This window comes from Sus scrofa, chromosome 6 (assembly GCF_000003025.6).
Source record: "Sus scrofa isolate TJ Tabasco breed Duroc chromosome 6, Sscrofa11.1, whole genome shotgun sequence".
Lineage (NCBI taxonomy): Eukaryota > Metazoa > Chordata > Mammalia > Artiodactyla > Suidae > Sus > Sus scrofa.
In genome coordinates this window covers 38,175,274-38,319,452 of record NC_010448.4, presented here as the reverse complement: position 1 = coordinate 38,319,452, position 144,179 = coordinate 38,175,274, and the positions used below count along the sequence as shown (strand labels likewise).

The 144,179-nt window shown below is 44.5% G+C and overlaps 1 long non-coding RNA gene across 1 annotated transcript; it reads right to left on the bottom strand.

Annotated features, from left to right (window-relative positions):
* On the bottom strand, nucleotides 76,360-131,213 carry LOC106510507. Its single transcript, XR_002344619.1, has 2 exons — nucleotides 130,970-131,213; nucleotides 76,360-80,890 (listed from the first exon to the last, which is right to left on the bottom strand). It is a non-coding gene; the product is annotated as an uncharacterized LOC106510507 (long non-coding RNA).

The following is a 144,179-nucleotide window of genomic DNA, read 5'->3' as shown; positions in this document are numbered from 1 at the left end:
TACTAGTCTGATTCATTACCACTGAGCCACAGTGGGAACTCCCTAAGGTATACAGCTCTTATTTTCCTTCCAGCACCATTCTCTCTCCTTCTTCTAGTGCAGCATCTGCTTTTTCTTGGGGACCCATCCACCATCCTTGCTGTCTGGCTGGGGCTCAGTCCACCTCCTCAGCTCCAAGTATAAGTTGTGACTGGAGCTTGGCCAGTGTGGGAGGGAATTCTACCTCCCTAACCAGCAGCTGGTTCAAGTGTGGACGTGTGGTCAGATCAGAGCCAGTGAGAACCCAGGATCTTCACTGGAAATTTTGGGACAGAAAAGTCCTTTTTGTCCAGAAAACATAGTTTGGAGCTGCTGGTGGCTATGTTTATCCCTCCCTGGGAAGGTCTGCCTGAGAATGAAGCCAGTACAGGGAAGGAAAGCAGAGCCAAGATGGGAAAAGGCAGCTTCTTGATAAGATCTTTCGGCCCCCATGTCTGCCCTGTCTGAAGCAAACTCCCTCTCTGACCTTCCTGTTTATGGGGCAGTGAACCTCCTCTGGCCCCTGGATCTCTGTCCCTGACAGCCAGCACAGCCCTGTCCCACGCATCCTGGTGGCCCCGTGCACAGGCAACCCTCCTCCCTTGGAAATCCCCACCTTGAACACCTTGGGATCAAAATGACGGAGCCCGAACAGCCTGGAAAGGAAAACGGCTTCCGAGAGAACTAATAAACATCTCCTAAAGGTTGTGTGGACCAGGGGGCTGCAGGGGGTTTGTCTCCTCCTTTATCTCCTTCTACCGTCCCCATTCCACCAGTGTTTAGCAGAGTCTCACACAAACATAGACTCAAAAAACAATTTGTTGGGAGTTCCCACCATGGCTCAGCAGAAATGACTCCCACTCATATCCACAATGATGAGGGTTCCACCCCTGGACCAGCTCAGAGGGTTAAGGATCCAGCATTGCTGTGAGCTCTGACGTCGGCCGCAGGTGTGGCTTGGGTCACACGCAGGCTGTGGTGTAGGCCGGCAGCTGTAACTCCATCTCAACCCCTAGCCTGGGAACTTCCATACGCAGCAAGTGCGGTCCTAAAAAGAAAAGAAAGGAAGAAAAAAAAAAAAAAAACACCACCACCAACAAAACAATTTGCCGATTGGCTGCATTTTTCAGTCATTTTGTTTTGTTTTTGTAAATGAGGCAGGCTTCTGAGGCTTGAAGTTGGCCCATGATCCCTAGAAGTCCCCTAGCATAGATGCAGTGCTGGTTAAGTCTCTCTGGCTGCCCCAGACCATGCCCCCTACACACACACACACACACACACACACACACACACACACACACACACACAGGCTGGCCTTTCTCAGAGGCTTTTTTCCTCTGCGTCAATTGCAAGTAAGAGGTGGTACCAAATTCCCACCCCTGAAAAACGAAGCAAATTAACTAGCTGATAATTACAACTCTCCCTGCTCCCTTTCCAAGACATTATTTTCATGTTTTAGTTGTTATCTTCCAATACAGTTATTGTGGTTGGTGTCACCCCAGCTCCACTTTGGAGCAGAGAATCATTTCAGGGATAGCTGTCTTTTCAACTGCATCCCAGCAGAGACTTTCTCACTGCCCCTTCCCCTAACATGATGGGATGGTGCAGGCCTGCCCTCGTCGGGGCAGGGCTGCTGATGGCTAGAGGCTGGGCTTGTCGGTGGCTCCTATGAGATGCATAAGACCCAGAGGGCTCGGCACCAGTCCTTCTCACCCCCTGCCCCCAACCCCAGGTGACTCAGGTCCCTCAGGTACTACCCCCAGTCTGCCCTCCTCCAGCCCAAGGACCCCAAGGAACTAAGGCTCTGCCCTGCCCTGCCTTCCTTCCAGGAACAGAGAAGGAACCTAGAGCTCCCTGTCCCCTGGGGGCACCAGTTCCACCTTTGAATGGAGCACGATGCAAACGACTGGTTCTCCTCCTGCAAAGTCAGGATCTCCCCAGCACCTCACCCTCCACCAGCTTCTTTTCCAAGGGCTGCAGAAGTTCAGTCCAAGCTCTTCAGACCGTGACTGTATGTTAAAACTGAGGCATATGAAGATGAGCCTGGGGATGGTTCCCAAGGACAGGCAGTGCCCTGAGCACCCCAAGCTGCATGTCAGGCCAAGCTCAGGCAAGATCCTCCCAGGGGAAGCCCTGTGGCCAGGGTGAGCTGCAAGAATGTTCTTACAAATAAGAAAGAGGGAGAAAAAATAAAAGGGGGAAAGGGAAAGGCAAAAAAAGAAAGAAACTTGACATGCCAGTAAACAGTCCTTGAATAATTCAAGTTTTCAGACAAATCATATATTCTTGACATGGTGCCTGAAAAGTACTTTTCATATAAAAAGAAAAGGGCCCTTGAGCACGTATTTCTACCATAGGTTTCAGCCACAGTGCAAGATCTATTGAAGAGACTGGCAGCCACAGGAAGAATTTGAGCGCCCTCAATTTCGTAACAGAATGATGAATGGAATTGGAAGTCATCTATCCTGCTTCTTCTCATTTCCAACCCATGTATTCAACCCCAACAAACAGAAAACGATTTATTCTAAAAATCATTTAACTGGAGCTCCTCCGTGGCGCAATGCGATAGGCGGTGTCTCCGGAACCCTGGGACACAGATTCTATCCTCGGCCCAGCACGGGGTTAGGGATCCAGTGTTACCGTAGTTATGCCTTAGGTCACAATTGCCCCTTGGATCTGATCCCTTTCCCAGGAACTCCATGTGCTGCAGGGCGGCCAAAAAAGGAAAAAAAAAATCATTTAACCATCTTCAAGCAAAGAGGAGCTTTTTCCTGCCCCAATCCTCTGGGTCTCCCTGATGAGAAAGAGACCAAGCCCCAGAGATTCCAGCTTCCAAGGTCCCTACTCATTCAAGTATCAAATATTTATAGGACTGAGGATGAGGGCAAGAGAGTCATCTGACAGAAGCCAAAACTCCACAGCGTTCAGAATGGAAACGAACACCCCACCCACAGCAGTATTCATGGAGGAGTGAGTGGTTTAGGTAAGAGGAGCTGGGGACAAGGGCTTGGCCATCAGGGGCTGCCTGGCCCTGTGCAGCACTGTGATCCCTTAGAGCCTCAGCTTCCATACAAAGTAAGTGCAATGGACTGTATTGTCAAGGACCTTTCTCATTTAAACTTATTTTATATGAGAAATAATCTACAGAGCCAATGACAGAACGATGTTTAACTACACACAGACACTTGGACTCAAGCATATAATGGATGGGGACTACAATACAGCCACTGTGGAAAACAGCATGGAGGCTGTTTCTCAAAAACTAAAAATCGAACCACCATAGGACCCAGCAATTCTCCATATGACCCAGCAATTCTCCTCTTTGGTATTTATCTGAAGAAAATGGAAACACTAGTTCAAAAAGATATATGCACTCCAATGTTCATAGCAGCTCCATTTACAACATATGAAAGTAACCTGAGTGTCCATCAGCCAATGAATGGACAAAGAAGATCTACACAATGGACTATTACTCAGCCATAAAAAAGGAACGCAAGTTTGCCAGATGTGACAACATGGATGGACTTACAGGGTATTACACTTAGTGAAGTCAGTCAGAGACAAATGCTATATGATATCACTTATATGTGGAATCCAAAAATAAAACTAACTAGTGCATACAACAAAAAAGAAATAGACTCCAGATACAGAGAACAAACTAGTGGTCACCAGTGAGGAGAAGGGAGGGGGAGGGGCAGTATAGAGGCAGGGATTAAGAGGTACGAACTACTATGTATAAAATACGTTACAAGGATATATTGTACAACAGAGGGAGTATAGCCAGTATTTTATAACAACCATAAATGGAATATAACCTTTAAAATTTGTGAATCATTATGTTGTACACCTGGAACTTATGTAATACTGTACAGCAAATATACTTCAATGAAAAAAGAACAGAAGAATGTGATGAAATTATGTTGAGACACATAAAATCCAATGCTCCTGCCTCCTGATCCATGGATTTCTGCCTTAGCAGAAAATGCAGATCCCCGGGCGATGGCAGCAGATGTCCTTGGTGTCACAGTCTCCGACACAGGGTCCCTGGGTCTGCCCCTTCTGCAAGGCTTTGGACATCATTACAGAGCTCACAAGGTTTCCAAGCATCCTGCTTATTTAGGACATGTCCCATAGCTAGGGGTTTTTGTCCTGCATAGTGTATTGACTTTGTCAAAATGCCCTGAATGTCTGCATACAACTTTATTTTTTCAGTAAATTACAAAAATTCAGAAGTGAGAGCAATTTTTCAAATGTAACTGGGCAGCCTAGATCTGCAGTTGCTCCACCTGGCAGTTATTGCATTCCAGGCACTCTGTTCATCTTCACAACAGACTTGTATGAGAGTTGCAACTATCTCATTTTACCAATGAGAAAACCAGGAATAGACCAGAGGGAAGAACTACCCAAGACCATGCAGCAGCATCCTGAGATCAGCTTCACAATCACACAGCCAAGGGGCAGAGCCCCAACCTGGAGGCTACACTCCCTCCCAAGGGGTGGTATTTAATCCAGGGGCAATGAATAAATAAGTGGAAATTTTGAAACAGGATGGAAAGCAAGGACCACCTCTCTTAGCTTTGACTTAATTCCTCTGCAGGCCCTGGAGCATGTGTGTAAGCAGCTCCCTTGCCTCTTTTCTGTTAGTTCGTCCCCATTTTCTTTAGACCTTGGTCATAAAGATGAGATCATTAGGCAACATTTAACTTAGCTCCTGATTTGGGCTTTACTATACACGTCACCTTACCTAACCTCTTGATTCCTTTCCTGGGTTAGAAGGAGTGAGAATGAAGAATTAAGTAGAGAATGACTGACCATCGCCTCAGTAAATTTGCAGCCGGATCTCATGGGTGCAACCACACAAGCTAGACTGAAACCCAAGGAAAATCAGGAGAAGTTGGCAGTTCTATGCACAATCAAAAAATGATAAAGAATCTGAGCTCCTGCCTCAAAAAAAATGTACTGGCATATAGAGTTGAATTACAATGTTGTGATGATTTCAGGTGCACAGCAAAGTGATTCAGTTATATATATGCATATATCCATTCTTTTTCAGATTCTTTTCCCATATAGGTTATTATAGAATATTGAGTAGATTTCTCTATGCTACACAATAGGTCCTTGTTACTTACCTCTTTTATATATAGTAGTGTGTATATACTAATTCCAAACGCCTCCTAATTTATCCCTCTTCTTCCCCAAGTTTTCCCTTTGGTCCATTAGTTTGATTTTGAAATTGTGATGTTTCTGCTTTGTAAATCAAGTTCTTTGATCTACTAATCATTTTATTAGATTCCACATATAAGTACTTTTATATCCTTTTTATTAGGTTCACATATCCTGCCTTGATCATTAACTGAGACCGTTTCCCCTTTTTTTCCTTTATTTTTATTTTTATTTTTATTTTTGTCTTTTTGCCATTTCTTGGGCCGCTCCCGGGGCATATGGGAGGTTCCCAGGCTAGGGGTCTAATCGGAGCTGTAGCCACCAGCCTACGCCAGAGCCACAGCAATGCGGGATCCAAGAGGCATCTGCAACCTACACCGTAGCTCACAGCAACGCCAGATCATTAACCCACTGAGCAAGGCCGAGGATCAAACCCTCAACCTCATGGTTCCTAGTCGGATTCGTTAACCACTGCACCACGACGGGAACTCCCCCTTTTTTCCCTTTAAAAACTGTCCTGGCTGAGCAGAATCTTTGGAGTTGGTCTCTGGACACAGGTCCACCATCCTCCCAGAGTGCCAGCTATTCTGAAGAAAGCATCTTTCTTCTCACCAAACCTGCGCCTCGATTGGCTGTTGAGCAGCAAGTGGCCGAACGGTCACTCGGTTACAAGGGGAGTCAGTCTTAATTGCAGGAGGGGCTGAGGGAAGTGGTGGGAACAGGGTCAGGTGTGAAACCCCCTGGAGACAGAAGCAGATGCAGGAAAACAGGTAAGAAGTAAACCCACAGATCTCTGAGCCACAGAGGGGCACTGGGGGCAGGAGGAAAAGAGAAATCTTAGATTCCTGGAGCCAGAAGGGAGGTAGGTGGTGTGAAGGCACCCCCCCACCCCCTGTGCCCACCTCAGGCAGTGCCTCCCTCTCCACCAGGTACAGGGCCTGGGGCCCCGGGATTTTTTTCAGGCCTACAAGAATATTTTCATTTTCTTTTAAAATCGGAAGGAAAAAAAGTAAATGTCATATAATAAATATATAATACAAATCCAGCCTAGAGTGTATTCGTCATTATCTGAACTCAGTCATAAAGTATAACTTGGAATATCTTTTGTGGAGGAAGTAGCCCACGAAGGCCAAGTGTCTCAGGCTCACAAAACTTGTTATGTGGCCCTGCTGTGGAGTGGGGAGCGTACACACTCTCCCACACAGCTGGTGCCTGGGAGAGACCTCCTGGCCTGGCACCTGGAGGGAAGAGCAATCACATTCTTTTGCACATGGTAAAGTGCATTTTGTGCTCATTTGTGCTTTCCCAGGGCTCCCCAATCAGCATCCAGCTCCTCTCCAGGCATGAAGCAGCTTGCCCACCCTGCAGGGTGTCGGGGGCAGCCAAAGGGGGCGGGGCGGGGTGAAAAGGAGCAGGAGGAGGAGGGGAGGCAATGCCCAGGCTGGCAGAGGGGCAAAGGTCGAGCTGAGGTGCAGGGACCCTGCGGGTCTCATCCCAGTCCACAGGGACCAGCTGAGGGGAGCAGCCTGCCCCGTGCATCAGCCCCCACCCCTTCCCCAGACAGCTGGGCAGACTGATGTGAAAATCAGCTCAGGAAGAATAAACACACACTCACATGCAAACACACACACACAGAGACACATACACACAACATGCACATGCATACATAGACACACGTGCACACACACATAGGCGCACACATTTACACACACACATCCGCCACACATACACACATACGGACATATACACACATGCACATATAGTTATACACAGAGGAAAGGATTGGAAACAATTATATACATAAGTGAAAACTTGAACTGTCCCCCCTGGGGAGTGGCAATTTTTATAGGATTCTTTAGACTAAAAGTCAAAGAAATTAATGCTGAAATGTCAGCGAACAAAGGCATCATAGGGCTCATCAAGTCGGGCTTCCTCATTTTACAGGCGAGTAAAAGAGGTGGGAAGGGAAAGGGTGTTAATCCAAGGTCACCCACTGTCGGTCGAAGGTACAGCCTTTAATGGTGAAAGACTGGCTGGTCTCCAGATAAGAGAAGTTTTCTCAAAGACAAGGAACCCAGCATATATATATAGAGAGAGAGATGCTCAATGTAGGTGAGCGTCTCCTCCCTGCCCGACTCACAGACCCCAGGTCACCGTTTCCTATAAAGCATACCCCGCAGGCTGTAAGGAAGCATGTGCCCAAGATTGCAAGGGAACATCCAAACGGAGGCGAGGAGTTCTCGCCCAAAGCTCTGGATAAAAGATAACAATTCTAAATTGATAGAACACTGTAAACCAATTATAATGGAAAAAATTAAAATCATTAGAAAACGTTTTTAAATGTATCCATTCTATTTCAAATTCATGGACTCCTGGACGAGAGGAGATTGCAGCAACCAGAAAAGACTTACACAACATGCCCATCAGCCCTCGACCTGCTTTCTTGTGGGTGAAGGGGATGCCCCCATCCTGATATAATCTGAGACGCCAAGAGGGTCCCCATATTCCCCAAGGGTGCCTGAGCTCCACCATCAGAATTATTCATTTGGATTACTTTTCCTTTCTAGAAACTACCCTTCTCAGAGACCCTCCTTTAAAACGTAAACATTTCTAAGAGGACCCCCTGCAGTGCTGGACAGCCCCTTTTAGAGGGGGCGCATAAAAAAAAAACTGTGGGTCAGGGCGGGGAAGGGACCTAAGGCTGCATCCTTGGAATGATTGAAGAAGCAGCTCAGCCAAGCCTCACAGTGAACAGAACCTAAAGCAGCATTTCTTAACCAAAAATACCCCCCCACACAATCGCCCAGGAAAGGAGGGGTCGTGTACCCCACCCAGAGAAGGGCTCCAGATGAAAAGGAGCAGCTTGTGCTGAATGGATCAGACGTCTCCTGGCAGTTACAAGAGGCAAATTTCTGGACGGGGCAAGAATTTATTTACAGCCAATGGGAAGAATTGGCTAGAAGAGAAATAGTTTATCAGAGAAGGCAAAAGAATTTGCCTACATGCTGGAATTAGAATAAAAAAGTACTCACTAGGGAGTTCTCACTGCGGTTTAGCGGTTTATGAACTTGACTAGTATCCATGAAGATGGGGTTCAATCCCTAGCCACACTCAGTAGGTTAAGGATCCTAAGTCGCAGTGAGTTGTGGTGTAGGTCGCAGATGTGGCTCAGATCTAGCATTGCTGTGGCTGTGGAGTAGGTCGGCAGCTACAGCTCCAATTCGACCCCGAGCCCAGGAACTTCCATATGCCATGGGTGTACCCCTTAAAAAAAGCACTCATTAGGATTGGCGAAGATTTTATAGGTGGTAATGTGGGATTGAGAAATTGGATTGTGATGATGATTATACAACTACAGATGTGATAAATTCATTGAGTAATATAAATAAATAAATAAATAAAATTTAAAATTAAAAAAAAAAAAAGAGAGAAAGAATGGTCCATACTGTAGATACCAGAAATGGAAGCTTCCAAGTTCCCAGGAATGTTTGGAAGTCCATTCAAGGTGAATGTGCTCATGCAGGTGAGATGTGGGGGGAGGCGGAAGCAGGAATCAGCATTGCTTCCACCTCAAGAACACAGCTGAAGTGCAATCCAGAAAAGTGATGGATCAATAACCAAGTATACCTGGCCCTCCCCCTGGCAGCCTGCTAAGCTAATAACATGGTCGTGACGAATGCCAGACGCAGATGAAGTCAGCAGCAATTAGGGGCAGTGTAATACAGTCCTGAGAGCCCCATCCAGGAGCAGGGCTTAGGGTGCAGTCTGTGAGATCAGAGACAACAAAGATTGCCTGAGAAGGGTTTGGGAAGAAGGGAGAGGGAGACAGGAGTCCCTTTGTCAAGTGCAAGTGAATCCACATTTCTTTGTCTGTCCCCATTGAAGCATGGCATCAGGATAGGGAAATTGACAATGTCAAGTTATGTGCAGAATAGACTGTCAGAGAAAGTGAAGCCAGATCATCATCTGGTGAGCAGACCAGAGAATAAAACAACCATAACTAACAACTACTGAGACTTATTTTGTGACACGCATTATCCTAAACACTTTCCATCAGCCCTATAAAGTGGAAACTTGCATGATCTCCATCCTCCATATGAGGTTGTCCCAGGGCTCCTGGCTAGTAAGTGGTGGACTCAGGATGCAAACACAGAGAATCTGACCCCCACCCAGGACCTCACTCCAGTCTTCCACTTAACTGAGCATCTGTGGGGACTGCATGGTGCTCAGCACTTCACAAGGCTAAGCATTTTGACAGTGTTTGAGCCAGAGTTGAAAGTCTAACAGTCCAGGCAGAGCAGACAGCATGTCAGTTCTGGGCTGAACAACCTTCCTGGGATGGGCCACCCTCCCCGGATGCTTCCAGGCATGTTCCCTGATTCACTAGGACCCAGAAGGCCTGTGGGAGTGATGTAAATCAAGTCATGATTGGAGTTCATAAACACAAAGACATAACAGAGAGACCAGGGCTCCCAAAGCATGTCAGTTTAAGAGTAGGCAGTGGATGAATTTCCCATTGTGGCACAGCAGTAAAGAACCAGACTAGTATCCATGAGGATGCAGGTTCGATCCCTGGCCTCGCTCAATGGGTTAACAATCCGTTGTTGCCATGAGCTGTGGCATAGGTTGCAGATGCGACTCGAATCCAGCTTTGCTGTGGCTGTGGCACAGGCTGTGGCTGCAGCTCCAATTCGACCCCTAGCCTAGGAATCTCCATATACCACAAGGGCAGTCCTAAAAAGCAAAAGAATAAAAAAGAATAGGCAGTGGAGCTCCTTGGGGAAGAAGTCACCTATCGACAGGGCTGGACAGAACAGTGGGGCCAGTAGAGGCTATGGCTTGTCACTCTCTAACTCTGTCCCCATTGCCTGCCCTAGTTGCTTTGGGATGAAGAGGGGTGCTGTACAAAGGTCTGCCAGTCACTGTCCACTGCAGAGTTCATGGGGCCAGCTCTTAAAAAGACAGACCTGAGAATCAAGATAGCTGGAGGAGTGAGGGAGTGGGATAGACTGGGAGTTTGGGGTTCGCTGATGCTAACTATTACATTTAGATTGGATAATCAGGGGAGTTTCCATCGTGGCACAGTGGAAACAAATCCAACTAGGAACCATGAGATTGCGGGTTTGATCCCTGTCCCTGCTCAGCGGGTCAAGGATCCGACGTTGCCATGGCTGTACAGCTACAGCTCCCATTAGACCCCAGCCTGGGAACCTCCATATGCTGCAGGTGCAGCCCTAAAAAGACAAAAAAAATAAAGAGAGAATGGATAAGCAACGAGGTCCCATCCTATAGCACAGGGAATTTTTTTTATCTGATCTCTTGGGATAGAACATAATGGAAGATAACATAAGAAACGGAATGTGTGTGTGTGTGTGTGTGTGTGTGTGTGTGTGTATGGCTGAGTTACTTTGTGGTACAACAGAAATTGGCCTAAGAAATGGCAAAAAAGGCAAAAAAAAAAAAAAGAGTGAGGTTGTAAGAGGGGGACTTCAGGACAGTGATGATTAGATGTGTGACACTGCCCCTCCCAGGATGCCTGTTGGGGCCTCGCTGGGGAAGGGCCTAGGCTGCTAGCTGGTGAGGAGATGGGTGACTGAGAGTCAGGCTCTTGTAGGAAATTGTTTACATTTGTGTTCATCATTATCAGTGAAGCCTGAGACCGCCAGGTCCACTCACCTGGTCTCCTTTAATCTTCCCAAACCCTATGAGCAGGTACGATTTATAGTCCTAATTATAAATGAGGAATCCAATGTAAGTCAATGTCTCGAGATCACACAGCCACTAAGTGGCAGGACCAGGAATAAAGCATAGGCTGGTTTCACACTAAACAATCGTGTTCGTCCTGAGAAGTTGAGCTAGATGACGTTTTAGGGACCTTCAGCCCTGAGCATACATCCCAGAGAATCACTAAGACCACAGCATAATGATAATAACAGCCATAGAAAATACATGTTTTACAGTGGCACATGTAAGTACATGAAATACATACTATTATTAATATTCTTGTTTCACGGATGAAAATGATAGAAAAAACCTTATTAATATTCACTAATATCTGGTTGTCCTCTACTTCCTGGTCCCTGAACAATTGCAGCTCCTTGTATTTAGGCATCGCCACACGCTGGTTGTGGCCCATGAAAGAAGAGCAGAAGTGAGGAGTGTCACATCCAGACCAAAGCATTTAACTGCACGTGCTCGGCTGCCACCACCCTCCCCCTTGCCACTCACCTGGAGCTCCCGCAATGCTCCTGGAGCTACTGCTTCTGAGATGGTAGTAGCTTCTGTCAGTCTGGGCCCCTGATTGGCAGCTTTATGAAACACCCCACATGCCATCCAGACCTCCAATGGACTTTTCCAAACTTGAAAAACAAACCTATGTTATTTTAAATGGGGATTGGGGGAGTTCCTGTTGTGACTTAGTGGAAATGAATCTGAGTAGTATCCATGAGGACGAAGGTTCGAGCCCTGGCCTCTCTCAGTGGGTTAAGGATGTGGTATTGCTGTGAGCTGTGATGTAGGTCGCAGAGGCGGCTTGGATCCCCAGTTGCTGTGGCTGCGGCATAGGCCAGCAGCTACAGCTCCAATTCAACCCCTAGCCTGGGAACTTCCATGTGCTGCGAGTGAGGCCCTAAAATATAAAAAGAAAAATAAATGGAGATTGGGGAATTGTTTATTATCTAGTCTATCCCCGACTGAAACACTGAGACACAGAAGGTTAAGTCACTTGTTCAAACCCACGCAGAGGCAGTCTGGGATTGGATTTCTCAGAATAAAATCTCATCAGATGTGTGAGCTCCAGATGTGCCAGGGAGAGGATCAGGTTGGCACACCAGCTCCAGACCAGCAGGAAACGAAGCGTAACGGTGATGAATGAGGCAGTGTGGGTTGTGCACCAGGAGGAAGGGTGGACCACAGTAGCAGGGCCCCAGCCCAGGCTGGTTCAGGAGGAGGGTGACACAAACCCAGGCTCTCCTAGAGTGTGATTCAGGTCATCAAGGGACAGGATGTGACAGAGGTAAGCATGACCTTTCGTAATGCAGTGGGAACCACTTGCCAAAGCTGGAGCCCCAACACCCAGACACCTCCACAACAACATGGCCTGAAGATGAGGGGGACACACTGTCCTCCCAAGACAGGGCATACACAGCTGCTTCTAAAGCTAGCTCAACCTCACACGGTCTGCTTGGGAGGTAGAGCAGAGACTAGAGAAAAAGGAAAAGCAGCTTTTCCCTGGGTGACTAAGACAGCAAATGCCTTGCTGCCCACTGCCCTTCGTCCCATCAGCCCCATGCTTTCTAAGGCACCAGGTCTCAGGTCTGACTGTGGACTGGAGCCAGGTTTTGGGAGGACACAGGCGGGATGGCAAGGCAGACACGGAAGAAGAAGAGCTCCAGACTGGCTTCCTCATCTTCACAGGAAGCCTTTCATTGGAAGTGCACCCTTTGGATTAGAACCTGAGCCCCAACATCACTCACCATGACATCCCACGTCTAGAGGGCTTCCGCCTTTTATAAGGCCTTCCAAAGATTTCTTGGTGACACCTTCCAATTACCCAGCCAGCAGGGCCCCACTTTATAGATGAGGAAACAAACCCAGATGCATGGCTGGCCATAGCTGGAATAATAGCCACATCTAGACCTTGTGTTAGGGTCCTGGCCCTGCCCTTCTTCGGACCAGCAGTTGCTGATCTCTTGACACTCAGAGGTACTGGGCAGAGGGGACAGACAAAGAAAATCTCAGGCTGGCCTCAGGCTATTGACAACTGCTGCTGTCCCCTGCCATTCAACCTTTTCATTCCTGAGTCAGACGTGAGGCTTAGAGCACAAGTCCCATGGGCGGGGGCAGGAGAATTTCCAGGCCACCCCTAGGGAAGGAGGGCCACACATCTAGGCTGCTGCCTGAGCCTCAGGGTCATGAGTCCATGCGATGGGAGGTCAAAAATACAAGGGAGGTGTTCCCCTTATGGCTCAGTGGGTTAAAAACCTGAGACAGTGTCTGTGATGATGCAGGTTCAATCCCTGGCCTCACTCATTGGGTTAAAGATCAGGCATTGCCACAAGCTGCGGCATAGGTCACAGATGCATCTTGGATCTCGTGTTGCTGTGGCTGTGGTGTAGGACTATTCAAACCCTGGCCTGGCAACTACTGTATGCCGTAGGTACAGCCGTAAAAAAGGAAAAACAGGAAATTCCCCTTGTGGCACAGTGGATACAAATCCCACTGGGAACCATGAGGTTGCAGATTTGATCCCTGGCCTTGCTCAGTGGGTTAAGAATCTGGCATTGCCATGAGCTGTGGTGCAGGTGGCAGATGCAGCTCTGATTCGACCCCTAGCATGGGAACCTCTATGTGCTGCAGGTGTGGCCCTAAAAAAAGCAAAAAAAAGGGGGGGGGACAAAAAGAAAAAAAAAAATACAAAGGAGAATTGGCAGGAAGTTTTTGCAAGCACATAACTGACCAGGCTGAGGGCCTCTGTGAACAAAGCTTGGGACAGAAAACAATTTTGTCCTGTGATCCTTTACAAGACACGGTGGTCAAGCCCTGTGGAAGCAGGAAGGTGGCAGTGCCTGAGCTCCTCAAACCCAGCTACTGCCCATCACTGCCACCTTGTGAGTTCCCTGTCACACTCTCCAAAGCCAGAAAGACCCAAAGCCCAAGGCTCTTAAAATGTATCTCAGGCACCCTGGAATGGGCAGCTCATTTGTAAACAGGGGAGCAGCTGGCCCAGAGGCAACTCCCACCATCCACATAAACACACTGAGGCAAAGAGCCCTTCAGGGCAGGAAACAGGGCTTCTCATCCTGTCACCTCCCAAGAGTCTTCCTGGATTTTCCAGGCAAAGGGAGACCCTCCTGAGCTTTCCCCCTGGAAAGGCTGATTTTCTGGCCAGGACATTTGTCTTGCTGGATGCCCCTCAGCTCCATGCTTGGCTTTATAAAATGATGGCCATTCCCAGTGCCACATGGTGAACGGGTTCAGGAACTGTGGCCTGCCCACCTACAGACACAAAATCCCCAGTAAACTGAAATAAACATCGTTTGATAAATTGACCCAGTGTATTACGTTCCATCCCAACCTGTTTTCTGGGTCTTTATTCCTACATTTCTGTACCCCTTAGGAGGTACACATGGGACTAGGAGGCAGAGATTCCAAACTGATCAATTCCTTCCAACTGAGGTCTTCAGTGACTGCTCTTAGCTGTGTGCAAACAGCAGACCAGCTTCAGCCTCCACTGCCTATCTATAAGATAAAGGCTCTCTCTCAATTCTCCTGAAAAAACCTAACCCATCATGGTCTATATTTCATTTTTCTGATTTTTACAGAGATACACACCAGAAACCTTTTTATTTGTTCCCTAATACAACCATAAAAACAAAAAAACCACACAAGCATAATGGCAAATAGTACTTGACACTCAGTTTCAGTGACCGAGGTGCAAAAGGGAGTGGTGGGGAGTGTGGTGAACTGCTGAGCACATGGCCCTTTAAAGGGGCAGCCCCTCTTCGGCTCTCAGTGCCACTCAGGAATACAGGCCTGAGGATGTCAAATTGTCAGATAGTTTTTTCAAAAAGCAGGAATCCAAATTTTTATTTTAAAGCTATCTTTAAATATTAGCCCATAATTATTTTAGTTAAAAAGCTAGTGTGTGAGCTGTGTGCATTCAAGCAAAATCCCATCTGAACACCACATCTGGTCTCCTACAAGTGCCAGCATACAATTGCTGCAACAAAATAGCAGGTCCTCCGTGCCCGCCTTGAGCCTCTGCGATGGGGACTATTAGTATACAAGAAATCCTAGCCTGGGCCCTTGGTGCCCACTGTGAAGGATTATATCCACCACGTGCTGCATTTCTAGCTGCAAACACCAACACTTTGTCAAAATCTGTTTGGTACCTCTCCATCTCTCTATCAGTCTCCCTAATGACAAAAATAATTAACACATTCATATAAAAGCATGGAACGAGAGAGCTTTAATTTATCCATCTATTTCAGGGTCATCTCTGTTATCAATATATGACGAGTTAATGGGCCTTAATTAAAAAAGCAGCAGTAAAGCAATTTAGGAAACTGAGGGATTATTATGAGTCCTAGTTGTGACAGCGTGTTTTGTGCACCATGGAAGATAACAAATTTGCTTTCCATGGTATCTCAGATCCATCACCCTAAAACTACCTGCTCTTTGTGGGAGAGGGGCATGTTCTTGTCGTTGCAAAAAATGCCTGGGTGTGGTGGCTGCTCCCAGAATGGCAGCAACAATGAATTAAGGGAACTAATTAAGGGAACTTACCCCTCTCTACCCTTCCCCAAACCTAATAATTTTCTGAGCATTGTGGATTCTGCTTCAGAACTATTTCTCAAACCCAGGTCCCTTTGATCATTATTTTCTGGCCCTCACCGTCTTTTCCATAGAACAGTTCAAGGACCATTTTTCGTAACCCGTTGCCCTGGCTTCATCTTGTCCATGGCCATTTGGATGAAGCCCCTCCTTCCTCAAACTCCCCCAGTTGCTCCAATGTCCAAAGCAGAAATTAAAAACTGACCATCTGACAAGCATGGTGTTTTTGGCTTGTTGAATGTTTATCATGATGTTGAATTCATTTTATGTGTAATTGGGAGGATTTGAATTTAAAAAAAAAAAAAAAAAAAAAAGGATTTTTTTACAAGTGTGCCCATTACTCAGCAGGTGGCAATACGGAGTGGGAGTTTATCCCATACAGGCAGCATATGTGGTCCTCAGGTAACCACAGTCCCTACCGCTCCCTATTACCACTTACAACTACTGTACTCATTGATGTCACCTGCCTGGGCCTATTGGCATTGGAGTTGGCAAGCCACGGCAAGTAAGAGGGCTGAGGTTGAAAAAAAAAGAAAACAGGAACTCGGGACACAGAAAGGTTCTAAAAAAATGTTCAGGGGTTCCCGTTGTGGCATGGCAGAAACGAATCCAACTAGTAACCATGAGGTTGCAGCTTCGATCCCTGGCCTCCCTCAGTGAGTTAAGGATCTGGTATCACTGTGAGCTGTGGTATAGTTCGCAGGGCAGCTCAGATCCTGTGTTGCTGTGGCTGTGGCTGGCAGCTGTAGCTCTGATTCAACCCCTAGCCTGGGAACCTCCGTAGGCCACGGATGTGACCCTAAAAAGCAAAAAAAAAAAAAAAAAAAAAAAGTTCAGATGTTTCCTACTGGGAGGAAAATAATCTCAGGATATGAGTAGTTCAGTGATTAAAGGTACATGGTGCATCCAGAGAGAAGGGCAAAGGTCACGGGAAAAAGAGACAGGTTCATGGACCTCGGCACTCTGTGTTTTGTCACCAGATAAGAAATGGAGCCTTCCTACCAAAGAAAGAAGCACAGCAAGTCCGTCAGAACCAGGACACCTTTAAACTTGACCTAAATGACATCAGCTCAGGGTGGCCCCTTGGAAATCCACAAAAGCCAGAAAATAAGGACAAGGAGGAAGAGAGTGTCTTTCACTTTCTCTGCTGTGCTTTGAGTATTGAAAGGGCTGAGCATGAAGCCCTTTGAAACGTTTGAATCAGAGACTGAGGTCACTAACCAACTTTCTTCCTTGTTCTTAAATACTTTCAGCTTGACTCTTATTTTGAGATTCAGGGACATGTAACATAAATTCTGGACCTAGAAGCCATTTGTTCCCTGGCCTCTGGAAACCTGCAGTGGTGGCTCCCAGCCTGACTCTAACCTCCCCACTGCTCAGCAGCACTGCCTCCAAAACACGTGTATTTAATCTCAGTACCAGGCGCCCCTGTACTACCACTCCCCTCCCCGCTCGCCTTGCCCCCTCGCTGGCCACCTAGGGGCCCGTGACCCATCTAGTCCTCTGTACAGCTCTTTTTGAGTCTGTAAATTTTAAGGACAGTAAAACTAGAACCCAAATAAAACGGAGATATACAGGACAGAAGCCAGATGCCCTGAACTTCTTGAGGTATTTCCCACCTTCACTTGCCTTTAGAACTCACAGCCCAAGAGTTATTATTACACAGAATAGCTATGAACCTAGCCTACCCCTGAGTGGGAAAAAGCCCTCTGCACATGAATTCCTGAGGTCAGCCCAGCCCCCAGGTCCCCCCACCCTCCCAGAATCCCTCAACTCTCTGGCAAAGCATCAGAGCAAGTAGAAATAGAGATTTGCCCAAAATCAAAAATCATTTTGGGAGTTCCCATTGTGGTGCAGCAGAAGCAAATCTGACTAGTATCCATAAAGATGCGGGTTCGATCCCTGGCCTTGCTCAGCGGGTTGGGGATCCAGCATTGCCACGAGCTGAACCATAGGTGGCAGATGTTGCTGTGGCTGTGGTGTAGGCCAGCAGCTGTAGCTCTGCTTAGATCTCTAGCCTAGGAATTTCCCTCTGCCACGGATGCAGCCCTAACATACACTCACACACACACACACACACACACACACACACACACACACACGTCATTTTACACAATAACAAGACCCATCCTGGGCAGAAATCACTGCTACAGAAACCATGTCCTTTCTCCAGCCTCAATCTTGGTACATTCATGGCCACAACCTTTGCTGGTCTACATTCAGATTCTGTTTGATGTTAGATCGACAGTTTTCTCACATACGATCCCCTTATGAGACATGGTCTGTGGAAGCGGTTTAAACTTGTCTTTTACCGTCATCAATAACCCTCTCCTACATTTTCCTTTCTAGTCACTAATGTGATATCTTCACTAAAAGAAATGCCAATCATTTGAGGGTTTTCAGAGCACCGTGCCGTGAGTTCCTTCAGAGAGCGCAGAAGTGAGGTGTCACAGCTATTATTCTGAGCTGATAGGAAATGCACACGAGAGCGAGAGGCCTGGAGTCCGTCATGGGCTGCCCAGAGCACAGACAGAGCAGGTGTCGGTTATAATTGCTTCTAGACTTCCTGCCATGGTCAGTTGAAAGTCAAACCCATACGTGCTGCCTGACTACAATAAAACTGGCGTACACAGGCATTTTCGCATCACCGCCTGGTAGAAATATACTGACTCGGGTGGGCTGAGATGGATGTACATGCATAAGGAGTGGATGCCAGCGGAATGGCAACCAGCTGTCCGTCCTCACCGTTTCCCACCTTCCTTTCTCCTTCCAGGACCCAAAGAGATGACGGCTTTGTAAGGCAATGGATTTGTCCATTTCCAGAAGCAGCAGCTCTATATATGATCCTTCTGACAGCAAGTCAGTAGAAACTATTTATTTATTTATTTGGTCTTTTTTGCCATTTCTTGGGCCGCCCCCGTGGCATATGGAGGTTCCCAGGCTAGGGGTTGAATCGGAGCTATAGCCGCCGGCCTAGGCCAGAGCCACAGCAACGCAGGATCCGAGCCGCGTCTGAAACTATTTTTTATGCCTGTTATTCCCTGAGCTCCTACCTAGCAGTCCCATGCTCTCAAGTCCCCTTTGGCATCCAGACATGACTCCATATGATACCGCCACCCCTCTATTCCCCAGAAGGGATTTGAACTCAGAGAGGTTCTTTCTCTCTTTTCTTTCTTTTTTTTTTACAAGGGGCCCAGGATGTAGCTCAAACAAGCTCATCATTACTTCCAGATCCCAAGGAGATTCCAAGGAGAACACAGAGCAGAGTGGCTGCCAAGTAGCAACCATAGCCTGATGCCAGATGGAGGAGGGATAAGGGGGAGAGGCAGTATTTACTAAGTGTGGACAGTGCGCCAGGCTCGGTTCCAAGCTGTTTGTAAATAATAACCCATGTATTCGCTCAACAAGCTCTGGTGGCCTGTAATCTTAGTCTCATTTTATAGGTGAGACACCTACAGCATAGAAAGATAAAGTAACTAGCCCAAGGTCACATGGCAGGAATGTGGAGAGGCAGGGACTTGAACATGCAACCTGGCTCCCAAGCCCATGCTCTTGGTCCTGATGCTGCACTGTCCACAGCCTCAAGGCAGGACAGAAAGGACAGCACAGATCAGGTAGAAGGCTGCAAGGAGTGGTGGGGACTAGGGCAAACTGGCACAGACATGCTCTAAATTAAAGGAAGCAACTTCTGATCAGACCCAGAGTGGAATACAGACCTACTACCACCAATTTTTATTTGGCCAAAACACACTGGAAATCTGGATGCAATGTGAAACTCTCCACTTACAAAAGCTGGCAGCTAATTCAAAATGTTCCAAACAGTGTGTAACCCAAACCAAGCCAACGTCAAGTGGGGCTACTCCACGAACACCATCATATGACCATCACCACCGGTCAAAAGCTCGCTCCAGGTCAAAAGCCATTTTCCAGAAGGCTTAGGACTCCCACCTCCCTGGGGATCCAAGACCACGTTCACAGGGAAGTCTTGAGCACGGATGCAACCCCGAGGTGTCCCGCTTACACAGCTCTATCCATGTCACTCAGGGCCTGGCTCAGAGTAGATGCTTTGAGGAATAAAACAAAGAAAAATGAGCTCTGTGCCCTTGGTGCCATAGCTTAAAGAAGCCTAATGTTAGGAATTTAAGTAAAGAGATAACAGAACAGTGGGAATAATAGTCAGGACAGTCAGGGGACCTGGTCTCCCAGTCCTGGCAGAAACTCTGGTGTAGCCTTTAGCATCCCCTCAGGATGCTCCCCCAGCCCACCTGTGGGCTTGAGTCTGACAGAGAGCAGATGCCCTGGGGGTAAGAGTCAACATGAAGAAAGGATTTTTATGTTTCCTGAGGATTCACCACAGGGTTCCTTGAAAGAGCGAGCTTGCCCAGAACTGAACCCCCAAGCCCACAGGCTCTGACCTTAACCACACTCGCCCTTCAGGATGCACCATGGCAGAAAAGGCTCTGTCAAGAGATGGAGGACAATGCCAGGTGCCCAAGCAGAACCAGAGGCCCGGGTCCCATGGCTACTCCCTTCTGAGACAGCACTGTGAGACTTCGCTTCAGGCTCAATTTGTTGTTTCTTTTTTTTTTTCTTTTTTTTTTTTTTTTTTTTGTCTTTTTGCCATTTCTAGGGCCGCTCCCTCGGCATATGGAGGTTCCCAGGCTAGGGGTTGAATCGGAGCTGTAGCCTCCGGCCTACGCCAGAGCCACAGCAACGAGGGATCCGAGCCATGTCTGCAACCTACACCACAGCTCACGGCAACGCCGGATCGTTAACCCACTGAGCAAGGTCAGGGACCGAACCCGCAACCTCATGGTTCCTAGTCGGATTCGTTAACCACTGCACCACGACGGGAACTCCCAGGCTCAGTTTGTTTTAAGCCAGGAGAGGGTTATGCCAAGAAAGGACTGAAATCAGATACACACATTCTGGACTTCTTTTTTAATTTTGTTGGAGTATAGTTGACTTGCAAAGTTGTGTTAATTTCAGAGGCACAGCAAAGTAAATCAGCTACACATGTACATATACCCAATCCTCTTCGGAGTCTTTTCCCACATAAGTTACCACACAGTACTGAGTATATTTCCCTGTGCTGTACAGTAGGTCACCGTTACCTGTCTATTTTATGTAAGCAGTGTGTATATATCATTCTCAACCCTGTAATGTGTACCTTCCCCTTTAGTAAACATAAGTTTGGTTTTGAAATCTTCAAGTCTGTTTCTAAGTTCTATTGTATCATTTCTATTAGATTCCACATATTACTGAGCTCATATGATATTTGTCTTTCTCTGTCTAACTTATTTCACTTAGTATGATAATTTCTAAGTCCATCCATGTTGCTGCAAATGGCAGTATTGTGTGCTTTTTATGGTTGAGTAATATTCCACTGTATATATATACCACATCTTCTTTATCCATTCCTCTGTTAGTGGACATTTTGGATGTTTCCTTAAAAGTTTTCCACAGCAGAGGAAAACAGAAACAAAACAAAAAGATAATCCACAGAATGGAAAAAAAAAATCTTTGCAAATGAAGCAACCAACAGGGGATTAATCTTCAAAATATACAAAAACATCTCATACAGCTTTATATCAAAAAATAAGCAACCTGATTAAAAAGTGTACAAAAGATCGAAACAGACATTTCTCCAAAGAAGATAGACAGGTGGCCAAAAAGCACATGAAGAGATGCTCAATATCATTCATTACTAGAGAAATGCAAATCAAAACTATAATGAGGTATCACCTCACACCAGTCAGAATGGCCACCATCAAAAAGTCTATAAAAAATAAATACCGGAGAGGGTGTGGAGAAAAGGGAACCCTCCTACATTGTTGGTGGGAATGTAAACTGGTACAACCACTGTGAAGAACAGTATGGAGGTTCCTTAAAAAAACTAAGTGTATTCAGGTCTTTCACCCATTTTTCCCTTGGGTGATTGGCTTTTTTGCTGTTGAGTTGTATAAGTTGCTTATATATTGTAGAGATTAAGCCCTTGTTGGTTGCATCATTTGAAACTATTTTCTCCCATTCTGTAAGTTGTCTTTTTGTTTTCGTTTTGGTTTCCTTTGCTGTGCAAAAGCTTTTCAGTTTGATTAGGTCCCATGGGTTTATTGTTGCTCTAATTTCTATTGCTTTGGGAGACTGACCTGAGAAAATATTCATGAGGTTGATGTCAGAGAGTGTTTTGCCTATGTTTTCTTCTAGGAGTTTGATGGTGTCCTGTAGTATATTTAAGTCTTTCAGCCATTTGGAGTTTATTTTTGTGCATGGTGTGAGGGTGTGTTCTAATTTCATTGCTTTGCATGCAGCTGTCCAGGTTTCCCAGCAGTGCTTGCTGAACAGACTTTCTTTTTCCCATTTTATGTTCTTGCCTCCCTTGTCAAAGATTAATTGACCATAGGTGTCAGGGTTTATTTCCGGGTTCTCTATTCTGTTCCATTGGTCTGTCTGTCTGTTTTGGTACCAGTACCACACTGTTTTGATGACTGTGGCTTTGTAGTATTTCTTGAAGTCTGGGAGAGTGATGCCTCCTGCTTGGTTTTTGTTTCTCAGGATTGCTTTGGCAATTCTGGGTCTCTTGTTGTTCCATACAAATTTTTGGATTGTTTGTTCTAGTTCTGTGAAAAATGTCATGGGTAATTTGATAGGGATTGCATTGACTCTGTAGATTGCTTTAGGTAGCATGGCCAATTGTGCAATATTGATTTTTCCAATCCAGGAACATGGAATATCTTTCCATTTCTTTACATCTTCTTTGATTTCTTTAATTTATATAAGTTTTATAGTTCTCGGCATATAGGTCCTTTACCTCTTTGGTCAGGTGTATTCTGAGGTATTTGATTATGTGAGGTGCAATTTTAAAAGGTATTGTATTTTTGTATTCCTTTTCTAATACTTCATCGTTGGTATACAGAAATACAACTGACTTCTGAATGTTAATCTTATATCCTGCTACTTTGCTGAATTTATTAATCCTGAATAGACATTTCTCCAAAGAAGATATACAGATGGCCAGCAAACACATGAAAAAATGCTCAACATCGTTGATTATAAGAGAAGTGTGAATCAAAACTACCATGAGATACCACCTCACACCAGTCAGAATGGCCATCATTAATAAATCCACAAATAACAAGTGCTGGAGGGGCTGTGGAGAAAAGGGAACCCTCCTGCACTGTTGGTGGGAATGTAAACTGGTACAGCCACTATGGAGAACAGTTTGGAGATACCTTAGAAATCTATACATAGAACTTCCATAGGACCCTGCAATCCCACTCTTGGGCATCTATCTGGACAAAACTCTATTTAAAAGAGACACATGCACCCGCATGTTCATTGCAGCCCTATTCACAATAGCCAGGACATGGAAACAACCCAAATGTCCATCAACAGATGATTGGATTCGGAAGATGTGGTATATATACACAATGGAATACTACTCAGCCATAAAAAAGAATGACATAATGCCATTTGCAGCAACATGGATGGAACTAGAGAATCTCATCCTGAGTGAAATGAGCCAGAAAGACAAAGACAAATACCATATGATATCACTTATAGCTGGAATCTAATATCCAGCACAAATGAACATCTCCTCAGAAAAGAAAATCATGGACTTGGAGAAAAGACTTGTGGCTGCCTGATGGGAGGGGGAGGGAGTGGGAGGGATCGGGAGCTTGGGCTTATCAGACACAATTTAGAAGAGATTTACAAGGAGATCCTGCTGAGTAGCATTGAGAACTATGTCTAGATACTCATGCTGCAACAGAACAAAGAGTGGGGGGAAAAATGTAATTGTAATGTATACATGTAAGGATAACTTGATCCCCTTGCTGTACAGTGGGAAAATTTTAAAAAAATGTAAATACATATATTAAAATTAAAAAAAAACTAAGTGTAGAACTACCATGATGATCCAGCAATCCCACTCCTGGGCATATATCCAGAGAAAACCATAATTCAAAAAGAAACATGCACCCAATGTTCATTGCAGCACTGTTTACAACAGCCAAGACACCTTCTGGATTTCTGCATCACCAGATCACACATTTCCAGAGGCTCCTTAGCTCAACAGGGAGGAGATCGTTTCCCTGCCTTCCCCCCAGCTCTGCCATCCCCACAAACCCAGTCCCCTCTGATCTGTTCTCCTTCCCCAACCAACCTGGTCCCTCCAGATGCCAGCACACTCAGAATCCACAGTTCATAGTTTGAACTCTCTTGTTTTCAGGTTGGAGCTTGCCTATCAAACATCTGCCTAGAAAGCAGCCACAACAAGTAAATGTGTGTGAACCAGACCAGGACAGAGAACAGCCCTTCTGCTCATGGCCCCCCTCCAACCCTGGGGCCTATCTGAGGTTGGGCTCCCCCAAAAGCAAGACAGGTGTGCTCTGGGGGAAGGGATCCCAGGAGAAGTGGGAAGGGAGCAGGGCAAGAAGGTCAGAGAGAGGGAAGAAGCTAAGAAGAGGCAGGGTCTCAGGACAGGTGCCACTCTCAGCCTGCTGCTGCTGCCTAACATGGAGTGTAGCATCGCAGAGTATATCCTAAACTTTCATGTCCCAACCTAAGTGGCATCACTATAGGCCAGGGTGGGGGGATGTGAATGCCCAGGAATGTCACACCCAACACTCTGTGCCTATGAGCAAAGCCCCAAAGTGGGTCACTGCAGAAAGACACGGGTGTGGCCACTAGAAGTGGAAGAAATCAGATGCTGAAGACTGGTCAAAACACTGGGACAGAGCTGGGGGAAGCCCCCATCCTTGGCAGAACCATCTTCATGGAGCCCGCCTCCTGCCAACCAGTCTAGATGCTCCAAGTAGCCAGAAAACAGCCTTTTCTTTTTCTCTTTTCTTTTCTTTTCTTTTTTTTTTTTTTTTTTTTGATCTTTTTAGGGCTGCACCCTGCCCACAGCGCATGAAAGTTCCCAGGCTAGGGGTCAAATTGGAGGTGCAGACGCAGGCCTTTGCAACAGCCACCCCAGATCCGAGTTGTGTCTGTGACCTACACTGCAGCTCACGGCAATGCCAGATCCTTAATCCACTGAGCAAGGCCAGGGATCAATCCCGAGTCCTGATGGATACTAATCAGGTTCATTACTGCTAAGCCCCAATGGGAACTCCCAGCCTTTTCTTCTCATTGTGTCTCTACCTGAGTTCTGGTAACAGGACTAGGGAGAGAAAGACCCTTTGTTGTATTTTTCAATAAGTTCTCATATTGCACTTACCATGTGCCAGTAAGTATCTAAGCATTTTACAAACATTAAATCACTTAACCTTTCGATGCCTCAACTTCCCCATAAGTAAAATCAAGCTAATAGTAATAGAGACTTTGTGGGCTTGGTGGGAAGCTAAACAGTCCAGATAACATTACAGAACTGATCTGCCAGGATGTGAACCCAGGCAGCATGGCTCCTGCCACACCTTAAGCCATATCAACATCAAAGTAAATGAGGATTTATAGAACCAGACAGATCCACATTCAAAGCCCAGTTGACATCAATAAAACTGCATATCATCTCTGAGCCTTTGCTTCCCAATCTTTAAAATGGAGATTAAGAAAGGAAAAAAAAAAAAAAAAAAAAAACCCTCGCATCTGTATAAGACATGTCCAGCAGGTGCCAAGGACATGATAAGTACTCGATAAAATGTCAGCTATCATTATAAAAATGCTCAGTAAAATGGATTGCTTGGTAATCTCTGAAACAGCAAATTGCCCATCTCTGGTAACTCCTAGAGGCAGAGATGTAGAAAAATTAAAATCCAGATCACCTGGTGCATTAATAGGATATTTTCTAGACCAGAGGTTGGGGGGGGCAGGGTCAAGAGATATTTCAAGTTGTTATCACTGGGGGAGGGACTGCTGCTCGTATCTAGTCGGTAGAAGCCAGGGAAGCTGCTAAACATCCTGCAGGACTTGGGATGCCTCAACAATGATCCTACCTTTTAATGACTTGGAAACCAAGGCACGTAGCCTTAAGCGACTCACTGTGGTTACAGAGTCCAACCCAGTGCTCTACATAGAACTCTCTTAGCATCCACACAACTGGGCAGCAACAGCTGCTTGGAGGCCTCCTAAGTCTGTGTGAGAATCACATAAGGCACTGAAAGTAAAAGCTCTTCAAAAAACAGCATCCTACACAAATGGGAGAGTTTATCAACCAGGCTCCTTTAAAATATGCAAATAGATCTTGTATTGGCTCAGTAATTTTCCAGCAACTACAATGGATGCTTCTGGCAGCAGCACCTCTATACAACTGGAAAAGTTCTCCCCTACGGTATGCACAGCATTGGAAAATACCATGCCTAGTTTATCCCACCACTCGGCTAATCCCCACATGATTAATCAGGTGCCTGACTGTGTTTCCCTCCCAGATGACAGCTGCGAGGCTGTAAATTCATCCACACCGCATCATTTATGCATGTGGAGTAATTGGGTTTAGCACACAAGAAAAGGCAGGCCTGCCAGCTCCCACTGCAATGCAGAAAACCATTCCCCAATCTGATTTCCACCACTTCCTGCCATTCCAAGGGTACCTGAGGTGACAAGGCGCTTTGCAAATTGCATTCTAATGCTTCGGTACAGAGGTCTCAGGCTCCGGAGAAACACCCCTGCTCTGCCTGCTCCCAGAGCAGGCCCCCCACCAAGACAATCCACACAGGCTTCTTATACCCCAGAAGGACTAGACACGAGAAGGGTTGAGAAGCTTCTTTTCCAGTGTAGATTTTGGCTTGGCTGCCTCCCCTGAGTGACAAGGCACAGGCAGCTGCCAAGGAAGGAACCCCATTCCTGTTCTCTGATCCCCACACTGTCTGGCACTAGCAGGAGGCCTTTCCCCCTTTTATAATTACTGATGTGCCTACTGTTTCACCATTTACCCCAAGCACCTTGTCTAGATTCAAGGGAGGGAGTTCCCGTCATGGCTCAATGGAAATGAATCTGACTAGGAACCATAAGGTTGAGGGTTCGATCCCTGGCCTCCCTCAGTGAGTTAAGGATCTGGCATTGCCGTGAGCTTTGGTGTAGGTCACAGATTCGTTTCGGATCTGGCATTGCTGTGGCTGTGGCATAGTCTGGCAGCTAGAGCTCCGGTTAGACCCCTAGTCTGGGATCATCCATATGCTGTGGTTGTGGCCCTAAAAAGACAAAGAATTAAAAAATAATAATAATCAAAATAGAAAGTAAAAATAAATAAATAAATAAGAGGGAGATAACCATATCTTATTTGCTGCTCCCACATTGGAGCTACTGAACAGTTACATTACTGCCCGTTACACCTGCAGCAGCCTTCAGACCTACTGAAAATGCAGGCCCCTCCCCTGCCCCTACCAGGCTCCACAGAGCACACAACTCACAGACACCCAGAGATCGGGAGAGCTTCTGCATATTTTTGCCTTCAATATTGCAATTAGAGTGTGAAGGAATAGTAAGAGATGGATGGGGGTTGGGACACTTTAGTTCCTTATTTTCCCCATCACCACCAACGAAAAACTGCTCCGCATTTCTTTTTCCTGTTGCTTCCCATACAATAACAATGATAAAAGCAGCTGCCACTGCTTCCATGTTCAAAGCACAGTTCTGAGTACATTAAATAGAGGTGATGGCTAAATGCTCTCTCTCTGAGGAAGGCTGTCTCACTAGTTCCCTTTTACGGTTCGAGAGTGGAGATGCAAAGAGGTTAAGTAATATGGCCGAGATCACGCAGTAAACGGAGGAGACTAGATTTGAACCCAGGTCATTCAGACTCCAGGCTCCATATGCTTCACCATTATATCCTGTTTACTGAATGGTGATAAATTTGACTATTCATAACAAGGCAGAAAATTTTAAACAAATGTAACTTGCAGTTTTAGCTCAGGTTTACTTTCAAAGGGAATCATTTGGTTCTAGAAAGCTCTGTATCACTATTAATGATACCAATATTTTAAATCATGAGTGAAGGCTGAGATACCTTCTGAAATTTAAACTTTAATTTTTCTCATAATTACTAATGGCTAAAGTCGGACTCCTTTAGTAGCCTCTTGACTAAAAGGAAGGCTGACAAGGAGACATATTCACATGGGACTTGGAAAAATCCATTTAAATTTAAAGAGAAGGCAGATTTATTATCTTCTGCTCCCCAAGGGTGAAGTCAACCAGCTTCTCTGTTTCTCACTGGGGAGGGTATTAAACAAAATTGTTTAGACATGAAAAAAGTTGATTCTGGGAATGAATGTAGTAGAAAGGGCTTTGGTTAGAATGTGTGCACAGTGGAAGCAAATCCAACTAGGAACCATGGGGTTTCTGGTTCAATCCCTGGCCTCGCCCATAGGGTAAAGGATCCGGCGTTGCCGTGAGATGTGCTGTAGCTCACAGACGCAGCTCGGATCTGGCATTGCTGTGGCTGTGGCATAGGCTGGCAGCAACAGCTTTGATTTGCCCCCTAGCCTGGGAAGCTCCATATGCCACGGGTGTGGCCCTAAAAAGACAAAAAAAAAAAAGCATGTGTGCACATATAATCTCTCCATTTTGGCAAATTATCAGAGTGCACTGGAATCTCATCATGGTTCTCTAGCTTCCGAGATGGTACAGTCTTGCAGGAGGTGGGCGTGGGGGTGGGGGGTAGGCAATGACCTGGAGACCAGGACCTCTTGCTTGAGATCTTAAAAGGTGGTCTCCAGTGACAAAAGTGGTCCCCATGGGGTTGCAGAGGAAGCCTCAGCAAAATGAATCAGCTGCCTTCTCTAGGCATGAAAGTCTGCCATTAAAAGAAACACAGAGTGAGCTGGTCTCCTTGAACCAGCCATCTGGACTCTGCACAGGAATCACGAAGTGGACCTGTTGGCCTGACTGTGAAGGTTTGGTGATCCTTAGATGAGAGGAGAAAAATACAAAGCACTGTACAAAGAGAACTTTAAGCTCCTCAACAACCCTGTGATGAGATTACCAGTCAGGACGGCCTAGGCTATTCCACAGTAACAGACTAATCCTGAAATTTCAGGATTTGGCCTAAAGTTCCAAAAGCTGACTTCTTGCTAGTGCTAACTACAATGCCGACCAGACAGTTCTGCAGCATAGAACTGTGTCCTCTGTAAGTGATTCAATGAGCCAGCTCCTCCGCACCCATGACACCAGAGGCTATGGCTCAGTTCTTAAATGCTTTGGTGTACCTGCTTGTGGCCCATAGGTCAGGACTAATCATAGAGTGGGACCCCCAAGTGCAAGGAATCTGAGAAATGTCAGAGCACCTAGGAAATATCTTCACCTTGTGTGGACTCCTCCAAATATCCCTCCCCACAGCCCAAAACTTGAATTCAGAAACTAATACTGATTTTCAGAGAATTTTATGTTATTTTGGTTTTTTGTCTTTTGTCTTTTCAGGGCCACACCCGCGGCATATGGAGGTTCCCAGGCTAGGGGTCAATTTGGAGCTGTAGCCGCCGGCCTACACCACAGCCACAGCAATGCCAGATCTGAGCTGAGTCTGCGACCTACACCACAGCTCAGGGCAACGCCAGATCCTTAACCCACTGAGTGAGGCCAGGGATCAAACCTGTGTCCTCATGGATACGAGTCATATTCATTTCTGCTGAACCATGACGGGAACGTCATTCATTTTTAGAGAATTTTAGATAATACTTAATTTGGTATGCTATACGGTAATGAAACTATACTTCTCCCTATCACATTATGTCATTTTCTATAATCTTGTTACTCTAACATCAAATTTAAGATAAGAAATACATTTAAGCTCCATATCCAAAAGCAGTAAGAGCATTAATTCTCTTTGGGCAGTATTACTTAAAAAAAGGAAAAAATATCTGTCCAATTATTTTCAGCAGGGAAAATTTGCCAGAGCATACAGCCTCACATTTAATTGCCTTTTTTTTTTTTCTTTTTTGCATTGGTGAATCATTCTGAGCTTGTGATAATTTAAAAATAAATATTTTTCAAAGCCTCGAGGCACTCATTGTATAATGATCATTTGAAAGATTTCTTGGTTATGGGGTTCTTAAAAGAACAAAAAGGCTGTCCACAGCACCAGTTATTTCTATATTAAAAAGATGAAACTGCTCATTAAATAGTACAAGTCAATTTCTTTCATCAGCCTAACTGCCCATTTTAGCAAAGATTCAATCTCTGAATTAAGCAAATGGCTATACATTTCAAAGTCAATAACTAGACTCTATTTGCTCAACATGAACATCTTATACATCTAAAAAAAGAGTTGTCAGCCTCCCTACTGGACCTTTTTCCCAAGGAGACAGAAGATAAGAGTTTTATTATCATATTGTGTGCATTTTGGTTTTTTAAAACCATATTTGCATTTTTTAAGCTAAGGTCCTGCTACTTCTGAGGTACACACTTTAAAAAGAGACAGGTTTTTTTTGTTCATTTGTTTTGGCCTTTTAGGGCCGCACCCATGGCATATGGAAGTTCCCAAGCTAGGGGTTGAATCCGAGCTGCAGCTGCCTGCCTGCACCACAGCCACAGCAATGCATGATCCAAGCTGCATCTGTGACCTACACCACAGCTCACAGCAATGCCGGATCCTTAATCCACCAAGCAAGGCCAGGAATTCAGACCCGCATCCTCATGGTTCCTAGTCGTGTTTGTTAACCGCTGAGCCACGAAGGGAACTCCAAGAGACAGATATTTTTGAGAAATTGTATCTTTAAAAGTATGATGACACTTTGTGCATTTAATAATAAAATATAAAGGGCTCGTATTTCTGTTTTGTCATTTCCCTAAGGAGGATTGGTTCTTTCTATAATAAAATCAAAAGTCTAATGTAATGAACGGTATCTGGTCCTTGGAGTTTGTGGCTAATCTGGAGCTAGAAAAGCCCCAAGACTTTCCTCCTGTTTCCGTTTTCCATCCAAACCCTTTGAGCTGGAGGCCGGCAGGAAGGGGTAGCGTTGAGGGGGTGGGGAGCCGGTGGAAGGAGGTGACCTTGCAGATCATTTCAAATTCTGTAATGAATACAAAAGTAATCAGAATGAGATAGCTGGAGACTCAATTCTTTAGAGAGATTCGAATTCATTTGTCCCTTACAGAACCAAAGAAAAAAAGCCATTATTAATTTAGGCAATTAGAGAACTTTGAAAGCAATATCCAGTATGTTAAAAGACAGGGGAAAAAAACCGTCCCAAGAGTGCAGCCCACAGCCCAGGAAAACTTAATTTTTATAGCATTTAGAATGAAGAAAGGTCATATCTTAGATGTGCTCGACGGAAGACTGCAATTTTAAACTGGTAATTTTAATGAGAAGTGGGGTTTTCATAAAAAGGGAGTAAACGCTTGAGTGAGTCTGAAATGAAATTAGAGGTGCATATTCTGCCCATGATGGCATTTCCAACGGAATCCGTGTTCCCAATACTGCTTCCTGCTCTGCCACGCTCCCACTGGAAAATTCCAAAGCCTCGGTGCCTGTCTCTGCTTCTACAGCTTTCTCGATGACATTAAACAAGACATTTTACCTCAGTCCTACATGGGAGGCCTCAGCTGCCTGAGATGACTGAGTGGTGGGCTGTTCTCCTCTCTGACTCATAAACAGAGGGAGCATCACACAGGGACCATCCCAGAAGCAGGACAGAAACGGGGCGGCAGGCTGAGGAGGGGTCTTCACGCATCAGCCCCACAGGGTGGAGTTGGGGGGACCGCTGATGAACTTTGCCCCTTCTGCATGCTACATGGACAGATCCAAGGGGTCGCTTGAGCAGTTTTGAACCACCTCTACCATGATATCCAGAGGGTGATTCTCAGCCTTATCTGAAGACTGGGATCAGCAGAGTGATTTTATAAAAGTGCCTGGGTCCCAATCCCATAGAGTCTGATTGCATTCGCCTGGGATGCAACCTGGGTGTTTGCAATTTTTTGATTCCCCCTGTGATTCTAATGCTCAGATGGATCAAGAAACACAGTGCTACTTTCTGAGAAGGAGGATCAGCAGAGCCACAAGAAAGAGCTTGGTGAGTGGGAGGTACAGTAGCCTGAAGCGAGCCTGGTGGATGGACAGAAGGAGGTAGGCAAGGACAGTCACTTAGGTTAGGACAAACACCAATCCTTAAGAGCTCTGGAAAGCTAAGGAAGGGTTAGCACCAGGCAACCTGGCCAGCTCTTTATTACTTTATTGTAATAAAGTAAAAACAAAATAAAATAAAAATTAACTGAACACCTGCATTCAGGTGGGAACATCAGAGGATCGGGAGAAAAGCTAATGCCACCTGGAAATTAAGATTTCTCTGGGTCTCCCTTCAGGTAACTAAGGGGCCAGGTGCCACCGGTGTCCATTTGGGAAAATGTTCACTTTCATTCATGGCCACTGCTCTAACCATGCTGCCTTCCCATGCATGTCCTCCCTCCCACAATTCCAGAGTGCCATGCTTCACTTAAAAATAAACAAACACCGTCTGTCTCCACCCTGGCACAGTTTCAGCTTATTTAGCCTTGTAACATATGTCATCTGTCTCCTTAAGCAATCTAGCACGGGCATGGCACGATGGGATTGGTAATTTGGACAAATGAGAAACAGCCTGCCATCAGCACAACCATAATAATAACATTTGGTTTGCTGTCAGTAGACACTATTGTGTGTTCTTTCTCTTCTTGTTCCTTGAAAATAAACACAGAAAAGGACTTCAAGATTTCCAGTTCTAGAAAGTGTGTGTGTGTGTGAGAGAGAGAGAGAGAGAGACAAAAAGAGGGAGAGTGAGGGAGGGAGAGAGAGAGGGAAAAAGAGAGAGTCTGGGTCACTTTGTATAGCAGAAATTGGCACAACATTGTAAAACCACACTTTAGAAAAAAAAAAAAAAAAAAAAAAGGAGCTCCCGTTGTGGTGCAGCAGAAACGAATCCAACTAGGGACCATGAGGTTACAGGTTCGATTCCTGGCCTCGATCAGTGGGTTAAGGATCCGGCATTGCCATTGACCTGTGGTGTAGGTCACAGATGCAGCTCGGATCTGGCGTTGCTGTGGCTCTAGAGTAGGCCGGCGGCTGTGGCTCCGATTAACCTCCATATGCCAAGGGTGCAGCCCTAAAAAGACAGAAAGACAAAAAAAAAAAAAAAAATTCCAGCTCTAGCTCTTCTAAAAAGTTAAGTGAGTTGAAACTGCTCAACTTTAAATGCACTGTTCATCTGGCAAACACAGAGTAAAAGCCACCCCTGTAAGGAGCATGTTGGGGCTGGCAGGGGATGTAGACACAGCCCCTGCCAGCAAGGGGCTCACAGCCCCTGTGGGAGAGACCAGATTACGGAGCACAAGTAGGTAAGAGTTCCCAGGGGAGCAGGAAGGACACTCACCAGGTAGGGTATGGCTGGCCACCACTCCACCCACCCACCCTCCCACAGGAGTTTCACCAGGGTACTGGAAGAACGTACCACTGCCCTCGATCAAGTCCTCAATGCTTATTTCATCCCATTCAGACCAAGGATTTTCATAGAGAGCTTTCTAAGTCCTTGGGTCAGTTCATGACATGGGTGATGGTCTGATTGAAAGGGAGACATCAAGAGCGATTCCACAGCCTTTTGTGCAGCCTGCCACCCAGGAAGTCGGCCCAGTTGTTCAGGGAGGGACTGAGATAAAGCCAGTGGCTCAGCCTTGCAGGGAATGAACAACACAAAACAGCAGAGCCACTGCAAGGACCAAGCCAAGACTCAGATGCCCAGCACCTCCTGGAGCTGTGAGACCTGTTTCCTTCCACTCACTCATTCGTTCACAGAGTCAGTTTTTCAACCATGATTTACTCAGCCATCACTGCTCACCAGGCACAGAAGAAGATTACACACAGAACCAGAGTTGGGCCTTAAGAACTGCCAATCTAGGGAGTTCCCGTTGTGGCGCGGTGGTTAACGAATCCAACTAGGAACCATGAGGTTGCGGGGTCGATCCCTGGCCTTGCTCAGTGGGTTAAGGATCCAGCATTGCTGTGAGCTGTGGTGTAGTTTGCAGACGTGGCTGGGATCCCACGTTGCTGTGGCTCTGGTGTAGGCCGGTGGCTACAGCTCTGATTCGACCCCTAGCCTGGGAATCTCCATATGCCATGGGAGCGGCCCAAGAAATGGCAAAAAGACAAAAAAAAAAAAAAAAAAAAAACCTGCCAATCTAACAGCAGAGGCTTGCATAAGGGCTATAGGAGAATGGAGAGCCAAAACGAGCCTCATCTTGCTTCCTAAGATGAGAGACAGAACTCTGAAGCTGGACACAACTTCTAGAGAGGCCTGAGACCCCCTAGACCCTGAGCCAGGGTCACATCCACAGACCTTCCCTGGAATAAGCAGGTAAAGCTTCCCGGTCTTGAGCTCTGTGCCTGACTCTGGACCCACTGTGGGAGGGTCTAGGCTTGGTCTTGACCCCAAGTCCTAAGACTCACTAGAAGAGAGCCCAGGAATATCAAGGCATGAGACCTGCTTGTCCTGCCTGATGACTCTTCCCTACTCTCTGTCATACTTTCATTTATTCATTCATTCCCAAGAACACTATTCACTACAGTGCCTGAAGCCCCTTTAACGCTCACTGAACACTTAATGGTTTTTCCCACTCTTTCAGGAAAAAAGATGGTAAATTTCTCAGGACCACCATAAACAAAACATGTAAAGTTTGCAAAGTTTCAATGAAAAATTTGTTCTTAAATGGTGCCCAGCTCCCTGACACATGTAACCACTAAGGGATGGAGACAGAGTTGGAAAGAATACAGGAAAAAACCCAGCAGATACCAACAATCCAGGCTGGTCTGAGGGGAAGGCAGGCTAGGAAAAAACTCACTCTCTGTTCCCCATTCTTCTCCTCCCTTTCCTAAGAGTTAGTGTCCTTAAGGAGCAATAAGAAGCCTAGACAAAACCAGAAACAATGAATGTGGACTACAAGGAGACAGTTTTATCCCCCAAACTAGAAGAAACTGATAACATAAGGTAGTGATCTTCTCATCCATGGAAGCATGCAAGCAGATAACAGACAAGAAACAGGTGCTAAAACTACAGATGGAATTTAAGCAAGAGAAGGACTATAGGGAGAGAAGGAAAATATTACTGCAAAGGCATCAATTATGTCAGGCACTCTGCTTGGCCTTTATACCAAATTTCATAACAATGTCAAGGAAAATATCATTGCCTGAATTTTTGCCTATGAAGCAACTATGGCTCATAAATGTTAAATAATATATTCCAAAGCAGCTAAATGACAAGTGGGTGAGACTCGAAAGTGGGTGATGCTCTTTCTATCACAACATGCCACCTCTTTGGAAGGTCACCAGAGTGTTCTAGATTCATTTGTTCTCTCAACACTTTTTTTTTTTCAGTCTTTTTAGGGCCACATTCATGGCATATGGAGGTCCCCAGGCTAGGGGTCAAATCAGAGCTGTAGCTGCTGGCCACAGCCACAGCAACACAGGATCTGAGCCACATCTGTGACCTACACCATAGCTCATGGCAACACCAGATCCTTAACCCACTGAGCGAGGCCAGGGATCAAACCTGCATCTTCATGGATACTAGTCAGATTCATTTCCACTGAGCCATGATGGGAACTCCTCTCAACAGATATTTTTAATTGTGTGCCAAACCACTATGCTGGGGCTGGGGACACAGGATGAATAAAAGCCTGGAAAGGTACGTGGGATTCCAAGATTCTGTAAGGCAGCCCCGGTGTCTCCTGAAGTAACCACATGGATATGGGCCCCTACGAGCCAATATTCCCCATTCCTCTGCTCCCACCCTTCTCCCCAGCCTGCCACCTCCCTGGGTTGCCTCCCTCAACACAGGGTTACCCAAAGGGCAGGCCCTGGCTTTCCCCTCCAACCCACCAGAAGAGTGCTTCCCAGAGTGCAGGCCTCAGAGCAGTGGGGCCGTTTTGCTCTAAGAGGGTTCTCTGGACCCAGGCTTTCCAGGAACCTGCAGGATGCACTCACTCTCAGAGAGCCGCAGTGAAAGTGGAGTCCAAGAGCAAGTGTGTGCCTGTCGAAGCTGGAGCTGCATCACCAAGGTCTTGCAAGGGCTTTGCTGCTCTCTTGAGAACAATGGCTTTCTAACTCTTGGGCTATGGCCCCATAGTAAGAAATACATTTTATATTGCAACTCTGTTAGTCCAAGCCCATGTGCCTGACCTGATTGGGATGGAGTAGGTACAGGTAGTTGTGGAAGTCCCGATAAAGGACCAGAGTTAAAAGGGGAAACTCAGGGACATTGGGAGACCACTGTAAGTTACTAACTGCTCAAGAAAATCATCAGCACAAGGCAGGCTTACTTGACTAGAGGAGATATGAGAATTGTCTCAGGTTGTTAGGTGGCGGATGGGATGAGGCCTGCATTCAAATTAAGACCAAGGGCAAGAGTTTGAGGACCCCTCTTCTGCGGATTTGAATACACACCTTACCAGATACTAAGGAAGAGCTACTACACCCAGAAAGGAAGAGGCAGGCTTTTCCAACCCCCACTCCCCTTGGATGAGAAAACTGTAGCCCACCAGATCCTGGGGGCAGACCCTCCTTGCCTGCCCACTTGCATCTCTCCCAAGCTTCCTATCCTAATAAATCTATTTCTTGCCTATCGCTTTGTCTTGTGCTGAGTTCCTTCTGCGCAGAGGCATGAAGAACCTGAACCTCAGTGAGTCCAGACACAGGGTGAGTGATTCTAATTTAAAACCATGGGTTCAAGTCCCAATCTGGGTTTAGGCTGGGTTTGAGTCCTGGCATGTGGATTCAAGCCCAATCTGTGTTCGGGCTAGGGTCAGGCTGTTAGTACTGTCAGTTTCAGGTTCAAGTCCCAATCTGGGTTTTGAGTGGATTCAAGTCCTGGCACTTGGGTTCAAGTCCCAGTTCATGCCCTGGCTATATTCAAGCAGTTAGTACTGTCAGTTTCAGACTCACAGTAAGGCCAAACACCAAAACATCCTATTTGTGGGCCATAAAACTTTATAGCAGGGCCATGCAGGAAGACAGGTGGCTCACACCCCTTCCAGAACAAAAATTACAAAGCATTTTTTAGAAGGGCAGGGTTGGTTGCTACAGACTTATTGGTGCGGAAATCCTTTGTTCTTGCAGGTGTCCACAGAGATCAGGTGACAATGTCTCTGTAAACATCTCACAAGATACATGTTATACTTCAGAGAGGAGCTAAAGCAGAGGATATGAGGGAAGAGCCTGCCCAGGGAAGGCCCCATAGGGTCCCGCTCAGTCACAATTCTATACAAATATCACACACAGATACACACACACTTCACTTACACACCACTGGAGCCAAAGCTGAATAAAGCAACACTTACCTTTAGTATGTGGGATGCACTCTATAGCTTCTATCTGCTTTTCTTTTAATGTTGGGTCATGACCGTCTAAATCAATTTCATGACTCCACAGTTTGAAAAATGCCAATCTAGGATACAAGAAGCCCCTTGAGCTGATTGCCCCACTCAGAATCAGAGAGTCAAGGGAAAGTTCATGACACTAGGCATCAAGAGGCTGAGGCCCTAGTCCCAGCTGCACGGCTTCCTGGCTGTGTGACCTGGGCTGGTGGCTTCTCCCCAATGAGCTCATGTGAAGACCTAACTGTATCCATCCACACTGATACTGACCAGACACAGATGGCTCTCCAGTGGAGTTTCCAAGAGGAACATAACAAAGGGGTTGTTTGCAGGCTGCTTGCAGGGTTAAGGAAAGGGCAAGGAGAGGGCTGGCTGCAAGGACCTAGAGAGAGAGCAGTTGGAGGGGGCAGAACACAACAGTGGCCAGAGGCTGCCAGGCTGCGGGAAACCTTGGCTATAAATTCCCCAACCTCCTCTTGCTCCTTCCTCCAATCTTCTGCTGCGGCTTCCTATGGGCCAAAAGCCAGAGGGCAGGGGACTCCTTTGGCCCAACACTAACAGGTCCATTTCCTGGGACCCCAGCTGAGCAAAGGGCAGAAAGTGGGTAAAGTAAGGTAAACAGAGACTACCCACCCACCCCATTCCCCTCAAGATAGACAGGAGCCATCCTGGCTGACTGTGCCACTCCAACAGCCCTTACATTTCCAACCCATGTTCTGACCGGATGAGCAACTGTGTCTGCTTTTGCAGAGCAAGGGCCTTGGGTGTGGCTGTGAAGGATTGATGTGGATGGGACTGACCCCTGGCTGCACTGAGCTCACAGAATCGGGTGAAGGAAAAAGCCACAGCATAAGGGACTGTTACATAAAACACGAGATTGGAGGTGCCAGAAGGAAGTACAGCCTGGGGTTTCTGGGGGGAATGAGATAAAGCAGATCCTGGACTCTGGGGACTGGGGGTGTTAGCACAAGTTTATGCAGGTGACCCACAGTGAAGCCAAACAAACTGAAAGCGTCCGAGTTTGGAGTAGAGAAGGGTTTATTGCAAGGCCCTGCAAGGAGACAGGGGGCTTGTGCCCCCACCAAAAGCCCAAATTCTCTAAACCAAAATTATAAAGCATTTTAAGATCCTGGTGAGGGAGGAGGGTATGTAATCAGCTCATGCACAATTCTCTGATTGGTTGATGGTGAGGTAACAGGACAGGGGTTAACATCAATCCTGAGGCTCCAGGAGGCCTGGGGGCTACGTGCGGGTGATCAGCAAGTAGTTAAGGTCTCCCACCAGGAGAGGGGGTATTTTTGCATCTGTAAAACAACTCAGGAAATGTGCATCAATACTATTATCGGGAGACTTCAGAGAAGAGCTAAAGCAGAGGATACGGGGAAGGACCGGCCCCTGGAATGCCACGTAGTTCCAGTCGGACATTCACAACTGAACCATGTTGGTCTCCTGCTGGATGTAAACAATCTCTTAGAGCCTCAGACAAGGTCCCTCTAAGATGATCAAACTAGACACAAACAAGGTCACTGTGCAACCTACATAATAACTCTCACCCTCTCTCTTGGCCAAGATGAGCGACTGCTACTTGCCTACCAGTCACAGCTTGGTCTGAGCTCTAGTCTGCCCTCCCCCCATTCCTAAGAGTCACAAAGATACCAATCCTAGAGCCATTCCTGCCTTCCGATGGTACCCAATCCAGAACACTCAATTCCCATATCCTCCCTGAAAATGTCAAACCCTAATATTTTTTTCTCATGTGCTCTTACTGTGACACCCTCTCCATTGCCCAAGGTGGGTGTTCTCCATCACTGAATCAAGTAAGAAACCCAACTTATCAGCTATGGGTGTGTTCCTGGTGGCCTCTAACCAAAGGACACCGCCACCAAGGAAAAGAAATGTGTTCCACATCAAGGGTCCAGGGGAGGGTTGGGATATGGGACTGGGTGGAGGGAGTGGCCTCCCCATCTGAGCAAGGGGATCCAAGCAGAGCCACAGAGGCTCAGGTTGTCAGGCCTGTTTCTACAGTGGATGCAGAAGCCTGGCCAGAGCACCATAAAGAAGACAATGAGGATCTAGGAGGGTAGAACTTTCCTCCTGGATGGGACAGGAAACAAGCCACACTTAAAAAAAAAAAAAAAATTCAGGAGTCCCCATTGTGGATAAGCAGGTTAAGGACCTGACATAGTCTCTGTGAGCCTTGGCAACACAGCCTTGGCAACACTGGATCTGAGCCACATTTGTGACAATGCTGAATCCTTAACCTACTGAGTGAGGCCGAAAGTTGAACCCGCATCCTCACAGAGACTGTCAGGTCCTTAACCCCCTAGCCCAGAAACTTCCATATGGAAGTTGTGGCCCTAAAAAGAAAAAAAAATCCAGAATTCCCTGGTGGCCTTGCAGTTAAAGGATCTGGTGTTGTCACTGCTGTGGCACAGGTTTGACCCCTGACCTGGAACTTTCACATGCCACAGGTGTAGCCAAAAAAACTCCATTTAATAGGCCCGTGTTGGATGAATTGAAAGGAGAAGAACACCAGAGGAAGAAAGCCAGTAAAGAGACCATGAGCAGGGAGAGGACTGGAGGGCCCCAGGGACCACTATGTATCCAGGGTCCTTCTCCCCCATTCTCTACAGACACAGCACGTTCCTTTGCAGCACAAATCCAGGTCTCAGATTTACTTGCTGGTCTCAGAATGGGAGCTGTGAATATCCTTGGGCTCGGCCAGGAAAGAATTTGAGAGCAGATGAGATCAGAACTTTAAGAAGCATTATACACAGATGTCTGAAGAAGGAACTAATCCTGAGTTTGTGGATTAAATTCTCCTTCAGTCATACAAGATGTATGTTTAATTAATGGGAAATGTTTTGGTAGAATGCATGTGCTTTCACAAGGGGAAAATAGTTGGGGCAGGGGATTTGTTCAAATGTATTTTCTTGGTGATTTCTCCACAGGACCTTGAATATGAAGAAAAAACTAAATGCAAGCTAAGTATGAGTGATAACAGATTTCTAGCTCGTAATGTTTTATTTAATGATATCTAGTTCATTCGCCGTTTGGGAGGAAAACTTTTAATTCCAATAGGTACCTAATCAGGCCTCAGCAGGCATGCTGAATACCCTAATTAGCACCTCTGAAAAGGGGCTCAAACCTGAACTACAAAAAGCTAAATAATAATTTCAGAATTTGCCATGCTTCTATGTAAAGCCCTTCCCTGTCCCTAGTTGGCAGGATGGCTGCTGGGTTTCATGAATGTTGCATATCACGTGTAATTATGTTAGATAATCACAACTCACCTGAACACCATGCCTGATGATGAATGGGCTGTGGCAGGCTCTATTTCACATCTTCATGTGGAATTATTCAGCAACTAGACTTTATTTCACTTCTGTTTGGGCCCATAAACATACATATTTATCAAAACCCATTGCAATTCTGACACCATATACTTTAAGACACTATCCTATTTGTGGGTAATCAGCACTTCATGCATATTGGATTTCTGCCTTAATTTCACTGGCGTGGCTTTTTTCCATTGCAGGGAATGGAAAGGTTGGGATTCAATCATGTGAATGCTGCTTAAAAGAAGCAGGAGGAACCTCCAACCCTGGTCAGGAACATTGTGACGGGGGTAGAGGACTGGGCGCCCATACCCATCTCTCTCCTTTGGCGCTCTTCTGGGTTCTCTCTGTCCCTCAGCCTCCCTGTCTCATTGCCCACTGAACCGTGACAAAGAAGCATCAAAGGCACAATTACTTTTTTTTTTTTTGTCTTTTGTAATTTTTTTTTTAGAGCCCCCACTCGGCATATGGAGGTTCCCAGGCTAGGGGTCGAATCAGAGCTCTAGCCGCCGTCCTACACCAGAGCCACAGCAACACCAGATCCGAGCTGCATCTGCAACCTACACCACAGTTCACAGCAACACCAGATCCTTAACCCACTGAGCGAGGCCAGGGATCGAATCCACGTCCTCATGGATCTTAGTCAGGTTCATTAACCACTGAGCCATGACAGGAACTCCGGCACAATTACTTCTAAGTCAAAAGAACTCAGACATAAACTATGAGCAAGGCGCCAAGAGGAAGCTGAGTCCTGCACCGAGATCCCCAGAGTGGAGCCAGATCTTGCTGCTCTCGTTGACTCAGACTTGCATCACAGTCTGGCCACAGTTCCTCAAGACAACCAAACCCATGGAAAAGTGGCTTTTCATAAGAGAGCCCAGAAGATGGTTCTTATGGTGATGACTGGTGTTGGAAATTACAATAACTCTGGCTCGGGTCATCAGGGTCAGAAAGTGAGACACGTGGACAAGGAGTAATCTCGACAAGGCTCTTTACTTCTGCAGAAGGGTGCGGGCACTCCAAAAAGTGAGCACTGAACAAAGGACCCTCCCCTATTTATCCCTAACGCAGGTGATTTATCGGTCCCCTTCCCATTGGTCGGGTCAGGGTGCACATTCTTCCCCGTTGGCTAATTTGAAACAAATTGTTACTGAGAGAGGAGGGAAAGACGAGAGGGGTCACAGGAAGGCATTTCAACAAAGTGGAGTCACCAAGATTTCCTTTGATAGAAAAGACGTTATGTTACTTTCCACACTGGTGGAAGGCTCAAAACACAAATCAGCCACTTTCAAACCAGAAAGAGGGAGGAGGGATTTAAAAAAAAAAGGAATGTAAAGTGAATTAAGCAGCTAGATCCTGAGAGGCAAGGATCTTGGCAAGGTTTGGGGGCTAGTCTGCGCCCTGACACATACATCTGTGAGGCCTCATCACCCCCCCCCGGAACACCCCAATCTTCTACACAGCCAACCAGCTTTTAATCCATTCAGCTATCATTAAATGAGCTTCCACCATGTGCTAGGCATAGAGCTAAACACTGAAGGTACAAAGACAAATTAGATACCATACCACCCCTTCATTCAATGACTTAGTCATCCATTCTACATTCCTTTATTTGTCCCTTACCAGGTACAGTAAGCTCTGGGTTTATAGCAAAGAACAAACTGGACATGGTCACTATCCCCCTGGAGCTTAGAGGCTGTTCCATACAAATATGTCTATTTTTGAATGTTTACTTTTTTGAAGATTAATTGCAAATTGTGCCAAGTACTACAAAAGCAAGGCTATAGCAAGTAAAACAGGAAAGATCAAATCTAAGTCATTAGAGGAGGCTGCTCTGAGGGACTGAGCAATGTGGGAGTGAGGGACCAGGTGATGGCTGCAAGGACATTCTAGGAGGCAGAGACGACAGAAGTGAAGACCCTTTCTTGGGAAGAATTTGACACATTCAAGGAGGAACAGCCAGAAAGCAGGGGGTGTTCCCACTGTGGTGCAGCAGGTTAAGGATCGAGCATTGTCTCTGGCAGCACAAGTTTGACCCCCCGCCCAGCACAGTGGGTTAAGGATCCAGTGCTGCCAAAACGGTGGTGTAAGTGGCAGGTGCAGCTTAGATTTGATCCATGGCCCAGGAACTTCCACATGCCACAGATGGAGCAGGGGAAGGCCAGAGGGCTAGGGCAAAGTAAGTAAGGAAGAGAGTGGCAAGAGATGGGGTAGGAAAGCAGGAAGGTGCAACCAAGGAGATTAGCTTGTGGACCAAAGACCCCCACCAAGGGGTCCATGGATAGAATTCAGTGACTGTGGAAATGGACAGAAGAATTACTCTTTTGTGTTCACTAACCTCTAACTGAAATCTAGCATTTCTAAAATAGTAATATCTGTGACTTTGTCATCAATATGCACCACAGATGTTTCTATATCACATCACAGTTGTTGTAGATATCAAAGTGTAATATATACACTCATCACCATTTCAAAATTATACCTACCAGACCCACTGCTGGAGTCTGATGTATCATTTCTGTAATATAGTAAGGGAGAAGCATATCTCTATTAATAGCATAATACATTAATAGAAAAGCATATTATAGTTTAATATGTTGATAATAGTATTTTAAAATACTGTCTTCCTTTGTAAATCATGTGTCTTTAATCCTCATGCATTTAAAAACACCATTTAGAAAAGAGGTCCGTTGGCTCCACTCAAAAGGCTCCATGGTGCAACAAAGTTAAGGACCCCTCAAGGAGTTTGCAATCCAGAGAGGAAGTTTGGGGCCGTAATTAGAGAAGCAGCCCCAGGAGCTCTGGGATGACAGAAGCTCAACCCTTGACCAATCTGGGAGAGTCATCAGTCATATCTCCCAGGATGGCCAGAGACAGTCTTCTCAAAGCTGATCCCAGTTGTGCAACCAGCCAAAGTGGGGCCCAGTGGAGAGAAGGCAGCAAGCCAGACCCTGTCCCAACTTCAGTGGCCTGAGCTGCTTCCCTCTGGGAAGAACAAGGGCAGCCATTCCTCTCCCTTCTCGCTGCATCCCATCACCATGGAGACCAACAGCCAGCAGAGAATCCAAATAAATGGAAGACAGTTCTGTCTCCCTGTCATTCATTACTAGTCTCCTTCTTTCTTTTGTTAATTTCCTCTTTCTCTGTCTTTGTCTCTGTTTCTGTCTCTTTCTCCGCCTCTCTTTCTCTCTGTGCATGTCTGTATGTGTATCTGATTCCCACAGTTTCTCCCCTTTGATTTTTCTTTACCTCCCTTTTTGTCCCGCCCTCTTTTCCCCTCTGCTTCCTATCTCAGTTCACTCGTGCATTATGCCTCTGCATTTATTCCATCACCTTTTACTTCAAACCTGTCCCAAGGCTCCAGAACATTAGGAACTCAATGGGAGCACATGAACTTGCTAGTTGAGGCTCCTCTCTGCTGTTTTAAGGAGGTTCAGGGAGTGGAGAAGCCATGCCCAGAGTCTCAAGGAATGCTATCACACCACTGCCCCAGTCTTATGCTTCCGCTCCAGGTATGCTTCCACTCCAGTGCCCACGATGAGCTTTCAGGAACCAGAAGCCAATGAGAAAGTCCTACAGCGTGGCCAAAGCTTCAGAAGCAGAGCTCAAGAGGGCCTTCCCTCTGCCTCCCACCAGCTGCCTTGCCTTCAGCAGTGTCCCTGAAAAGAGTTGAGCATGCTCCTCCTCATTCAGATCCCCTTCCTTGCACACAGTGGAGCTGTTTCCCAAGCAGGAAAGCAGCCAAATGGATCCAGAAACAGGTGACCTCTCCCCAAGTAATGCAAATGAGCTTTTCTCTGCTCTGCTTACCTTCACCACCAGCCCCAGGGAATGGAACTCCAGCATCAGGGGCATGAGGGCATAATGGAGGCCAACTCAGGCTTGCTGAGCATGGCAGAGGCCTCACAGCCTCTCTTCTTCCAGAAAAGACAATGAAGGGGGGAGGGATGGCCAGTGATGAAGTGACACTAATTTCTGTTGAGTCTGGCGGGTGTGGGGAGGCCCAAGGCAGTGGGACAACTTCCCAGGATGAAGTTGGTGCCTCCCCAGCTCCCATCTCTCCCTCCTCTGTGCTTCCCAAGTGTCAGGCACAGACCAGTGTGGTCAGATTATTTCCAGTTTAATTCACTGCCATTTGCTTGAGCATGAAACCTGGTAAGGAGTGTGCACTTGGTAAATTTTAACTGAGGTTAGGTGAAACTGAGTAACTTTTAAAACAGCCTGCTACTTAAAAATGTCTAAAGTTTGACTTTCCTTGAAAAAGACACATGCACCCACATGTTCATTGCAGCACTATTCACAATAGCCAAGACATGGAAACAACCTCAATGTCCACTGACAGATGACTGGATTAGGAAGATATGGAATATATACACAATGGAATACTACTCAGCCATAAAAAAAGAATGACATAATGCCATTTGCAGCAACATGGATGGAACTAGAGACTCTCAAACTAAGTGAAGTAAGTCGGAAAGAGAAAGACAAATACCATGATATCACTTATATCTGGAATCTAATAAAAGGCACAAATGAACCTTTCCACAGAAAAGAAAATCCTGGACTTAGAGAACAGACTTGTGGTTGCCGAGAGGAAGGGGGAGGGAGTGGGATGGATTGGGAATTTTGGGTTAATAGATGCAAACTATAGCCTTTGGAATGGCTAAGCAATGAGATCCTGCTATATAGCGCTGGAAACTACATCTGGTCACTTATGATGGAGCATGATAATGTGAGAAAAAAGAATGTATACATCTACAACTACAGATGTGATAAATTCATTTGAGTAATTAAAAATACATAAATAAAAATAATTAAAAAATAAAAAAATAAAAATAAATAAAAAAGAATGTATACATGTATGTGTAATGGGTCACTGTTGTACAGTAGAAAATTGACAGAACACTGTAAACCAGCTACAATGGAAAAAATAAAAATTACTATAAAATTTAAAAAAATAGAAATGTCTAAAGTTTGAGAGTGAAGGGGGAAAGTGGCATAATTCACACCACCTATAAAAGCAAATCTCTAACTGCCTTCTTCCTCTCCAAGACGGGAGAGACACAAACTGAAGCATTTGAAATGTCAAATTATCTCCTCATTCTTGGCTACCAAGAGGTGGGCTGAGAAGGACAGGCTGATCTTCAGGAGATATTAGAGATGATATAATAATATAATGATTTATAATGAAATGATCATATAAATGAGTCTTTGGCCAGGAAGGGATGGGGGGCAAAGATCTCTGCTAAATAAAATGAGGTAGAGATTTGAAGAGGAGCTAAAGAGAAGGGGACACAGGAACTGGGGTGTGGGGTGAGGGGACACAGGAACTGGGGTGTGGGGTGAGGGGTGACTGAGGGGGATTACTGGGCGGCTGCAGAACTCTCCCTGCACCCCCGGGCATAGAACCCGCATGTCTCAAAGCCTTGAAGAAGAGCACATGTATGAGGTGAGGTACTGTTCAGGCAAACACCCATAGAAGTTTCTACCTGAGCCGTGGCTGGAGCCAGGTGAGACTGAGAGGGGGGGAGGGGGGCACAAGAGGTGACCAAGAAGCATAGAACACACGAATGATACATCAAAATGACTGCAACATCCCCCTGCTCTCTGCACCACCTCCTTTCACTGCCCACAAACTAAAGAGACAGAGTCTCCCAGAGAGGCCAGAGCCCACACCGCCCAGGCACAGCTGAAGAGAAGGGCACACAGCAGCTGCTCTGACCAGCTCTCTGTCTGGCCTGGGGCGCTGCTGAGACGGGGTGGCTTCCACTGGCTCCAGCCTGGGTGAGGATTTGAGGACCAGGACTACAGTCATTTCTTCCACCAGGGGGTGCTATCTGACATCTGCAAACAATCCTCGGAGCCTCCTCCCCCAGACACATTCCAGAAACAGACTCCCAGGGGTGGTCCTCTAGCTGCAGACTTGGCAGATACCTTGTGTCATTTGCAAATGAAAGTTCGCCACCCCTAGGTGAGCGGCTCTCCACCGCCAACATCTGCTGTCATGCATCGACATCAAAGGCAAGATTTCTTTTTTTTTTTTTTTGCCTTTTCTAGGGCAGCTCCCGTGGCGTATGGAGATTCCCAGGCTAGGGGTCTAATCGGAGCCATAACTACCGGCCTACGCCAGAGCCACAGCAACGCGGGATCGGAGCAGTGTCTGCAACCTACACCACAGCTCACGGCAATGCCACATCCTTAACCCACTGAGCAAGGCCAGGGATTGAACCTGCAACCTCATGGTTCCTAGTCGGATTCATTACCCACTGCACCATGACGGGAACTCCCAGAAGGCAAGATTTCTAACGATGTCCCCGGCTCTCAGGGCTCCACACCACCGGACAATCCCTCGGGGCTGTCTGAAATTGCCTGGACCTGGTTCTAGACCCTCCTCTCAACTGCAGGAGAAGCAGGGAGGAAGCAGAGCTTCAAGAAGCTACTGCGCTATGAGAGGCAGACATCCCAGTTTGGGCCCTGCACATTCTCTCAGTCTCAGTCTTCCCAGCTGAAGAAATGGGCATGACCACAGCAATAGTCTCACAGGCTTGTTTAGTGGGTATTCTGACAACATGTACATCAAAGAGCTTAGAAAAGACCAAAAGGCTAAACGCAGTTCAGGAGGTGACATAGGATGAGGACAAGAGTGATGGTGGCTTGTTCCTTGTAACAACCTGCTTCTTCTCAGAACAAGCAGTGAGGAGGAGCTTTCATCTGGCTGAGCAGTGATGAGAGGGTGTAATAGTTGGCTAGAGCGGCCATAGCATGGAATCACAGATTGGGCGGCTTAAAAAAGAAAGTTATTCTCCCACAGTCCTGGACACTGGCAGTCTGAGATCAAGGAATCATCGGAGTTGGTTTCTTCCAACAGCCTCCATCCTTGGTTTGCACAGCCGTCTTCCCGCTGTGTTTTCACAAGGTCTTCCCTGCATCTGAAACCCTGGCTCCCTCTTTATTTTTGGCCAAGGTTGCAGCAGCTTGATGTGGGATCTCAATTCCCAGACCAGGGATTGATCCCAGGCCGCAGAGGTGAAAGACCAGAGTCCTAACCCCTAGACCACCAGGGAGCACCCCCAATCTCTTCCTATGAGGACTCTAGTTACATTGGATTAGGGCCCATCCGCATGACCTCATTTTGCCCTAATTATCCCTTTAAAGGCTTTAATTCCCAATACAGTTACACCCTGAGGGACCGGGGGTTAGAATTTCAACAGGTGAATCTGGGCAGTGACACAATTCATCCCACAACAGTTGGGGGTGTAAGGAGTAAAAGCTGATGGGACCTGGAGTAATCGTCCCAAGTTCAAATGCCTACAGAGGCCAGGAAGATAGAGAAGAAATGAGTAGGGCAGGCAGGGCAGGGCAGGGAGCAGGCTCTGGGCAGAACCCATCAGCATCTAGAAGAGAGACAGTCACCCTCAGCCTTGGCAGACTCTGTCATGGAAGAATCAGACATAGCGTGTTCAGTTTTTCTGATTTTGAAACCAGAAATCTGCTTTCTCATGTGAAATCTCCTGATTTTCAAATATAGGCTTTGAATTCAAATTTTTTTTTCTTAATTTATTTTTATTTTTGTCTTTTTGGGGCAGTACCTGCGGCATATGGAGGCTCCCAGGCTAGGGATTGAATCGGAGCTATAGCCGCTGGCCTATACCACAGCCTCAGCAATGCCAGATCTGAGCCTCGTCTGCAACCTACACCGTAGCTCATGGCAATGCCGGATCTTTAACCCACAGATCAAGGCCAGGAGTCGAACCTGCATCCTCATGGATGCTAGTCAGATTCGTTTCCACTGAGCCAGACAGGAACTCCTAAATTCAAATTTTTTAAAAACAGTATGCAAAGTGTGTATTTACCCCTGAGGACCGGATCTAGTACAGGGGCCATGGCGTGAGCCTCTGAGACAGTAAGAGAACCCTGTACCGGGCCCAGCAGTTAGTATCCAGGGCCCAGACTCACAGATGTGGCCCCTTCTAGGCAAAGTGCCACCCAGGTTCTGATGTGTTTTTAAAAGCTGATTGTTAATGAGCTGGAAAGGAAAGGAATAAAAACCATCATGAGCACTCTAAGAAAGCATTTCTAACTCATGGATCATTTACTATTGATTATCGAAACAAATGCTGTTTGAGCATGCCCTATGGCTGGTTTTAAAGCCTCTATATCTTTGAAGTTTTTAATTTATTTGGAAGCACTATAATAAGCAGCACATGACAATTACTTCCTTCAGTACACTCTGTAATCAAGATAAATTATCTTGCTATTGATGTAAATGGGATATGAAAATCTATAGCATTCTCCCGAGGAGTATAAACTCCACATTATGCTCACCACATTTGAATTTTGCAGTGAAATCATTTTGGGGTCAATCAAAAATACATTCCCCCAAACTTTTATTGCCAACCATCCTGAGTCACCTCCAGAAATAATTAACAAGCAATACCAAGACGGAACTATTTAGCCTCGTGTTGGGCTGCATTGCTATTATTACTCACATCTTGCAGAGCACATCATGGTCTCAGACCTATGGCATCATTTGACACGCGCAGGTATTTACATCTTATACACTTTTTGTAAATTTTTTTTGTTTTTTGTTTTGTATGGCCCCACCCGTGGCCTATGGACGTTCCCAGGCTAGGGGTCTCATCAGAGCTACAGCTGCCGGCCTACACCACAGCCACAGCAACGTGGTATCCAAGCCGTGTCTGCCACCTACACCCCAGCTCACTTCAATGCCCGATCCTTAACCCACTGAGTGAGGCCAGGGATGGAACTGGCAACCTCATGGTTCCTAATCGGATTCATATTCACTGCGCCATAACGGGAACGCCTTTATTTTATTTTATTTTTGCAATTCTTTCTTTTTTTTTTTTTTTTTTTTTTTTGTCTTTTTGCTTTTTCTAGGGCCGCTCCCATGGCATATGGAGGTTTCCAGGCTAGGGGTCGAATCGGAGCTGTAGCTGCCGGCCCAACGCCAGAGCCACAGCAATGCGGGACCCAAGCCGCATCTGCAACCTACACCACAGGTCACAGCAACGCCAGATCTTTAACCCACTGAGTGAGGCCAGGGATTGAACTGGCAACTTCATGGTTCCTAGTAGGATTCGCTAACCACTGCGCCACGACGGGAACTCCTATTTTTGCAATTCTCGATCCCCATTGCCAAACAACCTCTTATGAAAATTCAAAATACATTTAATCACGTGTGAGGTTTTTGGTCAACACATTAAACACAATTTACATTATTTCCCCTTCTCTTGTTTTTCTTTCTTTTTTCATCAAGTGCTTGGCTTCTTAGTCCGTTTTCCTCTAGCGAGTTTCTCCTCCACCAGAAAATATGCTGCCCGGAGCGCCTTTGTGCCATAGTCTTTGTTCTATCCCCACAGCCCAGCTTTCTTCCATCAGTGGCGTTCACAGCCTTCCTTCTTGGGAATTGGCTCCATGCGCTTCTAGCAATCTTGGAGTTCTTTTATGCATCTAATCTCTCTGATTTTCTATTTATGTATTGTCCTTTTATTCAGCATCTTCATTATAAAATCTCCCTCTTAATCCTCTCTCAGCCACACCTTTTCAAGTCATGTCTTCCCACTTCAATTCTCTTATCTCACCTGCTTAAATGACAGAGCCGGAAAGAGAAGAGACAGAAGGAAGAAGAGCGGGGAGGAGGAGTGACTTCAAATACTCCAGAATATTTGCCCCACTATATTCACTGGGGTCTTACTGGGCAGAAGGATTAAGGGTGGCTTATTTTATATTTATGTTTCAGAATTTTACAAGTTGCCTAAGATGAGCATATACACTTTACTCCAGTTTCCCTAGAAAGCAGAGCCTGTGGCAAAGCTGACATCCTAAAGCTTTGTTGCAAGTATAATCCCAGAAAGCAAATATGAGGATGTCAGAGCAAGGCAGGGGAAAAGGAAAAACAAATAAATACTAAGTGGTGTGATTCCAAGCTGTCACAAACCCCCAACACAAGGCTGCTGACTGCTCAGTCACTTGGGGCCTCTTCTGAGTTGGCACAGCACCTCCTGCCTGTGGACTCCCTCTGCCTCCTCTGCTGCACCCAGGCCCTCCAGCTCTCCAGAGGTGTGCATCTCATTACCCAGCTCCTCCTGCAGCCCCTGGGAAAGCCAGAGTCTCTGTGGGCCGGGCCAGTGGGTACACAAAGTGCAACTATTTCTCCTGCCACATGGCCGGCAGAGCTGCTGGTGGGGAGCCGAGGCAGCAGCTGGACCTTCCAGACATATGACAGCTGAGCTATTGTTAGGGCTGCTCAGGCCAGGAAGCAAGACAAGCAGCCAAGCCCCAGTGATTGAATTTTCTTATATCTAAGAAAATAACAAGAAATATTTCTTTCAAAATATGCAATTAAATTTAAAAGTCTCTACCCTTTTAGTCTTTGCTTGCTCAAGGCTCCTTCAACATCCTCACATCCTAAATTGAAGCTGGACATAGTACTTTAACCCAGAAGTCATAAAACGCAGAGCTGAGTTCCCACTGTGGCTCAGTAGGTTAAGAACCCAATGTAGTGTCCTCGAGGATTCGGGTTTGATCCCTGGCCTCGCTCAGTGGGTTAAGGATCCAGCGTTGCTGTGAGCTGCAGCATAGGTTGCAGATGTGGCTCGGATCCAGTGTTGCTATGGCTGTGGTATAGGCAGCCACATTCTACCCCTGGCCCGGGAACTTCCATATGCCACAGGTACAGCCACAGAAAGGAGGAAAAAAGAAAAGAAACACTGAATCCACAGAGTCAGGCCAGTGACAGTACTGGTGGAATAAGCCCAACAGAGGCCATGAAAGTGCTCAGGCTTCAGCAAGTAGACAAGACACACCCAGAGGTCATAAGTGCTCAGCTCCAGCCCGGGTTGTCATATCTGCTGATTTTTTTGCCAAAAAAAGTTAAAAGTTGAAAGTCAGGATTTATCTGCCAAAATCTCCTCATTTTTCATTGTTGACAACAAGTGTACATTTCTTTCTAATCCTTTGGGCCAAAAACACATGTCAGCTGGCCACGGCATTCATCTATTTGTCCACCACCTCATGACATCTGATCTTAAAAAGTGTGTCAAACATGGAAAAGCTTCATTTTCCCAACCATAGCATTGCCTCATGATGATAACTCTTCACATTTATTGAGCACGTTCCATGTGTAAGAGGCTGTTGTGTTGTACTCAATTTCCTCATTTAATTCACAGAGCTTCAAAGAGGTCCCCAACATGGGAGGGCCAGATGAAGATGGACCCCACTACTCATTGCTCCCCTGGACACTATTCAGCCCTCTGTTCCCATTTCTCGGGGCTTTTTCTGAACATGCGAGTGGTCTTCGGACAGAGCCTAAAGGCTCTCTGGTCAGCCTGGTTCCCAGTGGCCTTCACGTCCCTGCTTCCAGGCCACCATCTGCAGCCTTCTCCTCTGAAAACTGTACTCCCTGGAGGTAGAGACTGTGTTTTAAGCGTATCTATCCCCAAGGCTAATTTCATGTAAAGGAAGAGATCATCAAACCCATCAACTAGAAACTTTGCTTTCTTTTTTTTGTCTTTTTTTAGGGCCGCGCCCAGGGAGGTTCCTAGGCTAGGGGTCAAATCGGGGCTGTAGCTGCTGGTCTACACACAGCCACAGCCACACCAGTTCCGAGTTGTGTCTGCAACCTACACCACAGCTCATGGCAACGTCGGATCCTTACCCCACTGAGCAAGGCCAGGGATCGAACCTGCATCTTCATGCATCCCAGTCAGATTCATTTCCACAGAGCCATGATAGGAATGCCTAGAAACTTTGCTCTTGAAGCCCTGAGCAAGGCTGATGAAAGCTATTGGTCCCCACCCCACCCCTTATAGGCACCATTAAACCAAATGCTCCATCTGATTTTAAAACATTCTTGTGCCACTTGAAGCCCATCCATGAGCCTTAAACCTCCTGATCCAATCCCACATTCCATAGATCAGTCATTTCTGTCCCACAGAACTGTCTCAGCCCATCATGAGTTGGTGACAGATCAAGGATTCCTGACACTTGGTGTTTTATTTATGCTCTGTGGTTTACCGGGAATAAAAACCAAGGCCACTGCCCCTCCAAAACGGGGAAGAGGTACGAAATTTCATCTCGGGATGATGAAAACTTCTGGAGATGGGGGTTATACAAGAGTGTGAATGTAATGTCAGTGCATTTTTAAGTAAAAATGGTGAAAATAACAGACACTGAAAAACTTATGGTCTCCGGAGGAGACAGTTTAGGGGTTGGGGGGGATGTGCTTGGGTTATGGGATGGAAGTCCTGTGAAACTGGATTGTTATGATCATTATACAACTACAGATGTGATAAATTCACTCGAGTAATAAAAAAAAATTGGTGAAAATAGTAAGTTTTATATGATGTATGTGTTTATCACACACAAAGGCAAATTTTGCAAATTAACAAAAAGGAGGACTGTTTTCTAAGGGCACGAGAGTACATCAAGGAACTCCTGGCAGCCAGGCCTCAGGAAGAAACTGGAAACTGCTATTTGCCTCTCATCTCTGCGCCTCTCTTTACAGCTTCTCCCTTGTTCTGTTCTTCCAGCCTATGCCCCCTCCACAGCTCCCAAGTTATCATTGCCTCTGGTGAGAGACATTTCAATTGTCAACTGGAATTTCATGGCCAATTCCAGGCTGAGTGGCCAGATCGCAAGGGTCACCTAATGTAACCATGGCAACCATAGAAGGTGTCCATCACTGGGGCAATGGAGAAGAAAACAATGTGGATGAATATCGTGGAAATGAAACAATTAGAAGCAACGAACTCTAGGGACACAGAGCAACACAGATAGAGCTTCTGTTCTTGAGTAGGAAAAGGAAGACACAGAATGAGAGCAGGATCAGAGCCCCTCCAGTTTGAATGTACAGGCAAAGCGCTAGGATCCTGTTATAACGCAGCCTATTTCAGCAGGTGTGGGGCAGGGCTGCAGAGTCTGTGTTTCTAATAATCTCCTGGAGAAAGTGCTGGCCCGAGGGCCATGCTCCGAGTGGAGAGGCTCAAAGCACAAGCTCAATCATGACTTAAGACACAACAGCAGAAGAATTTGACCTGGTTCATTCAGAAGTACACATTCTCCAGAACACGTCAAACACAAGATGGGTACCTAGGAGTTCCCATTGTGGCTTAGCAGGCAGGTTCAATCCCTGGCCTCGCTCAGTGGGTTAACAGATCTGGCGCTGTTGAAAGCTACCGTGTAGTTTGCAGACATGACTCAGATCCAGCGTGGCTGTAGCTGTGGCGTAAGCCGGCAACTGCAGCTCCAATTTGACCCCTAACCTGGGACCTTCCTATGCTGCAGATGAGGCTGTTAAAAAAAAAAAAAAAAAAAAAAAAAAAAAAAAAAAAAAATGAGGGAAGGATGTAGGAGTGGGATGAGGAGACAGGGAAAGCAAAGGTACAAAATGAGAGGGGGACCTTGTTGAAGGGACAGTGAGAATGCGCTAGAGCTGAGGAATATGAAAACCCAAGCTCTGGGCCAAAGAAGGGGTCGGGGGCGGGAGGCAAAGCAGGAAGGGAGGGGAGGAGTGATGAAGTGGAAGCAGCAGCTAGGCCACTGGGCCCCTCTCCTGTGGGAGCGCCCCAGTAAAGGAAGCTGAACAGACGCCCCAAACTGAGGTTCCCACCCCCTGGTCTGAGCCACCATTCACTGGGGAGCTTCCCGGCCAGGGTGGCTTGGCAGGTTTGCCTGGGCAGCCTTGCAGGCTTTCTGCTCTATACCCCTTCAGGGCCACTTGGAATGACAGCCCAGTTTTCACCTATAAGAAGATGACTTGGTGAGGGTGGTGAAATTTAAAATCCCACACTTCCTACATGAAGGCATTCAGTGTCTTTCCAGCATGTCTGAAAACCATCTGCATGGATTTATGCTAACAATGTGATTTGTGTGTACAATGCAAAAAATAAAAATCGCCAACATCAGTAACAAGGAGGCTAATAACTAAATATATTAACCCTTTTCTCCAGGATTTTCCAAAAAAGAGAGAGCTGAGGGCCAACAGCCAGTGACGCTGATAGGGCTACAACCAGGCCAGAGCAAGGGATGGTACCTGGCACAGCTCAGGCGGCCACAGAGATGTCCCCACATGGTGACATTGTGATCAATTCCTCCTGGCCCCAAGTCTCATTCTGTCCAATACGTTAAAGAGTCTGAAACACAAAAGACAGGAAGAAATAGCCTACATGTAGCAGGCTGCCAAATGGGGGCCCCTCACTCTGCCCTCCTCAAAAACTCCATCACATCTCTGTGTTTTCCTCACTTTCACCTTATTACCTGGCGAGGAGGGAAAATGGTATTTCAAACAAATCATTCAATCCAAGCAGCAATTTTTCAGTTCCTGGAGTCTCTCTGAAGTTGAAACATGAGCCTACATTTAAATGGATCACAACCCACTGATTCATTCAGGAGTGAAATAATCCATCATATTGTTACCAAATTCAGTGACCTAGGTTCTGTGTTAATCATCAGAGAGGCACTTACTGAGCACCTGCTGTATGCTTAGCAGCGTACTAGGCACTATGATTGACAGAAAAGAAGTGTTGGGCTTGGACTTTGTCTATTAGGTGTCCAGGATTTTGTCTATTAGGTGTCCACTATCTATCTAGAGAGAAAGGACTAACATACACAAAATAGAGCAATGAATTGTGTCCCTAAACATCCAGTGGATCCACTTCATGCTTCATGCTTCAGGCATGGCTGGATCCAGAGATACAAACAATGTCACCAAGACACTGTTGCCCTACAGACAGAGCCTTCCTACACATGAAGCTCTCACAGAAGGAAGCAGAGCCAAGAAAAAGAAGGCGAAGAGAAAAACTGGCAGATTCTGGCTGGACCTGGTCTTCTGAGCTATTATAACACTAGAGAAGAGAAAGCCCTTCTCTCCCTCACAGCTATGAGAAGAGAAAGCCCTTCTCTCCCTCACAGCTATGTCAATCCCCCAGGCAAATTCTGATCTGCTTTCTCCGGGTCACCCGCCCTTTCTCCCCACGTGAATCACTGGCCAGGCTACTGGTCAGTCTTGAGTCCTGTAACCATGCCTAAAAGAGCAAAGGGAGCCATCTGATCAACAGGCCCATCAAAATCACACGGAGTAGCAGGCTGTGAGTATTATTAAAGAAAAATCTGCAGGTTATCAGATTACCTACAAAATCACCTACACCACACTTCACGGGTCCTTTAATCCACAAGAGAGATCAGGGATCGAACCCGCACCTTCATGGATACTAGTCAGGTTCTTAACCGACTGAGTCACAACAGGAACTCCAGAATGTTTCTAAAAGTGGCAAAATTAAACACAACAATGAATCTCATTTGGGGTCTACTATATGGCAAGCACGTACTAGGCCTTTTATTATACAATATGTAAACCCAAAATTCAAGACTTTCAAGAGCTTCATGACCCATCCTTGCCTCCACTTTCATCTCTTGCCATGTGTCCCCCTCCTCCCATCCCTGGGTACTTCTTTTTCTATGATTTCTTATATTTTCCTTGGGACCCTTCCTCTTGCTTCTCCTCCTGCTGGCATTCCCTTCCCAGCTTGTCTGAGAGTGAACTCTACTCAGCCATCAGTATCCACCATGAATGCCTTTCTCCTCCTTGATGAAGGAGGCTGTTCAGTGTCATCGCTCTCACACAAGACTGAGCTCCCCAGGACAAGGAGTGACCACCACTGTGTCCCCATTGCAGAACCCAAGTGCTTTGTGGGAATCTGGCAAGTATTTCATTCATTCATTGAGCAAATGTTGGCTGAGCACGGACCCTGTGTCAGGCACTAGGGCAAGGGTTTAATATAATTAACTGACCCAAACAGACAAGAGTCTCTGCTCACAAGAAGTTTGATTTTTTTTTCACGTGTAGTTGATTTACACTGTTGTGTCAATTTCTGCTCTACAACATGGTGAGACAATCATCCATATATATATATAGCTTTTCTTTAAAAAAAATAAAAACTAGATAGAGACTCCTGTTTTAATCTTTTTTTTTTTCTTTTTAGGGCCACACCTGTGGCATATGGAAGTTCCCAGGCTAGGGGTCAGATCGGAGCTACAGCTCCAGGCCTACACCACAGCCACAGCAGTGCAGGATCCAGGCTACATCTGTGACCTACACCACAGCTCATAGCAACGCTGGATCCTTAACCCACTGAGTGAGGCCAGGGATCGAACCTTCAGCCTCATGGTTACTAGTTGGATTTGTAACCCGCAGAGCCACAACAGGAACTCCTATATTCCTTGTCTTATATTATCTTCCATCATGTTCCATCCCCAGAGATTGGATATGGCTCCCTATGCTATACAGTAGGACATCATTGTTCATCATTCTAAATTTAATAGTTTGTATCTACCAACCCTAAACTCCCCATCCCTCCCCTTCCCTCTCTCCTTCCCCTTGGCAACCACAAGTCTGTTCTCCATGTCTGTGAGTCTGATAGGTTCATTTGTGCCATATTTTAGATTCCACAACTTAGATTCCACATGTAAGTGATATCATATGGTATTTGTCTTTCTCTTTCTGACCTACTTCACCTAGTATGAGAATTTCTAGTTGCATTCGTGTTGCTGAAAATGGCATTATTTTGTTTCGAGAAGTTTAACTATTTTTCAAATCAATGAATGAGTACACTGAGCAGAGACTTGGAAGCTGGCTAGCTAAGCAGAAAGAAGCTGGAAGAGCTTATTAGGTGATGAGGGGAACAACGGCGATGGCCCAGAAGCCACAATGAGAATTAGCAAAATGCTCTCCAGGTGGCCCTGTCATATGCCCAACCTTGGTTTCCACAAAGTTGCTCAGAGGACCTCAGCCCCCTCATGGTCCAACTTGGCCCGCAGGGACCTAATGTGGTGTGGCTCCCCATCCATCCTTCTGAGAGCACAGTGAGCAAACCAAGAACCCCTATGAATAGCACTCTGGAAAAGTCAAGTGCCACCTGCCTCCTGAATCACACTTGACTTTTTGCTAAAATCAAGACAATTACAAGATTGTTCCTGATCCTCTTAAGTATGACTTGATGGCCCTTGAACCAAATTAAACATAGAATGGGTCTGGGAAGGGGAAAGATGACATAGGCTCCACCAAGTTAACAGAAGGATTTCACATCTCAAGAGGCAATGTCATGGCCCTTATAGGCACCAAATAAAAGACCAGCCTGGCTTAATCGGTGTTCACTTGTTTTTCAAGGAAGCTGTAACTCATGGTCATCTAGAGACCTAAAACATTTGCTTTTAAGGCAGTAGTGACCATTCAGTTAAGAGTCCTTTCACCATCAAGATGAGTCCCCTCTCTTTATATCAGAAACAGCTATGTTATCAATTTGACACCTATTCCTTCCAGACTTTTTCTATGCATTTCCACATACATATTAGTTCTTCTTTATTTAGTTTTATGTAAGTGATTTCATGTTGTCCTTTCATTTCTACAACTTTCTTCTTTTTCTACACAATAGCTTAGAAGTCTTTCTATATTAGGGCACATAAATCTACTCATTATTATTAACTTGTGCATAGTATATGGCACAGTAATTTTGTGCCATTATTTATTTGACCTTAAGTTCTCAGTAATCCCACAGTAATAAACATTTAAATAATTTCCACTTTTTCACTACAAACAATGCTGTGATGACCAGCCTCGTTTCTATCTCCTGCCCCAGCTACCCACGTTTTTCTAAAGTGGCTATCCACAGGTGAAACTGCTGGATCATGGAGCTTACAGGTTTATTTTAATAGATGCCACAAATTCTCACCCAAAGTGGCTGAATTTACTCCCCCATAGCAGCACGTGAGCATGCTTCTTGACTGTCCATGCTAATGATGCCATCCTCTTTCTCTGAACTTATTGGACATTTTCTGCTGAATCCCACCAGGCTGGGTATGACCAACAGTACCAGTGTTCCATTGAGATACCCCTGAATAAGGGGAACTTATGGCCACATAAATGCAGTGTCTGCACTGTGTACTCTAATTGCTCTGTAGTGTTCCAGGTTTCCCACCTCTCACCTGCCCATCCAGGGTATGCTCACAGCCTGTCCAGAAGAGGCTCTCCAGGTGAAGGGGGAGCACTGAAGTAGAGGGAAAAAACCTGGGAACTAGCATTGGAACAGTGCTTGCTAACGGGGCATGTGACCTGGAGCAGAGCTCGCTAATGCTGGGCATCACTGTCTCCCACCTATAAAATGGTACCTACCTCACACAGTCACTGAAAGACTCAAACTAAAATGAAAGAATGAGCAAAAGACATTAGCACCAAGCTGCTGGAGAGGCTGTCCGCTGGGTTAAACAAGAACGTTCTTGCGGAGCTCCCACTGTGATGCAGTGGGTTAAGGGTCCATGGAGTTCCCATCCTGGCTCAGCAGGTTAGGAATCCGACATAGCATCAGTAAGAATGTGGGTTAAGAATCCAGCATTGCCGCAGGGTGCGACACAAGTCACAAATGCAGGTCGGATCCAGCATTGCTGTGGCTGTGATGTAAGCCAGCAGCTGCAGCAGCTCCAACTTGACCCCAAGCCCAGGAACTTCCATATGCCGCAGGTATGGCCCTAAAAAGGAAAAAAAAAAAAAAAAGGATCCGGAGAGGGCAGCTAAAAAAAAATGCTCTTGGTGCCTCGGTTTCCGCCTAATATACCCCAAACTTAATTTGGGAAGAACAGTTCCCACCAAAAAAGGCTGAACAACCCTTTCGCCCTCCCATCCCATCAACAAAGGATAGCACCCAGTAACACCTAAGCAAAAGGTATTCAGTCACAGAGCAGAGCCGGGCTATACCCTCCCAAAGCAAGCGGACTGTGCTACCCCTCGTGATAAGTGAGTGGCTGACAGCTCTTCCTGTTCCCTAACCCAGGGCAGCGAGACCTCCCTGGGTGCAGCTGATGGAAACCCATCCTGAGATGACCTTAGAGCAGTGGTTCTCCACGTTGGCTGCACACTGGAGTCACCTGGGGAGTTTCATAAGCTAAGAATCCCCGGGTCCCCCCACCAGAGACCCAGATTTAATTGGTCTTGAATGTAGCCTAGGAGAAGAGATTTTTAAAAGCTCCCCCAAGTGATTCTAATACGCAGCCAAGGTGAACAATTACTGCCTTAGAGGAAATGCAGATGTAAAATCTGCAATTAGGAATAAAAGCCTTCAACTCTTAGTAAATGTTGAACTTGGGTGATGAGACTGTGGGAGTGGCTATACTGTGCTTTATTTATTTATTTATTTATTTATTTATTTATTTATTGCCTTTTGTCTTTTTAGGGCCGCTCCCACGGCATATGGAGGTTCCCAGGCTAGGGGTCTAATCGGAGCTGTAGCCACCGGCCTACGCCAGAGCCACAGCAACGCCAGATCCAAGCTGTGTCTGCAACCTACACCACAACTCACGGCAATGCCAGATCCTTAACCCACTGAGCCAGGGATCAAACCCACAACCTCATGGTTACTAGTCAGATTCTTTTCCACAGCACCATGACAGGAACTCCGCTTTCTATTTTTTTTTTTTTTAATAATTATTTTAAGTTCTTTTCATTATACCTGGTTTACAGTGTTCTGTCAATTTTCTACTGTACAGCATGGTGACTCAGTTACACATACATGTATAGATTTTTTTTCTCACATTATCACACTCCATCCTAAGTGACTAGATATAGTTCCCAGTGCTACACAGTAGGATCTCATTGCTTATCCATTCCAAAGACAATAGTTTGCATCTATTAACCCCAAATTCCCAGTCCATCCCACTCCTTCCCTGCCCCTGCTTGGCAACCACAAGTCTATTCTCCTAGTCCATGAGTTTCTTTTCTGTGGAAAGGTTCATTTGTGCCTTATATTAGATTCCAGATATAAGTGACATCATATGGTATTTGTCTTTCTCTTTCTGACTTACTTCACTCAGTATGAGAGTCTCTTGTTCCATCCATGTTGCTGCAAATGGCATTATTTCATTCTTTTTTATGGCTGAGTAGTATTCCATTGTGTATATATACCACATCTTCCTAATCCGATCATCTGTCAATGGACATTTCCATGTCTTGGCTATTGTGAATAGTGCTGCAATGAACATGCGGGTGTATGTGTATTTTTCAAGGAAAGTTTTGTCTGAATATATGCCCAAGAGTTGGATAGCTGGGTCATATGGTAGTTCTATGATAGTTTTCTAAGGTATCTCCATGCTGTTTTCCATAGGGGTTGCACCAATTTGCATTCCCACCAACAGTGCAGGAGGATTCCCTTTGTTCCACACCCTCTCCAGCCTATGCTCTCTATTTTTATATATGTTTTCTTTTAACTTTTTATTGTAAATAATTTTAAGGGAAGAAAGAGAAGCCCTAAGATAAGGAGCCCCTAGAATTGAGAGTATATAAGACCAATGAGAAACACAGAGAAATAGCAGCAGAACTTGAATAAAACAGCACAAGACAAAGATAAATCATGCCAGGCCAAGCGTTTCCACGATTCTCTTAGTAAAAAGGAATTCTATGCAAATAGCAGAACCCTGTGGAGTAGTTTCTGAGGTTCACTATACATAAAAACATGCAACAGGGTGTTCCCGTCGTGGCTCAGCAGTTAATAAACCTGACTAGTGTCCATGAGGATGCAGATTCGATCCTTGGCCTCAATCAGTGGGTTAAGGATCCAGTGTTGCCATGAGCTGTGGTGTGGGTCGCAGACAAAGCTCAGATCCCACGTTGTACTGTGGTTATGCTGCAGGCCGGCAGCTACCCCTACCCTGGGAACTAGCATATGCCGTGCGGACTGCCCTAAAAAAAAAAAGGTTTGAAGTAGAATATGATATTCTCAGTTAATTCCCTCTACTTTCTTCAGAGATTAAATTTGAGGAGGCTTAGCCTTCTGCAATTTGCAGGGCAGAGAACCAAAAAAGACAAGGCTACACAAAAAAGAATTCTGAAAATCTACACAGGGTGCCTTCTAGTCTGATGCCAAACACTAAATTTCATTTGTGCAGGAAGAAACCATAATGTCTGGAGGAGGCAAGAGTTTTGTTGAACCTGCAGGGCATTCGTCGGGAGCCCAGAGGGTAACTAGCCCGGGAGGCAGGTACTCTAAACCCAGGGTAACAAAGCTCCACTGGTCTCAAAAGGGTCAATGTGGTCCTCGAGTAACTTAAAGATGGTAACTTAACTGCCAGGACTACGTCAAACACCCTCTGAAGGAAGACAAAAAACTCCAGCCATCAGCAAGGTGACATTCACAATGTCCAACATTTAATTTAAAGATTATTTTGCAAGACAAAGATATGTGAACTGTCGGAGTTCCCGTCGTGGCGCAGTGGTTAACGAATCCGACTAGGAACCATGAGGTTGCGGGTTCAATCCCTGGCCTTGCTCAGTGGGTTAAGGATCTGGCGTTGCCCGTGAGCTGTAGTGTAGGCAGCAGACACAGCTCAGATCTGGTGTTGCTGTGGCTGTGGTGTAAGCCAGCAGCAACAGCTCCAATTAGACCTGTAACCTGGGAACCTCCACATGCAGCGGGTGCAGTCCTAAAAAGACAAAAGACAAAATAAAATAAAATAAAATAAAATAGCACCTCTATCTCTCCAATATATATATGCAAGCAATGTTAAGCAGAACTTTTTTAAGTTAAAAGTTCCTTTTTTAAGGGTTGCTACAAAACAAAAAGAAATACACTAATACTCTTAATTTGGGGGCGGGCCAAAGGACAAAAAAATAATTCACAAAAGAGAAGAAAATGAAAGTGACCAACACTTGGGCGGGGGGTGGGGTGTCAACTGCTCTTATATAAATAAACGAAAAGTCAAATAATGTCCAATTGGCAAAGATGTTTAAAACTCCATTATTCAGGGCTGGAGATCACACCGGAGCACAAGCCTCAAGCATCCACTCCAAATGAGAAGGTCAATCTGGGTTCTTATTTTCTGGAACGTGAACCCTGGCCCCAGTGACACAGCTAGTAAGTGCTACTGACTCACTGGCCCAAAGTCACCATAGCTGAGACAGGACAAAACCACAGCCTCCTAACGCCAGTCCAGCCTGGCTCCCCCCCGCATAACCTTGTCATTCAGGGAGATGTCACCGTCATCTCACAGGCAAGAGGAGACACGGTCACACACGGGGGTGGGGCACCAGGATGCCATGTCCCCTGAATAGTGGCCTGTAAATGGTGGCCCATGGATGTGTGGCAGCCACAGCTCTAATTCCTAGTGGTGTTCAGAAGCCGCATCTGGAGGGGCCGGGGTTTGCGTGCTTCCTGCTCCTACCTCCCATCAACCCTGAAAGGGCAACCCTGTGACAGCCACATCTGAGACACTCTCTGGGGACCCCGAGCAGAACAGGGCCACTGCTTGGCAGGAAATCAATACCTGATAGGCTCTGGTGTTTCCCACCATGGCAGCTGAGACAGAGAAGCTAAATAATTTGCCCAAGGTCACACAGCTAACAAGTAGCACACGTCAGGCCTGTCAGTCTTTTCCACCCCTTCGGTAGTTCCCAAAATTCAGCCGCTTGCCAGTCACCTTCCCAATTTTGTCCAGATCTTTGCATGCCTTCTATTATTATTTACCTAAAAAAACCCACATTTTTCATTGACTTAAAATCAGATTCTTTAAGATTTGGCAGAATTCAAAAGCGATGTGGTTTATGAAAGAAAAAAGGAAAAAGTCATAGGTTTAATGAGTATTAAAAAGTAGTAAGTTTTAAAATGAGACAGATTGGGGGATGGGGGGATGCACTGAGGGTTTGGGATAGAAATTCTATAAAATTTGGTCGTGATGATTGTTGTACACCTCTAAATGTAATAAAATTCATGGAGTAATTTAAAAAAGGAAAAAAAATAAAGGAACATACACAGTGGGGAAAAAAGTTGTTTTCTATCTTTTTAATTCACATTAAAATAAATCACAACTATTAAAATTTTTGCAACTGTCTGTCTGTTCTAAAATCACCTCCCCAGGGACCAGCAGTCGTTTGCAACAGCCTCAGTAGGCTGGGGCCTCCTCTGTGTCCAAACAGCTCTGTGGATAAAATTGCACGCTTTTAGTGGGCAAATGTGTGAGCTGTGGTTTCTGCTCGTTGTTCATAGGAAATTGGAGTGAGAACCAGGCAATTAACTCAAAATCACCTTCAAAGGGAAGAGGGCTTGTGGACGGATGCACCTTGTAAGGAAAGCCCTCAGCCCAGACAGTCAGGCGGGCAGGCAGCAGGGGCCAGCCCAACAGGCCTGCAGCTCACAGGCCTCCCCTTTACAGCAGGATCTGTTTGGACCAGGGCCTCTTCATTTCCCTGCCCTGGGATGTGCTAGGTTTCAACAACTATCCTCTAGCCCCTTGACTTCCAAGACTGGCTGGAGGCCTCCGGCCCCACTTCTCTGCTTTCTGCTTTGCAGAGTAAGAATTGTTCTGTCTCTGGCTGTGCAGTCTGATTACCTATCCAGAGGTGGCTTCCTTCATCCCCACTGGACTCCCAGATACCCCGTCAGTTGTCATCTTTCTCTTTCAAGTTGGAAAATAAAAAGCTGTAGGATGAATCTCTCTCTCTCTCCTCCCCCTCCTTCCCCCTCTCCCTCATCCTGAGGGTCTCAGACCCCGTCCTAGATGGAGGAACCTGGAAGAAGGCTCCTCTCAGGACTTCCTACGTGATTCACTCCCCCTGCCCTCAGTTTATAACACCGCGGGCTGACCACAGAAATAATGAAGCTCTCCTACTTGCGGCTTTTCCCATCTGTCCAGACTTCTAATTTGAGTATCCAAAACAACAAGGCTTTTAGAGGAGGGTTGCCCCCTTTCCTTCCTGAATGTCTGTATTCCTCACTCTGCAATCTCTGACCATCATAACTCAGGAGCCTAAAGCACCAGGTAAAATCTCTCCCTATGTCATCTTGCACCTGTCGCTCTCTGAAAACTCAGGAATCAAAGAGATTCAGAAACGGTGCTAGCTTTTCCTATCCAAATTCTATCTGCGCCTGGGAACAAAAGCAATCTGGATAGCAAGGGAGTCTGTCTTAAACTCTGCGCTGCTGCAGTCAAGCAAACTATCTGTGGACAGTTTCCAAGTGACCCCCTCATGGCAGCTCACTAGGATCAAATTCTCAGAATATTTTCCAGAGGGAATTCTGGGCAGGGCCAGAGCCCCAGAGGCACAGGTTAAAGTTGGGAACTTTGGGAATGCGACCCTTGCGATAGTCTCACATTGGCCAACCCCAGGTTTAACTAACTAGGTCAGTATCTCTGCTGAAGACTCTTTAGAGCCAAGTATATCTGACCTGCACAGCCTTTGTTCACACACCTATTAACACCTAACTTGTGTCAAGACACACTCTTAGAAATGTAGGATTGGGGCTTTTCACCAGCACTTTGTCCTGAGACACAGGACTGCAGTAACCCCTAACCCATAAAGTACTCTTGTGAAAATTAGAAAAAAAGCCTCCCCTTCTTCAAGGCATATTTTGCCGCTATCACTCTCAGTTGGAAAATTGCAGTAATGATGCAGCTTTTGTTAGACCATCTTTCCAAAAGGCTCCTTTCAGAAGTTAGATGGAACTTTACTGCCATCTAGTGGACAATCACTCAAATAGCTATCCTAATCTGCAATCTTGAAGGCAGCCCCACGAATGCCCATGCCAGCTCTTCAGGGCAGCAGTCTGTTCTCCCAAAGAACTGCAACCTGCCAGGTCTGGGGAGAGGCCCAGGGATCTGAATTTTCAAGAAGCTCTCTGAGTGATTCTGAGGTATAACTCTGATAAAGAAAAAACTTTATCAGTGACATTTTGCACACAAGCCAGGATGGGCAAGAAAAGAGCGGCAGTGTAGGCCATTCTTATACTTGCAGGTACATAACACATGAGTGATAAAATCATGATCTGTTACCCTGGAGAGAAAAAAGTATTTTTTGGCAAGGCCCGCAGCATGTTCCTGGGCCAGGGATTGAGCCTGCACCACAATAATGACCCAGCCACAGCAGCGACACCACCAGGTCCTTAACTACTAGGCCAACAGGGAACTCCTAAAGTATTTTTTTAATGGACTTTTTAAAGGTTCGGACAGAAATATGGTTTTTTAGGGGGAAGAGTGTTAGGATTTGGGGGTCCTTTGCAAAGCTCTGAGATAATATTTTTAAAAGTAGCCAGGCTCACATTCTTACTGATTCTACTGAACAAGGAATCACAGGGAAGAACCGTGATCCTGGACTGAAGTGTCCCTACTGAGTAATGTGACCCAAGGCACTTGACAGAGTGGTCTGCGTAGGAGGAGGTATCGGGCCCTGCACCTACTAGATAAGGTAAGTGACACAGTCTCTTTTAGTCCCAGTTTCCTCTTCGGAGAAAGGGAGGCAGGGTTTCGCCCTGCCCACCTCAAAGAAATGCTTGGAGAATAAATATATTGTGAAGGTGCATTATAAACTCTAAAATACTGCATCAGTAAGAGCGGATTTTTATTGCTCCAAGACGCAAATAAGCCGGGGCTGATTGAAGATGACAAGGTCACCTTGGTATACAATCCTGTAAAAATCCTTTCCTGTCCCCAAGTTGATTTAGTGAGCTTTGTTTCCTGAGATTGTAGAGAGAAAAATCCTTTCTTCCCTCCTGCCAGAGTCATCTGTCTGAAACGTAAATCTGACCGTGTTCCTGCAGCTCCTTCTCACCTGTCAGATTTCAGATGAAATGTCAGCTCCTCCGGGAGCCGGTTCTGACCGGCCTCCCTCCACAGCCTCCCTGGTCACTCGCTATGCAACAGCCACTGCACTTCTGTCGTGACACTCACCGCTGTGTCAAACTGCTTTATTCTTTCTTTTCTGGTCTCTCTGCTCTCAAGAGAATGCAAGGTCCCTGCAGGAAGGAACGGATGTGTTTATATGATTGACGCTCTCTCCAGCAGAGGTAGCCGATCAGCCCTCGGAGGGCGTTGTGGAATGAATGACCTACCTGCCCTCCTGTAGGAGGCCCCATCCAGGGGGATTGGTACCTAGAAGCCATGTCTGAGTGTGACCGGACCAGCCCTTGGTAGGAGGGGCCAAGCTCCCATCAACCTGGTCTGGGGCTTGAACAGAAAACAGGAACATCAGGGGTTATGGAAAGACCCTGTTTGTCCGTGTTCCGGCCTGATAGAGAAAACCAGTTTCCAGGGAGGAGAGGGAAAGAGAGAGAGAAAGAGGAACTAGGAAACCATGAGGCCTGATTTTTTCCAGGCCCTGACTCGATTCTCAGGGAGCCTAGCTGCTCATAGCCTCCGTAAGAGCCACAGGTTCCTTGCAGTAAATTCCCTTTTCGGCTTGAGCCACATTAAAATCTCTTCCACTAGGAGTTCCCGTCGTGGCGCAGTGGTTAACGAATCTGACTAGGAACCATGAGGTTGCGGGTTCGATCCCTGGCCTTGCTCAGTGGGTTAGGGATCTGGCATTGCCATGAGCTGTGGTGTAGGTTGCAGACACAGCTCAGATCCCACGTTGCTGTGGCTCTGGTGTAGGCCGGTGGCTACAGCTCCAATTCAACCCCTAGCCTGGGAACCTCCATATGCCGCGGGTTCGGCCCTAGAAATGGCAAAAAGACAAGAAAAAAAATCTCTTCCACCAGATGAGAGACCTTGACACCCTAGGACTGTTTCTCATTCACTCCTGAATCCCAGGGCCTTGCATAGTGATGGGTGTGAAGTAAACAGCTCAGCAGACACCTCATCACTGGACAGAGGTCACTTTTTCATTTTCCACTTACACTGTTCCCCAGTGTTCCCATGTCATTGGATAGGTCAGAGGTCACAAACTGGTTACCCAAGTGTGGAATCAACCCACAGACGTATTTGGTTTAGTTTTAATTCTGTTTTAGCCTATCCAGTTTAGGAAGGAAGCAAGGAAGGAAGGAGAAAGGAGCCAACTTTTTTTTGTGTGTGAACTAATTTTCATCTAGCTGTTATGAAGTAAAATGACAGTTATTGGCCTGGATTTTATTTTTATTAAAATATAGTTGATTTACAATCGCCAATTTCTGCTGTACAGCAAAGTGACTTAGTCATATATAATATATACATATACATTCTTTTTATTATTATTTTATATGATTTATATATTTTATATTATATTTATTATATATATATATATTTTAAGGCCAAAGTGTAGTATCTTTTATTTCTTTCTTTTTTTCCCAAGGTTTTTCTTTTTTATTACTCAGATGAATTTATCATATCTGTAGTTATATAATGATCATAACAATCCAATTTCACAGGATTTCCATCCCATAACCCAAGCACATTATATATATTTTTTAAATAGAGAGCACTTCATGAATTTGCATGTCATCCTTGTGCAGAGGCCATGCTAATCTTCTCTGTATCTTTCCAATTTTAATATACGTGCTGCTGAAGTGAGCACATACATTCTTTTTTATATTATTTTCCATCATGCTCTATCCCAGGAGACTGAATATAGTTTCCTGTGCCACACAGTCAGACCTTGTTGTCAGGAGCCAATATTTTCAAATGAAAAGACTTCACATAAAAATCCACATTTCCAGCTTCTCTTCAAATATCAAATTTTTGGCTGCACTAAACTCTAAAAGCCCTTCCTACTACATCTTCTTGCTGATGGTCCAGGGAGAAACAATCCATTCTCTCATTTGGGCAGGAAACAAAATCCAAGCCCCAACCGTCCCAAAGACAAGTGAACAAGATCATGAAGCCTTTTCTCTCTCTCATTATTTGCGTCTCAGGTAGACAACTCCGCTCCTTCCCAGAAACAGCCCCCAAGAATGATAACACAGAGGCTCAGCCGTGGATCCTGGCGGCATCCGCCTGGAGACAGTCACAGCCACAGCGTCTGCTGGCTGGGGTCACCCCTGAAGCTAATCTGCATACGGCTTTTGGCCTTGCTCACTCAAGAAAGCTGCTGAGACAAATGATGGTGTCAAAAGCAAGCTCATTAAATTTTTGCATTGCTCGGCTGCCTGACCCTTGCTTCCTCAGGCACTCAGAGACTTTGGGTTTCTGCCTGGGAGGCTCAGTCCTCACGCCCCTGAGACAGCAGACAAGCCCCTCAGACACAAGGGGAAACGATGTTGGCTTCTCCATCCATACCAGAGTGCATTTCCCGCTATACTGTGGTCTCGGGCTGGAAGCAAATCTTGAGCCAGGGATCTGGGGGCAAGGAGGACCTGGGAGGTGATCCTAGAAGTGTGGAAGTGAGGCAGGGGAGCGAAGGCAGCCAGTGGAGAGCACGTGGGGTGACCTGGAGGCTGGCACTTGCTATCTGTCTCTGCACGGATTGAATCACGAGCCACGTCAGCTGCCGACCCTCAAACACCCCTGAAAGGAGCTCAGGGTGGAGATCAGGAGGGAGGCACTCTGGGCTCTGGGACAACTGGCAGAACAGGGCTTCAGATCATTCAGGTCATTTCAGGAGATTTTATGAGCCCCATTCTTGCATGTCCACGTATCCAGAAAAGCATTAAAATCCTTCATGGTGGAGTTCCCGTCATGGCACAACCAAAACAAATCTGACTAGGAACCATGAGGTTGCGGGTTCGATCCCTGGCCTCGCTCCGTGGGTTAAGGATCCGGCTTTGCCGTGAGCTGTGGTGTAGGTTGCAGACATGGCTCGGATTCCACGTTGCTGGTGCTGTGGTGTAGGCCGGTGGCTACAGCTCCGATTCGACCCCTAGCCTGGGAACCTCCATATGCTGCAGGTGTGGCCCTAAAAAGACCAAAAAAAAAAAAAAAAAATCCTTCTTGGTGACGTCTGTTCCTCATGACTAGCAGCAACCTTCTGTAAAATGTATGCTAGGTTGCATATTCCTCCCACTTCACCAAAATCACCTATACCCTGACCTTCCCCCCTACCTCTTTGGAGTGGTATTTCAGAGCTACCTGGAATGCTGCCTCCTGGGCTCTAGTCCTCATTTTGCCCTAAATAAAACTTAACTCTCGGATTCCCATCATGGCTCAGGGGAAACAAATCTGACTAGAAACCATGAGGTTGCGTGTTCAATCTTTGGCCTCACTCAGTGGGTTGAGGATCCAGCGTTGCCGTGAGCTGTGGTGTAGGTCACAGATGTAGCTCAGATCCCAAGTTGCTGTGGCTGTGGTGTAGGCCAGCAGCTACCGCTCTGATTCAACCCCTAGCCTGGGAACCTCCATATGCCTCAGGTGCATCCCTAAAAAGCAAAAAAAAAAAAAAAACACTTAACTGTCAATTTTAGGTTGTGCTTCTAAGTAGACATTATCAACTGTGGGCCCCTGGAGTTCAAGGTCACTGGAAAACTCTGAGAGACCATGTGGAACGGGCTTCAGAGTCGTCTCCCCTGTCCCCAGGGGAGCTGGGGTATTCACCCTCCAGACCCCATCCACCACAGGCTGCTCCCAGGGCCACTTACTCGCAGCACCTCTTCCCAAGATGGAAGCTGTTTGGTGTAGGAGCCACCAGAGACACATGCTTACTAGAGTCTGGGGCAGGGTGCTGACAGCCATCACCAAAGCTGCTCTGTCCCAAGCCCCCACCCCAGCTTCACAGAGCAATCCAATCCCTCCCACAATCACAGAACTGGTTATGGGGAGACAAATGTGACAATTAAATACCACATCATGGAAATTAAGTGTATGTGGAACCGTTTGTTTGCCTGGCACAATCATTTTCTTTAATTGGATCTGAGAAAGCCAGCTCCTTCCCTGCGTTTTACAAACCACCAGAGAAAAGCCTGACTCGGTGAGTTTCCCTCCTGCTGCCTCCTCAAGCTTAAAAAAGCTTCAGACTGGATTGAGCCTCCTCATGGAAATGCATTAAAAGTGGAAGAAGTGGGAGTTCCCATCGTGGCTCAGTGGTTAATGAATACGACTAGGAACCATGAGGTTGGGGGTTCGATCCCTGGCCTCGCTCTGTGGGTTAAGGATCCGGCGTTGCCGTGAGCTGTGGTGTAGGTCACAGACGCGGCTCAGATCTGGCGTTGCTGTGGCTCTGGCTTAGGCGGACAGCAACAGCTCTGATTCGACCCCCTAGCCTGGGAGCCTCCATATGCCTCGGGTGTGGCCCTATAAAGACAAAAAACATAAAGTGGAAGAAGTGGACATTAGATGCCGAGCCAGCTGTTCTCATCTTTGCCGGATCCACTTGGGACCTGATGTGTTGAAATGCTGCAGTTCCCAAGGCACACAGCTCCCCCAGCCCCTGGCCCTCCCAGGCCTGAGCAGTTTACCCATCTGCAATGTTCTTCCTTTGTCGCTTGGAAGGCTGAGCCTTATGGTGGGGTTAATCTCTATCGTTTATCACTGGAACATTCTTCATTCACATGCTAGTTTTTGCATCTCGCTGTCACTTCAAAGGAGTTCACCAGATGCTCTGGAAGAGTATACGGTATTTTCTCTATAGAGATGCTCAGTTCTCAGTCGCTCGAGGGTTTCCCTCCACATCAGAATTCCAGCCCTCACCCAGTTCTCCACCCCTTCACAGCCACTGACGTCTCATCAGAGAAGCAGTCACTCAACTCTCATCAGTGCAAAAAAACAGTCCTGGGGCTGCCATTAAAAGGACTTTTGATTACACGGTCTAACTCACAGATCCGGATTCCAGATCTGCAGCATGTGATTCAGTTCAGCAGTCAGGCAAAGATCCTGCCTGTGCCCAGGGCTGAGTGAAATGCTCTGGACAGAAAGCCAGGAAGACGCCATCTCTGCCCCCGAGAAACTCACAGCAAGGTGAGAAGATGGAAAAGGCAGGCAGGACAGATGTGTGAGATTACAGCTCTCTCTGTAAGGAAGCAGTAGGATTTGGCTGCCAGTTAACGTGGAGGGTGAGGAAAACTCCCAGATGCTGGCTTGGGTAAAGAAGAAGCTGGCAGGACAAAAATAGAAACTGAAAACCAAAGACAAGAAGCCGTTTGGAGTGGGACGGAACCGGAAGGAAGATGACGGCAGGAGGAGCGGCTCTTAGGTCCAAGTTCATTTTCTTCTTTCAACAGATGCCCTCTATGTGCTAGATCCTTCCAGACAGGGAGGAGACAACAGGAAACCATACAGCGTATTTGTCTTTATGGAGCTGACATGCTAATGAAAGAAGACAGAAAATAAACTAGGATACTAATAAGGATACTGTCTTCAAAGGGAAATGGAAAATTCTGAGTGGGTTACTCAGAAAGGTGTGACAATGGCTGATTGGTTTTACAGCTTGAAGAAAACAACTCTTGGGGGCTAAGACTCTAAAAGTATTTACATTACTTTTAAGACACATGCAAGAAGTTTGACTGGATAAAATTCTTTGAAAATACATTTTATCCAGGAGTTCCTGTCGTGGCGCAGTGGTTAACGAACCCGACTAGGAACCATGAGGTTTCGGGTTCGATCCCTGGCCTTGCTCAGTGGGTTAAGAATCCGGCGTTGCCGTGAGCTGTGGTGTAGGTTGCAGACGCGGCTCAGACGTTGCTGTGGCTCTGGCGTAGGCTGGCAGCCACAGCTCCGATTGGACCCCTAGCCTGGGAACCTCCACATGCCGCGGGAGCGGCCCAAAGAAACAGCAAAAAGACAAAAAAAAAAAAAAGAAAGAAAGAAATGATCTAATAAAAAAATTTAAAAAAAAAAGAAAATACATTTTATCCAAAGTGATGATTTTGTGAAATGATTTTTTATTCTCCAAGCAATGAAATCACAATTTTTGAAGTGAATTTTTTATTGTACTCGTAAAACGTGTAATAGATCCTTGAGTCTCTAGCCATTGTTTATCAATTATGACCAACAATAAAATATTAATTGGAATTTAAAAAAAAGAAACAAGATGTTTTCACAGACGACACATTAAGTACCTTGGTTTGGTTGTCTTTGTGGCAATGGGAGAGAAAATAATGAGAGTTGGGAAAGCCATAAATAGTCTATAGCAAGACTTCTCAACCCTGGATGTATTTTAGATCACTTGGGAAAGTTTTTTAAAATATGCTAATATTTGAGGATTTATGAGAAACAACACTAAAATCATAAGCAATAAAAGGAAAACTTGATAAACTGTATTTCATTAAAATTAAAATTTTGGCACTATAAGAGATTCCATCAAGAAAGCGAAAAAACAATCAGAATAGGAGAAAATATCTGAAAGTCATCTATCTGATAAGGGACTTGGTATCCAGAATATATAAAGAACTCATACAATTCAATAAGAAGACCAATTTTTAAAACAGCAATAAATATTTTGAATAAACTGAATAAACATTTCTCCAAAGAAGATACAAAAGTGGCCCATAAGCACATGACAAGATGCTCAACATTATTAGTCATCAAGAAATGCACGCCGCATAAGATACTGCACATCTTCGAAAACGGCTATAATCAAAAAATGTCAACAAAAACAAGTGTTAGAAAGGATGTGCAGAAAAGGGAATCCTTATGCATTACTGATAGGAATGTAACATGGTGCAGATGCTTTGGAAAACATTTTGACAATTCCTCAAAATGTTAAAGAGAGTTACCAAATGACCCTGAAATTTCATTCCTAGGATTCCACCCAAGAGAAATGAAGTTATATACCCACACAAAGACTTGTATGTGAATGTCCTTAGCATCGTTATTCATAATAGCTGCAGAAACACGTCAAATGTCCATCAATTGATGAACAGAAACACAAAATGTGGTATGTCCATTTGCTGAATATTATTCAACAATATAAAGAACTAAAGTACTGACACAGGCTCCAACATGGATGAACCTAGAAAACATGCTAAGTGAACGAAGTCAGTCATATAGGACCACATATTATATAATCCAATATATGAAACATCAAGAATAGGCAAATCTAGGGAGTTTCCTACTGGTGTAGTGGTACTTTCACTGCTGAGGCCCAGGTTCAATCCCTGGCCTGGGAACTGAAATCCCACATCAAGCCAGTGCACACCGTGGCCAAAAAAAGTCAAATTGAGTTAAAAAGAACAAGCGAATCTTTAAAGACAGAAAATAGATCAATATTTGCAAAGGGCTTGAATGGGAGCAGGAGAGTATGGGGAGTTAAGAGACATTATCGAGACAATAAAAATGCTCTGATTATGGTGATACTCATAAAACACTGTCAACATACTAAAAATCTTGGAATTGAACACTTTATTTTTTTAAATGACTTATTTTTTTTCCATTATAGTTGGTTTTCAGTGTTCTGTTAATTTTCTACTATACAGCAAAGTGACCCAGTCACACATACATATATACATTCTTTTTCTCACACTATCCTCTGTCATGCTCCATCACAAGTGACTAGATATAGTTCCCAGTGTTTACAGCAGGATCTCATTGCTTATCCATTCCAAATGCAATAGTGTGCATCTATTAACCCCAGATTCCCAATCCATCCCATTCCTTCTCCCTGCCCCTTGACAACCACAAGTCTGTTCTCTAAGTCCATAAGTTTCTTTTCTGTAGAAAGGATTATTTGTGCTATATATTAGATTCCAGATGTAAGTTATATGGTATTTGTCTTTCTCTTTCTGACTTACTTCACTTAGTATGAGAGTCTCTCATTACATCCATGTGGCTGCAAATGGCATTATTTTATTCTTTTTTATGGCTGAGTAGTATTCCATTGTGTATATATACCACATCTTCTTAGCCCATTCATCTGTCTATGGACATTTAGGTTGTTTGAACACTTTAAATGAGTGAATTTTCTGGCATGAAAATTATATCTCAACAAAGCATTAAATAATTAAAAATAAAATATGCATAATTTGAAATGCATGTGTGCATGTAGGAGTATATCAGTGCCTAGGCCAGTGGTTCCCAAACTTGGCTGAATCATGGGGGACTGCTCACAACACATCCCATGCCAGTTAAATCACACTGTTTGTTGGGAGTAGGAGTCCCCAGGCACTTCTTTTATTTTTTTACTTTTATTTTTTTCCATTATAGCTGGTTTACAGTGTTCTGTCAACTTTCTACTGTACGGCATGGTGACCCAGTTACACATACATGTATACATTCTTTTTTCTCACAATATCATGCTCTGTAAGTGACTAGACATAGTTGCTGGTGCTACACAGCAGGATCTCATTGCTAATCTCCCAGGTACTTCTAAGGTGCAGTCAAGTTTCAGAACCACTGGCCCAGGCCCACACCCACAGAGCCTCTGAGTTAACTGGTTAGGGAGAAGCTTAAAGGCTCCCAGGACATTTGGGGGGCAGTGCCTGAGAACCACCAGCAAGGGGATGTGGAAGCTGACACCACCACAAGCATTTCACCCCTCCCCCACAGAGTAGCGTCCATGCAGCGTGGGGAGGTAACATCAGCTAAGGGGGCGGGGGGTTGGTTGTTTTAAAGGTCATTCCATTCCCTGGACAGTGACAGCATCACAAATGGACATGTGATACACTAGGAAAGACTGGGGAAGGGTTTTCTCTTGCTGTTAAGAAAGAACAAGAAGCTGAGTTCTCCCTCCTATTAAATGTGACTGAAAGGCATGCAGCACCCACAGTTGACACTGATGGGAAAAATAAATCTCAAGATGAAGCTGGCACCGTAGATGCAGAGAGTTGGAAAAAACTTAGGGCCTTGGTGCCTCCAACAAACCAGGTCAACCAACCCTGAAATCCTCACAGTCTCTGGGCTGCCTGGTATGTTAGCCAATAGATTTCCCTTCTTATTTAAGCCAGTTTGAGTTAAGCTTTCTTTTTCTTTCTTTTCTTATTTTTGGCCATGCTTTGCAGCATGTGGGAAGTTCCTGGGCTAGGGATCAAATCCACATCACAGCAGCAACCCAAGCCACTGCAGTGACAACGGCAGATCCTTAACCCACTGCACCACAGGGGGAACTCCGAGTTACATTTTCTATTACTGCCCTAAACTGATGCAGACAGGCATAGATGGTATATCTTGGGAGGAGTGTATTACAGCCAATTGAGACCAAAGAACATAAAGCGTTCAGCCCATGAGAATCTCATAGAAAGGATTTGCGCACAGGGAACGGCATGTACTCAGGCCCTGAAACAAGAATAGGCTTGGTATGTTCAAAGAACAGAGAAAAAAAGGCCCAGAGTGAGTCAAGGCCCAAAAAAGGCCAAGAGCCGGTCTGTCAAGTAATAAAAGGTGATTCTGAGCAGGGAAACATTTGACATCTTGAAGGGTAAAAGTGGCTCAACTGACTTTTTTTTTTTTGCTTTTTAGGGCCTCTCCTATGGCATATGGATGTTCCCAAGCTAGCGTTCAAATTGGAGCTGCAACTGCTGGCCACAGCCACAGCCACAGCAGCTCGGAATCCGAGAGGCATCTGTGACCTATGCCACAGTTCAGGGCAGCACCGGATCCTTCACCCACGGAGCGAGGCCAGGGATCAAACCAGAATCCTCAAGGATACCAATGGGATTCATAACCTGCTGAGCCACAACAGGAACTTCTCGACTGACTTTATTGCAGAACACTCTAGCTGGCAAAAAAAAAAAAAAAAAAAAAAAAAAAAAAAAAAAAAAAGCAAAAGACGTCCCCGCAGTTGGTAAACTTTGCGTTCTTTGCGTTTACTTCGGATGGAAATGATCCCATTGGAAGGAAGACCATCACGAGGCAGCTTCCCAGCCATGATGCCCTTTGACCATCAGTGTGCGTAGGTGAACTGTGCTCTGGTTTTTAAATCAAGAAAGACTGGTAGGGGGCGAGTGTGCGTGTAAATAGTTGGTGACTTTGCTAAACCAAAGATGACAAGGAAAAATTCAGAATTCTCCTAGACCATAAAGGACATTAAAGTTGCAAGTCTTTATTCTCTGAGAGCATTTCTAGGCTTCACGGTAAAACCTCAGGCCTGCATTCCCAAGTGATTTTCCTTCATCTAAAAAGCAACAAGGGCATTCCCGTTGTGGCTCAGCAGTAATGAACCCAACTAATATCCATGAGGATGCAGGTTTGATCCCTGGCCTCCCTCAGTGGGTTAAGGATCTGGCATTGCCATGAGCTGTGGTGTAGGCCAGGAGCTACAGCTCTGATTTGACCCCTAGCCTGGGAACTTCCATATGCTGTGGGTGTGGCACAAAAAGCAAAAAATTTAAAAAGATAAAAAATAAAAGGCAACAAGAAGGAGTTCCCGTTGTGGCTCAGTGGTTAATGAATCTGACTAGCATTCCTGAGGATGCAGGTTCGATCCCTGGCCTTGCTCAGTGGGTTAAGGATCCAGTGCTGCCGTGAGCTGTGGTGTAGGTCACAGATATGGCTCGGATTCTGCGTTGCTGTGGCTGTGGCATAGGCCAGCAGCTACAGCTCTTCTTTGACCCCTAGCCTGGGAACCTCCACATGCCGCAGGTATGGCCCTAAAAAGCAAAAAAAAAAAGCTACAAGAAGAGAGAGCATGGTCTTTAAAACAATTTTTTTTTTAATTTTAAAAAGGTCATTTCTCAAAATAGCTTTGAATATTTCATAGCTTCGAAGCTAGGGAACTGTCTCAAAGGAAAGCTTAGCACCATCTGCCCTTGTCTTAGTTCTCAGCTTTGGCTTCTCAGGAGGCAGGCTTCACTAAATAAATAGCAAAGAATCCAGATTATTGAGCAGTTTAGAGGCTCTCAGTCTTTGAGGAGGTTGCTGGTGCTCTCGCTACTCCCGAAGAGGAGGTGGAGAGGAGCTTGCTGGACAGTCCCCAGAGCACTGGGAAGACAAGGGCAGGGAACTGCTGACCAAGCCAGGACTCCTGGGTCCACTGTGGCCTGAGACTAGACAGGATCTGAAGTGAGCCCCGGAACCGCTCTCTGAGATCAGTTTCCTTGTCAGCAGAGTTGAAGTGAAACGTGCTCCAGGGTCTCAAGGACTTCTTGGCACCCGAGGAGCTGTGCCGAGGGCAAGGACCAGGCCTGGAACAGGGACACCACAAAGACCAGGGACCTGTGTTTGGAGGGAGTGCTTCTTTGCAAGGGCTCATGAGACTCAGTGGCCTCAGTCCATCTGTCTCATTCATGGAGAACCTCCAACAGGAACAAGTGATGTCTACGAGGAATGATGAGGAAGTTACTAAGAGGCTTGCTATTGGCTGAAGTTTATCAGCAGGTTCGATAGTTTCAACCTGAGTCAAAAGCCATCTTCTCATTTTATAAGATGATAATGCTGGTGACTGGTGTGTGGGTCTCACTAAATGTCTTAGCCAAGGGAGCTGGGCCCCGGGTCATTACCACCATCAGCATCTGCAAGTTCCACTGAATGCATCCTTGTAACCCCTGCTGAAAATCAAATCGCATTTTAATAACCTCTCTAGCCCGCTGTTGTCTCCTGTCTTTGAAATGTTCACGGAAGGTCCCAGCAAGAAATAGAAATTGCCTCTAATGCTCCTGGTTGGGTGGAGCAGGGCTGGGGCCGCGTGCTCTGCAGCAAAAGCGCCGTGTTGATCAGAAAGCCAGCTTCTTGACTGACGTTATCTCCTCCTGGGCAGAAACCAATTTCAGCGAGAACTTTGTAATTTGGAACTCAAGGATATAAGATGCATTCAGGGAATCATTTTCCCTCTACAAATTACAGGTTTGTCATTTAAGAGGTTTAATATCCCTGAAAGGGCCTGGCATCTTCTCCTTTTTTTTTTTTTTTTTTTTTTTTTCTTTCTGAAAACTGCCATATTGATGCTCTCAGAACAGAGACTTAGAAATGAGAATAATGGCCTGTACTTCACACAAACCAATCCATTGTTCTTTACAAAGGGGCAGAAGAATTATGCCAGACCACAAATATTTATGTATTCAGCAAGCTGTTGAGTGATTAGGCAGAGTGTCAGACCTAAATGTCTGGCTTGCAGGAGGTGCTTAATAAGTATGCAAAGGAAGGAAGGGAGGGAGGAACAGCTAAGGAGACTCTACAGCAGGAATGCCCAAGCTTTGAAGACTCTCTCTTCCAAACAGCCACACACCTAGCAACGCACAGTGTTTAAGTCAGAACTCTCCCACGATGCACTGGGGACACAGCCTGGGAGGAGGGCACAGGCAGCAGGTGCCTAGAATGAGAAGAGCTGGTTCAGAGGCCACACTCTTGAGTCAGACTGAGTCACACCAAATCCTGCTCCTGCTCTTACCGTTTATGTGACAACAGGTGAAATACTTCATCTCTCGGAGCCTCTGTCTCCTCCCTCAAAAAACGGAGATTATTCCTATTTTAAAACATGCTTGTAGGTAGTTTATTCAAAACCCATCCCTAACCCCCTTCCCCTCTTTCTCAATGTTAAAGACTGAAAAACTCAATAGTGCATCCCCTAGCCTCTTGCTCTTTAGAGGGGAGGTGTGGCCTGGGGGATAGTCCGTGGGTTCATGGAAAAGCCATTGCCTTCCTGATGCAGAAAAGCTGCTGGTTTGTCTTCTCTAGAAGTGAGCCTCCTGAGGGCAGAGGCTAAATTTTCTCATCCCATGAGACGCCAACTTGCCAAGCCCTCGGTTGAGAGAGTGCTGGCCTTCTTGGAAGACTCAACCTGAAATCAAGCATGGCCTGAGCTGCATTCGACTGTGCATTTTTTTCTGTCGCCTTTAAACACAAAGGCCAAAAAGTAAGCTGTGTGGTAGCCTTTGGAGAGGCTGTCAGAGAGAACTATAAGAAAATGATTATTGACAAAGTAGAGGATAATGAAGGTGAAGGGAATTTGAAAGCAAATTTGCAAATGGGGGAAATAAAACAATTTGTCCAGCACTCCACCAAATAACAGTGTGTTTAAAAAAAAAAATAACTGTTGGACCTTTTTATTGGGTTTTTGTTTTAATTTCAAATTCAGCCACTCTCTCTAGGACCTGTGGGCCTGTGCTTATGATTAAAAAGACATTACAGCATTCTTAGCTGCCATAAAGCAACATAAGAGCAGTGGCGTAATTACACATGACTTCCTCAGAAATATATAGCTGCTTTCTTGGCTCTGCGCTTAGTGAGCTCCCGCAGGATCCATGAAACCACAAATATGGACCATTTCTCCTTGAGATCCCCTGCCGGGATCGAGATTTCTCCCCATCCCCGACTGCTGTCCTCTCTCCAAGGTGGTATTTCTTCACCCAGCACCTTTGCAGACAGATCTCCAGCTTCTACCAGGAGTGACTCGTACCTTAGGCTGAACTGACAGCTAAGATTTAGAGCCTAAGGAATAAGAGTGAGCACTTCACAGTTTACAAAGTGTTTTTGACAGATAGTGCCTCACTTGATTAATAAAGTGCAATACAAATGTGAAGTGTTTTTTTTTTTTTAATTAGCATTGAGTATTAATTCTGGTCCCCAAAGATTAGCAAATGCTTAAATATTAAGCAACAGTATAACATTCTCCCAGAGAGCCTTGACAACTGAACATTTGTTTTATATTCAAAAAAACACATCATTAAGAAGGGGTAAGAGGCACAGAAAGCACAGCACAATTCTTTTGTTAGTAGTCCTGATAAATCCTCATTGCTTTTCTAATAAAGCCCCATGTGGGGCAAATGCTAAACTGAGAGCAGCCTGGTCAGGCTTCTGACACCTCTGGTGCCTGCAACTCCTTGGCCTTGAAGTTGCATCACTGCATGGAGACACACATTGTGGTTTGGCACAATCTGGTTGCCCTTCTTGGTAGAGCTTCCATAATCACCTGTTTATAAAATTATTCTTTAGAAGATCAGAGTGGGAGAGGTCAAACCAACTGAGAAGCTCCGAGACATTTTTAAACCCTAATATCAGCACTGGTCAAACACGAGCTAGATTATAGGGCAGTTTTCAAGAACACGTTCGTGCCTTGCTCCCATAAACTCTGACCGTCTGGCGCTTAAGATTAAAACGAACTATTTGTTTGTAGGGATGGCATAAGGGTCTGGAAGTGACAGCAAGCAATCCTGCCAAGCCTCTGACCGGCATTGTGCCCCGGGACTCTGGAGCTGTCGCACCCTGTCTGCCACATCTGCAGGACCACGCTTGCATGCCCACCAACCCAACGTCCACTGGCCAGATGGCATTCCTTTGCCCTGAGGGCTTCCTCTTGCCCCTGGAGCCCATTCTGCCTGTATTATGTAACAGGCCAGAAACACTGGGGAACTCAGTTTCCCAGAAGCCAACCCTAGCCAGTGACAACAGACACACAACCCAGCTCTCTCCATCCCTCCTGCAGGGTAACCTCTTCCAAGAGGCCCCAAATGCTACCCAAAGTGGAGACTCAAACACTCACCCTTGGGGGCTGTGTCCCCTCCTCTGACTCACTGCCACCTCCCCTAACAGTGCTGCCTGGCTTCACGTCCCACATCAACTGCTTGCCTTGGGAGGAACTCAGACTAAGACACCTCCACCCTTACTGAGGTTTGGGATGCCGGGCACATCTCCAGGCTGGAGAGGGCACAACCCCGTGCCATCACCTCCCGGAGGCTGTGATCCTGTTGTGGTTATTAGGAATACGCGTGGTCTAACCTTAGAGGTGAAATCAAAGGTTAGATGATGCTTTACAGCACACAGCCACAGTCACCGCATCATCTGGTTTCCAGGTGTGTACTACACCTGCCGGGGGGTGGGGGGGGGCATGCAAGAGGGGAGGGGAGTGTGTTTGTGTGTTTTCCAGCTGCCCGTCTCTCTACAAGCAGCTCCCCTCTGGCTGTTGTTCCTCCTGTCATCCTCTGTAGGCTTAGAGGGAAAATCAGGAGGCAGAAGAGGATCTTGCAATCACAGAGCTGTGAGCCGTGACGGAATCGTAAAGCTCCCGTGAGCCCCTGTGTGAGAATAAAGGAAACTCACATCTTCGACAGGAACACCAGCGCCTGTAGCAGAGGCCTCCTCGGTAAATTCAGTTCTGTAATTCTCTTATTGTGAGAAGATAAATGGCATTCTTATTTTGTGAATTTGAATCCTCACATTGCATCTGAGCACACGACATCAGCATCAAGCTCATGAACACTCCCCGACTCTCCATTATATGGCCAGACCTGTGCAAGATTAGAGACACCAGGATAAATATGACACAGTCCCTGACCTTGCAGCAGCGAGCGGGAGACAGACCATAAATAGATAACGTGGCATGAAATGATGAGTGCTAGTGATAAAAACAACGCACCCAGGAACTGTGGGGGGACTGAGCCTGCCAGCGAGATTCGTAGGGGGCTTCCAGACGTAAGTGACAATGAAGCTGAGTCTTGTGTGTAGACAGTTAGCAGGTAAAGTGGCATGACAAGAAGAAACAGAGTGAAAAAAAGCACAGAATCAAGAAAAAGAAGTGTAGGGTTAAAGAATATCATTGAATACCAACTGGTATACTAGCAATGTTGCTGCTTTAATACAAGAATAATTGATGTTCCTTTTTTTTTTCGATGTTCTGTTTTAATATAAGTACATTAGAATTTTACAATGCGGAGTTCCCATCGTGGCGCAGTGGTTAACGAATCCGACTAGGAACCATGAGGTTGCGGGTTTGGTCCCTGTGCTTGCTCAGTGGGTTAGCGATCCGGCGTTGCCGTGAGCTGTGGTGTAGGTTGCAGATGCAGCTCGGATCCCGCGTTGCTGTGGCTCTGGCGTAGGCCGGTGGCTACAGCTCCAATTGGACCCCTAGCCTGGGAACCTCCATATGCCGCGGGAGCGGCCCAAGAAATAGCAAAAAAAAAAAAGAATTTTACAATGCTTTTTTTTTTTTTTTTTTTTTTTTTGGCTTTTTAGGGCCATACTCAAGGAATATGGAAGTTCCCAGGCTAGGGGTCAAATAGGAGCTACAGCTGCCAACCCATGCCACAGCCATAGATAGCCACACCAAATCCACTCTGCATCTTTGACCTACACCACAGCTCACAGCAAAGCCAGATCCTTAACCCGCTGAGCAAGGCCAGGGATCAAACCTGCATCCTCATGGATACTAGTCGGGTTCGTTACCGCTGAGCCACAATGGGAACTCCTACAATGCCTTTTTCAATTAACAGGTGGCGTACAATACTCAATAGACAGCCTCGACATTACCCTTGAGCTTCAGATGAGCCTCCCCAGAGCTTGGAGATGCCAAATGCAGGGTGGGGAAGTGAGGGATGCAACAGGTGAGGTGAGGGTACAGGGAAGAGAGGGATGGGGTAAAGTGAAGCATAAGGGAGGCCAGAGGGGGGAGGTGAGGGACCAGAGAAGGGAAGGGTGGGGGAAGAGCCACCGAACCATCGTCCTGCCAGTGCCCTCCAGTACCTGTGCCCTGAGGGCTGTGGAGTCTTCTCTCTCTGTCTTTCTTCTCATATATATGTATACATGAGATATATATCTCTTTCCATCTCCCCTCTTCATGTAACGAAATGTGAAGGCAGCCAGCATTTGTCACACGGAGTTGTATCCCTGGATTAGCAATAAACTGGACTCCCCAGGACTTGTCATTAAATTCCCACAACTGCCTCTCAATTACCACAGGATTTTATTCATTTATTATTTATTTATTTATTTATTTATTTATTTATTTATTTATTTTTGTCTTTTGTCTTTTTAGGGCCACACCTGGGGCATATGGAGGTTCCCAGGCTAGGGGTCTAATCGGAACTGTAGCCGCAGGCCTACACCACAGCTCACAGCAACACCGGATCCTTAACCCACTGAGCGAGGCCATGGATCGAACCTGCAACCTCATGGTTCCCAATCGGACTCGTCTCCACTGTGCCACGACGGGAACTCCCTACCACAGGATTTTAAATGGCTGAGGTAACCTCCCTGATTTGCTTTTTTTTTGGGGGGGGGGTGGGATCATGGAGATGGTGGTTCAGTGTTAATGGCAAATTGAATAAAATGGGCTTTGCGACATTTGTAAAGAAAGAAGGAAAAAGTGAAAATGGAATAAAATTAATAAGCTCCAAGTCAGTATAATTTCCTAGCTAGGGAGTTCCCGTCGTGGCACAGTGGTTAACGAATCCGACTAGGAACCATGAGGTTGTGGGTTCGATCCCTGCCCTTGCTCCATGGGTTAATGATCCGGCTTTGCCGGGAGCTGTGGTATAGGTTGCAGACGCGGCTCAGATCCCACGTTGCTGTGGCTCTTGCCTAGGCCGGCGGCTACAGCTCCGATTGGACCCTTAGCCTGGGAACCTCCATATGCTAGGGAAGCGGCCCAAGAAATGGCAAAAAGACAAAAAAAAAAAAAAAAAAAAAAAAATTACTAGCTAATGCTAAGGAGGCCTGCTATACAAACCTATCACTAAGTCCTCTCCTTGCCCCAAACAGTTTGCAGTGCTTCTCCAGTTTGCCCCAAACTACTCGACCCTCTTCTTCCCACCAAAAGCTTCAGATCATCTCAGGAAGGCCTCTCCCAAGCTGGTAACCTCATTTCCATTTTGGAGAGACTCCGTGCCTAGAATCACTGCAAGGCGAGGGTGACCACGCCAAAGGTCCGAAGCATTCAGATGCCTGTGAAAAACATCTGCTTGCTTCTCATGGCTGGTTTTACACAAGATAGAGATGTCAGTAAATACACACTTTTTAAAATAGCAGTGGCGTTCCCGCTGTGGCACAACAGGATGGGTGGCATCTCTGCAGCGCCATCATGCAGGTTCGATCCCTGGCCCAGCACAGTGGATTAAAGGAGCTGGTGTTACTCCTGCTGAGTGATAGGTCACAACTTCGCAACAGTGGCTCAGATTGGATCCCTGGCCCAGGAACTCCATACACCACAGGGCAGCTAAAAAAAGGGGAAAAAATGTTTTTAAATTAAAGAAAATAAAATGGCAGTAATTTTGGCATCACTTAGCAACACATGATGGCGTACCTGTTGAAAACATAAATGTCAGTATTTAAAGAAGGAGATTTAATCAACAATTTAATGAACAGGAAGGGGTTTGGTTTTGTTAAGTAAAAGAGATGGTCCCTAGCCTCAAGATTTTTCCCATATTTGTGGAGATAAACAACAGTTTATCACAGGGAACAATACCAAATCTTTGCCTGCCTTGTAGATGGTATGGACTGGAAGTCGGAGGTCTGGGAGGGGTACGGGGGCAGCAGTAGGAGGTGGGGGAAGAAGAATGGGGGCTGATGTGTCCACGGAGATAAAGCATTTATGAATAGAGCACCTTGCAGTTTACAAACAGCTTCCATTTTCCTCAATCACATCAAGGAGCGAGCAAGGAATATTCTGCTCTTATCCCAGCTTTACAGACAGAATGCAAAGGTGAGAGAGGCCCAGGGCTGGTCAGCATGAGAAGCAACAGCTCTGGAACTTGAAAGCACAATGCAGGAGGGCCAGCATCTGAGCCCTTTCCCCAGAAACTAAACCGATGCCTCAAGGGTAACGCAGGGACCCACCTGTATGAGATGTGTACCTGCTGCTTCTTAAAGGAGTGGAGAATCATACACCAGAAGGAGCAGGTGAATCCTACCCCCACCAGCCCTGCAACCTCTGGGTCTCTATCTCTGCCCATTCCCTCCCTTAAAACTCCAGTTTCTCACTATCCAATGGCCCAGACAACAGAGCAAGCTTCCACTAGAATGGCTGAGCACTGCAGAGAAAATCTTTCTTCCCCACAGGAAAAGGGGCTTTCAGGGCCCGAGTCTGAAATCCACTTTGTGAAAATTCAGAATTGAAATCCTTACTTCATTTGCCTCTTTTGAAAAGATCTGTGAACATGCATTTGGCCGAGGTTTATCTTGAAAATGCCTTTAGACTTTCATATTTACAACACAAAACGATTCAGTTTTTCTTTGATGGCACTTGAATTATTTCAGCTCTCTGAACCAGTCCAACACTTCTGTTTTGTTTCCTTCCTCTACACACACACACACACACACACACACACACACACACATGCAAAGCCTGCACTCACACTGCAGGCTTTTCATGCAGACTTGACCCAGTCAATGCAGAGAGACTAGAAGCAATAAGTACTGGGCTGTGCCTCCTGCTGTGCTTGCATCTTCACCATTTAGTTCTAACTCTTCATCTATCTCCCTCTTACTATTTTTGCTTTTTTAGGTCTTCACCTGTAGCATATGGAAATTCCCAGGCCAGGGGTCAAATCAGAACTGTAGCTGCCTGACTATGCCACAGCCACAGCAAGCCACACCTGCAACCCATGCCATAAGTTGTGGCAACACCAGATCCTTAACCCACTGAGCAGGGCCAGGTATCAAACACACATCCTCATGGACATTGTGTCAGGTTTGTAACCCACTGAGCCACAACAGGAACCACCCCCCCCTTACTATTCTCAGGACACTTTACTTTTAGAAACTCCAATCTGATGCATCATTAGACCACAAAATTCTGGGATAGAGGGCAGCTTCAGGTCACCCAAAGCATGAATCATCTCCCACAGTAGCCGGGCCCAAGAGTTCCTCCAGCGACAAGGAACTTTCTCCCTCACGAGGTCATCTGACTCCTTTTCTCACATCCCCTGACTTCAAGGGAGTAGGTAGCTAAAGTTCTAGGCCTGGACTTGCTCCTAAGCCTGGGTGACCTAGGTCACACCTGTTCCTATCCTAAGCCTCATGTTTCTCATGAGAGATTGGAGCAAATGATCTTCCTAATCAATACATTTTCATCACTGAGAAACTGTCCAAATATTCTCCCTTATTTTCAGCCTTCACACCTTCCCTAGAGCAGCTCCCCATGGTCTAAGTTCTGCTCCCCATGGTCTAAGTTCTGCTCTCTGGGGTTGCACCTCATCCACATGCAAGAGAGTCAATTGCTTCATCTTCTCCTCCAGGCTAGATGCTCCCTCTCTCCTGGGTACCTCTTGTGCCCATCTCACATCCACACAGCCCACATTTTACCCCAGCTTGTGCTGCTGAAACCGGCTCTGGGATGGTGTGGATTCCTCCTTATCTCCACTGCTCCATGGTCCTCCTGCTTCCTGCCCTATGACACCCCACTGTGAATTCTGCAGGACGCTACGCAGGTCATTTTGGACCAGAGTGACTAACCATCCAGGTTTTTCTAGGATTGAGGGGGTTTCCAGATTGCATGATTTTCAGTTTGGAAATCGGGACCATCCCAGGCAAATTGGGACACGTTGGTCACCTTAGCCTGAGTTAAGGAAGGCCTTAACATCCAAGGACAACCATCAACAATGGGGGACTCAGCTTGCTCGTGGTTGATGCTCCCCTCCTATGGCCCTGGAGAGATATTTTTGAGGTCGGTTCTATACTTGCTGTTCCTCAGAAGACCCTGGAAGGACTAAGCCTCTGTTACCCACAGTGGTAATCTACTCGAAAGTCTTTTTTTTTTTTAGGGCCACACCCACAGCATATGGAAGTTCCCAGGCAGCTAGGAGTCAAATTGGAGCTGTAGCCACTGGCCTACACCACAGCCACAGCCACAGCCACTAGGGATCCAAGCCACCTCTTCGACCTACACCAGGGCAATGCCAGATCCTTAACCCACTGAGTGAGGCCAGGGATCGAACCTGCGTCCTCATGGATACTGGTCAGATTCGTTTCCACTGAGCCATGACGGGAACTCCCGAAAGTCTCTGTTTGCAAAGACTTCCTCCCTTCCCTGCCTTGCTCTCCTTGCTCTCCACACTCATATTTCTTGGGATCACTTCCCATAGTAAACAACCAAAACCCAAAATCCCTCCTTCATCTCAGGCTCTGCTTTGGGAGAAAACGCCAGGCTCAAGCAGTTCCTGGGAATGTTTGTTAATGAAGAGGTTACAGGGCTGCCCTCTTTGGATGCTGAACTTTTGGTTCTAAGGTCCAAATAGCATTCTGTGGGGATAAAGCCCACCAAAAAGTTCCCTAATCCTCTCCAGCTTCTTAGTATTTTTGTTTGCACTCAAACCCAGCTGGCTGACTGCAACAAATCACTCCTGTAGTAGTTGGTTCATTTCTTCAAAATATGGGATTTGGGGTTACATCTGAGAAGCACACAAGGGATCTGGTCTCTGATCAAAATCAAATCAAAACACCTCCTATGGAGGCATAGCAGGCATTTTATTTCCTGACAATATTTCTCCCATCTGAATTCAATTTCAGTAAATGAAATTCAAGTAGATATAGGTGCAAGAACTGAGAATAGCATGACTTGTAGTTTCTCAATAAAAAGAAAAAAAGAAAAAGCATTTTATCAATAGAAAAGTGAGAAGAAACCCACTAAACTCTAACCAGCAGTCTGAGGCAAAAGAAGCTTTTCTCTCAGTAGGATAAGAAAACAAGGTAACTGTGTATTTCTCAATTATCCGTCGCTATCCTGCAGTACCTGGTGTGGATCATCTCAATTCCTTAGAGCATACCCTTGTCATGTCCATTTTATGGATGGAGAAACTGAGGCTTAGAAAGTTTAAGTCACTTGACCAAGGTCACACAACTAGTGATCAGCAGAGCTGAGGTTCAGACAGGCTCACATCCCCTTTCATGGTGTCCACTTCCGACCTCTGGGTCCTTGCTCAGACTCCTCCCTCTGCAAGAGGAATTCCCTTACTCACCACCACCTCCAGCCCCACCTACTGACACTCTGCCAGTTCTTCCAGGCCTAGATTTCATGTCACCTGCCAAAGCCTTCCCAAGCCACACACTGGATGCCATCGCTCCTGCTACTGAATTTCCACAGGTGCTTCCTATATGTACTGTGTAAATGCCTACAGCAAGCATGTAATGAGCACATACCAGGCCCTACACTAAGCATTTCACAAACATAGGCTCTGTATCAAGTCTTATCTCAAGTTACTGTTATTTCTCCTATTTCATAGTTGAGGAAAACAAGGTACAGAGAAGTTAAATAAGTTAGGACCACTCTCCCATTCCCTCCTGATTCCAAGTGAGCAAAAGGAGTTTCCAAAAAAGACTGAAGAAGCCTATACAGCCAACTAAGGCTGATGGAGCCCAGTTAGCTTATAGATCAGCCCTGTTGCCCAAAGCTCCTCCATAGTCTCTGGGCACTGTAGACTTTCCCTCCTGGATCTTCCTCCCATGGGGCCCAGCCTCAGTCTTCAACCAGCAGATATGTAGTGAGTGCCTGCTCTGTTCCAGGCACTATTTCAGATCCTCAGAAATTTATCTCCTGTTGGGATGCAGACACAGAAGACAGGTATAAAAGCACATAGAGAAATAACAAGACATATTATTATCTGACATTCTCTTTTTACATAAAAATTATTCAGAGCTTAATAAAGTGCATCCATTTCCATAATTGATTAGGACCCAGACATTTTGCAATTTCATAAAACTGCAAAACTGCTAAGGTATATCATTTTCTGTCCAGAAGAGAAAATAACCCCCGTATCCAATTTTATTGCCTCACAGTAAAAAAACAGAAAATAATACAATAAAAAATTTAATCTAATTTTGCAATCTTATCTTAGTATATCTTTTTCCCCCAATGAACTAAAGGTAAAATCCCACTTTCTCAGAGTTCCCTGGTGGCTCAGTGGGTTAAGGAGCTGGCATTGTGACTTCTGTGGCTTGGGTCACTGCTGAGGCATGCCTTTGATCCCTGGCCTAGGAATTTCCACATGCCATGGGTGCAGCCAAAAAGAAAAAAAAAAAAAAAATCAGGAGTTCCCATAGTGGCTCAGTAGAAACAAATCCAACTAGTAACCACGAGGTTGCCGGTTCGATCCTTGGCCTCACTCAGTGGGTTAAGGATCCAGCATTATCATGAACTGTGGTATAGGTCACAGATGCAGCTCAGATCCTGTGTTGCTGTGACTGTGGTATAGGCTGGTAGCTGCAGCTCCGATTTGACCACTAGCCTGGAAACTTCCACATGCCGTGGGTGCGGCCTTAAAAAAAAAAGAAAAAAATCCTCTTTCTCATATTCCTCTTTTGAACTAGCCTTGTCATTAATAAGTTAAACAAAATGATGTCACATGCATAACATTGAACTATATGAGATTTATGTTTTTAATATTTTTAGGTATATACATTGATTATCATATTCAGAGGATTAAAACAGTAATGTGATCATGAGTGAATGAATGGCTCCTCTAGAACTGCGTGGTCAAGAAAGGCATCTCAGAGGAGGTGTGTACATGAGCTGAGGTACTGAAAGGAGCTGGACACAAAAATGAGGGAGATCATTCCAGGTGGAGGAAACAGCTGAGAAAAGGACCAAAGGAGGAAAAGGAATTGGTTGCCATTGGGTTGGGGTGGAGCTGGGGGAAGGGGAGGAAGGGATTCCGATTTCTAGTGTCTGCGCATTTCCGTGGTGTAACTACTCCTACCATTTTGAGCCATAGGAGTGGCGTACGCAAGGCACTGAACACATAGCTGGGAACCAACACACAGGAGCCATATAAGCCGGAACTAACACACAGGAGCCATATAAGCCAGTCCCAGCAAACCACTCAGCTGTTCCCAAAAAAGAAATGAATCTTTACAGCAAGCATTGCTGGGAAACCTGCACAGCTGCCTGCAAATCAATGAAACTAGAACACACCCTCACACCACGCAAGAAAATAAACTCAAAATGGCTTAAAGACTTAGACATAAGACAAGACACCATCAAATTCCTGGAGGAGGAGAGTTCCTATCATGGCGCAGTGGTTAACAAATCCAACTAGGAACCATGAGGTTGCGGGTTCAGTCCCTGCCCTTGCTCAGTGGGTTGACGATCCAGCGTTGCCGTGAGCTGTGGTGTAGGTTGCAGATGTGGCTCATATCCTGCGTTGCTGTGGCTCTGGCGTAGGCCGGGGGCTACAGCTCCGATTCAACCCCTAGCCTGGGAACCTCCATATGCAGTGGGAGCAGCCCAAAGAAATAGCAAAAAGACCAAAAAAAAAAAAAAAATCATGGAGGAGGACATAGGGAAAACATTCTCTGACATCAACCTTATGAATATTTCCTCAGGTCAGTCTCCCAAAGCAACAAAAATAAGAGCAAAAATAAACCAATGGGACCTAATCAAACTGATAAGCTTTTGCACAGCAAAGAAAACCAAAAAGAAAACAAAAAGACAACTTACAGAATGGGAGAAAACAGTTTGAAATTATGGAACTGACAAGGGCTTAATCTCTAGAAAATACAAGCAATTTATACAACTCAACAGCAAAGAAGCCAACGACCCAATGGAAAGATGGGCAAAAGACCTGAATAGACGTTTTTCCAAGGAAGACGTACAGATGGCCAACAAGCACATGAAAAAATGCTCACCATCACTGATTATTAGAGAAATGCAAATCAAAACTACCACGAGATACCACCTCACACCAGTCAGAATGGCCATCATTAATAAGTCCACAAATAACAAGTGCTGGAGGGGGTTAGGAGAAAAGGGAACCCTCCTGCACTGTTGGTGGGGATGTAAGCTGGTACAACCGCTATGGAAAACAGTATGAAAGTACCTTAGAAATCTGTACATAGAACTACCATAGGACCCAGCAATCCCACTCTTGGGCATATATCCAGACAAAACTTTTCTTTAAAAAGACACATGCACCCACATGTCCATTGAAGCACTATTCACAATAGCCAAGACATGGAAACAACCAAATGTCTATGACAGATGATTGGATGAGGAAGATGTGGTGTATGGAATACTACTCAGCCATAAAAAAGAACAAAATAATGCCATTTGCAGCATCATGGCTGGAACTAGAGAATCTCATACTGTATGAAGTAAGTCAGAAAGAGGAAGACAAATACCATATGATATCACTTACATCTGGAATCTAATATATGCACAAATGAACCTTTCCACAGAAAAGAAACTCATGGACTTGGAGAAGAGACTTGTGGTTTCCAAGGGGGAGGGGGAGAGAGTGGGGTGGATTGGGAGCTTGGGGTTAATGGATGCAAACTATTGCCTTTGGAATGAATTAGCAATGAGATCCTGCTATGTAGCACTGGAAAATATGTCTAGTCACTTACGATGGAACATGATAATGTGAGAAAATAGAATAAGTACATGTATGTGTAACTGGGTCACCATGCTGTACAGTAGAAAAAAGAAACTGTATTGGGGAAATAATTTTTAAAATTAAATTAAATTTAAAAAAAAAAAAAAAAACGAAAGAAAGAAATGAGGCCAGGAGAGCAACTGAGACAAAGGAGGCTTAGGAGATGAGGTCAACGAGCAGGCAGGGGGCAGATCTTGGAAGGAGAGCTTAGGAAGAGTTTAAATTGTATTCCAATTATGATGGGAGGATTTTTAAATACAGGAATGACACTGCCTCTTCTTTTCTACCTTCTTGATGTTTCTCTTGAGAGGAAGGGGGAGGAGAATAAGTAGGAACATAAATTTCTCTCCTAGTTTTATGCATTAGCAATGAACATGCCCAAGTATCTCACCTCCTACCTCCTGAGGCTTAGCAACAAATACCATGCTGCATAATTTTCTTCCTTTTCTCTCAGTAGCAAACATTCAATTTTGGAGGAAGAAGGTTAGGCAGTTCATTCTTTTAAGATAGTACAGAAAAGGAACTGCGTAAAAATGTTTAAAAAGGCATTGTGCTGTTTCAAACTGTTAGAAATGGTCGCAGAGGTAGTTTAAGACCTTTTAAAGAACAATTTCTATCCGCATCAGCTGGCTGACTGCCTGGACCCCAGAGGTGGTGGAGGAGAAAAGCAGCCGCCATGGTGCACTGACTGCTCTGCTGCCCAGAGAAGGTGTCCAGGTGATCTCGGTCCCAGAGTTGGGACCAACACTGGGAAAGCAGGACCTGCTGCAAAAGCTGTAGAGGAGTTCCCTCACCCTGGGGGTTCATCCCTTTTGACCTGGTAGATTATTGGCTCAGAGACTGAAGGGCCTAAGCACAGCCATTGCTTCTCTTTCAAGTTTTACTCTCAACTGAGATCTAGAGCTGCAACCATAGAACCCTCCCTTTTCCAGGCTGCCCTGCACTTCCTTCCTTGGACTATGAGCTCCTCATATATTATTCATTTCTATATCTTCCACAGTGCCTATTGGGTAACAGGTAAATAATAGGTGTTCATTAAATACCCATTCACAAGCAAGCAAATTTTACTACAGAGTCCCTATGTGGCCAGGACCAGATTAATTTCTAGGTAGTCAGAGATGAACAAGATACCACTCCACTATCAAATGAACAGAAAGGCACTGGAGTTCCTGTCGCAGCACAGCAGAAACAAATCTGCCTAGTATACATGAGGACACAGGTTCCATCCCTGGCCTTGCTCAGTGAGTTAAGGATCCAGCATTGCCGTGGTGTAGGTCGCAGAGGTGGCTTGGATCCCTAGTGGCTGTGACTATGGTGTAGGCCAATGGCTCTAGCTCCAGTTCGACCCCTAGCCTGGGAACCTCCACATGCCGAGAGTGCAGCCCTAAAAAGACAAAAAAAAAAAAGTGAATAGAAAAGCAGCAAGAGGAACAGAGAGATAAAGGGAAGAATTACACTCTGAGAGTTTTCCAAAAGATTGACAAAATGACAAACAGAGAAAGGGAGCCAAAGATAGATATAGAGAAAGAGTGAGTACTAAAATATGAGTTCATGATAAAGTTATGGCCATGGTAAAGGAATAGGAATGGCTGTCCTGACATTTTTCCAGGATAACATCATTGAGCTGTGCTTAATGGTGTAGAAACTCAACAGCCTAAAGCATGGGCAGGAGCAATCCCAGAACGACTTTCCAGTGAGCTTCCTGGCCTTGCTTGCATGGCCTGGGTAGCATCAGAGTGGCCATCAACCTATTCAGAACCTGAGGACCCAAAATGCCATCATGCCCCATATGATACAGCATAAGGGCGTGTGGGATGCAGCACTAAATGGCATCCTCGTCCAACTCTGTCTCACAGTGGTTTCCACATGGTGGTCCTTGCCTCCCCTTCCTGAATTTATCATTGGACTGACTCTGGAACCCAGAGGCCACATGCTGCACAAACAATAGCTACAGACCCTCGCGTCGGCTCCTTGATTTATGGAATATAAGCTGTGCTGATAGGAAAGACCAAGAAGGACACCTTGAAATGGCCCCTCATCCCCCAACTCTTGACCAAATAATAAATAAAAAACAACATATCACATCCTGAAAAGAAGAGTGGAGAGCAGTGCCACTCTCAAAGATTTAAAAGACACAAACATAGTGGTCTCCGTTAAACTCACAAGTCCGGATCCTGCAAAGACAAAATGGGTCACAGCAGATGACAGTAAACGACTGTGAGTGAAACCAAGAAGTAGCCCTGGTTACAACTATGCTGGATGTGGTATCTTTTCCAGAACATGACAGCACACCACACATGCAGAATGCAGCGACTGATTTGGCAAACACATTATTTCAACACCCATCATGCAGGAGGCTCAGAAGCAGTTAGTGTTCTCATGGATGGACACCAGGATACATTCGGTCTTACCCTCCACAGGGCCGTGCTAATCCTGCTTTCTACCGCAATAGAGTCTGAGGATAGCAGATGATAACATATATATATATATACACACACATATATATTTGGTCTTTTTAGGGCCACACCCACACATTTGGAGGTTCCCAAGCTAGCAGATGAATCAGAGCAGTAGCCGCTGGCCTACACTACAGCCATAGCAGTGCAGGATCCGAGCCGGGTGTGCAACATATACCACAGCTCACGGCAATGCCAGATCCTTAACCCACTGCTCAAGGCCAGGGATTGAACCTGCATCCTCATGGATGCTAGTCAGATTCATTTCCACTGAGTCACGGCGAGAACTCCTAGTCCCCTATACTAATGATGTGGGAGAGGGGAATTTCCTCTTCTATCCACCTTGAGTTCCAGTGCTGGGACTAGTAATAAAATTGACACAGATTAATGGGAGAATAAGAAACACATTTTAATTCATGCCCAAGGAGGTCTCACAGAGACAGGACTTAATAAGTAGCCAAAGTAGGAAGCTTTTATATTTTTTAGACAAAGAAATGATATGTTCGAGAGGAATTGACCAAGAAACTTAGGTTTGGGTGCTTAAATTAGTAAGGAATGTAAGAAAATTTAGGCTTGGACAGTAAATTCATAAAGAAGTAACAAGGGCTGAGAAGACTGTATAAACAAGTCTGACTAGCATCCATGAGGATGCAGGTTCAATCCCTGGCCTCACTCAGTGGGTTAAGGATCTGGCAAGCCTGAATTTTCTCTGTTCCTAGTGATAAGGATGTCTTCCTACCTCCCAGGACAAGGAGGCCACTTTTCATAGGGCAGATTTATTTCCTTCTTTCAGGGAGACAGGGAAGAGGGTCAAAGTGTTCCCCCTGCACTGGCTGTCTCTTAAGTAAATTTGATTCAAAATAATCAATATGCCATTGAAGCCGATTATGAGGTGGCATCCCCTAGGCCCCAATAAGGACATAATGTTAATTGGACCTTGCTCATTGGAGCAAGAAGGGCAAATATTCTAGATATCTCATTAAAATACATGATTTAAGAGTTTCCATTGTAGCTCAGCAGTAACGAACCCGACTAGTATCCATGGGATGCAGGTTCGATCCCTGGCCTCGCTCAGTAAGTTAAGGATCCAGTGTTGCCATGAGCTGTGGTGTAGGTGGCAGATGCGGCTTGGATGCAGCGTTGCTGTGGCTGTGGTGTAGACCTGCAGGTAGGGCTCTGATTTGACCCCTAGCCTGGAAACTTCCAAATGCCTCGGGTGCAGCCATAAAAAAATTAAATAAAAACAAAACATGATTTAGAAGGTAGAAGATAAAACCCAACAAAAATCCAAGGACCTGTTGGTGAAGCTGTTTTTGGTGCAGTGGTCTGGGACATTCTGGAATATCACCTCAAAAGCAAAAGACAAGCTATTGAAGCTTGAACCTTCAACCACTAAGAACCAAGCACAATAACTAGATAATAAGGTTTTAGGAGGACATAAACCATGCTTGGGAATACTACTTTGACCCATTTATTGAGTAACACAGAAATCTACCAGTTTTAAGGGGCCTAGAGCAAGACAGGTCTGCAGAAGATTTAGATTTGGACTGTTGTCTAAGCAGCCTCGCTTGGACCACATCACTTGGCAGAATCTGTGGTACTAAAGGTATTTGTGATGGTGAAAGAGGTTGTGTAGAGCAGAAGAGTTTCAGTGCAGACCCTATAGTGCCAGAGAAAGGCAATGCCATCCACAGAAGAGAACTTAAAAAGGGCTCCTGGGAGTTCCCATCATGGTGCAGCAGAATCCAACTAGGAACCATGAGGTTGTGGGTTTGATCCCTGGCTTCGTTCAGTGGATTAAGGATCTGGCTTTGCTGTGAGCTGTGGTATAGGTCGCAGACGAGGCTCGGATCTGATGTTGCTGTGGCTGTGGTGTAGGCTGGCAGCTGTAGCTCCAATTCAACCCCTAGCCTGAGAACTTCCATATGCCGCAGGAGTGGCCCTAAAAATCAAAAAAAAAAAAAGAAAGAAAGAAAGAAAAAAAAAGAGGGTCTCCTGGACTGCTGCTGATCCCTTGTAGAGTGTCTGAAAAGGGGATATTAAGTGGTCTGACCTTACTGCCAGAACTTCCCATCACCTGCTAGACTTTCAGGCTCACCAAGCTGCAGGTCAATGGTGGGCCCAGCATCAATTCATCATTAGATCTTGCTTGGTTAAGGGCTTGGAGGAAGAAAGATTGGAGGAGCAGGGGAAGAGCTACGTCTGTCGACACAGGAGAGGGATCACAGAGGGTGAGGATCTCAGTATTATAAGCTAACACTCATCAGAAAGCATCCACTGCAGAAGAGACAGCAAAGAACCAAGTGGACAGGATGGTTCAGCCTGCAGATGTCAGCCAGCTCTGAGCTCAGAAGGCACATCATGTCACTTCCACCACAGTCCACGTGTCGAGGCATTCACAAAGGGCCAGCCAGGTTCAGGAAGAGGATGTGGGTCTAACTGTAAAAAGAGCAGGGCAGATGAGAGACTCTATGGCCATCTTTGAAAATACAGCCTGCCACAGCAGTGAGCAAGGAAATTAATAACATCCATAGTCAAGTTTAAATAGTTGCCAGCGATGAGATTGTGAGGCCTGATAAAATTGAAAAGAATGGAAAATTTTAAAGCATGAGCACGATGTAGGAAAAAATAATTAAAATGCAGACTAAAATTCCAGATGATTTCAAAATACTGTGGGTATTGGGGATGGAGGGGGGAGAGAGAGTGTACAGTATGCTAAAGGTAGAGATTAATTCTGGGCATTAAAATGAAACTCTGTTCACATGTATCAGTTAAATGTATAAAGCTCTTGTCTAATACTATGTCATTAAAAAAAAATTTAAGATCAACCATTAGGAGATTAGAAATAAGATGAAACTTCAAAGCGCTAAAATAATCTAAGTAACAAAAATCACAATAAATGTGAATTTCATCTTCATTTTAAGGAGAGATTTCTGAATTGGAATATTTTAAAATCAATTTCTATGTTATTTACAAATGCCTAAATTTTTTAAAGAGACAGAAAAATGTTGAAAATTAAAGATATATAGCTATATACCTAAAAAACTCTAACAAAAAGAAAACAGGAATGGCAATAGTAAAGCAGTCAGAATAGAATTCAAGGTGAAAAGCATCAACTGGGAACGATTCAGATATGTTATATATAAAAACTACAATCCCCCCAAAAAATATTATAGTCATAAACCTTCATGACCAGAGCAGCATAAACATTGATATTTATAAAGCTAAAACTCTTGGAAATATTAGATAAATTGACAAACCACAGTCTTGGTGAAAGACTTAAAAACCTCTCTAAGAGATTAAGATATTAATTAGACCAAAAAAAAGATTAGGCCATGGAGGATTTAAATAAGACAATGACTTAAATATCTCTTATGCTTTATATATGAATTGTCTGTATCTAATTCAGTTAACTGTATAGTTGTCTTGCTAATATGAATTGCACCCAGTAAACAGACTGCATGTTTTTTTCACATACTTGTGGCACTTTTTAAAAACTGGCCTTTTATTAGGCCAAAGCAAATTCCAATTTCCAAAAGGCCAAAATCATAGAGGCCCCATTCACTGAAAGGATTCAATAAACTTAGATATCACAAACATCTCACTTGGAAATAACTCTTAGCTTAAAGTGACTATCAGGAGCTCCTGCTGTGGAGGAGTGAGTTAATGATCTGACTTGTCTCTGTGGTGTTGCCAGTTGGATCCCAGGCCCAACACAGCGGGTTAAGGATCTGACATTGCTGCAGCTGTGGCGTAGGGCCACAGCTGCTCAAATTCAATTCCTGGCCCAAGAACTTCCATATGCTCTGAGTGGCTGAAAAAGGAAGAAAATAGAGTGTCAAAACTGACATTATGAATAATTAGAAATAAATGACAGTGAAATTACCAAAGATAAAAATTTATAGGATATGGCCAAAGCCATATTCAGTGACAGATTTGGTAATCGTTGCACTTATTCCAACACAAGAATGACCAAAAATAGAGTCAAAGTTCAACTCAAGAAGGTACAAGCAAAACAAACAAACAAACAAAAAACCTAAAGAAAAGCATAGTATCAGCATGGATGATATTAAAAGCTATGGGATTAGATGAGATGATGCAATGCAACTAGGTAGACAGGGCCCAGGACAAAGCTGCAATAGTTTGAGCTCTGCAGAGGTGGAGGTCCGGCAAAGGAGTCTGAGAAGGATGGGGAGCTCTGGGAGAGGAGGTGTGGATAGGAGGAGAATCAGAGGAGATTGGTGTCAAGGGAGCAGCGCTTTTCACGAATTAAGACCATCTCTCTGCTGAGAGATCAAATAAGACCTGAAATGTGTGCACTGCAGGCAGCAACGTGGACGTAACCAGGAGCTCAACAAGCAGGGTGTTGCAGAGAGAAGCCAGATTAAAGAGTGGGGCTGAGGGTAGCAGAGTGTGCTCAGCAGGGAGGGCATCGCATTTTTAAAGAAGGAAAATCTCCCCCATCCAAGGTGGTGGTGCATTTGGATTGAGTCACGGTGTCTGGTTCATTGCAGGGCTTCTGATACTATCTGTCCTCACTCCTCACTTTTATGTGTTGACTGGAAATGCTGTGGCTGTTTCTCTTTTTCAGAGTGAGTCTGGGGTACCAGCAGAGCTCCTTTTACATTATTTGTTAGAAAAGCAGATACGACTTATTCTCTTTGAATGAAACTCCTTTTCTAGAAAGGGAGGCAGTCAACATGGTGGTTGAGTTCCAGTTTCCAGAGTCAAAGGGTCATAAGTGAACCTCTGAGCTGTGTGGCCACTGGGGACTTTCATAAAGTCTCAGCCTCAGTTTCTTCATCACTTGTTGTTAATTAGACTAGTACCTGCTTCATCAAAGCACATAAGTGCCTGGCACCTATTTTAACTATCACTTAAGTTCAAGAATTTCTCTATGTCTTTTTTTTCCCCCCAGAAACTGTTCTTTGCATGATAAAATAAAAAAGCGCACACCCACTTGGCAGAATGTGGATGCCAAGGCTCGGATGGCCAGATCAGTCATGGGGACTGATGGTGTTGGGACTGTTTTGCCTGCAAAGTGCTGGAGACACTTCCATTGGCAGCTCCTTTGCTGCCTATAGCACAAGCATCTCCCCCGTCTCTGGCTTTGACTTCCCCCAAAATCCCAGGAGATCCAGGCTTAGGCTCCCTTAGCCCAATGAGAAGGAGACAGTCTGATTTTTTAGGTTATTTTCTCTCCCAGGCCCCCAGCACATGGGGGGGGGACATAACAATTGCTGCTTAAATAAATGATCTCACAAGGGGAAGAGCACCCAGCACCTATGTCCTTGCGCTGCCTGCCAGGCCTGGCGTCATCATGATTAACACAGCAATCCCCAGCCGGAGCCAGGCCTCTAGCCTACCACACACCCTGACTGGGTGACTTATGGCTTTATATTTTTAAATTGGCCTCTCCAGCACTGTCTGATAAATCAACACACAAGTCATTAAATGGTTCATTATCCCAGTAATATGATTCATTTTTTGTGCCAAGAAATGCAAGAGATGTCAGGAAACTTAGAAATATCCCATTTGAAGCCATGAGTGCCCATCCGCGTAACAGATTAACTGGATGAAAGAGACCAGTTGGACACAGAGGTCAAAGACAAGGCTCAGCAGGTGGCAGCTTCCCTCTAGCAGTCCTTGACCTCCTGGTGAAAAATGTAAGTCAGCTTCTCACTAGGCAGACTCCATGCCCTGCCATACTTCTCTCTCTCTCATGTGCTCAGAAAGCAATTAGGCTGATAGCAGGAGTCTGGTATAGAATTAGCAACAACACAGGGTCAGCTAAATCACTTCTTTAGAAAGAATATCGAGTCCAGGTGCTACAGGACAAGGAGCAGTCCCAATTTTGCCATCAGGTATGAAACTCTGGATATACCACCTGAAATCATAACCTTTTGGTTTTATCATCTGTCATACCAGCAAGGGACTCTTCTTGATTTCCAACTTCTTCCTAGGTCTAAGATTCTATGATTCCAGTGTGTTGAGGGAGAACAGAGGAAGGGAGAGTTCAGAGCTTGGTTAGAGTTGAAATTTAAGTACATCTGGTGGAGTTCCAGCTGTGGTTCAGGAGGTTAAGAACCCAACTAGTATCCATGAGGATGTGAGTTCAATCCCTGGCCTTGCTCAGTGGATTAAGAATCTGGTGTTGCCACAAGGTGCCAGTTGCAGGTGTGGTTCAGATCTGGCATTGCTGTGGCTGTGGCTGTGGCTGTGGTTGTGGTGTAGGCTGGCAGCTGCAGCTCTGATGCCACCCCTAGTCTGGGAACTTCCTAGTCTGGTATAGCCATAGATGTGTATCTAAAAAGAAAAGGAGAAAAGAAGAGTTCCTGTTGTGGAGAAGCAGAAATGAATCTGACTAGTATCCATGATGATGCAGGTTCGATCGCTGGCTTCACTCAGTGGGTCAGGAATCTGGCGTTGCTGTGGGCTATGGTGTAGGTCACAGACGAGGCTCAGACCCTGTTGCTATGGCTGTGGCATAGGCTGGCAGCTATAGCTCTGACTTGACCCCCTAGCCTGGGAACTTCTATATGTGGCGTGAAGTAAACAAATAAATAAATAATTGAAAAAAAATGAAAAGTAAATACATACATACATACATACATCTGGTGTATGAGATTAGACCAGAGACCCCTCCGCCATAAATTTACATCCACAATTTTGCCTAGTTTGCTGATTGCATCAGAAATGCCCTGAGAAAGAAAGCTGGGGCCCTCTTTGGATTCATCTTATGTGTTTCTCTTCTCTCAATGATGACAGTTCTGCACTCTGGGTGGTTCAGTGCCTGAAGGCAGTTGCTCCATATGTTTTGTCCAACTCTACAGTGGGTTTTGGTGGGAAGGCAAGTTTAGTACTAGTGACTCTGTCATGGCCAGAGGTCCTCTGGGTGCCTTTTGAAACCCTTGACCCTTATTCTTAATCAAAAAGACAGCAGGCCAAGAAGATGGTGGACTAGAGTCCCAAAGAACCATCTTACCATCAAGTTTAAATTCAGGCCTCTTTTGTACCAGGAGGGGAAAGGGTGTGGCTGATTATACAAACTTCTTGGTGCTGGAATCCTTTCCTCTCGCACCTGTCCATGTAGGTCAGGTCATGATGTTCCTGTAAACCACCAACGAGACAAATGTTAATCTCTTTTCTGCAACTTTTTAAACTCTATATGAATGGAAGAGTGTTATATCTTTTTTCAGCCATGCAACAGCATGCATAATTTCCCCATGTCAGGGATTGAACCCACACCAGAGCAGTGACCCAAGACACAGCAGTGACAACACCAGATCTTTAACCTTATAGGCCACCAGGGAACACCAAGGGTGTTGCATCTTTAAAAGTCAAGCTTGGGGAGCAGAGTCTTAAAAATGGGCTATCATGTATATTTCAGGTTTGTTCTCTGTTATGTACATAGAAAGAGAGAGAGGGAGGGAGGTTATAAGGAACTGGCTCACACAATTATGAAAGCTGAGAAGTTCCACAATTTGCCATCTGCAAACTGGAGACACACATCCAGGAAAGCCAGTGGTGTTTTCTGTCTGAGTCCAAAGGCCTGAGAACCAGAGGAGCTAGTGATGCAGATTCAAAGTCAGGTCCGAAGGCCTGAGCACCAGGTGTGTTGCGTGCAGAAGAACATTGAAGACCCAGCTCAGCACCCTGGCAGGAGGAGCACAATTCTTCCTTCCTCTGCCTCTTTGTTCTGGTTAGGGCCTCAACAGCTGGATGAGACTCACCCACTCTGAGAAGGACAAACTGCTTTACCAAGTCTGCCAATTCAAATGATCATTTCATCTGGAAGCACCCTCTAAGGCACACTCCAGACACCAGAACACCTAATGTTCAGCCAAATATCCGGGCACTCTGATCCAGTCAAAGTGACGAATAAAAGTAACTATCAAGTTTAGTTAATTCATTCTTTTTTTTTTTTACACTTTTATTTTATGGAGGTACAGTTGATTTACAATGTATTAGCTTCAGGCTCACAAGTTAATTCATTCATATGTAAAATTTGTAATAAATTTTATCATTCATCTAAGTCTAATTTAAGAGTTCGTTATCCCATGAATACAAAGAGGCTCATATTAGAAAATCCATTGATGTAGTCCCCGTGGTAGCTCAGTGGTTAACAAGCCTGACTAGTATCCATGAAGACACAGGTTCGATCCCAGGCCTTGCTCAGTAGGTTAAGGATCAAGCATTGCCATGAGGTGTGGTGTAGGTTGTAGACATGGTTTGGATCTGGCATTGTTATGGCTATGGTGTAGGTCGGCTGCTACAGCTCTGATTCGATCCCTAGCCTGGGAAACTCCATATGCCACAGGTGCATCCCGAAAAAGACAAAAGACAAAAAAAAAAAAAAAAAAAAAAAAAAAATCCATTGGTATAACTCACCACGTTAACAAATAAGAATTATATAAGTGAAAAAAAGTATTCAGTAGAATTCAGCCTATACAAATGATAAAACATCTCTTAATAATGAACAAACTAGGAATAAAAGTTTGATTTAAGGTATTTACTTTAACAGCTATAGTGAACATCCTTCTTAAAGATGAAAGCTGTAAAGCTTTTTTACTAAACTCATGTTTGACACAAGGTGTCAAGTTTCTCCACTTTTATTCAATATTCTATTTTATTTATTTATTTTTCTTTTTAGGGCCACACCTGCAGCATATGGAATTTCCCAGGCTAGGGGCTGAATCAGAGCTGCACCTGTCAGCCCATACCACAGCCACAGCAACACCAAATCCCAGCTGCATTTACAACCTACACCACAGCTTGCAGCAAAGCCAGATCCTTAACCAAGGATCCCAAGGCGAGGCCAGGGATTGAACATACGTCCTCATGTATACTAGTTGGGTTCTTAACCCACTGAGCCACAACAGGAACTCCTCAATATTCTATTTGTAAATATTTCTCTCTCTGGTATCTCCTGGCTTGATCTCAAGGCAACCTTCAATCTAAAAATAGAAACAGGATGGACAGAAAGAGCACCAAGAAAAGCCTCTGGTTCAGGCTCAAAGAGAAGGAAAGAGTCTCTAGCATGGAAGCAGTCACAGCCAGAACCCTCAGGAGCCTAAAACTCTGAGAGAGAAGAGCCTTCCTATCTAGGCAGAAGAGGGAGAGTCTCAAGAAGGTGGGGGCAAATCCCTCTTATTCTGTTTACATCTCTCCTTCCAACTGGTTGATCTTAGCCATATTTTCAGAAACTGGGTGTAAAAGCAAGGTAAATAAAAATCCTGAAATTCTGGCTGGAGAAGTAAACAGGAGAGCCCCAGGGAAATAAAAGCTACCAGAGAGACTGCAGAATAGGAGGGTCTTGGGGAACAATGCCATTAAGTTGCTTATAAACTCCTGGGATCAAAAGCTATGCATGCATGATTTTGATTCTAAACAGCCCACCAAGACTAACAGATAGACCACTCCCCACATCCAAGGCTGTCACTGGGTGGTGCGTATGTAGGACAAATTCTCATAGGCGTGCAAAGGCTTTGAAATTAATATTGAACCACATCCCATAAAACTACTCAGAATTTTACAGCTAAAACTTAATCATGTTGATTGTCTGCTAAGACAAAAATATTCTCCCTAAGACATAAACAAGACCTGGGATTGTGGAGTTGCCCTTGTGACTCAGCAGTAATGAATATGACTAGCATCCATAAGGATGAGGGTTCAATCCCTGGCCTTGTTCAGTGGGTTAAAGTATCTGGCATTGCCGTGAGCTGTGGTATAGGTTGCAGATGTGGCTCAGATCCTATGTTGCTGTGGCTATGGTGTAGGCTGGTGGCTATAGCTCTGATTTGACCCCTAGCCTGGGAACTTTCCTATGCTGCATGTGTGCCTCTGGAAAAACAAAAACAAAAACAAAAACAAAAAACAGTGTTGCATACAAATTGTCCAGGACATGGTGTTCCTGTTGTGGCTCAATGGTAATGAACCCGACCAGTGTCCATGAGGATACGGGTTCAATTGCTGGCCTCATTGAGTGGGCTAAGGATCTGGCATTGCCATGAGCTGTGGTGTAGTTCACAGACATAGCTCAGATCTGGCGTTGCTGTGGCTGTAGCATAGGTGGGCAGCTGTGGCTCTGATTCAGTCCCTAGCCTGGGAACTTCCAGGGTGCAGCCCTAAAATAAAAAGACCAAAAAAAAAAAAAAAATGTCCAGTATACAAACCAAAATCCCATGGCAGGTGAAGAACCAGGGAAATCTTAAATCACACAGGAGAAGACAATAAAGAAATGCCAACAAGGAGATGTTGGTACTCACTCAACACTGAAATATTCCAACACAGAAGTTGAATTTACCTGACAAATATTTTGATAATAATGATCATACCAGAATACTCTTTAAATAACCTTAAAAAGAAACAAAAGATAGAAAGCCTCAGTCAAAAATAAAACATATGCGATAATATATAAAATACATAAAAGAACCAAATAGAAAATTTAGAACTAAGATATATATGAAATTTTAAAACTGATTGGATATGTTCAAAAGCATGATGGAGATGACAGAGGAAAGAACCAGTGAACTTAAAGATCAATAGAATCCAGTTTGAATAGAGGAAAAAAATACTGATTTAAAAAATTCACGGAATTAAAAAATAAAAAATAAATATATAAATAAATAAATTTTTAAATAAATAAATAAAAATTCACAGGGTCTAAGGAATCTGAGGGACAAAAATAAAAGTCCAGGATTTGTTATCTAAGACATAGAAGAAGAGGATACAGCATTCAGTGCAGAAAAAATATTTAAAGAAGTAATGGATAAAAACTCTCCCAACTGGCAAAAAGCAGAGAACCCTAAATAGTGAAAACTCAAAAAAAAAAAAAGACACATAGACTCATCACAATTAAACTTTGAAAACTAGAGACAAGAAAAAATACATAAAGTGGCCAGAGAAAAACACTACATCACTTAAAAGGGGAAAATAATACAAATGACAGTGAATTTCTCATCTTATCTCATGAAGGCTGAAATAAAAGAACTATTAACAAAGAATTCTTTTTTTTTTTTTCCTCACCCATGGCATGTGGAAATTCCAGAGCCAGGGATTGAACCTGTGCCAAAGCAGTGACCTGAGCTGCTGCAGTGACAATGCCAGATATTTAACCCACTTCACCACAAGGGAATTCCTAACCAAGAATTCTATATCCAGGAAAAATATCCTTCAGAAATGAAGATGAATGTGAAAAGATGCTCAGCGCTGCTGGTTATTAAGTAAATGCAAATGAAAATCACAATGAGATACCACTGCACACCCACAAGGGTGGCTATAATAAAAAAGAGAGACAATAACAAATGTTGGTGAGTATGGAGAAATTGGATCACTCATACATTGCTTGTGGGAATGTAAAATACTGCAACCATTTTGGAAAACAGTTTAGCAGTTCCTCAAAATGTTAAGCATAGAGTTGCCATATGACCCAGTAATTCCACTCCTAGGTATACACCCAAGAGAAATGAAGACATATGTTCACATAAAAACTTGTACATGAATATTCATAGCAACATTATTCATAATGGCTGAAAAGTGGAAAGAACCCAAGTGTCCATCAGTTGATGAATGGATAAACAAAATGTGTTACATCCATACAATAAAATATTACTCAGCCATAACAAGGAATTACATACTGATACTCACTACAATATGGTTGAAAATGAAAGACTTTGTGAAGTGAAAGAAGCCAGATCGAAAAGGCCACACATTCTACAGTTTCATTTATATGAAACATTCAGAAGAGGCAAGTTGATAAAGACAGAAAGCGGATTATTGGTTGTCAGGGGCAGGGGGAAGAGGAGAATGCATATAGGCTGCTAATGTGTATAGGACTTATTTGGGGCAATAAAACTGTCCTAGAATCAGATAGTGATGGTGGTCCCACAATTTCGTCAATATACTAAAACCCACCAAACTGTATGCTTTAAGAAAGTGAATTTTATGATGTGTGAATTACGTCTCTTTTTAAAAGGTGAAATAAAGACATTCTCAGTTAAAGGACTAAGAATTCACTGCCATCAAATCTACTCTATGAGAATTGCTAAAGTTCATCAGACACAAAGAAAGTGTTACCAGAAACTTAAAAGAGCGTAAATTAAAGAAGAGAAACAGAAATTGAAAATATCTGAAGGGGACTTCCTGTTGTGGCACAGCAGAAACAAATCCAACTAGTATCCACGAAGATTCAGGTTTGATCCCTGACCTCGCTCACTGGGTCAGGGATCCAGCCCTGCTGTGAGCTGTGGTGTAAGTTGCAGACACAGCTCGGATCCCGTGTTGTTGTGGCTTAGTCCAGCAGCTGTAGCTCCAATTCAACCCCTAGCCTGGGAACTTCCATATGCTGAAAATGCATCATAAAAGGAAAAAAAAAAATCTGAGGAAATAGGGTAAAATATTCTTTTCCTCCTGAGTGCTCCAAAATGTGTTTTGTGGTTGAAAATAAAATTGGTATGAGTTCCCTGATAGCCTAGCAGTTAAAGATCTGGTTTTATCACTATAATGGCTCAAGTCACAGCTGCAACTCAGATTCCATCTCTGGCCTGGAAATTTCCATATGCTGTGAGTGTGGACATTAAAAAAAATTGATGAAAAGGAGTTCCCTGGTGGCCTAGTGATTAAGGATCTAGCATTGCTGCAGCTGTGGATCAGATTCAATCCCTGGCCCAGGAACTTCCATGTGCCACAGATGCAGCAAAAAAAAAAAAAAAAAAAAAAAAAAAGAAAGGAAGAAAGAAAGAAAAAATTGGTGAAAACTTGAACAGATACTATGCCAAAGAAGATTTAAGGAAGACAAACAAGCATGTGAAAAGATGCTCAACATCATTAGTCACTAGGGAAATGCAAGTCAAAATCATGATGCTGTCCACTACAAACCTATTACAATGGCTAAGTTAAAAAATAATGCCCATACCTGACAATACCAAGTGATGCAACAGAGCAACCAGCACCTTTAAATATTGCTTGTGGAAATGCAAAATGGTACAGCTCCTCTGGATATCTGTCAGTTTCTCATAAAGTTAAAACATATATTTATCATATGACACATCAGTTTTTATAACTACATATTTACTCTAGAAAAATGGAAATTTGAGTTCATACCAAAATCTCTATAAGAATGTTTATAGAAGCTCTATTCATGATTGCTAACTGGAAACAACCTAAATATTCAATGGATAAATTGTTATATAAATAACCAAAGCTGGCCTCTGTATTTTGTCCCCTAGGTTGTTTATTTCTTTATTGCAGGTTGAGACCAGTTAGCTCAAAAGCCCACCTGCAATAAACTCAAATGTATACACAGGCAATTATTTTAAAAATAACTCAAACAAGCAAATTCTTAGCCATTTAGAGCCTGCTTTGCATACCCTGCAAAACCTCACTCAACAGATGTTAACTATTGATATGACAGTGCCCTTTAGAAGGCCCTGGGCTGCTGCTGCCTTTTGGGGTCCTCTGACCCAGAGACTCCCTGCCATGATGCTAAGCAACATCACCTAGACACATGAGCCCCCTCTCCAGCCCCTTCCCCCCTGGGAGTTTTCACATTCTCCTCCCTTTCTAGAAGGTGGCGCCCTGTTCGCCATAAGCCTCAGGACAACGTCCTGCTCTGAGACTGTCTCAGAAAATCTTGTTAAAGCATCACCTACTAAAGTTTGTTGTGTGTTACTGCCCCTCATGGGCAGATCTTTTTCCTAGCTCAGCCCCCATATGCCCAGAACCCTCCACCTGAATGGATGTGAAAACCATGGCACATTCATATAACAGAATACTGCTTAGCAATAAAAGTAACCAACTATTGATGCATTCAACAATGTGAATGCTAAGCCAAAGTAGCCAGTATCCAAAGGTTACATACTATCTATAGGACAGTCTCCAAAATAAAAAACTCTATTGATGAAGACAGATAGTGCTTGGCAAGGGTTGGGATGCAAAGAAACAACACAAGGAAAGTTTTGGAACTTTTGAGTCCTGACCATGTGGTGGTTACACAACTCTACAGCAGTATTAACAGTCATGGATCTGAACATCAAAAAAAAAAAGTGTCAATTACAAAGGAGGCAAGACTGTGCAATGGGGAAAATTCAGTCTCTTCAATAAGTGGTGCTGGGAAAACTGGACAGCTACATGTAATAAAATGAAATTAGAACATTCTTTAACACCATGTACAAAATAAACTCCAAATGGATTGAAGACCTAAACAAAAGAACAGAAACCATAAAACTCCTAGAAGAAAACATAGACAAAACACTCTGACATAGATCATAGCAATATTTTTTAGATCTGCAAAAGAGGGACAGGGCAGTAGAGGGAGAGGGGATTAAGAGGTACAAACTATTAAGTATAAAACAAGCTACAAGAATATACTGTACAACACAGGGAATATAGCCAATATTTTGTAATAACTATAAATGAAGTATAACCTTTTAAAATTATGAATCACTATACCATACTTCTGTAACTTATAATATTGTACTTTACCTTGATACTAAAATGAAAAATTAATGAAAAGGAGTTCATGTTGTGGCACAGCAGAAATGAATCTGACTAGAATCTTTGAAGATCTGGGTTCTATCCTTGGCCTTGCTCAGTGGGTTAGGGATCCCAGTGTTGCCATGAGCTGTGGTGTAGCTTGCAAACTTGTCTCCGATTCAGCATTGCTGTGGCTGTGGCAGAGTCCAGCAGCTGTAACTCCAATTCCACCCCTAGCCTGGGAACTTCCATATCTTGCCAGTGCAGCCCTAAAAAACAACAAAAAAAAAATTAAAGAAAAATATACAAAAAAGTGTCAATTCTACTGTGTGATAATTTTAAAACTAATCTTTTAAATAATTGACTGTTTAAACCAGGAAGAATAACATTGTATTTTATCATTTATTATGTGCACAGATGCATAATACATGCCACAATAGCATAAAGGACCATAGAAGAGGAAGAGTTTTACTGTGGAAAGTTTTTGTATTTACATGTACTGGTATGTATACAGTAACACTCAGAATATACAATGAAGTTTAGTTAAAACATCAACAGATAAAATGAAACACTAGAAAATGTGTGATTGATCCATATGAAAAAGAAAGAAAGAAAGAAAGAAAGAAAGAAAGAAAGAAAGAAAGAAAGAAGAAAGAAAGAAAGAAAGAAAGAAAGAAAGAAAGAAAGAAAGAAAGAAAGAAAGAAAGAAAGAAGAAAGAAAGAAAGAAAGAAAGAAAGAAAGAAAGAAAGAAAGGAAGGAAGGAAGGAAGGAAGGAAGGAAGGAAGGAAGGAAGGAAGGAAGGAAGAGAGAGAGAGAGAGAGAAAGAAAGAAAGAAAGAAAGAAAGAAAAAGAAAGAAAGAAAGAAAGAAAGAAAAAGAAAGAAAGAAAGAAAGAGAAAGAAAGAACAAACAAACAAGTAAACAAAACCAGTTGCAAAAACTAGGAAAGCAAACAGCAAGATGATCACTTAAACCCAACCATATCAGTAATTATATTTAATGTAAATATGCTGAACATTCCAGTTAAAATGCAGTAATAGTCATAGTAGATATAAAAATGCAACATACTAGACATAAAAATGTTTCCTTCGTGGCTCAGTGGTTAACAAACCCGACTAGGATCCATGAGGACGTGGATTCAATCACTGGCTTAGCTCAGTGGGTTAAGGATCTGGCATTGTGGTTAGCTGTGGTGTGGGTCGCAGATGTGGCTCAGATCTGGCTTTCTGTGGCTGTGGTGTAGGCTGGCAGCTGTAGCTCCTAATGGATCCCTAGCCTGGGAACCTCCTTATGCCACAGGAAAGCACAAGCAAAAAAAAAAAAAAAATTGCAACACCCAACACTATTCTACCTACACATGACATGCTTCATACACAAAATCAGATTATTTTAAGTATAAGGTGTAAGCCGATATTAAATGCAAATAATAAACCCAAGAAAACTGAGGCTCTATTCATGTCAAAATAGATCTCAGAGGAGTTCCCATTGTGGAACATTGGAAACGAATCCTACTAGTATACATGAAGACACAGGTTCTATCCCTGGCCTCGCTCAGTGGTTTGGGGATCTGATACTGCTGTGCGCTGTGGTGTAAGTTGAAGATGCAGCTTGGATCCCACTTGGGTGTGACATAGGTCAGCAGCTGTAGCTCCAATTCAACCCCTAGCCTGGGAACTTCCATGTTCCACAGGTGCAGCCCTAAAAAAAAAAAAAAAAAAAAAAAAAAAAACAAGGAATATTACCAGATACATTTCATAATGACTACAAGATCAATTCATCAGGAAGACATAATAATCCTAAATATAGAATTTCAAGATATATATAGAAAATATTGACAGAATTAAAGGGAGAAATTGACAAATTCATGCTCATGGTTGGAGAATTTAGGAATTCTTTTTCAGCAATTGATAAAACAATTACATAAAATGGTAAAACACTAGAAAATTTAAGCACATTAACAATTGGCTGATTAACAATAGATATTACAACCATAAATGCAAATATATATCTTGTTCATGTGCATATGAAACAGTCACTTGGATATAATATGCTGGGGCATAAAATAAGTCTCAGTGGATTTAAAGGGTTGAGTTCTCATTTGTGTGTTCTCTGACCATAACAATATTAAATTAGAAATCAATATGAATAAAATACCCATAAATGTACCAAATATTTGGAAATTAAACAACTGCTTCTAACTAATGCATGAGTCAAAGGAAAAAAAATCCCAAGAAAAATTGGCAAAACATTGTCTGAGCTTTTATCCTGCTTGCAGCTGCCAAGTTAGCCTGCCACAGTTTCATGCTGGCAGAGGATACAATACTCCTCAGTTAGAGACAAAGTAATAACAAGCAGCATCAGCTTCCTGTTCACCTAAGCTCTCCCACTGTCCCTCCTGTTCCATGGGGTAGATGTGGAGCAGCCCAGGTTTTCTGTGATGCTTGAGGAACTCTGAGCTTAGAAAACCCTGAAAGCAAACCTGTCCAACCTTTCCTTAAAGGGAGATATCTTTATTATATTAAACAACAAACAAATCTTTCTTCTGCCCAGAGAGATGCTATCTCTATTATCTAACTACTATTCAATGCCAATGTCTCTATTTGCAAGATGTGCAGATATGCAAGAGAACCATGGAGAATTATATGAGAAACAGAAATTCTAAAATATTTTAAACAGAATACTAATGAAAATAAGGCATATGAAGTTTTGTGAGATGCAGCTTAAGCAATTCTTTGAGTGGAATGCATAGGTTTCCATGCTGATTATATTAGCAAAGAAGATGGCCTTTGAAACAATCTAAGCTTCCACTTTAAAAGCCTAGAAAAAGAAAAGCAAATGATTCAAGGTAACTGAAAATTCTTATATTTTACATGAACATTTATAGGAAGTAGCAAATAGAAGGCAGGAACTAATGTAAATAGAGCAAACTTCAATATAATAGAAATATAAAATAAAGAAAATATAGTCAAAAGTTTCATCTTTTTAAAGATGAATAATAAAAAGCAAGAAAAAAATAAATTATTACTATTATAAATGAAAGAAGGGGATATCATTGCAGACTCCAAAAATATTAAAGCATATGGTGATGTCAATAAATTCAAAAACTTAAATGAAATAAAAAATTTTATTGAAAAATACGACTTTGCAAAACAAAACAAAAAGAAACAGAAAATCTAAACAGCCATATCTTTATAAAAGAAGTTCAATTCATTATCAAAATAAAAAATTTGTGAAGAAAACTCTGAAAACTGGGACTAAAACATAAATTCCTCAATCTGAGTGAAAGAATATCTATGAAAAACCTACAATGAAGTCATCTTAATAGTGAAACATTAAATGCTATTCCTTAAAGGATGAGACAAGGCAGGATTATACATTCTCACTACCCTTCCCAATCTTACTCAACAGAGATCCATCTAGTTCAATAAGCAAAGAAAAGAAATAAAAGGTATAAGAATTCAAAATAAATAAATAAAACTCTTTATTTATTTATTTATGATTGTTCTCTTAGAGAAATATAAGTAATCTACAAGAAAATTTAGAAGCTCACAGCATACCCTCCCCTGTCTAGCGTTTAAGTGGAGGGGGCTAAAATTGGAGACAGGCCTGGTGTCTCTTTCTTTCCACGTGGGTGGCCACCCAACACAACTAATCTATCTTCCTCCCAGCCTGACAGTCTCAAGGTTTCTTGCATGACAGCTGACTTCCAAGAAAGAGGAAGCAAAAGCTACTAGTCCTTTGAACAGCAAGAGCTAGAACTGGCAGAATATCACTTCTGTCACATTTGACTGGACTAAGCAAGTCACATGGCAGCTCAGATTCAGGGACAGGGAACAGACTCTGCTTGATGTGAGGAGAGCTGTGCTCGTCCAGGGAGAGAAGGAGTTAATGGCATTCATCCTTGGGGGTGATCTGCCCCCATGTTAGCCCACGTCTGTGTGCCCAACACACAGTGAGGTCAAACAAACCAAAATGTTGAAGTTTGGAGCAGAGAAAGGTTTACTGCAGAGCCATGCAAGGAGACAGGTGACTTGTGCCACCCAAATATCCCCAACTCCCCAAACCAAAACTACAAGACATTTTTAAAGGCACAGTGAGGGAGGGGCATGGTTGGTTGTTGTAAACTTATTGCTGCAGAAATCCTTTGTTCTTTCAGCTGTCCACAGAGGTCAGGTCATGAGTTTCCTGTAACTCTCCAGCAAGACACGTGTTCTATTTCAGGCAGAGCTGAAGCAGAGGATATGGGGGAAGGGACTGCCCAGAAAGGCCCCATGGGGTCCTGCTTGGTTATAATTCCCCCCTTTTCTTTGATTCTCCTCAATGTTGAGGAGAACAAATGTTAAACAAGAAAAGGAATAAGAGAGGTTAATGATAAACTTGACAGAGGTACCCACAGGGTCCTGCTCAGTTGTACCAGCAGACACCGCTTTGAGAGTGGCCAGTGGCATCTGGGTCTGACATCTCCACTCCCTTTTTACTTCCAAATGTATTCCTCTCCTCAATGGCCGAAGCAGATATCACCATTTTAGCGCTTTTCTAGATATGAGAAGATGGAAGAATTTGGGCTTATGAAATCTTCTGAAAATATCTGTCTGAAGGCCTGTTCTGTCAGTTTTTCCCAGAGCACAGAGGGTCTCATTCCTGTATTCCTTTCAGGGGATGCTGAAGGTCAGTGACTGCAGTGGCTATTGACCTAATCCTTCTAGGGGCAGATGGCAAGTGCCACTTTTTAGTTGGCAGGGCCCCTTCAGTGTCATAAACTTGACCATGGTTTGGGGGGCATTTCATGACCATGGTGCTATGAATGCTCATTCCTATGTCTGGCAAAGATTTCATGGATGGGCCACTCAGTGTGCTATTACTGGACTAGGCCTTATTAACAGTAGCCACCTGGACCACCTGTCTTACTAGTCTATTATGGTCTAGGAAAATATTCCTGCTTGTTGCTTCTTCCCACATCCAGAGTTACATGATTACAATCATGGATCTCATATTGAATTATGTATTATCAGAGGCTCAGTTACACCTTTGTTTATGCAAGAAACAACAATTTTGTAAAACAGGCAATATAAGTCATAAGTTGTTGCAAATATCTCCTGGTTTCAGAGAGGATGTGTTAATTTCTTCTTTCCAGCACAGCCATGCACAGGATGGTCCCTGTGAGCTGAAAAAAGTTATTTTAGTTTAACAATCAAGCACAGTGGCCTTGTTCCCTGAGATGGGCTGTGGTGTGTAGGATAATATACAAAGGCTAAACTAAAAGAAACAGATCTAATATAGAACCAGATCTTCTACTTCCTACCACAGTTCCCCACTGTCAATGTCCATTCCACTATCTTATAGCGAAAGAGGCAATGACCACTCTGGCTACTTCCTGCTAAACTGGGGCAATGAAGGGCAAGTATGGCATGGAACAGATTGGCCTTGGGCTGGGAATATTTCTTTGAATCTTTAATAAATAGCACAATTCTCCTTCCTTCTTTATCTACAATTATTTGAAACTGACTTAGCTCTGTTGCATCTAATTTGTAATTGAACTTAGGCTTTTGATTTCAGTTCCCCTATCTATTAACTTTCAGACTGTCATACCGATACTAGATTCCCAAGATTAAACAAGCATGTTGACATACTTCTGCAGCTATAATGAAGGAACTCTCTGGAAGGTAGGTCTTAAACAGTATATTCCAACTTCAATTAACAGAACCAGAATTTGATATTCATTGAAATAGTCCCTTTCTCTCTAAAAATACCCTCATTTTAAAATCAAATACAGCCAAATTAAGATTAGTTTGTTTTCAAAATAGGTACAATTAGATGACCATAATTTACTCCTTTGAATTGGCTATGCTGGAATTTCTTTCATAAGGAGTCTCAGACTGAAATTTTAAAAGGTCTCTCAGGGCCAAGACAGCCATGCCAAGGAACTATGAGATTTCACCTTACAGGTTTGGGTGAAGTCCTCCCTTTTTTAAGGTCCCCAAAACGCCTTTTTTTTTCCTCTTATTAGAAGGTGGCCTCTCTAATTTACCTGAAAAAGCTGTTGGGAATCTAAGAATTTCCAATCCCTGCAGAGGTTAGGCAGAAAGAGAGGACAAACACTTCGACTCTGCCCACAAGGGTATAATCCACCAAACTACTGCAAGTCACAGCTGGCCCAAGGGGAAAAGATTTCCCCACATCTAAAAAAAATACAGATCAAAGCCAGTAACATCTCAGGCAAAATCAAAAATCATCACCATTTGTTAGTTTGCACAACCAATCCCTCTTATCAATGAAAACCAGTTTCGATTAAGACTTTCAAAATATCTTACCTAGTTTAGCCAAATGACCTAAAAGTTATCTGAAACTTGTTTTTGAAAAAGGTCCTTCTTGAAAATGCAACAGTTTTGCAAAGTATAAGCTTAACTATTAAAGACTAAAAACAACAAGGTTAAAGATCTGATCACAATGCTTCAAGTTGCTGGGACATACAACATTTTTTAGGGCCGCATTTGCAGTATATGGAGGTTCCCAGGCTAGGAGTCGAATTGGAGCTACAGCTGTCAACTTACACCACAGCCATAGCAACGCCAGATACAAGCTACATCTGCAACCTACACCACAGCTCATGGCAACACCAGCTCTTTAACCCACTGAGTCTGGCCGGCGATTGGAGCCACAACCTCATGGTTCCTAGTCGGATTTGCTCCCGCTGCACCACAACTGAACTCCCAACATACAAAAGTTTAAGATGATAACTAAAATTATAACATATCAGGATGCATCCAGATTTCAGAAATCTTGTATAATTTCTAGAACATCTATATTAATAACATTTATTCATACTGTATAACCTGAGGAAGCTTATCACTCATTTGACAATAGTTTCTGTGTAATTTAGCACACCAACTAATCCTAGTTAAATATATATGTGTATGTATTTTTTCTTGAGATGCCTCAGGGACCCTCTGACAACCAAAATTTAGCTGGAAAAAAAAAAACTTTAATCAGAATTCGATAGGAAGTTTGTCAAAAATAGCAGTTTTAAAAACATTTGGTCAGATAGAATCACAGTTCACGATGAATACTTAAAAGCAAATACAGATCACTTAAAGGCAAAGAAGTTCACAATCTGTTATCAAAAGCAGCATTCTAAGCACTCAACACCAAATCCCTAACCCACTGAGCGAGGCCAGGGATCGAACCCATAACCTCATGTTTCCAGTTGGATTCGTTTCTGCTGCTCCAGGATGGGAACTCCTGGAGAAAGTATTTTAGATAGACATTTAAAAAAAAATTATTCCTACAGTGTTTACCTAAAAACTTTTATCTCGCTTATATTTAATTACTCATAAAATTTCATCACACCAAGCTATTTTTCTTGACAAATTGGTAACATATATAACAAGATTTTATTTAATTTCTATTACACCTAAGTGAAGTCATCAAGCCAGCTTTCTCTAACTGCATATGCAGACAGAACCAGATTTGGAATTTCAAGAGTTTCGTCTTAAACAATTTTCTCCAGAGTCTAAAGAATACAGTGGCCATGCAGTATTTTAAAAAATCTTCTCTCTCTTCTCTTCTAGAAGCATACTAAGATCTCTTAGTTTTGCAAAATGACCTTAGGGGGACTATCAAATGGAACAGAGCTCTGATTATCATGGCAGGTGTTATCAAATATCAGATAAAAGCAATGCAAAAGAGTCTCTCAGGATCACAGGTCCCTAGCACCAAAAAGGGAGAATCCCATCCACTGCAAAGGGAAAATCCCAATCAACACTCTGCCACGGGCAAAACCCAATAATACAATAGGAAAGGATAACTTGCCTCATCATAGGCAAGCCCAGTTACCAAAGAGGGCTCAACCGACCAACCCAAGTACTATACCACGCACACAGACAACACAGGGTCAGATGAGGGGGACCCCAGAAGCTACATTTTCACTCCCACTCCCAGACAGAGGCCTCCAGAGAGGCCTGGCTCCAAAAAGAGAGACTGAACCACTAAGGACTCACCCTAAAATGATACACACAAACCACAAACAGCAAATAAGCTATGGTCATACAGACAGCAAATCAGAGGAGGTGTGATCTAAAATTCCACTTCCACTTCCAAGTGGAGGAAACCTCCAGACTGGCCCAGTTCTCAAAAGAGAACAAGCCCAAAGGGGATCCCCTCCCACAAGGGAAGCAGCCCAAATACAGTGGAGAGAGTTCCCAACCTGCTGCAAGCTGAGTGACTTACCCGCAGTTACACCACATGTGGACTACAGCTCTGCATGTTTCTCGGCATCAAACAGTCTCCGAATGTGGGCCACTGGTGCCTGCCAGGGACAGCTCCTCCAAGATCCCTGGAGTGAAGTGGGCTCAGGCCCGGAAAGGGGCCACCCGAGCTGGGCCAACCCAACATGGGCACAGACTTCTAGGGGGTGCACAGAGAGGCCAAACAAACCGAAATGTTTGAGCAGAGAGTTTGAGAATTGGGGGCAGACAAAGGTTTACTGCAGGGCCAAGCAAGGAGACTGGGTACCTTGGGCACCAAAAGTCTGCCAACTTCCCCGAACCAAAATTACAAAGCATTTTTAAAGGCAAAGCGAGGAGTTCCCATCGTGGCTCAGTGGTTAACAAATCTGACTAAGAACCATGAGGTTGCGGGTTTGATCCCTGGCCTCGCTCAGTGGGTTAAGGATCCGGCATTGCTGTGAGCTGTGGTGTAGGTCACAGATGCAACTCGGATCCCTGGCGTTGCTGTGGCTCTGGCGTAGGCCAGTGGCTACAGCTCCGATTCGACCCCTAGCCTGGGAACCTCCACATGCTGCGGGAGCAGCCCAAGAAATCACAAAAAACAAAAGACAAAAAGAAAAAATGAAGGCAAAGTGAGGGAGGGGCATGGTTACTTGTTGCAAACTTCTTTGTGCAGAAATGTTCTTTATCCTCGCAGCTGTCCACAGAGGGCAGGTCATGATGTTCCTGTAAACCTCCAACAAGATAACATGTTCTACTTCAGAGAAGAGATAAAGCAGAGGATTTGGGGGAAGGGACTGCCGGGGAAGGCCCCATAGGGGCCTCGCTACCCGGGAGTGGAAATCTCACTCCTTAGTCCTAGAGGCTGACACACAAGACCTCGGGGGCTGCTCCCAGTTCTACTAAACAGGAGGACGAGACCAGTCCAAGACCTTAGGGAGGAAAGCGCCCTCTGCCTTGCCTGCTTCTCTCCCTTGCCTTCCTCTGGAACCATGTGTCTCCACTTTAAGTGCTTAACAGGCCTGGACCCAGACAGAGGGAAAAAGACAGACAGGGCTACACTTGGTAAAGGGAGCCCCCCTCCCAGTCCTACCAAGGGCGCAGGGGATCGGGGCCCCTTTGGAATCGGGGCCCCTTTGGAATTGGGGCCAAAGCTCCACCTAAAAATTTCACATTTGTCATGTTCTCTGAGCTCTCAGGGACCTATGTAGCAAAGGCTGTGTCAGGACAGGATTCTGGGTCTCAGCCAAAAGCCAGGACAATCTCCCCACTTCTGTGCATGGATGTGTGTTTTTGTGGATACGCCTCTGTCCTTTGAGGTGCTGTGAAATGGAACTCTGCAACCCCAGGTGGAGAAGGGGGCGGTGGTGCGCATTCCTCTTTCTGACCCAGAGCAAAAGCTGAGTGATGGACCATCTCACAACCTGCATTCAAGGCAGTTGCCCTAGCGCCTTTTTCTTTTTGTTCTTTCTTCTCTCTTTTTAGGGCCATACCCACGGCATATGGAGGTTCCCAGGCTAGGGGTCTAATCGGAGCTACAGCTGCTGACCTACACCACAGCCACAGCAACACCAGATCCGAGCTGTGTCTGCAGCCTACACCACAGGTCATAGCAATGCCAGATCTTTAATCCACTGAGAGAGGCCAGGGATTTAACCTGCATCCTCAGGGATCCTAGTCAGATTCGTTTCCACTGAGCCACAATGGAAACTCTTCCCTAGCTCTTAACTGGGGCCATTTTGCCCCCCAGGGGAGGTTTGGCCATATCTACAGTCACATCTGGGAGGATGCCGCTGCATGTGGTGAGTAGAAGCCAGGGACGTGGCTAAACACCCACTGGGGACTAAACAGCACCGCAACAATAAGCTGCTGGTCTGGACAGCTAGCAGGTGCCCTGCATGACCTTCACCTGCTTCTTTTGCCCTGACCTAGCTGCCAGGGGGCTTCTTAGAAAAGCGGGGGGATGGATGGCAAATTAAAAGTACATCTCTGGGCATTTAGATAAACAAAAAGTCAAAGAAACAAAATAAACAAAAAGACCCATAGAGACAGCTTGGTTACAGCTTCATCTCCATGGATGGTCTCCTGTTTCCACTGGACCCTCCCCTCTGTCTGGGAACATTGCTTCTAGGATGCTCTGACAAGCAGTAAATGATTGCAACAGCTTTTGATCTTTGTTTACCTCCATTTCCCCTACTCCCGCACCATCTTCCCTCTCCTGTTAAAAGATCCGTTTCTCTGTGAGAACCACAAGCCAGGCGGAGGCTGGGGCTGCATTAGGGATTGATTTTTCCCTCTCTCAGCGAGCCGTGCTGTTTGACTTTGAGCAGGCGCTTTTCAGACTGCTAAGGCCCCAGTGTCCTTCCAGCACCATTCTGGGCTGCAAGGATCTTTGGTGGGCGATTTCTTTTTTCTTCTATTGTTCTGCTATTAGCATAGTAATAACGATCATAACATTTCCATGCTTTCAGACCTCTTACAGGGGAGGACATCCGTGAAAGGGACTTGAGCTTCTGCAGATGACGTCTTTGTAATTTTGTTGAGCTCCACGACAGCAGCAGCTCCGGTGCTCATTAACACGGCGCTGGTAATGAGGTTTCCTGACACTTCTGGGGACCTTGATTTGTCAGAGGGCAGCAAACCGTGGCCTGGAAGATTCGAGTCAAGCCCTGTCCTTTCCCTGATGTGACAATACTGGCATTTTCACGGCTGAGGGGGCATGTTGCTCTCTCCCCGAGCCTACACTGAATTCTCATCACTCGCCTGCATCGTTTCAAACATGCCCAGCCCTGGTTAAATAAATTAGGTTACGTTCATTTTTCAGAATGCTATACAGACATTAAATAAGATAAAGTGTATCTACATTAGTAAGGTAGTAACATAACCAAGATAGACGAAGTTCCACAAAAGATTGCCTAACACCCTGCATAAATGATCTTGCTTACAAATGTTCCCTTTGATCTCTTAATGTAGGCATATAGAGCATCTGGAGGAATACAGTAAAAACTGTGAATAGTGATCATCCTAGGACTGGAAAGGAGATGGGGGAGGTCATAGGAAAGTGTCCCTTTCCATCTTTTATAAGGAGCATGGTGGTGTCCCCATCATGGCTCAGCGGAAACAAATCCAGCTAGGAACCATGACGTTACAGGTTCGATCCCTGGTCTTGCTCAGTGGGTTAAGGATCCAGCATTGCCATGAGCTGTGGTGTAGGTTGCAGACGTGGCTCAGCTCTGGCGTTGTTGTGGTTGTGGTGTAGGCCAGCGGCTACAGCTCCTATTTGACCCCTAGCCTGGAAACCTCCATATGCTGCAGGTGTGGCCCTAAAAAAAAAAAAAAAAAAAAAAAAGGAGCGTGTCAGTAGTTTATATGTGTCTACTGCCTGTCCAGCACTCAGCCCACCCTCTGTTAAGCACCTCCAGTTCTCCCCTCTCCCCTTCCCTCCACACCCCCTGTGCCTTCTCCCTTACTGCCCTTGTCCTCCATACCCTAGTTCTCTTTTTTTTTTTTTTTTTTTTTTCTTCTTAGGACTACACCTGTGGCATGTGGAAGTTCCCAGGCTAGGGGTCAAATCGGAGTTGCCACAGCAATGCAGGATCCGAGCAGCGTCTGCGACCTACAGCACAGCTCTCGACGATGCCGGATCCTTAACCCACGGAGTGAGGCCAGGGATCAAACCCACATCCTCTTGGATCCTAGTTGGGTTCATTAACCACTGAGCCACAAAGGGAATTCCTCCATATCCTAGTTCTGTCTTCTCATTTGAAAACACCAAAATGCCTTCATAACAATTTCCTTAGGTTAATACCTAAGATTATAATCAATCTAAAATTGTTGCCATGTACCATAACAACAAAAATAGGAATGATGAATATTTATTAAAGCAAGAACAAGGTGAAAATGATAGAATAGTTCAGCTGGAGGAGACTTCAATTCTAGCACAACATCCTTATAGGAAAGCTATCACAGCCTTCAATGAGCTATCTTCGCCGTTGTGGTTCTGGTGGCACAGAGTAAAGTGCCGAATCAGCTGATTATCAGTCTAACGTAGAAAGGGCTCCGTTGTCCATGTACCCAGGAGAGTCTCTTAGGAAGCTGGCTCTCACTCAGTGGTAGAGAGCTCCTGTCTGGGCTACAGCCTGTGCCCCGTTAGCCTGTAGCCACAGACCTTGAACTAGTCTTAGACCACGTCTACAAAGTAAATGCCAGGAAACTGCCCATATAATTCCGACTTTGCCGCCAAAAAGCAGGACCCAGCAGAACCACATCCTGTCCTCCCTTCCCAGTGCCTGGCTATGAACCACTAAGCTGCATCCTTCCCAGGATGGGTAGAGAGCGTGGTCATCTGAGGGAAAAAGAAGAGGGAACTATTGGTTTTTCCAGAAATCACCTTTTCCCCTGCCTTCAGTGAGCACTTTGTGTTCCAGCAGCTCTTGTGCCAGTGGCCACAGCCTCCTATTTGACGTGTGTTCTTCTCACAGCTTCCAGGGTGCCCCAGGCTCTCCCTTCCCCCTCTGTGGCCACTCTTTTCCAGTCTTCACTTGGGTTCCTCTTTCCTCGGCCCACCCTTAAGTAAGTCAAGTGCAGACCACTCTTCTGCACTTGACTTACTGTATCCGATACATGGTGTCCCGGAGCAGCTTGGTGTGGTGGGAAGAGCACCAGGATGGGACTCAGAAGACCTAGGGGAGAGCCCCGGTTCCCCTAATATCCAGCCGTGTGATGCTGGGAAAGGCCCACTCCCCTCTCTGACCCAAGTATTTCACAAGCCCGTGTGAGAATTACTGTGACGTTGTATGGGTGGATTATGGACTGAGGAGTTCCTGCTGTAGCTCAGTGGGTTAAGAACCCGACATAGCATCCTTGAGGATATGGCGATAGTGTCCAATTCACCTGTTAAGGATCTGGCATTGCCACAAGCTGCCGCATAGGTCACAGGTGCAGCTCAGATCTGGCATTGCTGTGGCTGTGATGCAGGCCTGCAGCTACAGCTCCAATTCAACCCCTAGCCTGGGAACCTCCATGTGCCACTGGTGCAGTGCTAAAAAAAAAAAAAAAAAAAATTTATAAGCCTGCTAATTAAAAGGATGCCAGTTCCCCAGTCCCCTCCCTCTTGCCCGTTTCCTTTCAGTCCTAGAGATTTCTGGGGAATTGTTTGTTTAGGCAAATACAGTTTACAAATCCTTGGATGGTTAAGGAAACCAAGACAAGAGAAGAAGAAAGTGTCTAGAACAAAATCAAACAGTGGGCTCATGATAGAACAGGCTGCCTCCTGGGACTGACAAGCCACCCGGTCGTCCCACTTGTGGGTGTCTGACAGTAAGAACTGTAGCATGTCAGCCACCTGCTGACTTCTGGCAGGAGTGAGGTCCATCTGTATCCCAAATGTTTCTCCATCCTCATGTGACAGTATTTGTTTCAATGGCCTAGAATACACAGGAGGCCCCTGATATCGAGGGTAGAAGCCAAGTTCTTTGGTCATAAGCAACAGAAAGAAATCCTAGAGATGTACATGAAAGATGTGGGCTAGTTCAAAACACAGGAAACCCAAAGAACCCAAAGGGCCCCCAGCCTCATCAGGGTGCTGTAGTGAATGACTCCTAACTTCTTCTTCTCTCCTTCAACCATTCCACTCAAATCCAAAGTTCTGGAGTTCCCGTCGTGGCGCAGTGGTTAATGAACCCGACTAGGAACCATGAGGTTGCGGGTTCGGTCCCTGGCCTTGCTCAGTGGGTTAACGATCCGACGTTGCTGTGAGCTGTGGTGTAGGTTGCAGACGCAGCTCAGATCCAGCGTTGCTGTGGCTCTGGCATAGGCTGGTGGCTACAGCTCCGATTCAACCCCTAGCCTGGGAACCTCCATATGCTGTGGGAGCGGCCCAAGAAAATGGCAAAAAAAAAAGAAAGACAAAAAAAAAAAAAATCCAAAGTTCTCAGGGCCCGAGTTCATCCCTATGTGGCCAGAGAAACATGATTGATTGTCAATCAAAGAGGAAACCAGATACTGGCACCAAAATCCAGGGGAACTGAAGCTGGATGGCCAAAAACTCTAGCAACTATCTACCAGGCCTATCTTCTTCCTGTTCATATCTCTCACAGCCGCTTGCGTGTGATAGGAGCATAGATCCAATAGGTTGAAACCCGACTCTAAGGGGAAGTGATTGACCAATGACAGGCAGGGCTGACAGAGGAGCCAGGGTCTAAGGGCCCCCACACAAGTGATGTTGCATGACCTAGATCTCACTGCAGGGCCACTTTATCAGCCAAGTCTGTGCTTGGCACCAGATGCTAAGCTTACTGAGGCTGCCCTGCCTCCTGCTCTTCTCCAGGGCTGGTCCTGCAACATCTTCTTTCCCTGTGGTTAAGACCCCTTGATAAACCATTCTTACCTGTCTTCACATGTGTCTTTAGTGTGACACAGACAGGACAAGGGAACTCATTCTCCTGTTACAGGAAGAGTATTAGTTTCCTCTTTTGCTGTTTTAATAAACTGCGATGAATCTAAAGGTTTAAAACAAAACAAATTTATTATCTTACAATTCCAGAGGTCAGAAGTCTGAAAGTTGGTGTTCATAGTCTAAAATCAAGGTATTATCAGAGACAGTTCTTTCTAGAGACGCTAGCGTAAAAATCTATTTTCTGCCTTTTCCACCCTTTAGAGGCCACCAACATTCCTCAGCTCATGGTCCCTTCCTGCCTCATCAAAGCCAACAGTGACGTATCTTCAGATCGCACCCTGTCTCCACGTCACATCACCTTGCCTGTGACTTTGACCCTCTTGGCTCTCCCTTACAAGGATTGTGTTTATATTATGTCTACCTGGATAATCCAGGACAACCTCCCCATCTCAAGATCCTTAACTTAATCACATCTACAAAATCCTGTTTGCCATGTAATGTAACATATTCATAAATTCTGAAATTGGGCTGTGGCCATCTTTGGGGTTAGGGTTACTCTGCCTACCACAGAGGGAAATAAACTAGTATTTCTTAAGTAGCTACTACATGCAAGGTGCTAGGCCAGGTACTTTACACAGATAGCCACAGCCCCCAGCAGATGAGCCATTATTATTCTCATTTTAGAAAATGAGAAAGCTGAAGCCTAGGTTGTTTACATGACAAGGTGACACAACTAATAAGTGACAGATTTGAACTCATATCAGAGACTGAATCCGATGCCCTCTGCTTTGCTCCTCCCATGTCAGCAGTTGGCTATGACTAACCCCAAGGGCTCCAATGAACTGTGACATTTTCAAGACATGAAGAAATAAATGTCAATTTATAAGCAGGCTAGTAATAAGTTCTCAGTCCTTACAACCCTCCGCAGAGGTTGTAGATCCACCACGTTCCTAGAGAACCCTTTATTTATTCATTCTTGTCATTTATGCCATTGAGTGAATATAGGAGTCTTCTAGATACCAAAGAAATAAATGTAAATGCAGTTAGAAATAAATTGTATACTAAATTTAATACAGATTAATTTAATTATATCACCTTAACTTTCTTATAGAGTTTTTTCAAATAGAATGTCTGTTTTATTAGACCAGGAATGATAATGAGACCCTCCAATAAAATGTATTCATTCAACAACATTTATTGGGTACCTACTATGGCAATGGCACTATTCTTGCATAGGGGATAAAGTATGGACAAAGCAAAATTCCCCACCCTTATGAAGTTTCCATTCTCTGGAGTTGGTTGATTTGTTGGAAATATGAAGTTCCTAGGCTACATGACTTAGACATGAAGAAAAAAAAGAAGCTTATTATTATATATGTGCACTAATATTTAAAAATTGACAATGTTATCCCTTTAATATTGACACTGACATGTGTTGGCCTATCTGCAATCCTGTGTGATGTATGAATGTTAGAGATTGAAATTTCAGAAATGACCAGAAAGAAGGTCTAGATATATAGATAGATAGATAGATAGATAGATAGATAGATAGATAGATAGATAGATAGATATTTGTCTTTTTGCCTATTCTAGGTCAACTTCCCATGGCATATGGAGGTTCCTAGGCTAGGGGTCTAATCAGAGCTGTAGCTGCTGGCCTACACCACAGCCACAGCAATGCGGGATCCGAGCCATGTCTGCGACCTACACCACAGGTCACAGCAATGCCGGATCCTTAACCCACTGAGCAAGGCCAGGGATTAAACCTGCAACCCCATGGTTGCTAGCTGGATTCGTTAACCACTAAGCCCCAGCGGGAACTCCCTCTAGATGTATTTTCAAGTGAAAAATTGAAGCACAGAGTCTAATCTATAATAGATATTTGATCATTGTTAATTTACTTCCCCCTTTTTTCCTTACAAAGTTATAAAGACTTCTACCTTGTTTAAAACTGGGAGAAACAACACCATTGAAAGGGCATAAGAGTCTCCTAGACCCAGAAAGTGATACCAAAGAAATAAATGTAATGCACTTAGGAGTTCCTGCTGTGGCTCAGCAGGTTAGGAACCCAGCAATATTATCCATGAGAATGCCAGTTTGATCCCTGGCCTCAATCAGAGGGTTAAGGATCCAGCCTTGCTGCAAGCTGTGGTGTAGGTCACAGATGCAGCTTGGATCTGGCGTTGCTGTGGCTGTGGTGTTAAATAAACAGCTGTAGCTCCAATTTGACCTGGGAACCTCCATATGCCATGACTGTGGCCCTAAATAGCAAAAAAAAAAAAAAGGAAAGAGGGGTGGTATAATTTAGACCACCAGAGGTAGATTCTATAAAAGAATAAATTTCTGCTTTGATTAGTTTAAACTGAATGGGGGCTCTTCTCGGGGATATGGTTTCCAAAACAGCAGACTGTAGAGGAGCTGAATATTTGTGAATCTGACTGTTCCGCAGCTACCAGGCATCTAGTGGTCTCCAGCTCCCAACCATGTTTCAGTCAGCAAACATCGGGGAATTGAAGCAACTATCCATTCAGATCATTTAAAAGGCAGTTTATAGCCTCACACTTCTGCTTCCTTTATCTGAATGTAATGTTTCAGGTATCCATGCTTTGGGTACCCAAAATATTCTGATAATTTTCCCCCGGTTGTTATGTAAGTTGGAGGAAGCTTGGGGAGCTGAGCATCCATTTTTGCTCCGGTAGATTTTGTGACTACACAAAGAATAATGGTGGATAACATCGGCTGAGCCATTGCCAGTGCCTTTCCAGGGGTTTCACCTGTACCAACCCTGCTGATCCACGCAGGACACCAGCTTCCTATCCTCATTTGGCAGAGGAGGAAACTGAGGCACAGAGTGTAGTCACTTGCCCAAGGTCCCAGAACACGTAAGTGACAGAGCCAGAATGCAAACTCCCCCTCCCCCGTCTTGGCTCCAGAGCCTGCGTGCTTAGATCCGGTAGCCCCCAAATCCTGCCAACCACGGTAGGCAGTGATCAGAATTTGACAAGCCTCTAGTCGCATTGCCCTCTGAGCTAGAACCGACCCTAACACATCAGTGGCCCTGAGCACACCAGCTACTCCCGGAGATCACATGTCACTTCACACCCAAGCACTGGTCCACCACTGAGAGGAAACCCAAATGAGTCTAGTGTCAGAAAAATTAAAAGTCTACTGTCGTTTGAGGTCATGGCCCGAGGCCCTCTCTCCTGATTGAGGACCTGGAACCAAATGCCCCAGAAGTGGGGTTCCTAATGAAATGCACTCATAGCCTCTCTGCTGAGTAGATGCTGCCAGTTCTGTTTTTATTGATTTCCACTTCACATAAAAGCCTCTTAAATCAAATTAAACTTGCTAGGAAACAGGGGGACTGTCTTTTGTTTGTCTCCAGTGCTTTGAAGGTATGCCCTTCCCTCCAATGGCTAGGAGGTCAAAAGTTGTCCTCAAAGCATTACCTCAGCTCGCTGCCTTCGCCTCTGTCGACCTTAAGGCAATTTGTCACCTGCATTTGATGTCGCTGTTTCTTGCCAGATGCATGATCTGTTGAGGCAGGGGACATCCTTTTTTCGATCACTGCTCCAGTCCAAACTGAGGGACAAAAGGATTTGCACTTCCAAAGACAGGGATCCAAATGGAGGAGAGAGCAGGGCAAACAGAGCATCAGCACCGCCTGGGTGGGTGCCTGGGTGCCTGGCCTGCTCCTCAGCCTCCTGGGGACTCAGCTCAAACGCCACTCACTCAGAGGGCCTTTCCTGCTCAAAGGAAAAGTCACCTCCTTATGACCTTTGGGGTGAAAACATTTAAACGGAGTGCAAACAACCCTAACTACAAAGACAAATTTGAATCATGGACTTGGAGAAAAAATTGTGGCTGCCTGATGGGAAGGGGAGGGAGCGGGAGGGACGGGAGCTTGGGCTTAGCAGACACAACTTAGAATAGATTTACAAGGAGATCCTGCTGAATAGCATTGAGAACTTTGTCTAGATACTCATGTTGCAACAGAACAAAGGGTGGGGAAAAAAATGTAATTGTAATGTATACATGTAAGGATAACTTGATCCCCTTGCTGTACAGTGGGAAAATAAAAAAAAAAAAAAAAGACAAATTTGATAAATTGGTCCATATGAAAAATAAGAACTTCTGTTTATCAAAGAAGACCATTCGGAGAGCAAAAGACAGGCCTCAGAGTGGAGTCATAGGTTCACAGCACACAGACTGATGGCAACCCCCAGCCAGAATGTCTGATCTATGGTGGCAGTATCTTTCCCACTCGCCTCAAATTCCGTAATGAATGTGGACATGTTTGCAAACTACAGAGTCCCTCACCAATATAAGGAATGACATGCGTGGGTCATACTGGTGGGTTATGCCAACCTGATAGAGGCAGGCTGAACAAAGCCCAGACTCCCCCTGCACACCTCACAGGCAGGGATAATCTTTGTCATATCAAATCCAATCATATCATCCTCCTGCCTAAAGCCCATAATGCCCATAACCTACGAGATGCCATCCAAGTCCTTAGCACGTCCTTCAACATCTGATGTCAGCTCTCTACCCTCATCCTCACCATGGCCCCATCAACAGAGTTCCAGCCACGCAGAGAGCTCGCACACTATGCCCCTTCACCTCCCAGGGGCTTTCATTAGCTCTTTCCTCTGCTCAGAATGCTCTCTCTTCCCTTTCTGCTCTAATAAGCTCCCACACTCCAACTCTGCAGGGATTACACCTGCCCTGGTGCCTGCTTAGAAGAACCATTCCTCCTGCCTCCCGTGGGACACTGGGGGCTGTAGTCGCAGTGTCCCATCATCTTCTTGCCATGAGGATAGAGTGACTGGACCCAGAGTGGACTCATTGACACAAGAACTTCCCTAGATTTTTTTTTTTTTTTTTTTTTGGTCTTTTTGCCTTTTCTTGAGCTGCTCCCACAGCATATGGAAGTTCCCAGGCTAGGGGTCCAATCAGAGCTGTAGCTACCGGCCTACACCAGAGCCACAGCAACACGAGATCCGAGCCACGTCTGCGACCCACACCACAGCTCATGGCAATGCCAGATCCTTAACCCACTGAGCAATGACAGGGATGGAACCCGCAACCTCAAGGTTCCTCGTCGGATTCGTTAACCACTGTGCCATGACAGGAACTCCAGAACTTCCCTAGATTAATACACATACATTTGGAAAGAGCAGGCCCTTTCTCTGTAGGGTTGCCAAACTGGCAGGGTGTAAGCTGAGTACTAAAAGCAGGTGACACACAGGGAAGCCAGTCTGTATATGGAGCCAGCAAGGGGGCGTGGGGGTGGGGAATAGAGACAAGAGTCAGACAGGGAGGCAGAAGGAGCCAGAAGAGCCAGCCTGGAAAAAGTACTTGGCTCCAGCCCATGTGAGGTCACCAGTTCTGCAAGACTGGTAATCCCATTCCTTTGCTCAAACTAGTTTGAATTGGGCTTCTGCCTGGCTAATCAGAGTATGTCATCCTCCTTAGCCCCTTCCCCTGAGGAAAACATGTTTCATTAGACTTAAATACGTGAATCATTTGCTCTTCCTTACCCCTCCTCTGTCTAGGGCTGCCCTAAGACACTGGGTCTCAATCTTGGCCACACATTAAAACCACCTTCTAAAAAGACCTTCTAAAAAATATCAATGCCCAGGCCCCACCCCAGACCAATTAAGTCAGAATTGCTGGGACTGGCATATGGACACTGAGGTATATGGAAGGACTGGCCAACAGGGACCTGCTTGCTGTATAGCACGGAGAAATCTACCCAATACTCTGTGATCATCTATGTGGGAAAAGAATCTGAAAGAGAATGGATGTGTATATATGTATAACTGAATCACTTTGTTGTACAGCAGAAATTATCACAACAATATAAATCAACTACACTTCCATAAAACTTTTAAAAAATGGGAAAAAAAGACTCCCAAGGAATTTTTAACATGCAACAAAACAAGACAAAACAAAAACACACATTTCTGGGGATGGGACCCAGATATCAGTCCCTCAGGAGACTTTAGTGGGCAGCCAAGTTGAGAGCTGCACAGCCTGGGGAGCAGACACCAAACAGAAGGAGAGCCCCATCCCTCCGTCGTGGTGATGGATGAAAAGAATGTGAAGACACCACAAATAGAAAAAGAAGGAAGACTGGTGCAGACACTCCAGGCAACATTTTGTGTGAGTGGATTTCTTAGACCAGTCACAGCAGACAAGCAGACACTAACACAGCAAGGCAGGGCAGCAATGGCCCCAAACTCTGGTTTTAGCAGCAGACAAGTCCAAGGCCAAGCTTTGTCACTGACTGGAGAGGTGACCTTGAGCAAGCCACTTCAGTTCTCTCAGTCTCCCTGTCCATCTTTAGGGAGTTACAAAGCCAACCTCTCATCTGCCAACATCATTCTGAAGCCACTTCCATGGTTTGGGGCTGGGGATGGGAGTCAGAATTCTAAATGAGCAAGCTGATGAGGGATCCACCACTCCAGCCATTATAATGACTTCCCATTTCTCACATCCGTTGTGATGACTCTAAAATGGCCATGATTTCCCTCATCTGCTCCATCAGGGGCTGTCTGTCTCCAGGTGTCAGAGAAGACCTGCCCGCACCTGCTGTCAGCTCCTCCATCCTTCTGTCTCCTCTGCTCAGCCCACCCCCACCAGACACAGGCAGGCTGTTTGCAGCAGCACCTTTGCACTTTGAAGCTTCCCTTAGAGGCATTACCTGGGAGATTTCCCTTTAAACGCCCGGGTGCTTCCCTGCTGCACAGTTCAGAGATTTCCATTCTGTGCAGCTTCATGCTAAGAGCTTCCTTGAAAATAAGTGAAGGAGACAGCTTCGGAGTGGGTTGAAAGAAGTTTGTTCTAAAGGAGATTATATAAGCTGGTATGGTGTTTAGTTCTGGCTGTCTGGTAGAGAGATCTGCCTCGGAAGTTATGAGAGAGAAAATGAGCAGGTCTTCAAGAATTTTGAACTTGGGAACAGAGTAGAAATAAATGAGCAACAGTGCTTTAGATAGATCCAAAGCTGACACCCTCAAAACACACTCAAAACACACACATCAAGTTATACAGAAGATCATACCCGAAGACTCCTAAATAAAAACTTGCTAGCCTGGAGTTCCCTTGTGGCTCAGTAGGTTAAGGATCCAGCTGTGGTCCTGGTTACTGCTATGTCCTGGGTAGCCTGAGAACTTGCTCATGCCACGTGAGACCAAAAACAAACAAACAAAAGCAGGCTAAAACAAGGCTTTCCTAAAGATTACTTGTATCTAACTGCTGTAATAAATATCAAGACTTCGATAACTTAACAAAATAAAAACTATTTGTGATCAAATAAAAGTTGGATGTTCTCCTGGTCAAGCCACTCTCCTGGACAGCTCCTTCCACGTGGTGATAGGAACCCAAGCTCCTTCCACCTTGAGGTTCCGCCCTGCTCTGTGCCCTCCAAGCCTAGTTCACAAGCCCAGGGGAAGAAAGAGAATGTGGGAAGGATGGTGGGAGGTTCTGCTCTCAGGACCTGAAGAGGCCCACAGTCCATTGACCCCACAGATCTTCAAGGGCCAGCAAAGAGGCTGCGCGCTCCTGGGCTTGTGACCACAGCTATGTCTGCCACCAGAGGCCTCTGAGTTACCCACGACATTCTCCTTTTTCATTTTATACCTGGTCTTCACTCTCATTTTTGCAAGCATGTTGCACATCTGCTCAGGGCCAGGCACATTAAGCCAGGGCATCCAGAGAGGCATGAGCACGTGAGAAGGAGAGGAAGCACAGCCTTAGGGGCCTGGGCTCTGGAATTGAAATCCATAGGTTCAAAACCTGCTCCTTCCCTTTTTAGCTGAGTAGTACCTTGGAAGAGCAATTTAATCTCTTTGTGCCTCAGTTTTCTTGTGTGTTTCTCTCTGTACTTGGATCACAGACTGTGGTAAGATTCAAACAAGAGAACACACAAAGGAGTATGTTCAGTGGTTAATGAATCCGACTAGGAACGATGAGGTTGGGGGTTCGATCCCTGGCCTTGTTCAGTGGGTTAAGGATCCGGCGTTGCTGTGAGCTGTGGTGTAGGTCGCAGACATGGCTCGGATCCCTCGTTGCTGTGGCTCTGGTGTAGGCCGGTGGCTACAGCTCCAATTCGACTCCTGGCCTGGGAACCTCTGTATGCCCCCGGAGCAGCCCAAGAAATAGGCAAAAAGACAAAAGGGGGAAAAAAAAAGAGAACATACAGAGCAGGTATTTGGACCTGGAGCTCCACAATTGTTCCTGCTCCTCCTCCTCTTCCTCCTCTTCCTCCTCCTTCTCATCCTCTTCTTCCTCCCCTTTCTCCTCCTCCCCCTCCTCTTCTTCTTCCTCCTTCCCCTCCTCTTCCTCTTCCCCTTCCTCCTCCTTCTCCTCCTCCTCTTTTTCCTCCTCCTCTTTCTCCTCCTCTTCCTCCTCTTCACCCTCCCCTCTTCCTCTTCTTCCTCTTCATCCTCCCCCTCTTCCTCCTCCTCCCTCTCCTCCTCCTCCTCTTCCAGAGCTAACAGATCCCCACAGGTTACAGAGGTCTTTGCATGTTTATTTCACTTTTAAGGTGGAGGAAAGGAAGTTTCTCCCAAGATCCCTGCCTAGAAGAAGCCAGGCCAGGTCATCCTAAGCCCAGGATGCAAAGGTCAGCCTGGGGAGACTTAGGTGGACCACAGATCCAACAACTTACCTGAGACCAAATATCAAATTCACAGGTTGAGGAGGCTGATGCATCAGGAGTCCTGTCACCGTTATCTCACCATCTTTCTCCTCACCCTGGGGATCAGCCAAGCTGCCCTGCTCTAGCCTTTTCCACAGCTTCTCTCCCCAAGGCAGGAGCAAGCAGCCTGAGAGAGTTCCGACTCGCCTTAGGCTCTCTCCCCTGAAGGACTGAGCCAGCCTGGGCACAAGGGGCTAGATGGCTCTCTGGACTGTCAGACGCAGGAAGCCCTGTGGCAGGAATCTGTAGCAGACACAGCTCCCCCTAGGGCCTCCCTCTGCTCATCAGGGACCCGTGCTATTAGCATAAGAAAAGGGCAATATTACCTAAAGTCACAGCTGCATGTGTAGCATGCTTTATACTTTTCAAAACATGCACACCTGCCCGGAGTCTTTGTTCCTTACAGTAAGGTGCATGAGGCAGGGAGTTTATTTACCATGTGACTGCATTTCAGTTTCCGCAACAGGGGGCACGGACCTGCCCATGGGTCTTGAGCAGAAGGGCAAATCAGGGCTGCTAACTCTTCCAACCAAGACCAGCATTAGGCTCAGAAAGGACATTTGGCCTCAACATGGGCTAATTCATTGACCAAATTCCTTCTGGCCCTTACAGCCTGCTTCACTGTCAACACATCTGTCCTCTGGGATCATAGTCTATGACGGATGAGTAATCAAAGGGGCTACCAAAGTGCTATTAGATCCAAGAGGAGAGTCAGTGGCAGAAGCAAAGAATGAGAAACTGGACTGGAAGAAAGTGAGGCCAAAGGATGATGGACATTGAGCCTACCATCCTCCCCCCCAACCCTACCCCAACTGGACACTGAGAAACTTGAATTAAAAAGCCCCTGAGGAGGAGTTCCCACTGTGCCTCAGTGGAAACAAACCCAACTAGTATCCATGAGGATGTGGGTTTGATCCCTGGCCTCGCTCGGTGGGTTAAGGACCTGCCATCACCTCGAGCTGCAGTGTAGGTCACAGCTGCGGCTCTGATTCAACCCCCAGCCTAGGAATTTCCATATGCCACGGTGCACCCCTAAAAAGACCAATAACACAAAACGAAACAAAACGTCCCTGAGGACACAACTCCAGCCACGCTTTGATCCTTTAACTCCGCCAGGCGCTGCGCTTGGTACCAAGGACGCAGGACAGAGAAGAACGAGGCAGGCCCCATCCCTGCCCTTGTGGAATTTGCAGTCTAACGTTTATTTTCTACTGCCTTTAATCCTCTATCATCACATTTCCTACAATCATCCAATCAAAGGATGATAAGCTGTAAGGCCCTAAGTAGACATTTATTCTTAACAGAGTGGAAATTCTAATATTAGCATTCATTCAGGGCAGGAGCAAGGAGGCTGTGAAGAGATAAAGGGAAGAGAGGTAAGGAGGGGACGTGGCACTTTTCTGGGAAAAAAAAGTCGGGTCCCAGGACCCTTTTAGATACAAACAAGAGAAAATCTAACCCAAGATGGACATTGTTGCTTTAGATAACTGAGAAATCGGCCTCATAGAATCCTGACTACATATCAGGACAAGGACCCGCTCTCCCCCTCTCTCTCTGCCTCTTCCCCACCCCACCCACAACTTCCACTTTTCTCCAGGTTCCCTCTCCTCTCAAGCTGACTCTCCTCGGTGGCAGCAGCAACCCCGGAACACCAAACATTTGCTGTTCAAAGACAGTAGTTAGGTTTTGTGGGTTTTTTTTTTTTTTCATTATTAAAATGACGTAAGATCACAAATAGGTCTTGTTGCTACAACACATTTCAGTATTGAAAAAAACAAACATTGTTGCTTTTTAGGAAAAAGTTTCCTTTTTTAAAATCAATTCCCTCACCATTGGAAGGACTGATAGTTTAAAATTTTTCCAGTTTCAGGATTTCCCGTCTTGGTGCAGTGGAAAAAAACCCGACCAGGAACCATGAGGTTGTGGGTTCGATCCCTGGCCTCGCTCAGTGGGTTAAGGATCTGGCATTGCCATGAGCTGTGGTGTAGGTCACAGACACGGCTCGGATCCTGTGTTACTGTGGCTCTGGTGTAGGCTGGTAGCTGTAGCTCTGATTAGGTCCCTAGCCTGGGAACCTCCATATGCCACAGGTGTGGCCCTAAACAGCAAAAAAACATAAATAAAAATAATTAAAAAATAAAAATTTCCTGTCTCCTAAAGCACACTATTTACTTAATCAGAATGCCGATATTATCACCCCACTGTAGCTGGAAGAACAGGCAAGGCATTAGCACTAAGAAAAACAGCAAATTTTATGTACAAAATCATTGGTCATTGAAGAAAAAAGAGAAAAGTTCTCTTTCCCAGAATTCCAGGCAATAGCTTCTTGGCATCTCATGGTGGTGACTAGGTCATGTGCCTATTTCTAACCAATCTCAGTGGCTGGGGAATGGGACCGATGATGGGCTCAGGCCTACATCCTCATCACCAGCCACCTGAAACTGGAAGTGAGGTCACATGATCCAAAGGTGGGATCCCTAGAGGTGGGTGAGTCAGATTTCCAGTGTTAAGGGGAAGGGCAGGATCTGGACCATTCAGATCTGCCAGCCTGTGAATCCAGGAAATCTCTACAAGCCTTGACATGCACCCCAAACTTCCAGGGATTGTTGTAAGGAATCCATTACACTCGCAGACCACAAATTTCCAAAAGGGGGTCCACAGGAGATTGGCAGCATCTCCTACTCATTTCCAGAGCAAGAACCACATTTCATCTTCCACCAGAAGAGAAGAGACGCAGGCCATCACCTGCCCTTCCCACGACCTTCTCTGTTTATCAAACACATAATAGAGCCTTCTCTAAAAAGTCCACAAAACCCAATAAACATCCAAGAAAATAATAATTAGATATATGAGCACTGGGCTGAGTCTAAATGAGTTTTGTGGGTCTCATTCACATCTCACAAAATGAAGTTAACTGTCTCAAAAAAAGAAAGAAAGAAAGAAAGAAATGGTCTGAGGCATCTTTGTTCTTCTGGCAGCAGCCAGACACAGTGAGCAAGTAATGAAATAATTCAATTCAAATTGCACCTGCTCTTAGAAGTCCCTCTCCTTCTGTGCAAAAAAAGATTACAGTGACTTGGCTTTTTCTAAATCAATGGCTGTAATGATGTTATGAAATAATTATTAATGTTGGTGATTGTTAGGGGCCTGATTTCCAGGCTTGGTGGGGCTGAGGAACTTCCTCCTATCATGAAGGGCAGCTCTTTGCAAGGACCTCAAATCCATTGCAAGAATACAAATCAATTGGTTAAGAAAGCAATGAAAGTGTGGGTCTTACTAACTTTCTTTTTAATTGAGGAAATATTCTGGAGAAAGTTGGTAAAACAGATAAGCTGCATCCAAAAGGCCCCCAATTGCCAAACCTAAGTCTGTGAGTTTCTTTGAAACTCAGAACAGGCTGTCTCCCTCAGCAACTCCTTCGGCTATATCTCTGCAAAGCCCTTCAGCAACATATAAAGTGATTTCTCAGTTTGTTTCCAAAACAATTGGGCCCAGGCAGGATAAAACAATATCTTCACTCCAGACTCAATGCCATATGGTAACCTCAACACAAATGCCAGATCAAGTCTAAAATGAATGTTTCTTTATCTATTTCTTTTTCTTTTTTCTTTCTTTCTTTTTTTTTTTTTTTTTTTTTTTTTTTTTTTTTTTTTTTTTTTTTTTTTTTTTTTTTTTAAGGGCTGCACCTGTGGCATATGGAAGTTCCTGGCTAGGGGTCAAATCAGAGCTGTAGCTGCCAGCCTGTGACACAGCCACAGCCATGCTAGATTCAAGCCGTGCCTGCAGCTCATTCACCACAGCTTACAGCAACACTGGATGCTTAATCCACCAAGCAGGGCCAGGGATCGAACCTGCATCCTCACAGATACGAATCAGGTTTGTTACTGCTGAGCCACAATGGGAACTCCTCTATTTCTTTTTCTCACTATTTAAACTAATATTTGACAGACCCTGTTGAGGGAGGAAAGGGACATATAATAGGTACTTGGCTACTCCTCATAGGTACACATTACTTATGCATGTATTCAAACCACTTTGCTGAGAGTACCATCTGGAACAACCTCTTTTGAGGGTTATTGGAAATGCCAAATTTTAACATATTTCCCCTTTGACCTGGTTCTTAACACTTCAAAAAATTATATCCCAAATATTCTTGTACATATTCCAAAAAAGTAGGTACAAGGACATTTATTCTAACATCAATGCCTATATTAGCTAAAGACTAGAAGCATCCTAAATACCCCTTGTGAGGGGAGGTGCTCAATAAACCATGATTCATTCAAACAATAACATATTTTGCACCCATTAAAAACCATGAGCCTGAAGTTCCCGTCGTGCTGCAGCGGAAATAAATCTGAGGTTGCGGGTTCGATCCCTGGCCTCACTCAGTGGTTTAGGGATCTGGCATTGCCATAAGCTGTGGTGTAGGTCACAGGAGTGGCTTGGATCTGCCGTTGCAGTGTCTGTGACGTAGGCTGGCAGCTGTAGCTCCAATTCAACCCCTAGCTGGGGAACCTCCATATGCCTCGGGCGCAGCCCTAAAAAGCAACAATGACCACCAAAAAAACCCATGAGCCTGCTTTCTATTCCAAGATCTGAGATTAAATAAAAAGGCAAAGTAAGGAACTGTATGTAGGAGGCTATCATTTACCAGGTCAGGGGAGGAAACAGGAGGGACTCAGGCATATATGTTTGTAAATAGAGACAACCTCTGGAAGAGTCACAAGGAAAAACTTCCTTTGAAGAAACTAAAGAGACTGGGGACTTAGAGGAAGATTTGCTTTTCACTCTACACTCTAACAAAGATAAATAAATAGAAGGATTACTGTCTATCAGCATTGGTAACATAAAGAGAAATAATAAAATACAGATAAAGAAAAGAAAAAACTGGTCAAAGGTAATCCTTTCATATCCTTCTTAGAATTATTTCAACAATTCCAGCAACTGTTTCATACTCTTCCAGACCTATTTCTATGCATATTTTAATAAAAATTGGATTTCATATATATATATATATATATATATATATATATTTTTTTGCCATTTCTTGGGCCACTCCAGCGGGATATGGAGGTTCCCAGGCTAGGGGTCCAATCGGAGCTGTAGCCGCCGGCCTGTGCCAGAGCCACAGCAACTCGGGATCTGAGCCACGTCTGCAACCTACACCACAGCTCATGGCAACGCCGGATCCTTAACCCACTGAGCAAGGCCAGGGACCGAACCCGCAACCTCATGGTTCCTAGTCAGATTCGTTAACCCCTGAGCCACGATGGGAACTCCTGGATTATATTAATAATAGCAAATATCAAACAACTTTAAATGTTAATAAATATTCATCTAAAGCATCATTTTTTTGCATTTTTTTTTAGGGCCACACTTGCAGCATATGGAAGTTCCCAGGCTAGGGCTCAAATCAGAGCTGCAGCTGCCGGCCTACACCACAACCACAGCAACTCAGGATCCGAGCCACATCTGCAACCTACACCATAGCTTCATGGCAACGCTGGCTCCTTAACCCACTGAGTAGGGCCAGCAATCGAACCCACATCCTCATGGATACTAGATGGGTTTGTTTCCGCTGAGCCACAACAAAACTCCTAAAACGTCATTTTTTTTTTAACTAATAAAACTTAATTTTTAGAGATGTTTAGGTTTGTAGCAAATATGAGTAGAAAGAACAAAGAATTTCCATGTCTTCATCCCCTGTCCTCACCAAAACACAATCTTTCCCACTATTAACACCCAGCATCAGAGCAGTAAATTTGTCCCAGCTGAGGAGCCTACACTGACACATCCTTATCACCCCAAGGCCGTAGTTTACATCAGTGTTCACTCACGGTGTACATTCCATGGGTTTGGACAGATGTATCCACAATGATAGTACCATAAAGAATAGTTTCACTGCCCTAAAACCATCTTTGTTCTGCATGTTTATCCTTCTTTCCCCACTAATGCTGGGCAACCCCTACTTTTTTTTATCGACTTTATAGTTTTGCCTTTTCCAGAATGTCATGTAGTTGGAATCATCATACTGTATACAGCCTTTTAAAATTGGCTTCTTTGGGGAGTTCCCATTGTGGCTCAGTGGAAATGAACTTGACTAGTATCCATGAGGATGCAGGTTCAATCTCTGGCCTTGCTCAGTGGGTTAGGGACCTGGTGTTGCCCTGAGCTGTGGTGCAGGTTGTAGACTCAGCACAGATCCTGCATTCTTGGGGCTGTGGCATAGGCCGGCAGCTGCAGCTCTGATATGACCCCTAGCCTGGGAACTTCCACATGCTGCAAGTAGAACCCTAAAAAGCAAAAAATAAAATAAAATAAAATAAAATAAAATTGGCTTCTTTTATTAGTAATAGGCATTTAAGTTTCCCTCATGTCTTTTCAAGGCTTGACAGCCCAGTTCTTTTTAGTGCTGATTAAAGTTCCATTGTCTGGTTGTATCAGAGTACATTTATCCATTTAAGAACTGGAGAATCTTGATTGCTTCCGAGTTTTGACCATTATGAATAAAGCCACTGTAAACGTTCACATGCACGTTTTTGTGTGGATATAAGTTTTCAGCTCCTTTGGGGAAATACCAAGGAGTAAATCATTGGGTTACCTGGAAAGAGTAGGTTTAGTTTTGTAAGAAATTGCCAACTATCTTCCAAAGTGACAGCAACCATTGCATTTCCATTAGCAATGAATGAAAATTCCTGTTATTTCACACCGTTGCCAGCTTTTGGTGTTGTGTTGTCCCACTATTTTGGATTTTGGCCATTCTTATAGGTCTGTTTTGATATCTCATTTTAGCTTTAATTTGTAATTCCTTAATCATATATGGTGTTGAATCATGTGATTGCTTATCATCTGTACATCTTCTTGGTGACGTGTCTGTTCGGGTCTTTGGCTCACTTTTAAATCAGGTTGCTCACTTTCTTATTATTGAGTTTTAAGGGTCCTTTGTATATTTTGGAAAACAGCCCTCTATCAGATGTGTCTTTTGCAAATATTTTCTCCTCGTCTATGGCTTGTCTTCTCATTCACTTGACCTCGTCTTTCACAGAATTTTTAAACTTAATGTCATCCAGCTTATCAATTATTTCTTTCATGAATCTTGTCTTTGGTGTTTTATCTAAAAAGTTATTGCCATAAAATAGAATTAACTTTTTAAAAGGTCATTACCATATCCAGTCACCTAGATTTTCTCCTATGTTATCTTTTAGGAGTATTATAGTATTCCATCTTACATTTTAGCAATTTATTTGAGTTAATTCTTATAAAAGGTGATGCATTTTGAGTTAATTCTAATAAGGATGTGAGTCCATGTCTAGGTTCATTGTTTTGCACATAGATGTCCAGCTGTTCCAGCACCATTTGTTTAAAATATTATCTTTACTTTTGTTGTTGTTGTTGTTGTTTAGGGCCACACCCACAGCAATATGGAGGTTCCCAGGCTAGGGGTCCAAACGGAGCTATAGCCACTGGCCTATGACACAGCAACTCGGGATCTGAGCTGTGTCTGTGAACTACACCACAGCTCATAGCAACAATGGATCCTTAACCCACTGAGCAAGGCCTGGGATCGAACCGACAATGTTGTGGCTCCTAGTTGGATTCATTTCCACTGGGCCACTTCGTCTTTACTCCATTGTATTACTTTTTTTTTTTTTTTTGTCAAAGTTGACTATATTTATATGAGTCTCTTTCTGGAATCTCTATTCTCTTCCACTGAACTATGTCTATTCTTTCAACAATACCATATGGTCTTGATTATGTACTTTACAGTAAGTTTTGAAGTTGGGTAGTGTCACTCTTCCTATTTTGTTCTCCTTTGTTCAGCTCCTACAGAGGTGGCTTCCTCTGTAACTTGGCCTGAACTCTAGCATGCTAATCAGTCATCCTCTTGCTAATTTCTCATCAGTTTAAGAAAATTGATGTGATGGCTATTCAGGGTCTTTTGCTTCTCCACAAAAACTTTAAATACAGTTTGTTGCCATCCACAAATTCACTTTCTGGGATTTTTGAGTACGATTACATTGAATCTATAGATCAAGTTGGGAAGAACTGATATCTTGACAACACTGACTCTTCCTATCCGTAATCATGGAATATCTCTGTTTATTTACTTCTTCTTTGATACTTTTCATCAGAGTTTTGTGGTTTCCGTCATATGGCTCTTGTACATATTTTATTAGATTTATACTTAAGTATTCCTTTTTTGGAAGTGCTAATGTAAATGATAACATGTATTTTATTTCAAATTTCACATCTTCATTGATAGTATAAGAAAGTAATAGACTTTTGTCTACTAACGTTGTATCCTGCAAACTTTCAGTGTCCCTTATTGGTTCCAAGAGTGTTTTATGTTGATTCTTTTAGATTTCTACATAGACAGTCTTGTCACCTGCTAACAAAGATAATTTTGGGGAGTTCCCATTGTGGCACAGCGGAAACAGATCTGGCTAGGAGCCATGAGGTTGTAGGTTTGACCCCTGGTTTTGCTCACTGGGTTAAGGATGCAGCGTTGCTGTGAGCTGTGGTGTGGGTTGCAGACGTGGCTTGGATCTGGCATTGCTGTGGCTCTGGCACAGGCTGGCAGGAACAGCTCCGATTAGACCCCTAGCCTAGGAAACTCCGTATGCTACAGGTGCAGCCCTATAAAGACAAAAGACACCCCAAAGCAACAGAAATAAGAGCAAAAAATAAACCAATGGGACCTAATCAAACTGACAAGATTTTGCACAGCAAAGGAAACCAAAAAGAAAACAAAAAGACAACTTACAGAATGGGAGAAAACAGTTTCAAATGGTGCAACTGACAAGGAATTAAACTCTAGAATATATAAGCAACTTATACAACTCAATAGCAAAAAAAAGCCAACAACCCAAATGAAAGATGGGCAAAAGACCTGAATAGAAGTTTTTCCAAGGAAGATGTACAGATGGCCAACAAGCACATGAAAAAATGCTCACCATCACTGATTATTAGAGAAATGCAAATCAAAACTACCACGAGATACCACCTCACACCAGTCAGAATGGCCATCATTAATAAATCCACAAATAACAAGTGCTGGAGGGGGTGTGGAGAAAAGGGAACCCCCCTGCACTGTTGGTGGGGATGTAAGCTGATAGAACTGCTATGGAAAACAGTATGAAGGTACCTTAGAAATCTGTACATAGAACTACCATAGGACCCAGCAATCCCACTCTTGGGCATATATCCAGACAAAACTTTCCTTAAAAAAGACACATGCACCCACGTGTTCACTGCAGCTCCATTCACAATAGCCAAGACATGGAAATAACTCAAATGTCCATCAACAGATGATTGGATTTGGAAGATGTGGTATATATACACAATGGAATACTACTCGGCCATAAAAAAGAACAAAATAATGCCATTTGCAGCAACATGGATGGAACTAGAGACTCTCATACTGTGTAAAGCAAGTTCGAAAGAGGAAGACAAATACCATATGATATCACTTATATCTGGGATCTAATATAGGGCATAAATGAACCTTTCCACAGAAAAGAAACTCATGGACTTGGAGAACAAACTTGTGGTTGCCAAAGGCGGGGGGGATGGTTGGGGAGCTTGGGGTTAATGGATGCAAACTATTGCCTTTGGAATGGATTAGCAATGAGATCCATGTGTAGCACTGGGAACTATGTCTGGTCACTTAGGATGAAGCATGATAATGTGTGAAAATAGAATGTGTACATGTATATGTAACTGGGTCACCATGTTGTACAGTAGAAAAAAATTTTATTGGTGAAATAACTATTAAAAAATAATAAAAATGGGGGAGAGTCATATGTAATGAAAGCTGTAAAAATACACTCTGATCCACTGGGTGGGAAAAAAAAAAAAACAACACAGTGGAATAAATTTGACCTTGAAATCAAAATGCCATTCCAAATGATTATGAGTAAAATTAGTATAGCATGAAATGTCATAAAGAAATAGAAGCATTATTTTGATACTTTTATTTGTTATACATCTCATCTAATTCCTTAAACAATGCGTTAGTTTTACAGGTGGACTGGACATAACACTGTCAGTATAAAGGAATTCTCTCTGTGTTGCAGTGGATTAATGATCTGGCTTGTCTCTGTTGAGGTGCCAGTTCAACCCCTGGCCCAGTACAGTGGGTTAAGGAACTGGCATTACTGCAACTGTGCATGGGTCACTGCTCCAGCTCAGATTTAATACCTGGCCTGGGAACTTCCACATGCCACATGTGTAGCTAAAAAAGAAAAAAAAAAAAAATGGAAGTATACAATATACCATAATGGGAGATAACCTTCAATTAGTGTTATAATAAATGCTTCACAAGTTCTAAACACTTGAGGGCAAAGGATAAAAAGATTAGTTGTATGGTGCTGAAAAGCTAATAACTAAAAGGAGCAACATTAAATGAGATACAAAAAATTATAACCAGAACATTTGTAGTTATAATTTTAACTAATACATTTGCATATTATGTTCTATTAGCCTAGCCATTGTTGGGAAATAAAAGTCATAAACAAACCTATAAATTGCACAATGTCCAGAATGTTGAGATAGTTCTCACAAAATCTGTATTGACTTTTTTAAGCCATAATTTTGTCTATGATTTATTATGTCATCTGTTATATTATCAGAAATAACAAAAAATGGCAGCTTTAAATTGAAGGATCCAAAAAACCCCAGTTGCAATGAAGTCTAGTCTATATTATTCCTTTCATTGAAAAAAACAATGTGGTTCTAATGCTAATAAACATCCATAATTATGACCTGAAAAAAAAGACAAAAGACAAAAAAAGATAATTTTATTTCTTCCTTTCAAATCTATATGCCTTTCATTTCCTTTTCTTGTCTTATAGCATTCTCTAGGACTTCCATACAATGCTGAAAAGCAGTAATGACAGAGAACACACTTGCCTTGTTCCTGACATTAGTAGGAAAGCATCAAGATTCTCACTATAAAGTATGATATACTTCTTTAAAAAATTAATTTTAGCGGTTTCTCTAGAGTTTGTAATATACATTTATAACTGCACTAGCTCTACTTTCAAATAACTTTATACAACTTTGTGTTACAATACCTTGTAATAGCAAAATATTCCTAATTCTTCCCTCTTGTCCCTATCATGTATTTCATTTATTACTCCTTATGTATATCTACATAAAATTATTGCTATCATTATTTTGAATAAATTTTTATCTGTTAGATCAATTAAGAACAAGAAAACTACAGAAAACAATATGGCGTTTCCTCAAAAAATTAAAAATAGATCTACCATGTGATCCAGCAATCCCACTTTTAGGTATATACACAAAGGAAATGAAAAAAAAAAGGAAAGATATCAAAGAGATACATGCATACTCACAACAGGCAAGCTATGGAAACAACTCAACTGTTCACCATGCACTGATGGATAAAGATGTGGTATACCTATACAATGGAATACTATGCAGTCATGAGAAAATACACTTCACCATTTGTGACAATATGGATGGACCTTGAGCACATTATGCTAAGTGAAATAAGTCAGAGAATGACAAGTAATTTCTGATAGCACTTATATGTAGAATCTAAAAGGTCAAATTCATAAAAATGGTAAAACAGTGGTTACCAAGGAATGGAGGGAGAAAGAAGAGAGGACAGATGTTGTTTAAGGATACAAACTTGCAGCAAGTAGTAAATAAGTCCTAGTGACCTATTACAAGGTATATGTAAATATAGACAATATAATCATCAAACTAAGACATTAGAACTTAGTTATTCCAAACACTGTAAGGAAGGGATAATGTGATAGAGGTGCTAATTATCACTACATTGGCAATCATATTACAATATATAAATATTAACATGTACACCTTAAATTTGCACAAAGTTATATGTCAAATGTGTTTCAATTTTTTAAGTTAATAAATAGAGTAAGAGAGAAAAGAGTAAGAAAAATATGCTTTTATCTTTACTTATTCATTCTCTCATTCTCTTCCTTTTTTATGTAGTTGCAAGTGTGTGACCTATATCATTTTCCTTTTCTCCTATGAGAGAAGGAAACATTTTTTGAAAGGTAGATCTAGTGGCAACAAATTCCCTCAATTTTTGTTTGTCTGGGAAAGTCTATATTTCTTTTTCACTTTTGAAGGATAATTTTGCAGGGTACAGAATTTTAGGTTAGTGGGGATTTTTTTTTTTCTCTTAATATTTTGACTACTGCACTCCACGGTCTTCTTGCTCACATGGTTTCTGAGGAGAAGTCGTATGTAATTCTTATTTTTGCTTCTCTATAGACAAGGTGTTTTTCTTCTGGTTTCTGTCAATATTTTTCTTTGTCTTTAATTTGCTCAGATTTGAATACAATATGAATAGGTATAGTTATTTTTGGCTTTGTTTTGGAGGAAAGAAGAGATTGGCATTTAGCCTGCTTGGTGATCTCTGAGTTCCCTGGATCTGTGGTTTGGGGCCTGACATTAATTTGGGGAAATTCTCAGTCATTACTGTTTTGATTTTACTTCTGTTTCCTTCTATTTCTTCTCCTTCCATTATTCCCATTACATGTAACATTTGTTTGTCCCATGGTTCTTGGATAGTCTATTTTTTTAAAGAATTTTTCTCAGAGTTCCCATCATGGCAGAGCGGAAATGAATCCGACTAGAAACCATGAGGTTGCAGGTTCGATCCCTGGCTTCGCTCAGTGGGTTAAGGATCCGGCTTTGCCATGAGCTGTGGTGTAGGTTGCAGACGTGGCTCGGATCCCGGGTTGCTGTAGCTCTGGTGTAGACCAGTGGCTACAGCTCCGATCAGTCCCCTAGCCTGGGACCCTCCATATGCCACAGGGGTGGCCCTAAAAAAAAAGACCAAAAAAAAAAAAAGAATTTTTTTCTCTTTGCCTTTCAGTTTTAGAAGTCTCTGATATCTTACCTGAGATCAAATATGTTTTCCTCAGTCATGTCCAGTCTACTGATGAGCCCATCAAAGCACTCTTCATTTCTGCTAGTGGTTTTCATCTCTAGCATTTCTTCTTAATTCTTAGACTTTCCCTCTTTCTGCTTACATTATCCATCTGTTCTTGTATGTAATCTTCCTTCCCAAGAAAGTCTATAGCATATTAATCATAGATTTGTGGATTTTTTTTTAATTCTTCATCTGATAATTCTAACATTTCTGCCATATCCAGCTCTGATTCTAATGCTTATT